This window comes from Heptranchias perlo, chromosome 4 (assembly GCF_035084215.1).
Source record: "Heptranchias perlo isolate sHepPer1 chromosome 4, sHepPer1.hap1, whole genome shotgun sequence".
Lineage (NCBI taxonomy): Eukaryota > Metazoa > Chordata > Chondrichthyes > Hexanchiformes > Hexanchidae > Heptranchias > Heptranchias perlo.
The window spans coordinates 58,285,644-58,407,539 of NC_090328.1; the positions used below are offsets into that span (position 1 = coordinate 58,285,644).

At 42.9% G+C, this 121,896-nt stretch overlaps 2 protein-coding genes across 5 annotated transcripts in view; one reads left to right on the forward strand and one right to left on the reverse strand.

The window, feature by feature from the left end:
- Positions 1 to 8,375, reverse strand: part of LOC137320954 (cysteine dioxygenase type 1-like) — a 21,943-nt gene extending 13,568 nt beyond the window's left edge. Inside the window, exons 1-2 of the mRNA XM_067982982.1 lie at positions 8,106 to 8,375; positions 1 to 15 (exon numbers count right to left, since the gene is read on the reverse strand). The exon at positions 1 to 15 is cut by the window's left edge and continues 63 nt beyond it. Of these exons, the coding sequence (XP_067839083.1) occupies positions 1 to 15; positions 8,106 to 8,275 (185 nt within the window). The 5' untranslated portion in view covers positions 8,276 to 8,375. The remainder of the gene's footprint in view (positions 16 to 8,105) is intronic.
- A 38,588-nt stretch (positions 8,376 to 46,963) lies between these two features.
- Positions 46,964 to 120,789, forward strand: LOC137320955 (AP-3 complex subunit sigma-1). 4 transcript variants are annotated; one of them, XR_010962682.1, is made up of 7 exons: positions 46,972 to 47,197; positions 57,293 to 57,384; positions 58,236 to 58,347; positions 84,591 to 84,662; positions 103,935 to 104,042; positions 114,316 to 114,544; positions 119,343 to 119,427. XR_010962682.1 is itself a non-coding variant. In XM_067982985.1 (7 exons), exons 1-6 carry the CDS (start codon positions 47,129 to 47,131, stop codon positions 115,745 to 115,747), a joined length of 489 nt encoding a protein of 162 aa, XP_067839086.1. In that variant the 5' UTR covers positions 46,972 to 47,128; the 3' UTR covers positions 115,748 to 115,770; positions 119,343 to 119,423. The 4 variants fall into 4 exon arrangements, 3 of the variants coding, with proteins under 3 accessions (XP_067839084.1, XP_067839086.1, XP_067839085.1); XM_067982985.1 differs by lacking the exon at positions 114,316 to 114,544 and adding an exon at positions 115,712 to 115,770 and having other exon boundaries at positions 119,343 to 119,423; XM_067982983.1 differs by lacking the exon at positions 114,316 to 114,544 and having other exon boundaries at positions 46,964 to 47,197; positions 119,343 to 120,789.
- Positions 120,790 to 121,896: the final 1,107 nt, after the last annotated feature.

A 121,896-nucleotide genomic window follows, 5' to 3' on the forward strand; every position in this document is an offset into this window, starting at 1 on the left:
AGATTCCTTGTGTACCTGTAAACAAAGGAGGAGCCATTTGTAGCTAAATTATAGTGCTAAAACCAAAAAGGTCCAAGTTAGAAAAACATATCAGTCTGTTTATAAGCCAAAGAGAACCACAAAAGGTAAATTCAAGAAAGACCGACTATCAGTCATTAAGCTCAACTCTACCAATTTTGGGTTGGATGTACAAGACTTAAAAGCCTAGATTTTCCAGGTTGGTATTAAAATATTAAAGTCAGAAAATCTCAAAGTTCAAACTTAAATAGATGTACAGAATTTGGGATTTAGTTGAAATGCAGGTCAAATGCACAAGTCAACATAACTTCCCATAAGGGCTTCAAGGATCTGTGTCAGATCAGATTCCACACTTAGCAAGTACCCAATCCTGCCCATGGAACCACAAAGATATCCATTAGAAATGAGATGTTCCCCACAAGTGGATGAAAAAAAGTAAAAGTATATGTACCTCCCCATTTTGTAATATTGTATTGACCTTAATAACATCCTTAATTGCAAAGATTAAAGATGAATCATCAAACATTAAAAATTACAAATATTCAATACAAATGAAGTTAGAAGCCAATAGTTATCTTAAGACCTGCTGTCAGAAACCCACAAGAAAACCCAGAGGCATGAGGAACATGTGTAATATGGTTGGGAACAAAAGTTTAATCTTAAAAAAAGTGGAGTTTTTAAATATATACTTTTGATCTTCAAAAATGCTACTGCAATAGAGTTCTAAGTTTAAAAAAATTGAAACCACAAGCATCTGCAGCAGAAAAGCATTTGCAGTAATTAGAAAGCTTTTTAGAAAAGGTTACTGGAGAAAGTTCTTTTGACAGCTGTACATCTATTACCTCTGTTATTGAAGTTATTTATATAACCTTAGACCATTTGGTCTTGATAGCAATTACAATGCAGGAACAAAATACGACAGTGTTTACAGAGTGACATACAAAGAGGTTTAGATAGCTGAGCAGGCAAATAGTACCTAAAAGTCTTTGGTCTATGGGACAGCTGCCTTTCAAAAGACTAAAGGGATTAAAGTACTATGCAAGTTAAACAAGGGCTGGGGAATGGGTTAGAGAAGTAGCTAACATTTATCTTCTAGATATTTCTTATACTTGTAAGGATTAACTTCATTGTAGTTATGATATCCCTCCCACCTCTTCACTCGAGATGTTTATTGGGAAGACCAGATGCATTCTGAAGCAACGCCATTCATTTTTTAATGGCACTGAATTAGTCAAGATATTTTTGAGCCAGAGTGGTGTCTGACACATAAATCCATCACCCTGTTTAACAATCTCCAATTCAACCCACATTTAGTTTGTTTGCATAGTATAAAGTTAACACTCTCCCTGTAAGGTCACATCCCACCTTCTCCAAGTCCAGGGTGCTTAGGCACAAATTGGCAGAGCCATAGTTTGGGGCACCACCCCAACACCAAGTGGGCACAAGGGTACTGCTGGATTTTAGCTAGTAGCTTACCACAACAGATAACTGGTAAGCCTTCCATTGCCTGTCCAGCTGGGATCACTACACATTAGGGCTTTGGCCTGTAGGGTTTCCTGGTGTGCCCCTATGGACAGGTTTACCACCACCCCCCCACCCCACCCAATTCAATTAGTGAACTGAGATGGCTGGTCAATCATCAGCACTGCCCTGTATAACTAACATCCCTGGCTCCAGTATCAGATTATCAAATCTGCCACATGGTTGACTTGGTCACTAGTTCATCATTAGAGAACTGACATGGGTAGGCAACTAGTATCAGGGGCTGCTCAGGAGATAGAAAAAATCCTGGGAACTATAGACAAGTTAGCTTAGGTAGGAAAGATATTGGAATGTTTTACTCAGATAATAGAAAAACATCTTGGGGGTGATTTTAAACCCAGGTTTAACAACAGCATATAAAAAAGGACAAGCTTCCCACTGGGAATGCAAAGTCTGAAAATTTTGCAGTTGTGACCCAAAAAAACTATTTTCAACTCACACCCACCCATTCTTGGGGTTTAAAATCACCCCCCCCCCAACAGTAACTGAAAATATAATGAATAGTCAGCATGGATTTCAAAAAGGGACACTCATGTTTGACCAACCTTATTGAATTATTTGAAGTAACAGAAAGGGGAGGCAAGGGTAATGCAGTAGATTAACATACATGGACTTTCAAAAGGCCTTCGATAAGGTGTTGCATAGTAGATTCATGACTAAAGTCAGTATGTGGAGTCGGGGGCAGTTAGCAGAATGGATAGCAAACTGGCTACAACAGAAAACAGAGCATTGGGGTTAAAGGTAGTTACTAATGCTGGCAGAAAATGGGAAGTTATAGTCCACAGAGATTGGCACTGGGAACACTTCACAATTTACATAAATGATTTGGACTTGAGAATCGGAAGTACAATATCAATCTTTGCAGATAACACCAAATTGGTGGTGGGGGGTATAGTTAATAAGGAGGAAGACTGACAAAAAAATACAAGACGACATAAACGGCAAATTAATTTCAATTTAGGTGTGAGGTGGTGCATTTTTGTAGGAGTAGTAAGGAGGCCACCTACTCCTTGGAAAATAAGAATCTAAACAGGGTACAGGCACAAAGGGATCTAGGAGTAGATTCACAAATCACTAAAAGCAGCAACACAGGTTAACAAAGCCATAACAAGTGCAAACAAAGCACTGGGGTTCATTTGAAGAGGAATAGAATTCAAAAACATTGAACTTATATAGAACCTTGGTTAGACCACACAAGAGTATTGTGCAGAGTTCTGGCCCCCCCCCCATCTCTGCAATTTTCTCACATCTACCTCAGATCTCATTTCTGTAGATATTTACACTAAACTTCTATTACTTGATTGAGATGATGTAACATTCTTCTGATGCTTCCTCATACACATCTCACTTTTTTTTTTATCACATTAATATGTCTGTCCATTTCATTTTTCAATTAAGGATATGCACCCAAATACAGATGCTGACTGACTGCATTGCCAGCCTTTTCTGTTCAATCTCCAGTATCTGCAGTATTTTGCTTGTATTTTAAACAATTTGTTGACAATGTAAATATAATTGATGAAGCCCAGGAGTGCCACAGTACTATGCAGCCATGCTCCATTTATCATTTCCATATTAGATGACTCGAATCTCCATGTTCCAATTAGTTGTGAAATTGAAATTCCTTTGCCCGAGCCACCGACCCCCGTCATGCCCTTCCGAGCCACCGGCCCCCATCATGCCCCCCTTCCCCCAACAGAGCACTTTCCTTCCCTCCTCTTATACCTGCCCTGGTATGTGCAGGAACTGACTCAGGAATCTCAAACATGCCTTTTGTTGAATTCTTCAGCCAGACTGCATTATAGCTAGATAAGAGAACATAATCTGTAAAAGAACAGGCCATTGGAGTTTAAAAAATAAACTAAAAGGCTTAGGGTGGTGGGGGCATAGTGTACCAATTTAAGCTGCTTTTATGATCTAATAAATTTAGCCACTTTAGGTTAACATGTTAACCTCAAGACTAACAGACAAGTTATAAGAGAAATCATTAAATTGTTTGGGATCATGAGCAGAAGGAAAATAGTGATGGAAAATATCAATTGCCCATTTTTAAGGGTGAACAAATGAAGGGCAGCATGAGAGTTGGGAGGCCCACAAGATGCAATCATTGACTGACTTAACTGTTGGGCCAGAAGAGATAGTAGCAGAGATATTCCTGTACATTACTCCTTTATGCTTGGAACTAAACATTCCCCAGGGGCAGAATTCCATGACAATGGGTCTCCATCCCTATTACACTACCTCCTCTCTCCTCCAACCCCAAGGAGGGAAAGTATTTACACCCACTGTAGTCACAAGCATGGTAATCAGGCAGAAAGAGCCAATCCTTGCCTTCTTTCCTTGAGGTTTGCTGGAAGGGTGCCCAGACACAAGGGTGAAAAAGAGTTGGCAGTAGGCCTTGCACAAGTCCTTCCTCAGATCAGAAGGTTAAGTTAAACAAGACAAAGGATGCCCAAAAATTAAGTGGAACTTTTTTTTCCAGCCTCCCCATAGATCTTCGTAAGGAGGTCTGCTGGCTGCTGTTTTTGGATGGCAGTCAGGAGATCCTAATGCCAGTGACTATGGCTCTATTTCTGGCTGCAAGCCACCCCATCAGGAGGCAGACTGACCTAAATCTGGAAATACAGGCAGGTTCAGGTCATTGCAGGCTGAGCACCTTTCAGTTCTACCTCATGCCCAGGCAGAGGAGGCCGGAAAATATACTGATTTAGTAATTAGCAATGAGCCACGCCTGATGAGTGTACAAGAGGTGGGGTGATTGGGGGAGAAAACAAATTACATTTTGTATAACTCGATTTGAACTGTCCCAACACACAGCCCTGGAGCACACCTCATTACCAGCCCCATGCCCACTGCTCTTTCCTCTCTTTCTCCTCCACACACCCACCCCCCAACCCCAAACACAGACCACAATTCCTCCAACATGTTTACTACCCTTTGGAAATATTTTTTTTAAAAAACCCATCCAAGATTTGCCTCTTAAAAACCCATTAAAATAAATATACAATGCTGCATATTTTGAATACCATAGCAGAGGTACTCAGGTTCTGACAAGGATGGAAGCAGCAAATTTATTCCACCAAAATATTTTGAGTGCCAGGAAAGCAAACTAAGTTTACATGGCATTCAGTCTGCAGACCAGCAGTTTTGTGAATCTCTATTGAACAGTCTCAAAAAGAGTTTTGTTTGCTGCTATTGAAATTAAGATCAAGGCCACATTTTAGAGTGCAACTATAGCATCAGTTTTGCTTTGCAATGTTGCCAGAAGTTGTAGTGTAAATATGAAATCATGGTCTGACCCAACTGCAAGCTTGCACAACAACATAAATGAACTTTTCTGCTCTAAGCTTCATTCTTCAAGTGCTTTGAACATGTGTCCAAACAAGACATTCCAAAATTTCATGTTAAAGTTTAATTGGGTGAGAACATACATTTTTTAAAAAACAATGACAAATAATACATGTACATGTTGAACAAAGCTAGGTCATTTAATAAAAGTTCAACATTTGACTTCTAGTAATTCATGAGCAGTAAACTTCATGCAACTTTATTTTGAGAATGTAATCTAAATTAAGTATAGGAAAACTGGATTAGAATAAAAAGATTACAACTGTAAATGCCAGAAGTCTGAAATAAAAAATACTGGAAATACACAGGTCAGTCAGTAACAATAAAGAAAAAAGAATAAGATTTAGAAGTAGATAGCACTGAAAGATACCATTCAACCTGCAATGCATTGGCTCTCAGTTAACAATTTCACACTATCCCTGCTCTTCCTCCATATTCTTTCAAATTATCTTTTATATTTATCCCTTTCAAAAACCACTATGGATTCTGCATCTACCACTGTTTTTTGTCAAGTATTCCATGACTTAAACCTAAAACAAAAAAAAAAATCAACTTCTCCTTTTGGTGATCTTAAGTGCAGTCTCTATCATCAATTCACCAATACATGGAGATAGTTTCTCCACCCCCCCCCCACCACCACCACCACCACCACTTTACTTGATGAAAGCTCCTCAATTTGATTATCAGGTCTCCTCAACTTCAATTCTTTTTAAAAATTCATTCATGGAATGTGGGAGTCACTGGCAAGGCCAGCATTTATTGCCCATCCCTAATTGCCCTTGAGAAGGTGGTGGTGAGCCACCTTCTTGAACTGCTGCAGTCTGTGGTGAAGGTTCTCCCACAGTGCTGTTAGGTAGGGAGTTCCAGGATTTTGATCCAGCGACGATATATTTCCAAGTCAGGATGGCGTGTAACTTGGAGGGGAACAGCAAGTGGTGGTGTTCCCATGTAGCTGCTGTCCTTGTAGGTGGTAGAGATAGTGGGTTTGGGAGGTGCTGTCGAAGAAGCCTTGGTGAGTTGCTGCAGTGCATCCTGTGGATGGTACACACTGCAGCCACTGTGTGCTGGTGATGGAGGGAGTGAATGTTTAGGGTGGTGGATGGGGTGCCAATCAAGCGGGCTGCTTTATCTTGGATGGTGTCGAGCTTCGAGTGTTGCTGGAGCTGCACTCATCCAGGCAAGTGGAGAGTATTCCATCACACTCCTGACTTGTGCCTTGTAGATGGTGGAAAGGCTTTGGAGAGTCAGGAGGTGAGTCACTCGCCACAGAATACCCAGCCTCTGACCTGCTCTTGTAGCCACAGTATTTATATGGCTGGTCCAGTTAAGTTTCTGGTCAATGGTGACCCCCAGGATGTTGATGGTGGGGAATTCAGAAATGGTAATGCCATGAATGTCAAGGGGAGGTGGTTAGACTCTCTTATTGGAGTTGGTTATTGCCTGGCATGAATGTTACTTGCCACTTATCAGCCCAAGCCTGGATGTTGTCCAGGTCTTGCTGCATGCAGGTACGGACTGCTTCATTATCAGAGGGGTTGCAAATGGAACTGAAAACTGTGCAATCAGCGAACATCCCCCTTTCTGACCTCATGATGGAGGGAAGGTCATTGATGAAGCAGCTGAAGATGGTTGGGCCTAGTACACTGCCCTGAGAAACTCCTGCAGCAATGTCCTGGGGCTGAGATGATTGGCCTCCAACAACCATTACCATCTTCCTTTGTGCTCAGTATGACTCCAGCCACTGGAGAGTTTCCCCCCTGATTCCCATTGACATCAATTTTACTAGGGGTCCTTGGTGCCACACTCAGTCAAATGCTGCCTTGATGTCAAGGGCAGTCACTCTCACCTCTGATAATATCTACACCATAACAGTAACTTAATTTTTCTCTTCACAGACAGACCTGCTATGTATTGCCAACACCTTTCAATTTTTAATTCAAATGCAGTCACTCAATACCAAAGAGAATCTTTAAAAGCCAAAGAAATGGAAAAAGAAAAAAGTTAGATAAAAGTTGCAATTAAAGTCAATTGTTTTATTAATTTTATTGAGATATAACTTTATCTTGCACTGAATTCAATGCAAGTTCCTCCTCTTCATTTCCTTCCCCCCCCCCCCCCCCCACAATCCAACTAGTTATCAATGGTGCAAATTTACCTGATCCTCACAACCTTTACCACAAAGTTAGCAGAATCATTGTTTTAAATCTTGCAGTATCACAATGCCCTCCCCACTGGAATTTTGTGGGTACTCAGTAAAATGAGTAAAGGCAAAAATTGAACAAGTTGCCTACTAAAGATTACAGAATGAGAGGGTGGGGGTCAGGAAGCGTCAAGATCCCTTCTTAAATGCCACTTCAATCACCATGTAACAATCTATTTTAAAAAGTTGGCCTAGTATTGTTGATCTGTGCCCAACATTTGCCAAGTGTCTTCATCTGTTCCCAGTAGGTATTGGCAGGCTGAAGGGAAAGTTGTACTATTTTGAAATTCTGTTTTGTACAACCTTCCACAATTCTAGTCCGAGCCACGAATTCCGATCAGTTACCATGAGCCAGATCGCAACGTGTTAGCAATTTAAGTTTAATACACGTTCCAGAAATACCATAGTACAAGACTTTATTTAAAGGCAACTCGAGTTTAGCAACTTTGCCTAGCGACTAGATTGGAGAATGAAAGGTCGTGTCCATGGACACTAAATCCTCGTTTCAAACTATTGTAACATCGCGTGGACAGAAAACTTAGTCTCTTTTCGAGAAATGCATTTAGCAACTGATCATGAAATACAAACAAAAATGAGGCGCCACCGATACAAATAGACCCCCGACCCTCAACAACCACCCCTCCTCCCCCCAAGCGTCGTATGCGTGTCGATTTTCTAAAGTTACTGAAGCTTAAAGCTGTAATATTCCTTCACCAATTTGGAGCAAATCAGCGCGGAATCCCTGCAGATTTGTACGGAAGGAAGCATCTTCCAAAGGGTCCCACAGCAGTCTGATCAACGCTTATTGATCAGTTGCAGGCCTTCCCAGGGATCAGTCTCTATTAGAGTGGTATAACGTGGGCTACATCTTCCCTCACTGTTCACCCGTTTAAGCCTCTGCTTGTATATAACACGGGCTATACTTCCCCCAACCCTAAGTTCAATCTTCTACCAATGATACAACGCCGTTCTCTCCTCCCGCTACCCAACCCCTCACCTGTACTGGTCAAACTTGGCGTATTTCAGCCATTCGCGAGGGTCGCTCTGGTAGGATTCCAGCAGACTCTGCACCTCGTCCACATCAATCTTGTCATTGGCGAAAATTTGGTGCAAAGCCTGAATTAAATCCGCCAGGTTCTGAGGTTTCTGCATTTCAGTCTGTTCCATGGCCAGAGGCGATTATTCAAACACAACTGTTCCCGTTTGCTGCTTAAAAAGCCAAACAACTGCTCCTCCCCAACCTCAGGCAAGCAGCTGACTGTTTGCTTCCTGCTATTTATACAATCAATCAAAGCGCTGGGAAAGGACCAACGGCGACTCAAGGGGGATTTTAATTACGTTCGTTGAATAATTTATTTTTTCCAACTTTTAAATACAACGCGTGGAAGTGATGTCAACTGATAAGGTAATATTATTGCACACTGTGATATATAATTAAACAGTTATCTCACTTGGCTAAGTGAATGAATAACCCGCACACAATTACCCCCTTTGGTTTATGAAGAGCGATTTCACCGTGAATACTGGCAATCGAGATGATTTAGATGTTTGTTACATGTCTCCAATGGTACTGGGAAGTCGTAGAGTATGTGACACACGATGCATAACTACAGCGTAATATTCTTATGCAACAAGATCCCGGGAAACGGTAAACACTGTTATGTAAGAAATGTTTTGTTGTTTTCTTCTGTGGCCTGCTTCCTGGCCTCTGCAGTGTTAGTCTTAATTCAGTGTTATAGAATGTACAGCATAGAAACAGGCCATTCGGCCCCACAGGTCCATGCCGGTGTTTAACCTCCACACCGGCCTCCTCCTTCCCTACTTCATCTAACCCTATCATCATATCCTTCTATTTCTTTCACCCTTACGTGGGATATAAGTGGGTTTGTTGCTCCTTCTTTACCTGTGAGAAAACACTTCACCTTGGAACAATCAGGTTAAAATTGGAAATAAAAACAGAAAATGTTGGAAACACACACAGCATCTGTGGAAAAGAGAATAAGGTCAGGTTGATGTTCAGGTCAATGACTCTGTGTCAGAACCTGCTGAGATTGGGAACTAACTGGGTGGGGAATCACAACCTTGAACCATTGTACCATTCCATGATACTGCAGTAACATTTCTGTAAAATGCTGAATTAAAAAGTGCAATATTTCTGTACAAATACCACACAACAATATAAGTTTTACAATAGCTTGATTACACTTGCAAACTCTGCTGCTATCTCTGGATGAAGATGGGGGTACTTTGACTGTTTATTATGCCGAGGAATAAAATTCAGATAATAAATACAATGATTATAACATTGTATTTTTGTGCAATTAAATCCCGATGAACAATGAACAGGTAAGAAATTAAATGGTGTATCAACATCTCTCCAACTCATTTTAAAAATATTTTTTCATTCATCTCCTCATTTTTAGTTATCTCACTCCCCTTAGGTTGACTTGTGTATTGGTCTAGAGTTTAATTTCACCAGCCTGATGTCAATACATGGGATTTCCTGCGAATTTACTCGTTGGCAGACCACATTGGGGTTTCCACATTGGAAAGTGAGGAGGGGGCAGGGTTCAAAACAGAATCAAAACATTAGGAGAGTTTTTAATGCTTTTCAGTAAATTGAGAAACTGCTTCCCTTCTATAACAATGCAGTACAGATTTGAAGTTGTGGCCTTTGAAGTTCCAGACACTTCAACATAACAGTTCCCCCGCATTACTGCAGTGGGAATCAAGGTGTGGGAAGGATTAAGTACCAAAGGGTATGCAAAATTTAAATTTTCACTCCATGGTTTCTCCTCTTTTCACTTAATTTTCTATAGCAGTTTTAAACATCACACTCAAAATGAAGGTTCAATAAAAATCAACATGGTTGCTTGGAGACAAGGGGCATGATTTTAACCCTGAAGAACGGATGGGTTGAGGGTGGGGAGGGGAGTAAAAATTTTAAAACTTTGGGGTAGGAACAAGTCCCGGCTCCAATGCGCCGAAAAATGAGTTCACCCAGACGCATCTGGGTATGTGCACACTTCGGAAACCCAGAAATCTCGCCAGCAATTAAAACCGGCTGAATGACATTTAAAGGGGCAATTAAGATAGAACTTAAATCAATTACATTTGTGGGGATTGAGCCAGACAAATGATTTTAACACTGCCTGAACGTGTTTCTCATGGCCTCTGAAATACGCCATGGAAATGGAACATAGGAACATAGGAACAGGAGTAGGCCATTCAGCCCCTCGTGCTTGCTCCGCCATTTGATAAGATCATGGCTGATCTGTGATCTAGCTCCATATACCTGCCTTTGGCCCATATCCCTTAATACCTTTGGTTGCCAAAAAGCTATCTATCTCAGATTTAAATTTAGCAATTGAGCTAGTATCAATTGCCGTTTGCGGAAGAGAGTTCCAAACTTCGACCACCCTTTGTGTGTAGAAATGTTTTCTAATCTCGCTCCTGAAAGGTCTGGCTCTAATTTTTAGACTGTGCCCCCTACTCCTAGAATCCCCAACCAGCGGAAATAGTTTCTCTCCGGAGACGAGTTGCAGCCGGCAGCCGATTGGACATTTAAACCAGTGATTGACAAATGGGGATAAAAGGTGACTTTTTGCAGCAGGGCAAGCAGTTCACACAGACAAACATTTGGCTGGGAGTTCTTAGTGTTTAGACTCAGATATCTTTGTTCACACTCTGAATTCTTCTGTTCAGACATATTTGCATACATTTTGGATCCCCTCAAACCAACACCATCAGGATGGGGGGCGCAATGGATGTATTCAGCACAACATCTAACGAGGAGGCACATCACCATCCGCGCCAGGCATGGCGTGTAGTTCTGGGAATTGCAGCTCCGCAAGGCAGAGGTGCACCATAGGGACCTGCAGAAGGACAGAGAGAGGAAAAACGGAGGGGCCGATGTTGCAGGAGGCACTACCATCGTGAAAGGGTCGACAGGCAGAGGCTGAGCTCCCTGGTCCTGTCGGAGGAGCAGTGCCTGCGTAGGCTAAGATTGAGTAGCCAGGTAGGTGGTCGCAGACATCTACAGGCTCCTTCATGCAGAGCTGCTCCCGACTGGGCCTGGTGGCCATGCATTGCCCGTTACAGTTAAAGTCACCACTGCCCCCAACTTCTTCATCTCTGGATCCTTCCAGGGCGCCACTGGTGACGTCATCAGGATCTCTCAGTCATCTGCCCATAAGTGTATACGACAGGTCACAGATGGTTTGTTTGCCAGGGCATCCCACTACGTCAATTTCCCCAGACGACATTAGCCAGACTGAGAGGGCAGTGGGTTTCCACTCTGGCTGGCTTCCCACGGATACAGGGCGCAATTGATTGCACATACGTAGTAATCTAAACACCTCCACATGAGGCAGGACTGCTCCTCAACAGAAAAGGATATCACTCCATCAATGCGCAGCTGGTTTGCAAACACTGGAAGAGATTTCTGCAGGTGTGTGCCAAATTCCCTGGCAGCTGCCATGATTCCTTCATTTTGCACGAATCCAACATCCCGAACCTCTTCCATGCACAAGACACACTTAAGGGATGGCTCCTTGGAAACAAGGGATATCCCCTCAGACATGGCTCATGACAGCTGTGAGGAACCAGCGACGCACATAAGCAGCACGACAGTCACAGGACCACCAGGTCTGTCATTGAGCAAGCCATAGGACTGCTGAAGATGCGCTTCCGGTGCATGGATCGATCTGGGGAAGCCCTTCAGTACTCACCGGCGAGGATGTGTAGAATAATAACCATGTAGAGTGTCCTGCACAACATCGCTCAACAGAGAGGGTTACTGGTGGATGAGGTCCCATACGATCCACAAGCAGCCGCACCTAACATTAACATTGAAAAAGACAAGGAGGATGACGATGGGCAAACCATCGGCAAAGCAATGTCTCACCTGGCTGCTCGTCGTGCCAGGGAGTCACTCATATTTGATAGATTCTCATAAAGAGATCTGCAAAGTGACTACAGCTAAGGACTCAGACCACCTGTAATGACAAACATAACCACAATCGCGCCCCCCACCCCCCCGAACAAAGGTCGCACAAAACAGTCAGTCAACGACACATACAGCCATTGCAAACGCACCCAATGGATGGCAACAAGTCTCGCCTTTCATGAGCAGCTGGATGTAAGGCACTTTCACAAAAGGGACTCAAAAATGGGCAAGACGTGCCAATGGTGGTGAGAATCATAACATTTAATTTGATTTTAACATAAACCAAATAGAAATGAAAAACATGACTGTCTGTCAGACTCCCTTGCGGGTCTGTGGATCCCAGGGCTGTGGATCCTGAGACATTGAATATATTCAAGGCTGAAATAGATAGATTTAGATTTTTGGACTCTAAGGGAATCAAGGGATACGGGGCGTGGGTGGTGCAAGGGGTTTTTACTGTTTCTCGGGCTTATTATAGGTTAGTCAGTTATGTTTTTCCTGAGCTGCCCTGCCCGCTGTGCGGTTGCAAATCGCTTTCCGCTTCCTGATTCTGAGCTGAGGACTTATCGGGTGGTAACAAGGACAGACGAACAGACCAGTGGATTGGTACAAGGAAAACCAATGTTTATTAATAAGAAAACTAAAACTACAAGGTAAACAGTATTATACAGAAGATAAAAGAAATCGCTATGGATGCAATACAGTCTTACACTTAAAGGGGTGGAAGAAACGGACACATCGAGGGAAAATTCTAAACGAGGGAAAATTCTACGGTAGCATAGTGGTTATGTTACTGGGCTAGTAATCCAGAGGCCTGAACTAAAACCCAGAGTCATGAGTTCAAATCCCGCCACGGCAGCTGGCGAATTTAAATTCAATTAATTAATTAAATTCAATTAAATAAAAATCTGGAATTAAAATACTAGTATCAGTAATGATGGCCATGAAACTACCGGATTGTCGTAAAAACCCATCTGGTTCACTAATGTCGTTTAGGGAAGGAAGCCTGCCGTCCTTACCCGGTCTGGCCTATATGTGACTCCAGACCCACAGCAATGTGGTTGATTCTTAATTGCCCTCTGAAATGGCCTAGCAAGCCACTCAGTTGTAAAATCTCGCTACGAAAAGTCATAATAAGAATAAAACCGGACGGACCACCCGGCATCGGACCACTAGGCACCGGACACGACAACGGCAAAACACCAAGCCCAGTCGACCCTGCAAGGTCCTCCTTACTAACATCTGGGGACTTCTGCCAAAATTGGGCGAGCTGTCCCACAGACTAGTCAAGTAACAGCCTGACATAGCCATACTCACAGAATCATATCTTTCAGCCAACGTCCCAGACTCTTCCATCACCATCCCTGGGTATGTCCTGTCCCACCGGCAGGACAGACCCACCAGAGGTGGCGGTACAGTGATATACAGTCAGGAGGGAGTGGCCCTGGGAGTCCTCAACATTGACTCTGGACCCCATGAAATCTCATGGCATCAGGTCAAACATGGGCAAGGAAACCTCCTGCTGATTACCACCTACCGTCCTCCCTCAGCTGATGAATCAGTCCTCCTCCATGTTGAGCACCACTTGGAGGAAGCACTGAGGGTAGCAAGGGCACAAAATGTACTCTGGGTGGGGGACTTCAATGTCCATCACCAAGAGTGGCTCGGTAGCACCACGACTGACCGTGTCCTGAAGGACATAGCTGCTAGACTGGGCCTGCGGCAGGTGGTGAGCGAACCAACATGAGGGAAAAACCTACTTGACCTCGTCCTCACCAATCTACCTGTCGCAAATGCATCTGTCCATGACAGTATTGGTAGGAGTGACCACCGCACCGTCCTCGTGGAGATGAAATCCCGTCTTCGCACTGAGGACACCATCCAACGTGTTGTGTGGCACTACCACCGTGCTAAATGGGATAGATTCAGAACAGATCGAGCAGCTCAAAACTGGGCATCCATGAGGCGCTGTGGGCCATCAGCAGCAGCAGAATTGTATTCCACCACAATCTGTAACCTCATGGCCCGGCATATTCCTCACTCTACCATTACCAACAAGCCAGGGGATCAACCCTGGTTCAATGAGGAGTGTAGAAGAGCATGCCAGGAGCAGCACCAGGCGTACCTAAAAATGAGGTGCCAACCTGGTGAAGCTACAACTCAGGACTACACGCATGCTAAACAGCGGAAGCAACATGCTATAGACAGAGCTAAGCGATTCCACAACCAACGGATCAGATCAAAGCTCTGCAGTCCTGCCACATCCAGTCGTGAATGGTGGTGGACAATTAAACAACTAACGGGAGGAGGAGGCTCTGCAAACATCCCCATTCTGAATGATGGCGGAGTCCAGCACGTGAGTGCAAAAGACAAGGCTGAAGCGTTTGCAACCATCTTCAGCCAGAAGTGCCGAGTGGATAATCCATCTCAGCCTCCTCCCGATATCCCCACCATCACGGAAGCCAGTCTTCGGCCAATTCGATTCACTCCGTGTGATATCAAGAAACGGCTGAGTGCACTGGATACAGCAAAGGCTATGGGCCCTGACAACATCCCAGCTGTAGTGCTGAAGACTTGTGCTCCAGAACTAGCTGCGCCTCTAGCCAAGCTGTTCCAGTACAGCTACAACACTGGCATCCACCCGACAATGTGGAAAATTGCCCAGGTATGTCCTGTCCACAAAAAGCAGGACAAATCCAATCCGGCCAATTACCGCCCCATCAGTCTACTCTCAATCATCAGCAAAGTGATGGAAGGTGTCGTCGACAGTGCTATCAAGCGGCACTTACTCACCAATAACCTGCTCACCGATGCTCAGTTTGGGTTCCGCCAGGACCACTCGGCTATATTCTCAAAGATGTCCCACCAGGGTGGGGTCGTAATACTCAGAATATCGGCCACTATCTGGACAGTCTTCTGTTCCAGCGTGTAAAAGTGTTTTTGGGACACCCCTACTGCTTTTAATAATTTAACGAGGTGTTCTGGGAGAGGGGGGATCTGGTAGCCGAAGTGGGCTACATACTTTTGGAGGTTGGTGAAATTCTCTTTCACAGTGAGGTGAACAGTGGATGGTTCAGGGATGGGGACAATTCGTATCTGTGTCACTTGAACTTCTGCCTCGGGTTTAAAGCAGAAACTGCTGTCACTCACCGCGCACCAGCTGTGCTGGCCATGCTGGTAGTGAGACGCTGCTGTGGTGACGCAATATGTCCCACCTCCTATATACGCCACCTGTGGGGGAACATGGCCTTGTGCCATGGCTTCCATGGTGCAGTTTATAGGCTTCGCGTCAGCAGCTCTGAACCCGCACTGCGGTTTGGAATAGGCGTTCAAGTGCTGGGGACACAGGATTATGTGTGATCCCCGGCTCGGGCACCCTGAGAGGTCAGTACCCGTCATAGCATACTCCCACTTTATGACGTAGGGCGGGACCGCTGTGAAACGAACGTGTGCACCCCCCTGAATGACACCAATGTTCTCCACCCTGTACACCGGCGCGGGTCGGGCCGTCCCGCCCATGACTGGCATCCTTACAACTATCCCTATGATGGTGTGGTTGGAACGTCCACAGTCCACTGGGACTGGGTAGGCCTCAGAAGCTAGGCGGAGCTGACACAGACTTAATGTATTCTCAAAAGGGTGGAGGGCTGCGAGGTGTTTGTTGCTGATCCAGGAGGGGACTAAACCTTGCTTTAAATCCTCCAGATTGCTGCGGGCCTGGCCCAGCAACCATGTCCCATACAGCACGCACACTTCATTCTGCGCCGCCTGGTCTGACACATTCCGACCCTCCCTAATGAGCGCATTCACCGTCTCTGCATGCTTTTCCAGCTCCGCTATGATCTCCTTTAAGTGGAGAGTCATGGCCTGATCTTCGTGCAGTTCCGAACCCACCACCTTATTCGCATCGATTAATATTTTCTTTAATTGCGTTTTTAAACTATTAATCTGGGTCTGCAGCTCGATGTCATCTAAGATGTTGATGACAGAAGACCCCATGTTAAAACCAGTTAAGACATCGTTAAAAACACCCCTTCTTTGTCTCCCAATCCCGTCCAAAAGCTCGTGGGTGTATAGTCTGGTTCTGTCAACGTCTGAAAAATCAAACTGATAAAATTTACGGAACATCTCTTTTAAGAGGGCTTGATACAACTGTGCGGTCTCTGTGGGGCACCACGCGGGTAGGTGTACCTCGGTGAGGTTTAAAATCACGGAGGCTACCGCGTAGTGCACCCCTTGATACAGCACCTGGTCTGTAGGTACTAGCACCAAGCCGTTCCCTGGTCCCTTGGTGGTGGCGGGGCATCCCTCTACTATCATCCGTGACGTCGCAGTCGTGGGCAGGGGCTGTCGGGGGCGGGTTACCAATTCAGTGGCATTAACCGAGATTGGGGAGTATGCGCGATTTCCAGTCCATCCTCCTCCCGTCATCTTGCCACTGGCTGTGGAAAATGATGGAAATGCCTGTGGGGCAGACTTTCTCTGAACCCCACATACAGACATAGATCCCCTGATCCGATTCCCACCATTTGTCCCAGCACACACTTAACCCTCCCTGGGTCCCTGTGATGTTCCTGTGGGTGTTATTCCCTAACCTCTCCCACTCTACCCTGGGGTTCCCCATATCCTTACTTAATTTCCTAAGCCACCACCACCTATCCAGGGGAACGTTGCCTTTACATGGCAAACATATTCCTTTTCCCACGGTGACGCTAATCCTTGGGGTGACAATTCGTATCCTCGGGCACTGGAGGGAGGTCTCCCTGTATGAAAAACCGGTCTGGCTCGAGTACTGGGTCGAATTTGACCCCAGCCATCCGGGCCAGCTCCCCTCGTGAGTGTACAAGGCGATTTCATCCGCCTCGCATAGGCCACTCCCATCGTGGGCTAGGGGCGCCGTTTTTCCGGAGCATCCGAAGATGTGGTGGTCCTTGGTGTCGCCCCTTCTCGCGAGGCTCAGCCCAGACAGGGCGAGCAGGATCACGCCTCCGAACATTCCCTGTAAAAGATAAATAACATCTAGCCGGGCTCCCTATAGGCGTCCTGGACTTGGGTGAAGTGTGAGCGGGTCCCTCGACCTCGGCTCACGTAGACAACACTGGAACGGTTCCATCTTAAAATTACATTACGGTTCCACACCTTATAATAAACCTATACATCTTAACTTAAAACTACAAACTTAACTGCTAAAGTTATATACATCTGCCACCCGTCTCCGAGCGGCCAGCTCAAATTCTGTCAGGACTGCTGCAGGCTGCTTCCTGCGGCGTGGCTGTACTGACCTTTACTTCCAGTCCCTCACAGCCCGCGACTGCTGGCTGAGGACCTTTGTCTTTCGACTTAACTTTAACGTGGGAGGTAGCCCTTTTAAACTGGGGAGTCGGCGACCATGTCTTCCTAAGCTGGGGTGTCCGAGGGGACCTCCTAGGAAGTGCTGTTGGTGGGGCTACCCTGGCGAGCGGACCCTTGCTGTGGGTCGCAGTCCTCGCTGGCTGGGGGCTTTTCCCCTGTGGCTCCTCCTTTCCCAAGTCTGAGCTGGAGACAGGCAACCCCTTGCTGTTTGCTGCCGGTGGCTGAGAGTCTTCCTCTCCAGGTTCAAAACCTGGGTCGGGGGCGGGGCTACCTGCCTCAGGCTCCTCCTCCTGCTCTTTTAGTTCTTGCGTGAGGCTGTGGATCTTATCCATTAACCTAACCTCACTGCCTCTCGCCTCTCTGACCTGGTATTCCAGGTGTTCCATTCTACCTCTAGCGCTACCTTTGAGCTCAGCGATCTGGTATTCCAGGCGCTCTACCTTTGCCTGGTGGTCCCTTGCCATCTGCGCCCTTTCTTGGCTTATTGCCTGGAGCGCCGCTACCCCTTTCGCTTCCGCTGCTGTCTTTTCCTGCAGCTCTCGGGTCAACTGCTTAATCTTGGCTGCTCACGCTGCTACAGCACGGTCTAGTACTAAGACCTGCTTTTTAAAACACAAGAGCCAGACCGCCTTCTCAATACCTTTCTTATACTGTTTATTTGCTGTCCACTGGATGGCTGCATCAATGGGACGCTCGGCCTTTAACATATCGCCCACCCATTTTTTCGCGATGTTTACCTTGCCGCACACATAGGCAGACAACCTTTCCTCCATTGCGGATTCCTCCTCCGCACCATTGTCTGCCTTGTTACACACTTTCGTCTCAGCTCCTACCTGGCTCGCCATTTCTGTAAGGGGTTTTTACTGTTTCTCGGGCTTATTATAGGTCAGCCAGTTATGTTTTTCCTGAGCTGCCCTGCCCGCTGTGCGGTTGCAAATCGCTTTCCCCTTCCTGATTCTGAGCTGAGGACTTATCGGGTGGTAACAAGGACAGACGAACAGACCAGTGGATTGGTACAAGGAAAACCAATGTTTATTAATAAGAAAACTAAAACTACAAGGTAAACAGTATTATACAGAAGATAAAAGAAATCGCTATGGATGCAATACAGTCTTACACTTAACGGGGTGGAAGAAACGGACACATCGAGGGAAAATTCTAAAATCACAATTTTAGCAATACCCCTTTAACTCCCACCCTTACACCTAGCTAGGTTGACTTGTGGCGGCCAGAAAATTAATGCTCACCGGTGAAACAGATGAAAAGGCCTGGCCCCTGTGCCCTGCTGCTGCCATCGACATGTGGTTGCGAGGTTTACTCGATGGCCTTCCTTCTTAGTTGCTAGCAGGCAGACAGGACACCGGGCCAAGAGAAGAGAGAGAGAGAGAGATTCTGGGAAGCCCCAGTTATATCCCCCCGGTATCAGGTTTTTTTCGTGCCTCATCAGCTTGCTCCATTGTTCAATTTGAGCACGAAAATGTAAGACAAAGGACCCCAATCTCTTGACCATTTACATAATGGCCGGTATCTGTACTGATGAGTTCCATAACTGCTTTCCATTGTTCCTGAATGTTCCTTGATGGGCTATCTTTTGTCCTGCGATTTCTCCTGCTCGAATTTTGATGTGTAGGCCGGCAATGTTGATGGCTTGCCTCAGGGCGTGAATGCAACTGCATTGTTCAAAGAAACCTGTCAGAAATACGAAGCCTGCCAAGCTGTTAGAAAATGCTGCAGGCCTTTGGTCATGTGTCTGACCGCAGCCATTTTGAAAGACCCTGGATTTTTTAAAACACAGTCACACCAGGGTTTCTTTAATAACTCCAATAAATCTTCGGGGGGGGGGGGAACATGTGAAATTTTGCAAATCCCTTCAGTGGGAAAGTGAAGTTGAGGTTGAAGATCAGCCATGATCTGATTGAATGGCAGAGCAGGCTCGAGGGGCTGTATGGCCTACTCCTGCTCCTATTTCTTATGTTCTTATGTTCCCTTGTGCATACCCTTGGTGATTACAAAACCTTCAATGTCCTCTTCCTACAGCTTCTACTTGTGCATCCCCTGTGGCTGCTTGAGAGGTAGTGACAGATTGCTCAGATTCATGCCCGGATTGCTTAGATGTTTTCGGCCAAGACCCTCTTGGTTTTGGAGCCCGTGATGGCCCCTCCAAAGACTGCTCCACCTACACCAGTGCAGGGTCAGACTCAGCCACCTAGAGTGGAGGCAGCATTGCGGGTACCGGTTTGGGGGGAGGGGCAACGGGTGAGACGTGGGAGTGCTTTGAGTGGCGTCCCCACTTCCAGGGGCCAGGGCCACATCACTCCTATCACTCTGCTGGACAACAGTTTGGAGGACGTGAGTGATGCCTTGTAAGGCCAGTGCTAATGTATTTGTCTGCCTGTCTAAGGCAGCAGAATGTAGTTCACCTGAGTCCGCATGGCCATTACCAGAGCCTGAATGGACTCATTTTGAGCCATGCTTGAAGCTCAATGGAGGCTGCCATTCTCTTCATTGCAGACCATCTGCAGGATGCACTGCAGCAACTCGTCAAGGCTTCTTCGACAGCACCTCCCAAACCCGCGACCTCTACCACCTAGAAGGACAAGGGCAGCAGGCACATGGGAAAAACACCACCTGCACGTTCCCATCCAAGTCACACACCATCCTGACTTTGAAATATATCGCCGTTCCTTCATCGTCGCTGGGTCAAAATCCTGGAACTCCCTACCTAACAGCACTGTGGGAGAACCTTCACCACCAGACTGCAGCAGTTCAAGATCTTCTCTAGGGCAATTAGGGATGAGCAATAAATGCTGGCCTTGCCAGCGACACCCACATCCCATGAATGAATAAAAAAATAACATTGTCGCACTTACTGTGCTGCCAATCCACTAGCGATGGAATTAGATTCCTTCATCCTCTCTGCTATTGAGGTGAGTGTGCATGGCACGTTTTCCACTCTCTCGCAAAGTTTCTCCTGTACCTCTATTATCCTCCTTCTCGAGGATGGCCCCCTGGGGTTCGGCATCTGTGCCAAGCTGAGCAGAGCTTGGAGAGGAATGCGCCCACCGACGCAGACTCTCCACGTTGTCCCTGCCACCAGTGTCTGCTCGTGCTCACTTGTGTGTGTTGATTCAGCAGGTGACAACCCAACTACCTGTCTAATAGGACCCTCCGAGGTGTGAGTATCTGCGCTGATGGATGGCTCGCTAAAATGTGATGGCGCGCCCTCAGAGACAAGGAGCTCCTTTGACGAATGGACCTCGACCACAACTTTTTTTTTCTTCGTTCATGGACATGGGCGTCGCTGGCAAAGCCAGCATTTCCATCCCTAATTGTTCTTGAGAGCCGCCTTCTTGAACCGCTGCTGTCCGTGTGGTGAAGGTTCTCCCACAGTGCTGTTAGGAAGGGAGTTCCAGGATTTTGACCCAGCGATGATGAAGGAAAGGCGATATATTTCCAAGTCGGGATGGTGTGTGACTTGGAGGGGAACGTGCAGGTGGTGTTGTTTCAATGTGCCTGCTGCCCTTGTCCTGCCAGGTGATAGGGGTCGTGGGTTTGGGAGGTGCTGTCGAAGAAGCCTTGGGGAGTTGCTGCAGTGCATCCTGTAGAGGCAAAGAGTACAAAAGCAAGGTAGTCATGATGAACCTTTATAACACACTGGTTCGGCCACAACTGGAGTATTGTGTCCAGTTTTGGGCACTGCACTTTAGGAAGGATGTGAAGGCCTTGGAGAGGGTGCAGATAAGATTTGGTTCCAGGGATGAGGGTCTTAAATTACTTGGATAGACCGGAGAGGCTGGGATTGTTCTCCCTGGAACAGAGAAGGTTGAGAGGAGATTTGTTAGAGGTTTTCAAAATCATGAAGTGTGTAGACAGAGTGGATAGAGAGGAACTGTTCCCATTGGCGGAAGTGTCAAGAACCAGAGGGCCTAGATTTAAGGTGATTGGCAAAAGAACCAAAGGTGATATGAGGAAAAACTTTTTTACACGGCGAGTGGTTAGGATCTGGAATGCACTGCCCGAGGGGGTGGAGGAGGCAGATGCAATCATGGCCTTCAAAAGGGAAATGGATAAGTACTTGAAACGAAAAAATTTGCAGGGCTACGTGGGACTAGCTGGATTGCTCATGCATAGAGCCGGTGCGGACTCGATGGGCCGAATGGCCTCCTTCGGTGCTGTAACCTTCTATGATTCTATACTGTGATGTTTGCGGAATTGTCTACCCTGTTTATAGATTGTGTATTGAAATTGAAAAAACTTGTTGAACAGTGGATGAGTTTTGCAAGCCATGTTCTCTCGTCACTGTTAAGCTTTGTTTTACATTAGCTGTCACAGATAAAAGTAGTCTTACAACGGGACAAAAAAGTTGCTGTTGAAGTACAATATCACCAACCAAGGACAGGCGACAGATCTGGATAGTTGTTCCATCATTTACACTGCAGCGATTAATGTGAGCTCCTTTTAAGTGCAGAAATGTTACTGGACTTGAAGCAACAGGTCTTAACGGTTTCAACAACGAGAGGACAGAGGAACAAGTGGGAGAAATCTATAACAATGCAATGGAAAGATGGCAATAGGAGAAAGTGAAGGAGAGGCCGATATTAAAAAAGAAAAGAGAGAAGGGAGAAACACTGGATCGGCCACAACTGGAGTATTGTGTCCAGTTCTGGGCACTGCACTTTAGGAAAGATGTGAAGGCCTTAGAGAACGTGCAAATGAGATTTACTAGAATGATTTCAGGGATGAGGAACTTTAGTTATGTGGATAGACTGGAGCAGCTGGGGTTGCTCTCCTTGGAACAGAGAAAGTTGAGAGGAAATTTTTTTTTGAGGTATTTAAATGTCATGAAGGGTCTAGACAGAGTAAATAGAGAGAAACTGTTCCCATTGGCTGAAGGGTCATGAACCAGAGGACATAGATTTAAGGTGATTGGCAAAAGAACCAAAGGTGACATGAGGAAAAACTTTTTTACACAGCGAGTGGTTAGGATCTGGAATGCACTGCCCGAGGGGGTGGTGGAGGCAGATTCAATCATGGCCTTCAAAAGGGAACCGGATAAGTACTTGAAAGGAAAAAATTTGCAGGGCTACGGGGATAGGGCGGGGGAGTGGGACTAAGCTGGATTGCTCTTGCATAGAATCGGCGTGGACTCGATGGGCAGAATGGCATCCTTTTGTGCTGTAACCTTTCGATGATTCTATCTTTAAGAAATCTTTGGTCACAACCCAGGCCCCGCTCCTGACATGAAGAGGCCTCTCAGCATGCCAACTCCCGACGATCTGCTGGATCTCTCCAGGGCAGAGGTTACAGTGACTCCCAATGGAGGGAGTCCCTGCCTTGGTCCTGCCTCTTCTGCATTACTGGCCTTAGAAGGGGCGGGAGGAGGCTCTCATTACCAGACCCTAAGGAAACTTCCAGCGAAGGCTCGTTTCCAGTGTATCTGAGACCCAGCTAATTGCTGTCCCTATCACTGCCCTCCTGCTGGATTTATGTTAGAACTATGCAGAAAGAGCCGAGGAATTTCAGCCCCATTAAGTGCAAACCGTATGACACCAAAGCGAGTCAGGTAAACTTTAATGTATGTGTTATTACTGCAGTGGAAATTACCTCTATACTGGCTAAGCAAAGGGCGAAAAATGTCATGCATGCATGAAACTAACCCATGTCTGTCAGTGCATCCAATGAAACATTGTGGCCCAGATACATATGCATAGAAATATAACCAGTCAAAACAGCTTGATGTGCAGCAAGTTACTAATACAGAACCTATTGCATGCAGATGAAGATGTCTGGAGATGATGATGCATATTTATTCACCATATATCAGGATAGCACATCATCAGTTCAATAATCAGCAATGAGTGATAACAATATATTTTCAAGAGATACCAATTCAAGTCATTGTTGAAATAAAATCAGAAAATGCGGGAGAAGCTCAGCAAGTGTGGCAGCATCTGTGGAGAAAGAAACAGAGTTAACGTTTCAGGTCAAAGACCTTTCATCAGAACTGGAAGATGTTAAAAGAGTGAACGTTTTTGAACAAGTACAGAGCCAAGGAAAGGGGGGGTAGGGAGGGGAGGCGAGGAAAGAACAAAAGGGAAGGTCTGTGATAGAGTAGAGGGATGATGGTGCAAGGCAAGGAAGGAGATATCGGAACAGGCTCAGAAACAAAAGATTGATCAGGAGTAGCTGTAAATGGCAACAGCAGAACCATTACCAGCATTAGCTGACCGAAAAAATGGGAGCAGTGGTTATGATCTGAAGTAACTGAAATCAATGTTGAGTTCGGAAGGTTGTTAAGTGCCTAAACGAAAGATGAGGTGCTGTTCCTCTAGGTTACGTTGAGCTTCATTGGAACAGTGTAAGAGGCCGAGGACAGAGAGATCAGAGTAAGAATGGGAAGGGGAATTAAAATGGCAAGCGACCAGCAGGTCAGGGTCACGCTTGCGGACAGAGCGGAGGTATTCAGCAAAGCAATCACCCAGTCTGCGTTCGGTCTCCTCAATGTAGAGGAGACCGCATTGTGTGCAGCGGATACAGTATACTAAATTGAAAGAAGTGCAAGTAAACCTCTGTTTCATCTGGAAGGAGTGTTTGGGGCCCTGGACGGTGGGAAGGGAGAAGGTGAAGGGGCAGGTGTTGCATCTCCTGCATTCACACAGGAAGGTGCCGTGGGGAGGAGAATGGGTGTTGGGGGTGATGGAAGAGTGCACTAGGGTGTTGTGGAGGGAGCGGTCTCTTCGGAATGCTGAAATGGGAAGGGAGGGAAGATGTGTTTGGTGGTGGGATTGCGCTGTAGGTGGTGGAAATGGCGGAGGATGATATGTTGAATGTGGAGGCTGGTGGGGTGGAAGGTGAGGACAATGGGGAGCCTATCATTGGTCTGGGAGGGAAGGGAAGGGGTGAGGGCAGAAGTCCGGAAAATAGGACGGACACGGTCGAGGGCCCTGTCAACTACAGTGGAGGGGAATCCTTGGTTGAGGAACCCCAAGTCATTGTTGATTTCAGTTCACAAAATATTAAACAATGAATCCAGTTATGAATCTATTGTTGCGGCTTCTGAATCTTGAGTGAAGCTTTATCACGTGCAGAATCAATTAATTCTGAAGGCATCTCTTTCAGTGCTTAGTAAATTTTTTGTTCACATTGAGCCTGGGAAGCAAGTAGTCTTAGCTGATGTCTTTGTCATGAAGGCAAAGCCTGGATGTTTATTTGACCTATGTAAAGATTAAGTTCTACAATTCATCAGTCCTTCAGCGGTATGAAGCATCAATGTATCAACATCAAAGGCAGCTTTGTGTAGAGAATTCGCTCATGTTTTCAACGGTACAAGCAAGCTGGAGGGCACGCAGGTCACACTACATATTGACAAATCTATTATTCCTGTTGCTCAGCATCATTGTAAGAAAACATCTCCTCTACAGAACAAAGTTGAGGCAAAGCTAAAAGAGTTGGAGAACACTGGTCTAATTGAAGATCCAGATACCTTGGGTTTCACCTCCAGTAATCATTCCCAAGCCCAAGAATCTTAACAACATATACCTTTGTGTTTATAATCGAGGAACAAACAAAGTCATTAAGCATGAAAAACATGAAACTCCAACCCTGGATGAAATGATTGCAGAGGCAAACAAACCATGTATTTTCTCAAAGCTAGACCTGAAATCACTGGCGCAATAAAGAGAGATGTTATATTACAACATTGCAACACACATCGGTCTGAAACAATACAAATGCTAATTTATAGTATATCTTCAGCAACAGAGATAATTTGTCGTGTGGTTCAATAAATTATTGAAGGAATTGCAGGTGTCTTGAATAGAAGTGATGATATTCTGAGACATGTTCTGGGCCACCGTCACAGCGTTCTTCACAGTTTACAAGAAAATGGCCTTCCACTCACATCCAAAAAGTGTGAATTGGCAAGGAACACCAAGGATATTTTAGCCTAGTTTTCATAAATCAGGGACTGTCATCAGACCCCAAGAATGTTAGATGCAATCAACAATACCACACTCCCAAATAACGGATCAGAAGTCTGTTGTCTTCTGACATTGTTACTTGCCGTTGCAGGGACGATGATGACAACAATCTTTCATTTATAAACCACCTTTAACTTAAAAAAGATCCCAAGGCACTTCACAGAGGCGTAATCAAAGAAATGGATGCTAAGCCAAAGAAGGAGGTATTAGGAGGACTGACCAAAAGCTTGGTCAATGGGGTAGGTTTTAAGGAGGGCTTTAAGGGAGGAGAGGGAAGTGAAGAGGCAGAGAGGTTTAGGAAGGGAATTTCAGTGTGTGGGGCCTAGCGACTGATGGCACTGCCACCAATGGTGGGATGAAGAGAAAGGAGAGGATGCAGAAAAAGTTAGTGAGTCAGAGGAACAGAGAGTTCGAGGGAGGGGTCTGTAGGGCTGGAGCAGGTTGCAGAGATATGGAGGGGTGAGACCATGAAGGGATTTAAACACGAGGATAAGATTTTTAAATTCGAGGCATTGGACCTGCAGCTAATACAGTTCAGCAAGGACAGGAGTGATGGGTGAGTGGGATTTGGTGCAGGATAGGATATGGGCAGCAGAGTTTTGAATGAGTTGAAGTTTATGGAGGGTGGAGGATGGGAGGCTGGTCAGGAAAGCATTTGAATAATTGAGTCTGGTGGTGACAAAAGCATATATGAGTTTCAGTAGCAGATGGGCTGAGGTGGGGTCGAAGTGGGCAGTGTTATGAAGGGGGAAGTAGGCAGCCATTGTGATGGAAAGGATATGGGGTCAGAAGCTCAGCCTGAAGTTGAATAGGATGCCAAGGTTGTGAACAGTCTGGTTCAGCCAGAGACAGTGGCCTTTGAGTGGACAGAATCAATGGTGAGGGTAAGGAGCTTGTGGTGGGTGCTGAAATTCGGTCTTCCCAACATTTAACTGAAGGAAATTACGGCTCATCCAGAACAAGCAGTCTGACAACACAGTGGCAATGGAAAGGTCAAGACAGGAGATGAAGAGTTAGAATTGGGTATTGTCAACATACATTTGGAAGCTGACCTCATGTCTTTGGATGATGCCAACAAGGGGCGGCATTTAAATGATTAAGAGGAGGATGGCAAGGATAGATCCTTGGGGGACTCCGGAAGTAATGGTGTGGGGGCAGGAACAGAAGTCATTGCCGAAGATGCCCTGGCTACGATTGGATAGTTAGGACTGGAACCAAGTGAAGGACAGACGTTGGAGGAGGATGATGTGGTCAGCTGTGTCAAAGGCTTCAGAAAAGTCAAGTAGGATGCATAGGGGATAATGCAATATGAACACAGTCACAAGGACTAACAACTAAAGGTAGCATCTTTGAATGGGAAGACAAACTTGATTAAGGGTACGGTAGCATAATGGTTATATTACTGGACTAGTAATCCACAGGCCTGGACTAATAATCTGGAGTCATAAGTTCAAATCCCCCCATGGTAGCTGGGGAATTTAAATTCAATTAATTAACTAAAAATCTGGGGGGGAGAAAAAACTACTATCAGTAATGGTAGCCATGAACCTATCGGATTGTTGTAAAAATCCATCTGGTTCACTAATGTCCTTTAGGGAAGGAAACCTGCTGTCCTTACCCGGTCTGGCCTATATGTGACTCCAGACCCACAGCAATGTGGTTGATTCTTAATGGCCCAGCAAGCCACTCAGTTGTACAATCTTGCTAAAAAAAGTCATAATAAGAATAAAACCGGAGGACCACTAGGCACCGGACACGACAAAGGCAAACCAAGCTCAGTCGACCCTGCAAAGTCCTCCCCACTAACATCTGGGGACTTGTGCCAAAATTGGGAGAGCTGTCCCACAGACTATTCAAGCAACAGCCTGATATAGCCATACTCACAGAATCATACCTTTCAGCCAATGTCCCAAACTCTTCCATCACCATCCCTGGATATGTCCTGTCCCACCGGCAGGACAGACCAACCAGAGGTGGTGGTACAGTGATATACAGTCAGGAGGGAGTGGCCCTGGGAGTCCTCAACATTGATTCTGGGCCCCATGAAATCTCATGGCATCAGGTCAAACATGGGCAAGGAAACCGACTGCCCTCCCTCAGCTGATGAATCAGTCCTCCTCCATGTTGAGCACCACTTGGAGGAAGCACTGAGGGTAGTAAGGGCACAGAATATACTCTGGGTGGGGGACATCAATGTCCATCACCAAAAGTGGCTCAGTAGCACCACTGCTGGCCGAGTTCTGAAGGACATAGTTGCCAGACTGGACCTGCGGCAGGTGGTGAGCGAACCAACACGAGGAGAAAAACCTACTTGACCTTATCCTCACCAATCTACCTGTCGCTAGATGCATCTGTCCAAGACAGTATTGGTATGAGTGACCACCGCACAGTCCTCGTGGAGACGAAGTCCCGTGCTTTCCACTGAGGACACCATCCAACGTGTTGAGTGGCACTCTCACAGTGCTAAATGGGATAGATTCAGAACAGTTCTAGCAGCTCAAAACTAGGCATCCATGAGGCGCTGTTGGCCATCAGCAGCAGCAGAATTGTATTCCAGCACAATCTGTAACCTCATGGCTTGGCATATTCCTCACTCTACCATTACCAACAAGCCAGGGGATCAACCCTGGTTCAATGAGGAGTGTAGAAGAGCATGCCAGGAGCAGCACCAGGCGTACCTGGTGCCAACCTGGTGAAACTACAACTCAGGGTTACATGCATGCTAGAGACAGAGCTAAGCGATTCCACAACCAACGGATCAGATTAAAGCTCTGCAGTCCTGCCACATCCAGTCGTGAATGGTGGTGGACAATTAAACAACTAACAGGAGGAGGAGGCTCTGTAAACATTCCCATCCTCAATGATGGCGGAGTCCAGCACGTGAGTGCAAAAGACAAGGCTGAAGCATTTGCAACCATCTTCAGCCAGAAGCGCCGAGTGGATGATCAACTCGGCCTCCTCCCAATATTCCCACCATCGCAGAAGCCAGTCTTCAGCCAATTCGATTCACTCCACGTGATGTCAAGAAACAGCTGGGTGCACTGGATACAGCAAAGGCTATGGACCCTGACAACATCCCAGCTGTAGTGCTGAAGACTTGTGCTCCAGAACTAGCCGCACCTCTAGCCAAACTATTCCAGTACAGCTACAACACTGGCATCTACCCGACAATGTGGAAAATTGCACAGGTTGGTCCTGTCTACAAAAAGCAGCACATATCCAATCCGGCCAATTACCGCCCCATCAGTCTACTCTCAATCATCAGCAAAGTGATGGAAGGTGTCGTCGACAGTGCTATCAAGCGGCACTTACTCACCAATAACCTGCTCACCGATGCTCAGTTTGGGTTCCGCCAGGACCACACGGCTCCAGACCTAATTACAGCCTTGGTCCAAACATGGACAAAAGAGCTGAATTCCAGAGGTGAGAGTGACTGCCCTTGACATCAAAGCAGCATTTGACCGAGTGTGGCACCAAGGGAGCCCTAGAAAAATTGAAGTGAATGGGAATCAGGGGGAAAACTCTCCAGAGGCTGGAGTCATACCTAGCACAAAAAAAGATGGTAGTGGTTATTGGAGGCCAATCATCTCAGCCCTAGGACATTGCTGCAGGAGTTCCTCAGGGCATTGTCCAAGGCCCAACCATCTTCAGCTGCTTCATCAATGACCTTCCCTCCATCACAAGGTCAGAAATGGGGATGTTCGCTGATAATTGCACAGTGTTCAGTTACATTCGCAATCCCTCAGATAATGAAGCAGTCCATGCCCGCATGCAGCAAGACCTGGACAACATCCAGGCTTGGGCTCATAAGTGGCAAGTAACATTCGCGCCAGACAACTGCCAGGCAATGACCATCTCCAACAAGGGAGAGTCTAACCACCTCTTCTTGACATTCAACGGCATTACCATCACCGAATCCCCCACCATCAACATCCTGGGGGTCACCATTGACCAGTAGCTTAACTGGAAAAGCCATATATATACCGTGGCTACAAGAGCAGGTCAGAGGCTGGCTCTTCTGAGGTGAGTGACTCACCTCCTGACTCCCCAAAGCCTTTCCACCATCTACAAGGCACAAGTCAGGAGTGTGATGGAATACTCTCCACTTGCCTGGATGAGTGCAGCTCCAACAACACTCAAGAAGCTCAACAACATCCAGGACAAAGCAGCCCGCTTGATTGGCACCCCGTCCACCACCCTAAACATTCACTCCCTTCACCACCGACGCAATGTGGCTGCTGTGTGTACCATCCACAGGATGCACTGCAGCAATTCGCCAAGGCTTCTTCGACAGCACCTCCCAAACCCGCGACCTCTACCACCTGGAAGGACAAGAGCAGCAGGTACATGGGAACAACACCACCTGCACGTTCCCCTCCAAGTCACACACCATCCCGACTTGGAAATATATCGCCATTCCTTCATCGTCGCTGGGTCAAAATCCTGGAACGCACTTCCTAACAGCACTGTGGGAGAATCTTCACCACACGGACTGCAGCGGTTCAAGAAGGCGGCTTACCACCACCTTCTCAAGGACAATTAGGGATGGGCAATAAAGGCTGGCCTCACCAGCAATGCCCACATCCCACAAACGAATAAAAAAAAATCCGATAAAAATTGACACTGAGTCAAAGGAGACTTGGTACAAGTGACCAAAAGCTTGGTCAAAGAGGTAGGTTTTAAGAGCGTCATAAAGGAGGAGCAGTGGAGAGGCTGAGAGGTTTAGCGAGGGAATTCCAGAGCTTAGGGCCTTGATAGCTGAAGGCATGACCGCCAATGGTGGGGCGAAGGAAGTGGGGGATGCACAAGAGGCTAGAGTTGGAGGAACGCAGAGTTCTTGGAGGGCTGTAGGGTTGGAGGAGCTTACAGAGATAGGGAGGGGCGAGTCCAATGGTGGGATTTTAACACGAGGATGAGAATTTTAAAATTGAGGCGCTATTGGACCTGGAGCCAATGTAGGTCAGTGAGCACAGGAGTGATGGGTGAACGGGACTCGGTGTGAGTTAGGATACGGGCAGCAGAATTTTGGATGAGCTCAAGATTATGGTGAGGTAAGATGGAAAGCCAACCAGGAGAGCATTGGAATGGTCGAGTCTGGAGCTAACAAAAGCATGGATGCAGGTTTCAGCAGCAGATGGGCTGAGACAGGGAACATAAGAACATAGGAATATACCTGCCTTTGGCCCATATCCCTTTATATCTTTGATTGCCAAAAAGCTATCTATCTCAGATTTAAATTTAGCAATTAAGCTAGCATCAATTGCCGTTTGCAGAAGAGAGTTCCAAACTTCTACCACCCTTTGTGTGTAGAAATGTTTTCTAATCCCATTCCTGAAAGGTCTGGCTCTAATTTTTAGACTGTGCCCCCTACTCCTAGAATCCCCAACCAGCGGAAATAGTTTCTCTCTATCCACCCTAACTGTTCCCCTTAATATCTTATAAACTTCGATCAGATCACCCCTTAACCTTCTAAACTCTAGAGAATACAACCCCAATTTGTGTAATCTCTCCTCGTAACTTAACCCTTGAAGTCCGGGTATCATTCTAGTAAACCTACGCTGCACTCTCTCCTAGGCCAATATGTCCTTCTGATGGTGCGGTGCCGAGAACTGCTCACAGTACTCCAGGTGCGGTCTAACCAGGGTTTTGTATAGCTGCAGCATAACTTCTGCCCCCTTGTAATCTAGTCCTCTGGATATAAAGGCCAGCATTCCATTAGCCTTATTGATTATTTTCTGCACCTGTTCAAGACACTCCAATGATCTATGTACCTGAACTCCAAAGTCCCTTTGGACATCCACTGTTTTTAACTTTTTACTGTTTAGAAAGTACCCTGTTCTATCTTTTTTTGATCCAAAGTGGATGACCTCACATTTGCCTACATTGAATTCCATTTGCCACAGTTTTGCCCATTCACCTAATCTATCAATATCCCTTTGTAATTTTATGGCCCCAAGACAGATCCCTGCGGGTCTCCACTAGTCACATCCTGCCAATGTGAGTACCTACCCATTATCCCTACTCTCTGTTGCCTTTTGCTTAGCCAACTTGCTAACCAAGTACGTACTTTTCCCTCGATTGTCGTGATGGAGAGGATATGGGGTCAGAAGCTCAGCTCAAGGTCAAATAGGACGGCGAGTCTGGTTCGGCCTGAGACAGTCACCGCGGAGGGAAACAGAATCTGTGGTTTCTAATGTACCACCTCGGAAATCTCCAATTGATCCATTTAATTATTAGCATAAATACCACCATAACATTAAAATTATTGACAACAATTTAAATTTTAAACACTCTCAATCTTTCACAAATTAAAGAGTACCTACAGTGAGAAGTACCAACTTTAATTATAAGGTCCAAATGTTTATTTAGTTGATTATATTGTTGCTTTCAAAATGAATCTCAGTTATACCAAGCCCTATAATATAAAACATTTAATTCTAGCTGGTTTGTTTCCTGATGTCTTCTAGGCCGTGTGTAAAGTGTGCAGAGAGATATTACCTATTCAACACTTTTCTCTGTCTTTTACAGTTAAGAGATATGTCCGTTTAGACAAATGATAGTATTGGTGGCAGTAAACAGCCATCAGTGAGGTATATATTTTGTGTTTTCTATCCACGGAACAGAGCCAGACAGGACCTAATCTTTGTTTTCAAAACTAACTTAAAACTGGCTGTTCGAGCAGAAATAATATTAAAAGATATATACTTAATGAGTTTGAAAAGCTTACAAACAAGCGGTCGCATGGTCTTGTATGTTAACAGACATTTACAGCATTTTCTTTTGGTTAGCTGGGTATCTGATGTGCCTGGAAACTCTTCACTAGGTTCAAGAGAATCCAAACGAAGCTAATGGAAAATCCAGATGCTGCTTGCCACACTCTCCCTTTTAATATATACTTACCTGAATGTGAGGTCAGGAGGAGCAGGAGTGCTGGCCACCACACTTTTTCCCCCACCCCCCCCCAACCGATCTTCACCACTAGCTCCCCCCTGACCCAATTGCCCCCCTTCCCAACCCAATTGCCCCTCTTCCTGATTGCTCCCTCTTCCAGGTTACCTTTAATCACTCACCTGAGGGCCGGTGCTGACGTTGCAGCAGCCCGATCTTCCATCTCGCTTCGCCAGCAAGCTGCCTGTTACTGTTCGCTCCTTGCTGGCTTGATGGAAATGAGGCCTGAGGTCCAAAATGGGGGGCGCCTTGGGCCTCACTGTTCAGGCACAGAGATTGTACCTTGCACATACCCCCTCCCCCGCCCCCTCGCACTCCGCGATATATGCGCGCCCGAATTTCTAGGCCAGCAGCTCCAACAATGCAACCCTTAGCACTGTACTGGAATGTCAGCCTAGATTATACTTGCAAGTCCTGATATATGGCTCAAACCTCATAATCTTCTGACACAGAAAAAAGAATGCTACTAATTGAGACAGACTAACCATGCAAATATAGCACATTTTTAACCCAAAATAAACCACTGGACTTTTGCAATGTAGTGGAAAATAGCATGCAAATCAAAGTATACTGAAAAAAAAGTTTATCAATTGATAGGAGATATTACAGTAAAGATCAAAAGAAACCAACAGCAAATGTTTCGAAAACTAAAATAACAACAGAAAAGCAGGAAATTCACAATAGGTCCATCAGCCTCTGAAAAGAGAAAAGACGTTAACGTTTCGGATTTCCACATGTTAGAGTCATTTTCTAAAGTTAAGAATACATCTGGGCTTCACGGTGCCTGGGCTGTACTGGTCCAAAATGTTTAAAAAAATGTTATTTATCACAACAGAGTCAGAAAACAAAGGTTGAAAAACCTGAATAAGGTGCAGCTCTCAAGATGGTCCAGAACAAAAATTATAAGAAAGACGAAAGATCCTAGTTGCAGCAGAAAATAAGGTTATTCTGATATTTGATATTCTGGGAGAGGAGGAAATCACATTGACAAATTTCCCATTCTCTGGTAAATGAATTCACCTCTTACAATGTCATTCACTATTAGAGATAATAGGGTGTTTGGGGTGAGCCCCAAAGGTCGCACCTCTGCATGGCAAACAACTGCACCCAGATGGAAGGTTTTACTAGCAGTTGGTCCTGATGATTCACACAGCTCTCACTAGTGGTTCCATGTGTCACACCCCAGGAACTTGCCTCGGTTGGCACCCTAAACCCAGTGAGAGTAACCAAGGAGTAATTGACGAATTCCAATCCTCTGAAACCGAATTTGGCCCTATCATCACTGCTGAGCTGAAGGATGGGAATTTAGTAGTAGTACTATTAGAGATAATGTGCATTTTGGCCTGTTCAGCATCATTGCACTCGTTGATGCTTGCTGCTTGTTCCACTTCCCTGAAGTGGACTGAGGGGTCCCCATTTGCCGCAAGTTTAGTTAAATGGCTTACCATGGCCCTAAGCTGTTGGGTGCCATGGGGAACTACGAACTGGTTCCCTGTGAAGTCGACCTGGGCTGCACTCGGGCTTATGAGGCACACCATGCCTTTTGCCGTCCTTACAGCAAGGTTCAGTCTCTCTATCTGCTTCTGGCAGGGGCTATGGTCTGCATCCTCAAACCTCTGTGTGCTCACTATCTTATAGGCTGCCTGTAAGCCTTTTACTTTCTCCTCCTGCTCTCTTACTTGACTTGCCAGGCGGGCATTCTTTTCCTGCAACCTCAGCTCGTTGTTCTTGGCCTCAGTGACCTGACACTGTAAATATTCCTGCTGGGTCTTATGCTCCCCCACTAACTGCACCCTTTCCTGGTTCAGAGCCTGCAATGCTAACAGTAACTTCTCCCCTGCTAGGGCCTTCGGTTGGACTTCAACGGCTGACTGCCTGATCTCAGCTGCCTGTGCTTCAACGAGCCTGTCCAAAAGCTGGATCTGTTTCTTGAAGCACATCAGCCAGACTGCCTTTTCTATGGATTTCTTATGATCCTTTCCTTCTGTCCATTTAGCTGCAGCATCTACCGGGCGCCCAGTCGTTAACAGATTAGTGACCCATTTTTTTTCCATATTCACCTTACTGAAGACATAATCTGAAATCCTCTCTTCCATTACAGTTCTCTCTTCCAAATCAGTGTCCACTGCGTTACAACCCTTTATTCCAATGTCCCATCTGGGTCGCCATTTTGTAGGGGGTGGTGGTGTGTGTCAGCTTCACCTCTGACTTCTGAGCGGTCCGAATCGCTCCCACTCCCTGGGTTCTAGACCTTGGACTTATTTGGGGGTTGTGACAAAGTGCAGCTGACAACTGCTTTTGGTGCAAGAAACTTTGACCTTTATTCAAGAGAGAAAATACAACAAGACAATCATAACACTCTAATAAAATGGGAAACACTTCAGTACACATGAGGGAAATTACAGTAGAAAGATACCTCACCCCTCCCAAATCCCACTGTACTAGCTAGGTTGGACTCTAAAGGACCAGGGATAATGCTCACCAAATGAATCTTTGACAGTAATTCACCCAGAGGTAAGTCAGAAATAGATTGTACAGTGGAAACTTTGCAGATCTTCGGTTTTCTCCCGAGTTGGTTTTCTTTGGTCACGGTGGCCCAATATTACCCGGTTGGTTGGTGGTAATATTCGGTTGGTTGTTTCGTAAGGCCCATGTTGCCGCGAGGTGTCTGACGGTCACTGGGACTGTTGCTCTGGTTTCTTCTTGTGTGTCGGCGTGCTTCTAGAGCTGCTGACCTTCCCTGTCGAACTGCTTTCCTTGTTGTCTGCTGGAAACTGCTCTTCTTTCCAGACACAGGCAGAACCAAGACAAGCAGCCCACCAGAGCCAGCAAGCCAGAGAGAGAGAGAGAGAAAGCTTTTGCCTTGTGGATGTCTCTCTTACAATGGTCTGTTAAAAACAATTGTAAACAATTTTACAACACCAAGTTATAGTCCAACAAATTTATTTTAAATTCCACAAGCTTTCGGAGGCTTCCTCCCTCGTCAGGTGAACGGTGTGGAAACAGTTCTTACAAAGTTCTTTGATGGCCTTTTGATGGTCCCAATCATATTGCAAATTGCTTCTCCCAATGTGTCATTGTTTTAATTCTGATTTAGAGCTTGTCACATAAGGCTTCCTTTTGTATCCAACGTCCTAGGTGTTGTTGGTTTTGCTTTAAAACAAAAGCATGGCCCCACCATGTCTGGAAAAGTTACCTCTTTCAATGGGAGTGATTGTCGACCCCCTGCTGTCCGTTTTGCATTAAAACAGAGACATGTCTGAAGCAGTAATTCTCCCACCTTCCACGTGTGGGTTGTGGATTCGTCTGGTGACCTCTCACCTGTCCTTCCATCTTAGGATTTTAGTCAGGGGCCAAAGTTTTTCCATACTCAGGGAAAAGGTGAATTTCTTTAGGGTTTTTCTCTGAGTTTTTGGGGGATCTGTGAATTTTGAGAATCTTACATATGCCTACAGCAATAGCGCCCACACATGACAACTGTAGAATGTATCACCTCCCTTTTCATAGTAGTATCATGGAAAATGAAGCAAAACAATTTGTAGACTAATCCAGTCGCTGTGACAGTCGAGTCCAGCATTGAGACAAGCATTCAGTGACTGGAACCAGAGCCAGAGAGCAGGGCACAGATGTCACTTTCCTTGACCCATCCTATCCAGTTTTGGATCTGCCAAAAGGTGACAACCCAGGGATGCCTACAGAATCCTATTAGTCAGGGTCAAAGAATCAGACTGATATCCCACAGTTTCTTGCTCAGTTGCTCAGATTAGAGAGAAATTTCAGAGTTTCCTTTTCTTGAAAGTGTTTCTTATGGTTATTCACCTCCCTCAAGAGATTAAGTAAATGGAGAGCATACATGACAAAACAAAATGAAGAGGATTGTTATATTCTTAGGAATTTGTTTGTAAGAAATAATTAAAAGAGGAATTGAGGATCACAAAATTGTCTGGTGTACTCAACGAAGAGAAATTTGGCTCGGAATTTCCTCAGAACTACTCCTATTGCACCGCCATAACTTCGCTGAAAGTGTGACGAAAACCCCGTTTACATGCTGCACTTCCGGCAAAATTACGGGAGCAGAGCAGAAGCAGCTCAAAGGAAACTCCGGGCCACTTAAAGTTTTCTTTCGCTGAAGCATGCATTACACTCCAGGATTAATTTGTTAATGCAGAAATATGAGTCTAGGTGTATCTCAGCTGATCACAGGATAGTTAGCATTACTATTGCAGTCGCAACTGGGGTAGGGGTCTAAGAGCAGTCTATTCATCAGGAAACATACCCACAGTGATAAATTTATTGGGTCGGACTTTGCTGTAAAAATAACGGTGAGGCTAACAGGGCTCACTGTTATTTATGTGCAAATCAAACAGTAACTTCCTGCAGCCGCACATGCGCAGTTAAATGCAGAAATCCGAAGTTGCTGTCTAGAGATGCAATGCTCCTCCAAAAGCTCCACGAAAACAGCATCTCGCCAGCTGGCTCCCTGTTCACATGAAGTTCCTGTGCTTACCTTATAGATACGGACTAAACTCGCCAAAAAAAGTTAGGACTTGTCCATTCTAGTGTAAGTGCCCTTTTAATGGTGTGGTAAGCCGTAATTACTGCCAAACAACCTCTCTGGCACTGAAAATTAACTTTTACAATTGTGGAGTCTCATTCCTTCAGCTTTTAATAACTGTTGGACATATAAAAAAAATGTAAATAAAAAATATTTTTCTCACTTTTTCTTTCTGTCCCTTTTATCTCTCTCTCTTAATCCAATCCTTCTTTCCTTCTCTTTATTTCACTTACTGTACCTGATTTGATATAGAATTCATTATTTCAACTTACACTTTCTGGTTCAGTCCTTGTGCTGCTCATTAACGATTCTTCAATCTGATTGGTTAAGGAGACACACAGGTGCTTGCCCTGTTCACACAAGTCTCACATGCCCTGTAAAGGGCACTGTGCTGAATGGATCTCTAACTTATAGCAACTTGCCGTGCAAAAGCTCATAGAAAGTCTATGGGTAAGTGCAAGTCTAACGAATGGCGGGTGCCATTCGTTCGCCGTTCACAGCAAAATCTGGCCCAATATGTGAAGTCATTGGAGGGGAATTTCCATAGGGGTTCTCCTGATCATCCACTGTAACTTCGGCAGAAGAGTCGCGGGCACTCCGGAAAAACTGAGTAAACGATGTTACAGCAGACGATCAGGAGAACCCTCCCCAATGAACTTAATCAAACAGATCATTACACAGCACCCAATCAAATGCCTTCTCAGCATCCTGCAAGATGGTTAGTATTATACTGCACATCACTGCAGAATCTATAAGGGGTTATCTGCAGAACACCAGCCCAAAAGATGTGCAATCTAAATAGCATGAAAATGGCAGAATTCCGTGGGTTGGCGGGGAGAAGGGCTCAGAAACATGGCAGGATCCTGATATGCCGTGGTCCCATCCCTTCTGCCATGCAAAGTAAATTTTGGCAGAAATTGAGGTAAGAAGCAATCAATGCAAAATGGCAATCCTATGTAAAAGACATGATAATGCCAGGGTGATGTCATCCATCAGAAATCTTGTCATCTCTGCCTGACGATTCACATCTGTATAACAAGATGTGAGTGCCAGTATCATTGGGTCAAGTAAGGGTTAAACATTTTTAATGCTCCTGGATGTCCCCACAATTTGGCAAATTTCTTTTGTTTTTCTGGAATGATTTTCTAATTTTTTTTGTTTTGCGGTACCTCTCCTATGCACTATCTGGCCTAAAATTAAAGATTTTGGGGGGTGAATTTGCATGAGGGTTCTCCTACTCCTCTGTCGTAACATCGGTGGAAGAACCATGGAAACCCTGAAAAATGACTTCAAAGGCTTAGACACCATTTTTCTACGGTTTCTGCAGCTCTTCCACCAAAGTTATGGCAGGAGAACCCTTGGGGAATTTGCCCTTATGACTTTTATTCACAGAACCTTAACCATGGGGTTCCAATATACTTTTAACTGATGGAGGCTGAAGAAGAGTAGGAGGAAGAGGATTAGAGGGAGGCACACCTCATCAGACTGCACAGGATAAGGATGAGACCTACTTGACATTATCCTGCAGTTAAAGTCCACAGATCCCACCAAGATGTCTATGAAGAAGTATGCTTAAGGAGACTATGCTTCACTAAAGAAGTTTTGGACGAACTTTGTGGTATGCTTCAGCTAGACCTCCAAACTACCTCCACCACTAGGACTACATTTCAGTCCCAGTGAAGATACCTGAATTTTCTTTGCTATTGGGTCATTTCTAGCAGCAACTGGTGACCCAATTTGCAGCCCATTGCTGCACACAGCAGATCACTGATGCCCTCTTTAACAAGGCAGCAAAGTTTTTATCTTTTAGTCTCACCATGAGACAAAAATGAGAGGACTTTTGCTTCTACAATGTTGCTTGCTTCCCCAGGGTTCAAGAGGCAATTCAAGTTGTTATAATTCCCACTTCTTCATCCCTGAACGTTCTAAATTAGAAGGGATTCCGCTCAATAAATATTCAGGTGGTTTGTGACCAGCAACATAAAATACTACATGCAAATGCTAAATTTGTAGGCAACTGCTTTTATTCTTAGAAACTCCCAACCCTCTTCCAAGTGGAAGGAGAAGGCTGGCTCCTGTGGGAGAAGGTCTATCCACTTCTCCTATGGCTAATGATACCTGTCTGCATGCCCTCCACAGTTGCAGAGGAGAGTTATAATGAACCCATTCCAGAGTGAACACACCTTTGGCATCTTAAATAGAAATTGCACTCTGGACAAGCATTGCAATTGAAACTTAAACTATGAACACCTATCTTTATCAGCACAGGACTTTTTTTATGACAAATGATTTTTAATGTGTAGAAATTAGTTTACAGAATGTATTTTTTCTGATCATCACACTTCCCTTTGGTGCCCCTGGGTGCTTCGTTAACACTATTCTTGTGCTCTGTTTATGTGCTGTAACCAGAGGGCCAGTGATGCCAGAGGCTGTACTCTGGGCACATGAGCCTCTTGTGACTGATGTGGTCCTGGTCTTGTGGGTGCTGAATCCTGGGAGGACACTGCTGCATGTTACTGCGATACTACAAGTGCCTAGTCTAGTCCTGTCTCCTTCCACCTATGTGAGCAGGCATCGGAGGACAATGATTACACAGCTCATGTTTTGCCATCAAGAGCGAGAGCAACATCACAAGGAGGGACTCCTGCATGCTATATGTGCTGGAGCCTGGATATGACTGTCCACTGATCAGCAGAAGGGCAAACTTAATGGTGAAGTTAGATCCTGGAAACTCTAAGAGGTGGCACCCTGGACATCCTGGATCCTGCAAGGAGTGTTTCCCCCTCCCCCCAAGGAACTTATAACCTATTTTCCTTTATTCTCTCCAAGTGATCCCCAAAAACCTGAATTTTCTGTGGCGATACTCAAAGTGGATTGGAGTATACACTGTTTTTATAATAACTGGGATTTTAGCCAGAGTAATACACAATATATTACTATCAGAACCATTGATTTATAGGTGACCATGTAAGTCAAATTGCACTTGCATTATGGGGCCTTTTGGGATTTTCAACCAGTATTTTGTTGATTAATTTCTTAAATTCTACCATTTTTCTGTGAAAGCAGAAAATTAGTGGCCCCGTTTATTATTGTATGCACTTTTGCCAACATACTCAATTTTGACCTTTAATATTTTTTAAAGGCCAGGATACAAAGCCAGATGTTATAGTTAGATGATGGTTAGAGAGAAGCATTTGTGTAAAACTAAGGTTTGGAGAAATGAAGAATATCATTATACACTCATGAAAACACAAACTGAACTCAGTTTAAAGGGGAAGGAAAGCCACTTATATTGTTTGTTGCAATAAATTGCTCCAGTGACTTGTTCCATAAGCCTACTAAGTTTTGTATGAAGCAGTTCTTCCAAATTTCCTTATTACTAATTATTTTATTTTTTTAATATGTCCCTTAGTTTTTGAATGCACCCAGTGTGTCTGATTTTGGGCTACTTATGATAACAAGTAATTATCCAAACTTGTTTTATGAATGTTATTATCTCAGTAGGTGACAAACTATCACTTAGTTTTCCATCTGCAGCCGATTAACATCACAGATTTATTTAGTGCCAGGAAAATCATGGCAATATTGTGCGCTTGATCACTTCTATAGATAATGTCTATAATCCTACATTCTGTTCATGATACAGGCTGTGTCTGAAAAAGAAAATTATAACATGTACATTGTTTCTGCAAAGGAATTAATGGAAGCATCCATTGAAATCTTTGTTGTGTTAATTGCTGGCATTTGGCAACATTTCGGTAATGAATCAATAGCAAGATCCTTGAAGAGGATTCTGTAACTAAATACAACTGTTATATCACTGCTGAATTATTCATTTACTTATTAGTTTCCTATTTTAAATTTTGCAAGAGGTCTCGTGATATTCTATCACTTTTGAAGACTAAAGTGAGATCTTATGGAGGTGCAAGATGATCCAGTATCTACAAGCAATTACCAAATCGGGTCTTCTGTTTGTTTATGCAGACACATCACCTAGACCTCAAGGCAGGGTGGACTCTTTTGAAGGTTTGGAGATTTGGGACACAAGAGCAAAAATAATCTAGAGTAACAACTGAGAAAAGATCCCAAAAAAAGTAACATGGATGTTCCCACTTATGCTCTTAAAACATTGATAATTAACCAGTCGAGAGCAGAGTTGTGCACATACGTGTTGTCGTTTGGGCACTGGTAGCACGATCTGGCTGTAGCTGGGATGTGGCAGAGCTAGTCCCTGACTCATTTCTTGCCCCACCTGAATTACTCTGAAAATCCAACAAAGGGGTTGTGGGACATCTTAGCCAACTGTTTTATGCAAGGAGTGGTGATTGTATGGAACGGATTGCCAAGGGAGGCTGATGGACCTGATTGTATCAGCAAATCCAGGACATAGTTGCATAAGTTCCTGGAGAAAAATTTGGTGGAGAGGTATGAGAAGTATTGTGGGATATGATATTTCCTAAATACTGGGACCATTTTCCTGAGCATCAGTTATGACTCCAGCTACTGGATGGTTTTCCCCTTGACATGCAGGAAAATGGTTGTGGTTGTCTGAGACCAATCATCACAGCCCCAGGACATTGCTGAAAGAGTTCCTCAAGGCGACGACCTTGGCCCAAACATCATTAGTTGCTTCATCAATGACCTTCCCTCAGTCATAAGGTCAGGAGTGGGGCTGCTTACGAACTATTCCATAATGTTCAGTTCCACTCATAACTGTTCTGATAATGAAACAAGAAAAACCCCATTCACCTCCCCTGACCTTCAACAATACCACTGTGGGCTGAGGTTCCTTGGTGCCATACTTATTTGAATACTGCCATGATGTTGAGGGCAGTTACCCTCACTTCTCTTCTTGCATTCAGCTCATGTCCATGTTTGGATCAAGGCTGTAATGAGGTCTGAAGCCAATTGATTCTGGCAGAGCCTGAGCTGACTGAGCAGGTTATAGATGAGTAGATGCTGCTAGATGGCATTGTTGATGACTCCTTCAATCACCTTTCTGATGATTGGGAGGAGGCTGATTGGGCTGGGAGAGATTTGTCCTACTTTTTGTGGATAGGAAATACCTGAACAGCTTGGCTAGATGGGCAACCAGTCCTGGTATGCAGGTCTTAAGCATTACAGCTGGATGTTGTCAGGCCATAGTTTTTGCTGTGTATAGTACACTCAGTGGCTTCTTAATGTCAGATGAAGTGAACCGAATTGGCTGGACACTGGCAACTAGAAGGCTGGGGACCTCGGAAGGAGGCCAAGTAGGATTATCCAATCGGCACTTTTAGCTGAAGACGCTTGAAAACTCTAGAGAATACAATCCCAATTTGTGTAATCTCTCCTCGTAACTTAACCCTTGAAGTCTGGGTATCATTCTAGTAAACCTATGCTGCACTCCCTCCAAGGCCAATATGTCCTTCCGAAGGTGCGGTGCCCAGAACTGCTCACAGTACTCCAGATGCGGTCTAACCAGGGTTTTGTATAGCTGCAGCATAACTTCTGCCCCCTTGTACTCTAGTCCTCTGGATATAAAGGCCACCATTCCATTAGCCTTATTGATTATTTTCTGCACCTGTTCATGACACTTCAATGATTTATGTACCTGTACCCTTAAGTCCCTTTGGACATCCACTGTTTTTAACTTTTTACCATTTAGAAAGTACCCTGTTCTATCCTTTTTTGATCCAAAATGGATGATCTCACATTTGTCTACATTGAATTCCATTTGCCACAGTTTTGCCCATTCACCTAATCTATCAATATCACTTTGTAATTTTATGTTTTCATCTACACAGCTTACAATGCCACCAATCTTTGTGTCATCGGCAAACTTAGATATGAGACTTTCTATGCCTTCATCTAAGTCGTTAATAAATATTGTGAATAATTGAGGCCCCAAGACAGATCCCTGCGGGACTCCACTAGTCACATCCTGCCAATGTGAGTACCTACCCATTATCCCTACTCTCTGTCGCCTTTCGTTCAGCCAACTTCCTAACCAAGTCCGTACTTTTCCCTCGATTCCATGGGCTTCTATCTTAGCTAACAGTTTCTTATGTGGGACCTTATCAAATGCCTCTGGAAGTCCATATAAATAACATCCATTGACAGTCCCCTGTCCACTACTTCAGTCACCTCTTCAAAAAATTCAATCAGGTTTGTCAGGCACAACCTACCTTTCACAAATCCATGCTGGCTCTCTCTGATTAACTGAAAATTTTTGAGGTGTTCAGTCACCCTATCCTTAATTATAGACTCCAGCATTTTCCCCACAACGTTTCTGTGAGGACCAGTATTTGTGGAGGCCCCCCTCCAGTCCTTGCCCTCTCGTGTGCATTTTGAGCTCTCTTCTCCTAGAAGGGGACAAAGAGCAGCCGTGTGAGTGAGTGATGTTGAAGTGGCCAATCAATGAATGCATTGCTTCTGGTGAGGCTGACCGTGAAATAGATGCATCAGAGGGTGAGTATGAAACAGAGCCATCACATTGGATGAGGATTGGGGTGAATGGTAGTGGTGGGGTGACTCGTGGGGAGGTGAGGAAATACTGAGGAAGTGCAGGTAAGTTGAGGATGAGCCTTAAGTGGGCGTGAGGAGTGATGTGATGGAGTAGTCTTGGCAGTGCAGAATGAGTTGGGGGGTGGGGGGTGATGTGCAGCACAGAATGTAGGAGAATCAGTAAGTGTACTTTGGCTGACCTAGTTAGGTCATTGAAGTCCTTCCTGCACTGGATTCAGGTATGGGCTGTGTTGCTGCTGCTGGTGACCTCCTCTGCCACCTCGAGCCTGGCCTTCTTGGTGGCAGAGGCAGGCCACTTCCTCCCATCTGCCAGGTAAAACCTCCTCACCCCATCAAGTAGCACCTGGAGTGAGGCATCGTTCAACCTCGGAGCAGCCTTGCCCCTGTGCTGCTCCATCGTGGTCTGCGGGTGTTTGTTGCAGTAAAAGCCTTTGGAGCAATGGCCCTTTAAATAGAGCTCCTCCAGCTGACAGCCTGTGATGTGGGTGCGCAGTGAGTCAGCTGCGCAGCTTTCCGACAGCAAACCTGGAAGCCACGTTAAGTGGCACCAATTGAATTGCGATCACGGAGGAAACTGACATTTTTTATTAGTCGGGTTACCCATGCGCCCAATCACCCCCCCCGCTGCCATCCCGCCTCCATTCTAATATTGGGGCTAGAGTGTGGGACTGGAGTCTCCTGTAGGCCAGAATAGATAGGTCCCCTTCCCTGAAGGACATTAGTAATCATTTGGGGTTCTCCTACTATTATTTATATAATGGTCATTTTGTTCTGTGGTGGCAGCCTACTGAATTCAATTGTTACAAATTTCTATGGTGGGATTTGAACTCTCAACCTCTGGGTTGCTGTTACCAGTACCATAACTACCACACTACTGTACCCTTCCATTAGGGCCATTTTTTGAGTCATTAGCTTTTTGGGAGTTGTGTCAGCTTTTTTGATGCAATTGGTCAACTTTTACTAGTTTTCTAAGTTGGCATATATTGTGCCACTACTGTGCAGCATCCATTTTTGGATTTGTGAAGTGCTTTGGGATATTACTACTTTAAAAGCCACTATATAATTAAGTTCATGTTATAAATATTAAATGTATGAAGTTGAAGCTACTCAATAGAGACAAGTGTGGCAAAACAAACATTGAAATTATGTGATTGTCTAGCATCCTTTATAAATGTGTAACAAATGGAATTATAAAACAGAAGCTCAGATATTATAGCTCTGTCAATATCATTGTTAAATTATGTGACACTAAAAATTACAATTAAAGGTAGGTTCCTTCCTCTACTACTAAAGTCTGACATACTATATTAGGTGTTTTATGGCACTTTATCATACTTGCATCTCCTACATAGAAATGAAACAGTAAGAAAGCCTTTTCCTATACCCATATTAATTGGGTTTGCAACCTATTTTCCAATGTAAAAATGTATAATATATGGAAAATTACAGTAGTTTGATGTAATGCACTGCGACTCATTTATTACCCTAGTTTTTTTTAAGCCTTGCTTATTTTTTTTTCAAAAAGTAGGTCTACTTTATTGCAATCTGCCAGTTTAGAAAAAAAAATTGTTGGTGAAATAAAATCTTTTTGAGTCTCCTTCAGAGAACTCAGAAAGAAAAGTACAAACCGCAATCAGATATAGCTACACACAGACTATTAATTTTACTGATGTCCTTTTCGTAAATATTACAAGAAGCAAAACTTACCAAACTGTATTCCAGACTTAATGTCAGCTTGAAAGTTTCTCTCTAAAAGGCTTGGATTTTTAATACCAATCTCATCAATTAACAAGCACATCCCCAAATTTAATCGCTCCACCATTGGCGGCTGTGCCTTCAGCTGCCTAGGCCCGAAGCCCTGGAATTCCCTCCCTAAACCTGTCCGCCTCTCTCCGCCTTAAAACCTACCTCTTTGACCAGGCTTTTGGTCACCTCTCCTAATACCTCCTTATGTGGCTCGGTGTCAAATTTTGTTTGATAACGCTCCTGTGAAGCGCCTTAGGACGTTTTACTACATTAAAGGGGCTATATAAATGCAAGTTGTTGTCATTACTTCGAAGGCATAGGAATGTGGAAGACAATACATTTTAAAAATCATTATTAGAACACTAAATGATCTTTAAATTGTCAGAGGTGCTATCTTTCAGATAAGGTATTAAACCAAACCGTGAATGGAAAAGATTGCATGGCTCTATTCAAAGGAGAGCAGGAGTTCCACAGGGCAGTGTCCTAGGCCCAACCATCTTCAGCTGCTTCATCAATGACCTTCCCTCCACCATAAGGTCAGAAATGGGGATGTTCGCTGATGATTGCACAGTGTTCAGTTCCATTCGCAACCCCTCAAATAATGAAGCAGTCCGTGCCCGCATGCAACAAGACCTGGACAACATCCAGGCTTGGGCTGATGCCAAGTAACATTCGCACCAGACAAGTGCCAGGCAATGACCATCTCCAACAACAGAGTTTAACCACCTCCCCTTGACATTCAACGCCATTATCATCACCGAATCCCCCACCATCAACATCCTGGGGGTCACCATTGACCAGAAACTTAACTGCACCAGCCATATAAATACTGTGGCTACAAGAGCAGGCTGGATATTCTGCAGCGAGTGACTCACCTCCTGACTCCCCAAAGCCTTTCCACCATCTACAAGGCACAAGTCAGGAGTGTGATGGAATACTCTCCACTTGCCTGGATGAGTGCAGCTCTAACAACACTCAAGAAACTCGACACCATCCAGGACAAAGCAGCCTGCTTGATTGGCACCCCATCCGCCACCCTAAACATTCACTCCCTTCACCACCGATGCACAGTGGCTGCAGTGTGTACCATCCACAGGATGCACTGCAGCAACTTGCCAAGGCTTCGTCGATAGCACCTCCCAAACCCGCGCTCTCTACCACTTAGAAGGACAAGAGCAGCAGGCACATGGGAATAACACCACCTGCACGTTCCCCTCCAAGTCACACACCATCTCGACTTGGAAATATATCGCTGTTCCTTCATCGTCGCTGGGTCAATAATCCTGGAACCCCCTTCCTAACAGCACTGTGGGAGAACCTTCACCACACGGACTGCTGCGGTTCAAGAAGGCGGCTCACCACCTTCTCAAGGGCAATTAGGGATGGGCAATAAATGCCGGCCTCACCAGCGACGCCACATCCCATGAACAAATGAAAAAAAAGGCCTTCTCCTGGTATCCAGGCCAACAATTATCCCTCAACCAACACCCAAAAAACAGACTGATTGGTCATTTATCTCATTGCTGTTTGTGGGACCTTACTTTGCTCAAATTGGTTGTCACCTTTGCAACATTGACTCTACTTAAAAAGTAGTTCATTGACTGTGAAACGATTTGGGACGTCCTGAATAAATAAATACAAGTTCTTTCTTAACCAAAGAAAGAATAAAATCTGCTGAATTTTGGGAAATATCTTTGAATATTTATTTTCTTTAACATTCTGAATTGGAAACTGAATCAGTTATTCCAAAATGAACATCCCGATTGGCATTTCGAAATAGCACGGTTACTTTCAGCTACCTCCTCTGAACTGTTGCGGCTGCCGTCACCATTGAAAGCCTTGCCGATGGGGGAGTTTCCGGTGCCTTGTGACGGACGGTTTGTTTAGGACTCAGTTCCGTGTTTTCCCCCCACATTCCCTCCCCTCATGTTTCGGAGAAATTCCGCTGCCAGTCGGTGTTTCGAAGGCAGAGCCGTTCAGTCATCATGATTAAAGCCATTCTGATCTTTAACAATCACGGCAAGCCGCGCCTCTCCAAGTTCTATGAACGCTATGTGAGTATGAGACGGTCCCAGGGCCGGCAGAGGTGGGGATGGCGAGTCTTTGAAGTGGCCGTTAGGTGTCAACTGCCTGGGCTCTCGCTCGCGATCAGAAGAGTGACCCGGAACACGCGCCCCGGGCCAGGTTCCAAGCAAGGACTCGCGCACTGTACCGGCTTGCCTTAAAGTAAGGGGTCAAGCGCGTGAAGGGTGAGGGTCAATATTGGGCAATCATAGAGCGCGAGCAGAGCCGCTCCACTTCACTTGAGGAACATTCTTATAAATTAAACTGGTGCTCATAGAGCTGGTTTTGAATTCTAGGATTGTTTGTGTGCGTGTGAAGTTATTGGATGCGTTGCTCTTTTTTTTTAGAAAGAGCATGCACCAGATCGCAATTTAATCCAAAGATTTTTCAATTATTGCTGAATTAATCATCTAGCTCTCGACGCAAAATTCCAAAGTAAAATTTCAGAATTATACAGACAACAAATCGGTATTCCTTATTTCGAAATGCTGCTCTCCAAAAGATCAGGTGCTAGCAATTCTCATGAGATAGCGGCTGAACGAATGGTGTGTACAGGTGCGTGAAATCAGACATCAGCTGTACGAAGAGCTGTTTGACAAACTCTTTTTAGAGAAAAAACATGTAGAGCGCAAACACACAAAATCACGTCAGCCTGTATTATTTATGCATCGGGTCATGGTAGGCGTTGAGGTTATCGAAGGCAAAAGTTTCCCAAATACCGTTTTTAGGAATGGTAGTGTCCGCTTAAAGACAACAGAGGCGACCCCATTAAAGTTCGTTTTTTTGTGGGGGGGAAGAGCGACTGAGGGGAAGGAAGGTGTGCAATTGATATATAAATGGTTAATATTGAATTGTGTTGATCAGTGAATTGGAAAGTGGCATTATATGCCCGGCTGTATTGTGTTCTATTATTCCTGTCAACATTTTAAAAAGTGTATGTGAGACCCTAATTATTATTGAGTGCAGATAGGGTGTTAATTAGTGGATGGTTGAGTGATTTTGTGCCTTCGCTGTTTTTGGAACTAATCAGCTGTTCCAACAGCGTCAATGTCATTTAGATACAAGACTAGCCATTGTAGACATTATGCTAAAATTCAGGCCTGATGGTACACCAGTGAAAACATCATCAGCTACTTTATTGACATGATTTTACTGTCCACTTTATAAATACTGTCATTGTATACTGGGGAAGTGAAAAAGAAAATGAGGGGTTAAGAGACAGTGTGAGAGTAGAGTAGTGGCCAACATAAAAGGGATTCCAAAAGTTTTCTACAGACATGTTAACAGTAAATGGGTAGAAAGAGGAAGGGTGGGGCCGATTAGGAACCATCGAGGAGATCTACTCGTGGAGGCAGTGGGCATAGCTGAGGTACGAAATGAGTACTTTGCATCGGTCTTTACCAAGGAAGAAGATGCTGCTAGAGTCTCTGTAAAGGAAGATATGGATAAGATACTGGATGGGCTAAAAATTGAGAAAGAAGAGGTACTAGAAAGGCTAGCTGTATTAAAATAGATGTCACCTATTCCGGATGGGATACACCCTAGGATGCTGGGGAAAATTGTGGAAGTACTGGCCATAATCTTCCTGACATCCTTAGATACGGGAGTGGTGCCAGAGGACTGGCGAATTGCAATTGTTACACCCTTGTTCAAAAAAGGGTGTAAAGATAAACCCAGCAACTACAGGCTAGTCAGTTTAACCTTGGTGGTGGGGAAACTTTTGGCAACGATAATCTGGGACAGAATTAAGTCACTTAGACGAGTGTGGATTGATTAGGGAAAGTCAGCATAGATTTATCAAATCGAGTTTAACCAACTTGATGGAGTTTTTTGATGTGGTAACAGAGGGTTGATGAGGGCAGTGCAGTTGATGTGTATGTGGATTTTTAAAAGTGTTTGATAAAGTGCCAAATTGTAGGCTTGCTATTAAGATGGTGACCCATGGAATAAAGGGGGCCATAGCAACATGGATACAGAATTGGCTAAATGACAGGAAACAGAGAGTAGTGGTGAGCGGTTGTTTTTTGGAGTGGAGGGAGGTGTGCAGTGGTGGTCCCCATGGTCGGTGCTGGGACCACTGCTACTTGATATATATGAATGATGTGAACTTGGGAGTACAAAGCACAATTTCCAAATTTGCAGATGAGACAAAACTTGGAAGGGTAGTGAACAGTGAGGAGGATAGCGAAAGACTTCGAGGATATATACGCTCTGGTGGCATAGGCGGACACGTGGCAGATGAAGTTTCTCTCAGAAAAATGCGAGGTGATGCATTTCGGTAGGAAAAATGAGGAGCGGCAATATAAACTAGAGGGCACAATTCTAAAAGGGGTAGAGGAACAGAGAGATCTGGGGGTGTATGTACATAAATTGTTTTAGGTGGCAGGGCAGGTTAAGAAAGCGGTTTAAAAAAGCATTCGGGGTCCTGGGCTTTATAAATAGAGGCATAGAGTACAAAAGCAAGGAAGTCATGATGAACCTTTACAAAACACTGGTTTGGCCACAACTGGAGTATTGTCCAGTTCTGGGCACTGCACTTTAGGAAGGATGTGAAGGCCATAGATAGGGTGCAGAGGAGATCTACTAGAATGATTCCAGGGATGAGAAACTTAAATTATGGGGATAGGCTGGAGAAGCTGGGATTGTTCTTCTGGGAACAGAGAAGGTTGAGAGGAGATTTGAGAGAGGAATTCAAAATCATGAAGGGTCTAGACAGAGTAGATAGAGAGAAACTGTTCCCATTGGCGGAGGGGTCAGAACCAGAGGGCATAGATTTAAGGTGATTGGCAAAAGAACCGAAGGTGACATGAGGAAAAACTTTTTTACACAGCGAGTGGTTAGGATCTGGAATGCACTGCCCGAGGAAGTGGTGGAGGCAGATGTAAACATGGCTTTCAAAAGGGAACTGGGTAAGTACTTGAAACAAAAAAAAATGTGCAGGGCTACGGGGATAGGGCGGGGCAGTGGGACTAGCTGGATTGCTTATGCATAGAGCCAGCGTGGACTTGATGGGCCGAATGGCCTCCTTCGCTGCTGTAAACTTCTATGATTCTTACCTTGTCTTAACCTTATTTATTCTTGTTAATCTTTGTTTCAGTAATCTAATAATTAAGTAATTTATGTAACTATCTGCTCAAAATTGCCGTTTGAGTTACCTCTATCAGCTGTTCAAATCAAATGTATTTGGATGTTTTCAATTAAGCAAATAGTTTTCAATGCTGGGTGCAAATAATTGTGCAGACACTCATGATGCTGCTTCTAGCCAGGCCTGTTCTTTGAATAACTTTTTAACTGATCTTTCCTCATTAAAGTTTTGGAGCACACTCTCTCCCCTTTTTCTCTTAAGCTAAAACATTTCAGGATGCAAAGACTTAATTGTTTGAGAATAGTTGTATGGTTTGATTTAGAATTTTGGCCCATATTTTCCTGTCAAAATAACGGTGAGGCTAATGGTGCTCGTCATTATTTATGTGCAAATGGTATAGCAACTTCAGGCGAGGGACAGTTGCGTGGTTAAACTCAAATATCCAAAAGTTGTTGTCTGAGTTGCACTGCTTTGTGAAAGTGGCATCTTCCTGTCTGGCTCACCATTGAAATACATGGAATGGTGTGAAGCAACTGTATTTGCGCAGTAGATATAAACTAAACTCATCACAGAAAGTTAAGTCTTGTCTATTCCAGTCTAAGTACTCTTTTAATGATGTGATAAGTGTTGATTACTGCCAAACAACCTCTGTGGCACTGAAAATTAACTATTACAAGTGTGGAGTCTCATTCCTTCAGGTTTTAATTGTTGGAGATTTTAAAAATGTGAAGTTTTAAATTTTAACTTTTCTCTTTTGTGTCTCTTTCTCTTTCTCTCTCAATCCAATCTTTTTTTCCCTCTCTGTTTCTCCTTCTGTACCTGATTTGACATTGAATTCACCCACTGTAATTTATACTTCCTTCTCAGTCCTTGCGCTGTTAATTTCACAATCCTTCAATCTGATTGGTTAAGGAGATACTCAGGTCCCAGATGCCCTGTTTCTCTCGCTGTGACGTCATCAGCTCGCACTTTCAGCAACTTGTCACACAACAAATTTAAAAACCTAAACGTGCAAGGGCAAGTCTAACTGACGGCAGATGCCGTTAAAGGACCTGCCACAGCAAATTATTGCTGGCACAGTATTGCTGTCTGGCATATGTATCTGCACACGTGCAAATCTTAGTTCCTTGGCATTGAATGCTGGTTAATTTTAATGTTAGCAGAGAGTTGGCCATGCCATTTTCTATTGGCCAATACTAAGAATATTTGCAGTTTCAAAAGCTTCCAGGTGATCCTTTATGCTGCTTGTGAATTTTTAAACTTTTTATTTCTCACTGGTTGCAGTTCTGAAGCCAATGTAGAATGAGGCAACCTCCTGGAGGTAATCTAGGATCTCTTGCCTAAGTTCAGTTTAGGTGACTTTTGCTAGGCTTTCCTGCTCTAGTGCCATGATTTTCCACCCATTTGCTTTTTTAATAGGCGTAAAATTGTGGGCTGACATTTGCAGAAGCAGGAAACCATGGCTGTTATCTCCATATTACACTGCACAGCTTACATTGCTTTGAAGGGGAAGTTGCTTTGCATTGATGCAATCTATGTAGTTTAACTGGCTTATGTGATTTATACTCCAGTCCAGATGAAAAACTTTGCAGCTTTAAAGAATAACTGAGTTTTAGCCTAACCAGGAATGACTTTTGATAGGCTATTCTGACTATAGTTGTCCATCATAAAAGTACGTGTCTGTGGTTTACAGGAACCGTGATGTGTGTTTTCCAAATGAGCAATTTTGGAGTTTGTAGCTTGTGATAAGTTGCTGTCACAAAAGAAATTTGCTCTTACAAGGTATTACAGTTGAAGTGAATAAATAAGTTGATTTTTTTTTGATTAGTTTTGGATCTCTTCAATTCGGTTGCGGTTATATCTCTCAGTTGAGAAAACCAGTTAATTATATCTGTGCCTGAAGCAGACATTAATTATTTAACAGTTACTTCACAAGGTAATAACTAGTTGTCGTCTCAGTTACAACATCTGCACTCTTTCACAACATCAGTTACACAAATTTCAAAATATTACTTTGTGCTTTTTTCAAAAATTCAATGTAATGATTTGTTTAGAAGTATGTGCAGAAACTGCTTTGTAAGGTCAGATTTCAAAACTACCAGGATCTCTTGGATTACATTGCTTGTATGTAATGTGAATTATAGGAGGAACAGTATAAAAAGTAATCAATTCAAAGGTTAGCATTGCACAAAATGCAGATGTCCATTATTAAATTGAGTTCCACACCAAGTAGACTGATGCTTTAGTGCATTTCTGAAGAAATGCAGCATTGTCTGAAGTGCCTTCCAATGGATGGGATCTTAGTTATAAAGTCACATTTTAAAGTACTGTACGAGTGTAAGTATATTAATACAATGTGCATTTGGTTAAGGAATCGAAGAAAAAGTAATGAGCTTTCCAAGCAACATTTCAGCACAAAGCTCTAACTCCGAGTAATTCAGCCTGAGCTCTGTAATGGAGAAGGGATCTGACGTTCACTCCACTTGGTTACAGATTGTATCACTGGTAATGATAGTGGACGGAGGAATGTGTAATGATTAATTAAAGGCATCATGCAAGAAGCATAATGCACAACACATAAGCATATCAGCTTGTGTCTCTTTGGTATATTAGTATGCATCTACTAAACGAGCCTAGTGACAGCATTTGTACAACAGAAAAATAATCCAGTCCTTCTCCCTTATAGTTTTGATTTTATAATCCTTTCAGTAAACATTTGTAGCTGTTAGTGAGTATAATGGGGAAGAACATTTTAGTATCGAAATCAAATGTGGATTACCAGGTCATACCGTGCTCTTGTGTGGATTATACAGCATATCTTGCACAAAGTGACCTTGCCTTGATTCCGTTATTATACAAGTACTTTCAAGCCATGTTTATGCTCCATGCGGTAAATGCTGTGCAAATTTCTGTGTATGGAGACATCAAATCTCTAGCAGCTCAGGATGCATCACCTCCACTGAAATCAACTTGAGGTGTTGGTCTTGTAGTACAATAGAACCATAGAAGTTTACAGCAAAGGAGGCCATTTAGCCTGCTCTATTTGTACTGGTTTTTAGCTAGAGCAATTTAACACTAATCCCAGTGTTATACCCACTCCCCGTCTGACTCCTCAGGTGGACGTAAAAGATCCCACAGCACTGGGATGCTCTAAGGTCGTGAAAAGCACTATATAAATGCAAGTCTATATTTTTCCTTCCCTTCCCCCCCCCCCCTTTTTCCTTTCCTTTCCTTCCCTCCCCCCTCTCCTCGCCCCCCCCCCCCCATTTACTATATCAAAACCCCATATAGTTTTGTACACCTCTATTAAATCTTCTCTTAACATTGCTCTGCTCTAAGGCGAACAATCCTGGCTTCTCAAGTCTTTCCACATAACTGAAGTCCCTTATCCCTGGTACCATTCTAGTGAATCTCCTCACAAAGATCAGAAGAGGAGTGAGAGGCAAGAATGTGTTTTTGTCGCCCAGTTTTCAACATCTATGCTGTAAATTCATTGAGGCCTTTTGGGCGACAGAAGTTGGGTTGAAGGATCAATGGAAAATTGAGCTATTCAGATACAGTATTGATTTGCAGATGTGAGATTACAAGAGATACTTGAGAGGGTAATTGTCAAGTTTGGAATGTGGATTAAAAATAAATTCTGAGATGAAGTCAATTTGACCTTTTTTGAGTGAACAAAATGGAAGAAAAAAAAGCAAGTAAATAAAAGTTTTTAAAGAAAAAGAGGTGGCTGCAGAGATAGTGGATGCATTGGTTATGATGTTCCAAAATTCCCGAGATTCTAGAACAGTCCCAGTGGATTGGAAGGTATCAAATGTTAAACCTCGCTATTCAAGAAAGGAGGGAGAGAGAAAACACGGAACTACAGGCCAGTTAGCCTGACATCAGTAGTAGGGAAAATGCTGGAATCTATTAAGGAAGTGGTAATAGGGCATTTAGAAAATCATAATTTGATTAGGCAGAGTCAACATGGTTTTAAGAAAGGGAAATTGTGCTTGACAAATTTTTTAGTTGTTTGAGGATGTAACTAGCAGGGTAGATAAAGGAGAGCCAGTGGATGTCGTATATTTGCATTTTCAAAAGGCATTCAATAAGGTGCCACATAAAAGGTTGTTACGCAAGATAAGGGCTCATGGAGTTGGGGGTAACATTAGCATGGATAGAGGATTGGTTAGCGGACAGAAAACAGTAGAGATAAATGGATCATTTTCAGGTTGGCAGGCTGTAACTAGTGGGATGCCGCAAGGATCGGTACTTGCGTCTCAGCTATTTACAATCTATATCAGTGACTTGGATGAAGGGACTGAGTGTAATGTATCTAAGTTTGCTGAAGATACAAAGCTAGTTGGGAAAGTAAGCAGTGAGAAGGGCACAGAGTCTGCAAAGGGACATACAGGTGAAGTGAGTGGGCAAGAAGGTAGCAGATGGAGTATAATGTGGGGAAATGTGAGGTTATTCAGTTTGGTAGGAAGAATAGAAAAACAATTTTTTAAATGGTGAGAAACTATTAAATGTTGGTGTCCAGAGAGACTTGGGTGTCCTGGTACAAGAAACACAAAAAGTTAGCATGTAGGTATAGCAGGCAGCTAGGAAAGCAAATGGCATGTTGGCCTTTATTGCAAGGGGGTTGGAGTACAAGAGTAAGGAAGTCTTACTACAATTGTACATGGCTTTGGTGCGACCTCACCTGGAGTACTGTGTACAGTTTCGTTCTCCTTATCTAAGGAAGGATATACTCACCTCAGAGGCGGTGCAATGGAGGTTCACTAGATTAATTCCAGGGATGAGAGGGTTGTCCAATGAAGAGAGGTTGAGTAGAATGGGCCTATACTCTCGAGTTTAGATGAATGAGAGGTGATCTCATTGAAACATAAGATTCTGAGGAGGCTTGACAGGGTAGATGCTGAGAGGTTGTTTCCCATGGCTGGAGAGGCCAAAATCTGGGGGCGTAGCCTCAGGATAAGGGGTCGGCCATTTAAGACTGAGATGAGGAGGAATTTCTTTACTGAGGGTTGTGAATGTTTAGAATTCTCTACCACAGAGGGCTGTGAACTCTTAGTCATTGAGTATATTCAAGGCTGAGATGGATAGATTTTTGGACTCTAGGGGAATCAAGGGATATGGGGATTAGGCAGGAAAGTGGAGTTGAGGCCGCAGATCAGCCATGATCTGATTGATTGGCAGAGCAGGCTTGAGGGGTCATATGGCCTACTCATGGTCCTATTTCTTACGTTCTTATAAGCAAAAAAGGACTACAGATACTCAATCTGAAATGGAAACACAAAATGCTGGAAACACAGCAGGCCAGTCAGCATTTCCTGGAGAGAACTGAGGAGTTGACCTTTCAGGTATGGACCCCATATGAACATACGGGTAGGAGAAGACCAAATGGTCCATCAAGCCTGCTCCACAATTATGATGCATGCAGCATCATGACTAGACACTTCTCCCCCCGCCCCCCCCCCTGCCTTGCAGCTATGTAATCTCCTGGGATAGGCAAAAAACCCAGAGCCAATAAGGGAAAAAAGATGTGGAAAATTTCTTTTTCAAAACTGGCCAATGACAGTGAGTTGGGGGTTGCACTTGTGTCAAAATTGAAGCGTTCAATAAAGCAGTCCCCAATGTAGAGGAGACCACCCCAAACAAATAAAGTTGTTTACTTGGGCAGTCTAATAAATGTTACTTTGGCTACCTACAATTACAAAAAAAGGAGTTTTTATGTGGCTGAAATTAAGCTCGTGATAAGTAGTGCGCTTATGTGATTAGCAGCATTTACGAATGTGAAAACTGGACTTTCAAAGCTGCAGTAAGAAGAACGCTGAAGGCATTTGAATTGTGGAGTGACAAACATTTGCTGAAAATTAGTTGGACAAGGAAATGGCTAATGAGAGGGTCCTTAACTAGCACAAGAAAAGAGAAATCATGAGATGATCATGAGAAAAATTAGATACTGTGACCATATTATTTGAGGGTCACAGAACATTGTTAGCTTTCTTACAACACCAGGTTATAGTCCAACAGCTTTATTTGAAATCACAAGCTTTCGGAGCTTTCCTCCTTCGTCAGGTGAGGAAGGAGGAAAGCTCCGAAAGCTTGTGATTTCAAATAAAGCTGTTGGACTATAACCTGGTGTTGTAAGACTCCTTACATTTGTCCACCCCAGTCCATCACCGGCACCTCCACATCATTGTTATCTTTGTTACTGTCTAAAAGAAACAGTAATTGATCACAAGGCAGGAAAAGAAAAAATGACCAGATGATATGACTGAACAGGCAGGTGTAACATCAGGAACAGGTACAATTTATCTTCATAGTCAGAAAAATATGAAGTACATTGGTCACCAGTCTCGAGAGCAGATATAGAACACATCAAGGAATTTCTTTCGCCTCTCTCTCTCTTCCACCTCACAGCACATCTTCACTGTTAATAGCTGGTGCATGGGTCCACACAGGAATCATGTAATTGGGACTATTTTGAACATGCACTGTTCCCAGGAAGCTGTCTAAGGCAAATCTAAGGATAAGTGCTTTGAGCTTTTGGAACCTACTCCCAGTGCTGTCTTTTAGTGCATGGACATTTGTCTTTAATTCATTAAAAGGCATTTTCTCTTCAATTTTCACAGGCTTTGGGACTTCAATATGCCACAAAGCATAGCTGACTCCATGGGCTGAATGTCTGACTCCTGCTTTAGAGTTTTACATCATTTTGTTGTGGGTTTCAATATCCTTCCCCCCTCCCCACTCTTTGTCCACATCTGCAATGGATATCCAACTGAAGCTGCATAGGCATTGGTGCAGTGTGAAGGAGATGGAGGAATAAGGCCACTTTTTTGTGTTTGGTGTATTCTACTATTTCATGCCTTTGCTGCTATTCAGTACTATCTACATTGAGTATTGTAGCTACAAGTGTCTGCTTAAGACTTTGTTTTAAAAGATGTATTAGCTTTTTATGTGATGACAGCTGCTTTTAAATTATAAATTAGCTTGTATTAATTTACAGAGTGAAGACACACAACAGCAAATTATAAGGGAGACATTCCATTTGGTGTCAAAAAGAGATGAAAATGTCTGTAATTTCTTGGAAGGTGGCATGTAAGTAATGTGATTTTTAAAAACAAAGTCCTAGCAAAAGTATGGTTTCAGAGATGAGCACTTCACTTGAACCAAAAACTATTTCTGTGGTAAATGATGACATCTGTGTGTAGAATATCAGTGAAAATGGATGCAGTGTAATTGCTGGAAGAAATTAGGAACCAGACTGCCTGCATATTGTGTTGCATAGTGTTAAGCTAACTTAAGCTCTGTATAATGGTGTAAGGTAACCTGATGCTACTTTTTTGTTGATGCATCAGAGTTCAGGAGTAACATGGACTTTTTCCAGTCACAATTTTTGACTCTGTTCTGTGCTTTACATTTATATTTTCATATGTAAGCTTGGGTGTTCAAGTTTTGCTTGGTTATTGTGCTCAACTGAGCAGCTTATCAAAGCAAGGTTGATGTTCAGATCTACCTACCTCAAATGGGTTGTGTTTTAACAACAAATCATGTCTTTTGTGGCCACAGTGCAGAGGTATCCAAAGTACTTGGTGCTATGCATTTTCTGTTTGGAAAAATAGTGTCTGCAATAAGATACGGTGTGTATGTACCAGAATACACAGTAATGAATTGGAGGTCAGAAGATTGCCTTTCACATCTTGTAAAAAAGTGTACACACTTAACATTTATGCCACTTTCTGGGAATGGGGGCATTGCAACCAAAATGCCAGTCTTTGCTCATAATAAATGTGAGTAACATATTGTTCCAATTGACATTTACTGAAGCAGGCGTTTGAAGAATAATAAGGGGATGTGTGTAACTTATAAAATAAAACTGTTTTGCTGCTTTGATAAAAGTTGTGCCTTGATGTAAGTTGTAACTTTTTTTCTGTAATTTCTTATTTCAGGTTAATTGGGGGTGCAGATAATAAACTTATTTACAGACATTATGCAACTTTGTATTTTGTCTTCTGTGTGGATTCTTCAGAAAGTGAACTGGGCATCCTGGACCTAATTCAGGTATGTGTGCATACACGATCTCTCAGCTTGGATGAGGTATCTAGTAAAGACATTGGAGTTGGTCACTAACCACTTAAGTTCTAGATGAGAGTCCCCTGTTCAGGTACAAGTGAATTGAATCTGCAGCAGTTGCCTGCTGCACAGAATTATACAAGTTTCTGATCTTTGTTCTATAACTTCAGTTATGAGGGACCTAGGTCTAAAATTGTGGAGTGTCGATTTGCTCGTAATTCGACTTAGAGGATTGAGGAAGTTTGTGTCTGGGTATTGGGGCACAGTGTCCGACTCTACTGTTAACTTGTACCATGTATAACGACATCAGAAGCTAAATACAGATAAGGGAGGCGATTACTTATCTAGAGAGGAAACGTTTGAAATAAAGTATATTTTAAATTTTTTTTATTGAACTGTGTATCTTCAAATTCTATGTAAATATCTCAATTTCAAACCAATACATTACAGATCACACAGAATGCGATCTCAATATTACAATTCAAACACAGTATATTCCTTATGATTCATGGTGTACAATACAAGGTGGGGTGGCCTTTCCCCATAGGGTCTTTGCGTAGGTTGCACCTTCAGTATGTCCCGCAGCACGTACTCCTTGGCCTTCGAATGTGCCAGTCGGCGACTCTTGGTCGTGGACAGCTCCTTCAGCTGGAAGACCAGCAGGTGGACCAAAAGGATTCCTTCACAGAGTTGATGGTCTTCCAGCCGCAGGTGATGTCTGTCTCGGTGTGCGTCTCTGGGAACAGCTGGTAGAGCACAGTGTCCTGTGTTACCGAACTGTTGGGGATGAACCGGGACAGATACCAATGCATCTCTCTCCATACCTTCTGTGCGAAGGGGCAGCCCATCAGGATGTGGGCGACAGTTTCCTCCCTGCCGCAGCCTCGAGGGCAGCGTGCGGTGACGTTGAGATTCCATGCGTGTTGGAAGGACTGCACTGAGATGGCCTTTCTCACCACCATTCAGGCTACATCGTGGTGCCTGTTTGTCAGTTCTGGGGATGAGACATTCTGACAAATGGCATCGACCGTCTGGTCGGCGAAGAACCCAATTAAGTTTGCCTTCTCCTTTCCTTGCAGGACTGTCAGGGCGTTTTGTGTCGACCACTGTCTGATGGCCATGTGGTTGAAGGGGTTCCCCCTCAGGAACTTCTCCACCTGGGACAGGTGTGGAGGGGGGAGACGGTCCAGCTGGACGGGACGTCCCATGCCGGCTTGATCAGCTTGGCCAGAGCCAGTCTTCTGTGTTGGCCAGGTAGAAACTCAGCATGTAGTGACAGCTGGTGTTAACGTATTGGGGCTCTACACACATCCTGAAGCAGCCACACACAAAAGTGGCCATCAGGGTCAGACTGGCATTCGGGATGCTCTTTTCCACCTACCCCCCCCCCCCCCCCCCCCCTCCCCAACCTTTGTCTGGGGGCTTGTACATAGTGACCCTGCGGATGTGTTCTACCTTGGACCTCCAGACAAGGTGGAAGGTAGCTCGGGTGACTGACGGCGGAGTTGTAGGAAATGGGCCAGACCTGGGCCACATAGAGCAACACTGAGTACCTCACAACTTATCACCAGGTTCCTGCCGGTTATGGAGAAACATCGCCCCACCCACATACCAAGCTTCTGTTTGGCCTTGACTATTAGCTCCTCCCACTTCTTTGAGCAGGTCACGGCCCCCCCCCCCACCCCAAAAACCTGTTCTCCAGCACCTTCAGGCAGTTGGACCTGACAGTGAAGGGGACAAAGGGTCTGGCCTCCCACCTGCCAAAAACATGGCCTCGCTTTTACTTCGGTTCACTCTGGCCCCTGAAGTCAGCTCAAAACGATCACAGATGCCCATCAATGTGTGGACCAACTGCTTGTTGGAGCAGAAGATGGTGACGTCGTCCATGTACAGGGAGGCCTTAACCCGAGAGCTTCTGCTGCTTGGAATCGTCGCCTTAACCCGAGAGCTTCTGCTGCCTGGGATCGTCGCGTTCCCCCCCCCCACCCCATTACCTGTATCCTTCCTGACGGACGTGGCAAACACATACAACATACGAACAAGACCACGGAGAGCCGATTCAAGATCTGATTGGAAAGCTGTCTGACTCCCAACCGTTAATTAGGACTGTGCAACGGATGTCTGCATAGAGCAGCCGGACCCAATCGCAGATTCCCTCCCCAAAACCCATCTTGGAAAGCACGTCCATCATGTACGTGTGGGATATTCTGTCGAAGGCCTTCTCCTGGTCCAGGTTGATGAGGCAGGTGTTGGCGTGCCCCCCCCCCCCCCCCCCCGCCCTGCCCTGCAAGTAGGCAATCATATCCCTGAGCAGTGCAAGGCTATCGGAGATCTTCCTGCCGGGTACAGTACAGGTCTGGTTCGGGTGGATCACCTCCTCCCAGAGCAGACTTGAGCCTGTTGGCGATGGCCTTGGACAGAATCTTGTAGTCGACATTTAGCAAGGAAATGGGTTGCCAATTTCTGATTTCTTCCCCCTCCCCCTTCTGCTTGCAGATGAGGGTGATGATGCCTTTCCTCATGGACTTTGACATACTGCCTGCCAGAAGCATACCCCCATACACTTCCAGGCGATCTGGGACTATCCAGTCCCACAGAGCCAAGTACAACTTGACCGGTAAGCTGTTGCTTCCAGGAGTTCTACTTTTCTCGAAGGACCAGGCAGCCTTTGTCAGCTTGTCCAAGGACAGTTGCCGATCCACGCTCTCCCACTCGCTGTCCTCTAAGACTGCTGTGATAGAGGACAGGAAGGACTGGGAGGCCATGCTGTGTGTGGGTTTCGCATCATACAGCCCGGCATAAAAGGATTTGCTGATCCTCAGTATGTCGGCCTGCGAGGATGTCACCGAGCCGTTTTCCTCCTTCAGGCTGCTGATTAGAGGTCTCTGCGCAGCTTCTGGAAGAAGAAGCATGATCACTTCTCGCCCTGCTCCACTGAGTGGACTTTGGACCAGAAGATGATCTTTGAGGCCTCAGAGGCGCAACTGGCCCTTCACCTCTGAGTTCCTCCCCGACATCAATCCCCCTCGACTGCAGCTGGAGTTGATCCTGCATGCTTTTCTGGAGCTGTGACACTTCCCTCTGTCTCTCTTTTTCTCGCCTTCTGAACACCTTTTGAGAACCTCTTGATGTTAGCCTTGATCGCTTCCCACCAGTGCATCAAGGAGTGGAAGAGGGGTTTCACATCCTCCAACCTGTATAATCCCTCTTTAGTTCCTTGATGATATCTGGGGTCAATGGTCTCACGTTCAGCTTTCACATCCCCCTGCCGCCTTCTGGTCCTCCAGCGGTTGGCATTTAACCAGTAGGAAGAACACCGGCTGGACATCGGAGGATCTGACATTGAGTGTTGGGGACACAAAAAGGAAGTCTATCTTGGAACAGATGGAACCGTCTGGCTTGGACCAGGTCTATATCTGCGGCGCTCCGTCTGCAGGGTTGCTGAAGACATTGTGAAGCTTTGCATCTTTCACCTCCTCCTTGAGTTTGGATGTGGTATCCAGTATTCCGCCACCCTGCTGGATCGTCCAGCCGCATCAATGATGCAGTTGAAGTCTCTGGCGAGAAAGATTGGCCTGGAGGTCACCAGCAGCATTGGGCGATGCTGGAAGACCTCCATCCGCTCGCTCCTGAGGGTCAGGGCAAACGCATTGTTCAGTCAGAGCGGGGCGTTCTTGTACAGAACATCTGCTACGAGCAGGCAGCCTCCCACCACCTCCTTAATCTCTAATGGTGAATTGGCCTCCTTGCAGCGGAATCCCCAGGCTCAAGGAACGACTGTCGTTGCCTCCCGACCAGATCGTTTGCCGCTGGGTAGTTGCTGAGGTGCAGGATCCCACCCTCCTGCAAGAACAGCAGTTCCCTCTTGACCCTGGACAGGTAGTTCAGGGTCGCGGCACATCGCGGAGTCGATTTGATGCTACGCGCATTTGTGGATGCAATTTCTAAATCCATTTTAAAATACAAAGGCACAAAAACATACAGGTCTTACTATTGCATTAGTCCGGGTTCTACGTTGCCATCCATTTGGGATCCTCGGTCCAGGTTCTGCATTTGTGTGGTGTGCAGGAACTTCTGGACGGTCCTTGGGCTGAGGAAGGAGGCCCATCCTCCTTTGGGGGAGGGTTCGCACTCTGGTCGATGGTGGGATGGTGTGTCCATGAGATCCTCGGCCAGGTCTGGCTCCTTGGCTGTCGCTGGTGCTTTGCTCTCCGCGACTTTCGTGCTGCTCCCGGTTGCCCGGAGTTGTGGGACCTTGCTCTCCACTTTGCTGCTCAACTTAACGTCTCTTATGCCCCACTCAGCAACTACTTTGTAAATTAAAGGAAGCAGTACATTGAGAATAACCCATACTGAACACTAGCTTATTTGTTCTGGCTTTAGTTATAGCATGAAATCGTATTTATTATCCTAATTTGATACTAATTACAAATACAGGCAAGTAGATGCAGTCAGTTCAATGTTTTGTTTGCTGTTTGCATTGAAGCATTGCATGGCCTATGAACACATTACATTTTGGCAGTAATCAACCAATTCTGTATGGCCAATAAAGTCACAGTGGATTTTTGAATAAAATGATTCCCAGTGCTTCTGTTCTATTTAATAATGATTAGGTGACTCAAAGAATAAGTCTCGTTGCAGCATTTGATGATCTTGAGTTGCTGGTCAGCTCAGCAAGCGCGTTGTCATCCTTGTGGACTCTTTTTCATTCAGGTGATCTTTGTTGGCAAAGATTGTTTATTTAACCAACGCCTCTTGGGGTTATTGAGCAGTATGCATAATGATTGGTTGGCTGGTGTTGTAGTTAGTGGATCAGTGTTAGTCTGTTGACGGTTGGTGATGTTTGTGATGTTGCCAGTTGATGCAGAGACGGTTACTTGATGTTCATGGGAAAGGCTGATAAATTACTGCAATAAAAAGATTTTCAGATTTCCAGCATCCGCAATATTTTGCTTTGGCTAAGTTACTGCAGTTGGGTTCTAACTAGAGTTCTAATTTTATCTCTATATAGGAGTGCAGCACAGAAGATCAAAAGCTTTCTCCGCAGGTTAACCATTCTACACACTCACAGGTGCTGTTGAAGGATAAACATAAATGTGGAACCAATGCATTTACAGTCATGTCATTGCATAATGGACACTGTTACCAAGTCGACGAGCTGTTTGATGTAGTTGATGGTGTTCTGTCCAACTTGTCGATAAGCAGCTGATAGAGGTTGTTAATAGAAACTTTTGATTTCAGCTGAGGCCAGTTGTTAATCCAAGCTTGGCAACTTGTCCTGATAAATGGCTGAGGGTCTCATTTTCAGCAAAAATGTTAATTCTATCAGCATAATCTAAATCTGTGAATTCCAGCCAGTGATCCAGTAATCGTGGCTTTTTGCCTAATGAACCTCCTTGACTTTTTTGAGGAAGTGACAACTGGAGTGGGTTATGGAAAACCCTACAATGTGGTGTATCTATATTTCCAAAAGGCAATGGACAAAGTTCCACACAAAAGGCTAGGGTGAATTTCCACACTACAGCATATTTCTGGTGTATAATTGGGATACTAACCAGCTCCCATATAGTGACCCCACAGCAGCAGATGAGTGCTCAGCCAAGGTATGAGCGTCTACAAGATTAGTCAACAAGAGGACCATCAGGGTCTTAAAGGCATCTTTTTGCTGCCTGACAGGTTGGGAGGAGCTCCGCAGTATGCTTCAGATTGTATGTCACGTGTAGTTATAACCTGCTGTGCCCTTCACAACTTCACCAGTTTTAAAAAAAAATAGCTGGACTTTGACATTGTAGGCAAGGAGGCCCCAGCTGTGTTGGTGCCAGAATTACATGGAGGAGAGCGTCATGAAGACCTACACTCTGAGGACTCCTCAGTGACTGCTGCAAGGGTCTGAAGTTTGCAGAGCATAGTGGATGGGAGGCTAGCCAGGGGAGCATTAGAATGGTCAAGTCTGGAAGTGGAAAAGGCATGGATGAGAGTTTCAGCAGCTGAATGGGCTGGAGCAGAAGCAGGCAGTGTTATGGAGGTGGAAGTAAGTGGTCTTTGTGATTAAGAGGATATAGAATCGGAAACTAGCTTCACACCAATTTACGTGAATGTAATTCCACACCCATGCAGATTTATTCTTAGGATGATATTTCACTGTTTTATTAACAATTGGTTTGAAAAATGTACCTCTGTACAGTCATCTGAATCCCCAGTGTACAAGTGCAGAGCAGTCTGTTAAATGTGCGATCATCTATTGTGCTCTAGATCTGTAGGACAAAAACACTTCAGGATATTGTCAGATCTGTGTGTTTGGGGAAAGTATAACCTACTTTGAGATTCTCTTATGAAGCATGAGATGATTTTAAAATTCATAGTGTGGATTGGTTCATATCTCTTAACAATTCAAAATCATAACTTTTTCTAATTCAAATCACTGGGATTGTAGTGGCTTTATTTATTACAACTATCTGGTTCTGACCTGTCAGCTGTTTGTTTTAGTATAACTAATGGATCTTCTGTACTCATACTCATGGGTAGCCATGGGTCTGGAGCATGGTTGTAGTGTTTAGTTGCTGATCTCTGCTTTAAGACCATTGCTCTAAATAGCTAATTCCAAGTTATTGTACCTACTTTTACTAGTTGAGGTCACCCAGAGGGCAGTTGTAACTGCTTGTAAATTTCAGGCTCCATGTCAACTACCTGCTTTCTTTCTCTTTCTTGATGTTTTGAACCTTTAACCAAGTGTGATATGTTATGTAATGGACATGCAATTTTAATTTATGCACCATTGGACGACCTCATGATGCCTCCAAGGAGAATATACTTGTGGCACCTAGTGTAAAGCATTAGATCCCTACTGTTTCTTGCATTAGCATTGGGTTTCCAAAGAATAATGCAGTATGTACAACATTTGGTCATTCCTTACACAGGAAGTTCCAGTTTGTGCTGTCAGTCAAAGGTACAGGGAGAATATTGATCAAAGACTGCTTTGCACCTGTAGAAGTTTTTTTCACAAGAAGCTTTGGCAAAGTTCCAGGTACATTGAGTCCGCACTCTTGGTTGGAGAATAGTGCATGACACAAGGATATGCAAGTGGGAGAAATCTGATCCAAGTTTGTAAGATATTAAGGGGAACAGATAGGGTGGGTAGAGAGAAATTATTTCCGCCGGTTGGGGATTCTAGGACTAGGGGGCACAATCTAAAAATTAGAGCCAGACCTTTCAGGAGTGAGATTAGAAAACACTTCAACACACAAGGTGGTAGAAGTTTGGAACACTCTTCTGCAAACGTCAATTTATACTAGCTCAATTGCTAAATTTAAATCTGAGAGAGATAGCTTTTTGGCAACCAAAGGTATTACGGGATATGGGCCAAAGGCAGGTATATGGAGCTAGATCACAGATCAGCCATGATCTTATCAAATGGCAGAGCATGCTTGAGGGGCTGAATGGCCCACTGCTGTTCCTGTGTTCCCATCTGAAGTACCTTTTACGAAAAACACTTGGGCTTTCTGTTTGTGAGCAGTAAATATGATGTAAAATTCCTTTTTTAGCAGGATTTTTTGCAGGACATGATTCAAATCTTACTGTGACAACTTGTGAAATTGAATTCAGTAAATCTCGTAAATAGGTACAGCACAAGAGGAGGCCAGTGGGCCCATCATGCCTGTGCCGGCTCTTTTGAAAGAGCTATCCAATAGTCCCATAACCCTGTAAGTTTTTTTTTTCTTCCCTTCAAGTATTTATCTAATTCCCTATTGAATCTGCTTCCACCACCCTTTCTGGCAGTGCATTCCAGATCATTACAACTCGATGCGTTAAAAAAAAATGTTTCCTTACGTCGCCTCTGGCTCTTTTACTGATCACTTTAAATCTGTGTCCTCCGATTATCGACCCTTTTGCCACTGGAAACAGTTTCTCCTTATTTACTCTGTCAAAACCGTTCATGATTTTGAACACCCCTATCAAATCTCCTCCTAACCTTCTCTGTTCTAAGGAGAACAACCCCAACTTCTTCAGCCTCTCCACATAACTGGAGTCCCTTATCCCTGGCATCATTCCAGTAAATCTCTTCTGCATCCTCTCTAAAGCCTTGACATCCTTCCTAATGTGTGATGCCCAGAATTGAACACAATACTCCAGCTGAGGCCTAATCAGTGTTTTATAAAGGTTTAGCATAACTTCCTTGCTTTTGTACTCTATGCTTCTATTAATAAAGCCCATATGCTTTTTTAACAGCCTTCTCAACTTGTCCTGCCACCTTCAAAGATTTGTGTCTCTCTGTTCCTGCACCCCCTTCAAAATTGTACCATTCAGTTTATATTTCCTCTCCTCATTCTTCCTACCAAAATGTATCACTTCACACTTCTGTGCTAAATTTCACCAGTCTGTCTATATCCTCCTGAAGTCTGTTACTATAGAATCATAGAAGTTTACAACATGGAAACAGGCCCTTCGGCCCAACATGTCCATGTCGCCCAGTTTATACCACTAAGCTAGTCCCAATTGCCTGCACTTGGCCCATATCCCTCTATACCCATCTTACCCATGTAACCGTCCAAATGCTTTTTAAAAGACAAAATTGTACCCGCCTCTACTACTGCCTCTGGCAGCTCGTTCCAGACACTCACCACCCTTTGAGTGAAAAAATTGCCCCTCTGGACCCTTTTGTATCTCTCCCCTCTCACCTTAAATCTATGCCCCCTCGTTATAGACTCCCCTACCTTTGGGAAAAGATTTTGACTATCTACCTTATCTATGCCCCTCGTTATTTTATAGACTTCTATAAGATCACCCCTAAACCTCCTACTCTCCAGGGAAAAAAGTCTCAGTCTATCCAACCTCTCCCTATAAGTCAAACCATCAAGTCCCGGTAGCATCCTAGTAAATCTTTTCTGCACTCTTTCTAGTTTAATAATATCCTTTCTATAATAGGGTGACCAGAACGGTACACAGTATTCCAAGTGTGGCCTTACTAATGTATTGTACAACTTCAATAAGACATCCCAACTCCTGTATTCAATGTTCTGACCAATGAAACCAAGCATGCCGAATGCCTTCTTCACCACCCTATCCACCTGTGACTCCACTTTCAAGGAGCTATGAACCTGTACTCCTAGATCTCTTTGTTCTATAACTCTTCCCCAACGCCCTACCATTAATGGAGTAGGTCCTGGCCCGATTCGATCTACCAAAATGCATCACCTCACATTTATCTAAATTAAACTCCATCTGCCATTCATCGGTCCACTGGCCCAATTTATCAAGATCCCGTTGCAATCCTAGATAACCTTCTTCACTGTCCACAATGCCACCAATCTTGGTGTCATCTGCAAACTTACTAACCATGCCTCCTAAATTCTCATCCAAATCATTAATATAAATAACAAATAACAGCGGACCCAGCACCGATCCCTGAGGCACACCGCTGGACACAGGCCTCCAGTTTGAAACACAACCCTCTACAACCACCCTCTGTCTTCTGTCGTCAAGCCAATTTTGTATCCAATTGGCTACCTCACCTTGGATCCCATGAGATTTAACCTTATGTAACAACCTACCATGCGGTACCTTGTCAAAGGCTTTGCTGAAGTCCATGTAGACCACGTCTACTGCACAGCCCTCATCTATCTTCTTGTTTACCCCTTCAAAAAACTCAATCAAATTCGTGAGACATGATTTTCCTCTCACAAAACCATGCTGACTGTTCCTAATCAGTCCCTGCCTCTCCAAATGCCTGTAGATCCTGTCTCTCAGAATACCCTCTAACAACTTACCCACTACAGATGTCAGTCTGTAGTTCCCAGGCTTTTCCCTGCCGCCCTTCTTAAACAAAGGCACAACATTTGCTACCCTCCAATCTTCAGGCACCTCACCTGTAGCGGTGGATGATTCAAATATCTCTGCTAGGGGACCCGCAATTTCCTCCCTAACCTCCCATAACGTCCTGGGATACATTTCATCAGGTCCCGGAGATTTATCTACCTTGATGCGCGTTAAGACTTCCAGCACCTCCCTCTCTGTAATATGTACACTCCTCAAGACATCACTATTTATTTCCCCAAGTTCCCTAACATCCATGCCTTTCTCAACCGTAAATACCGATGTGAAATATTCATTTAGGATCTCACCCATCTCTTGTGGTTCCGCACATAGATGACCTTGTTGATCCTTAAGAGGCCCTACTCTCTCCCTAGTTACCCTTTTGCCCTTTATGTATTTGTAGAAGCTCTTTGGATTCACCTTTGCCTGATCTGCCAAAGCAGTCTCATATCCCCTTTTTGCCCTCCTGATTTCTCTCTTAACTCTACTCCGGCAATCTCTATACTCTTCAAGGGATCCACTTGATCCCAGCTGCCTATGCATGTCATATGCCTCCTTCTTATTTTTGACTAGTGCCTCAATCTCCCGAGTCATCCAAGGTTCCCTACTTCTACCAGCCTTGCCCTTCACTTTATAAGGAATGTGCTTACCCTGAACCCTGGTTAACACACTTTTGAAAGCCTCCCACTTACCAGACGTCCCTTTGCCTGCCAACAGACTCTCCCAATCAACTTCTGAAAGTTCCTGTCTAATACCATCAAAATTGGCCTTTCCCCAATTTAGAATTTTAACTTTTGGGCCAGACCTATCCTTCTCCATAGCTATCTTAAAACTAATGGAATTATGATCACTGGTCCCAAAGTGATCCCTCACTAACACTTCTGTCACCTGCCCTTCCTTATTTCCCAAGAGGAGGTCAAGTTTTGCCCCCTCTCTAGTCGGGCCATCCACATACTGAATGAGAAATTCCTCCTGAATACACTCAACAAATTTCTCTCCATCCAAGCCCCTAATGCTATGGCTGTCCCAGTCAATGTTGGGAAAGTTAAAGTCCCCTACTATTACCACCCTATTTTTCTTGCAGCTGTCTGTAATCTCCTTACATATTTGCTCCTCAATTTCCCGTTGACTATTTGGGGGTCTGCAGTACAATCCTATCAAAGTGATCTCTCCCTTCTTATTTTTCAGTTCTACCCATATAGACTCAGTGGGCGAACCCTCGGATATATCCCCTCTCACTACTGCCGTGATGTTCTCCCTAATCAAGAACGCAACTCCCCCTCCTCTCTTACCTCCTGCTCTATCTTTCCTATAGCATCTGTACCCTGGAACATTGAGCTGCACATTGTTTGCTACATTTGAGTTTTGTCATCTGCAAACTTTGAAATTATACCCAAGTCCAGGTTTGGACTATAAGTGGGCTAGTACCAGAAAAATTAACCATGAAAGCTGCTGGATTATCAGGGAAACTGCTACTCCTACATGTTCTGGCTACCCGTGACTCCAGTCCCACACTGACTAATCGGTTGCAAAACAATTATTACAAAGTTCAAAAATAAGGAAAATATTGGATGGTTTTATCAGCAGTACCCAAGCAGAATATCAAGGCAAGACATCGGCAGACTCAGTCAAGTCTACCATATAGATCCTCCTTGCTAACACTTGGTAACTGGTGTCCAAGTTGGGAAAGCTGTTCCACAGAATAGTCAAGCAACAATCTGTAAACAATTTTACAACACCAAGTTATAGTCCAGCAATTCTATTTTAAATTCACAAGCTTTCGGAGGCTTCCTCCTTCGTCAGGTGAACGATGTGAAAATGTAGCAAACAATGTGCAGCTCAATGTTCCAGGGTACAGATGCTTTCGGAAAGATAGAGCAGGAGGTAAGAGAGCAGTCCATCACCGGCATCTCCACATCAAGCAACAATCTGACATAGTTGTACTTACAGAAGCGTATCCATCAGCCAGCATCCCACACTCTTCCATCACCATCCCTGGGTATGTCCTATCTCACCAGCAGGGTAAACCCACCAGAGGTGGAAGTAGCCTTGGGAGTATTCAAGATGGACCCATGAGGGCTTCAGGCCTCAATCAAACAAGGCCAAGGAAAACCTCCTGCTGGCTACCTAATGCCCCCTCAACTGATGAATCGGTACACCTCCGTGTTAGACATCATTTTGAGGAAGCTCTGAGGGAAGTGAAGGGCACAGAATGTATTCTGGATGGGGATTTCAATGTCCACCACCAAGAGTGGCTGGGTAGTACTACCATTAACTGAGCTGATCGAGTGCTGAAGGGCACAGCTGCCAGACTGGGTCTGCTTAAGTTGGCGAGTGAACCAGCACAAGGAGTTAACCTACCTGACCTTGTCCTCACCCATGTACTTGTCAGACATTTCTGTACATAATAGCACTGGTAGTAGTGACCATCACGCTGTCCTTGTGAAGACTAAGTCTCAACTTCACAGCGAGGGCACCCTTCATCGTGTAGTGTGGCACTACTGCGGTGCTAAGTGGGACAGACTAAGCACTGATCTAATAGCCCAAAATTGGGGGGTGGTAGGAGTTGCTGTTGGCCATCAGCAGTAACTGAATTGTATATCGTCACAACGGGGTCCAATTTCCTGGCCAGTATCTCCACTATGTACAAGGCTCAAGTCAGAAGTGTGATGGAACACTCACCACTTGCCTGGATGGGTGCAATTGCAACAACGCTCTGAGCTCGGCACTATCCAAGACACAGCACTTTGTTTGGTTCTCCCCCGTGTTTCTGAACTCGATGTCTACCCTCTATTACTGGCGTACTGTGGCTGCAGTATCTACAATCCACAACATGCAATGCATCCACTCACCCAAGGTTGTTTTGACTGCACCACCCTCCCCTGTGACCTCTACCACTAAGAGAGACAATAGCAGCAATGTCAAGGGAACGCCATCACCTCCAAGTTCCCCTTCAACTCTCATATCACACTGACTTGGACAAGTATTGCTGTTTCTTCATCACTGGGTTAATATCCTGGAATTCCCTCCCTAATATCACGGGAGCAGTGTCGCAACAAGGACTACAGCATTTAAGAAGGCCCACCAAAACTTTCTCTGGGCAACCAGAGATGGGCAATAATAGTGGCCTTGCCTGTGTTGCCCACTTCAGAGAGCAAATTTAAAAACAAAATTAGTAGAGGTCATACTGAAATTTGGTCAAATGTTATCTTTTTAAAAAAAACCTACCCTGAACTCTCGAACTCCTGAACTTGGAGAAACCCCTGAATTAGAAGCAGGGGGGAGCCAACTTTGTAAAATTGATATAAAAGAGAATTTCTCACTGGCTTTTGAAAAAAGTCAATTCAGGTTCAAGATCCTGAAGGATGAAAGTAAGTTGTTGGTTTCTCTCCTTTTTAGTGACTTTAAACCTTTGATAAAAATTCTCTAAGGTATTAAAATCTCATACTGCCTTTGAAATTGTCTAAAATCTTGAGCATCTTAATATCAAGTGGCTGTGTATCACGTGGTACTGTCATTGTAAGGTGCAGCTGATTAACTGGATTTTAATTTTGTTCTCCTAATGTGAATTAATGCTTCTGGGTTTTTAAAAAAAATAATCTCACACATTGGCACAAATTCATGTGGTTATAATAAATCTCTTTTCTCCCTTTCTCTTTTCCCTCGCCCGTCTCGCCCTGTTACAATGAAGGAGTGGCAGTCTGCATTGGAAGCGAGCGGTGGGACATAGGCCTGCTGTTTTCCCGCAGTGCTGAATTCCAAATCTTAGCCAGTTGCCCGTGGGGAAGAGTGCAGAGTGGGGGTCATCTTCCCCCCCCCCGGAAAGAAAATAAAATGGACATAGCATTCTAGGGTATTCTTGCACCCTTCTCACCAGCCTCATTTACATTTGTATGGGTGGAAGTTCTCTTTGCTATGGAGGAACACAACTGGAAAGGTGAGGAAATGATTTCAAAAAAAGACATCCCCAAAAAAAAAGAGGCTGACAGTTTGAGGAGTTGTGCCTTTATTAATTATGTAGTATGGTGGGATGTCAAGTACTCAAATAGCATCAGTTTGCACTTCAATTACGTGCAGGATCAGCCAGTATAAAGCTCTAGAAGTGCAGTAAATGATTGTTAGCAGCTATATTCCTTTCTGAAGTTGAGATACCAAGACAGTTTATTTTATGTTACATCAACAAATTGAAATATGAGTAGACTAATCCATTATTGTCAGAAAATCAAAGACAATAATAATTCATCAGCAAATATTGGTTTCTATCATTCATTCTCAGTCAAACCCTGGGCTGATTGTAGGTAAATCCATTCTGATCTGTTGCAGATTTGCTGTAGTTCAAGATGAAAAAGACCAAAATGATTATGAAGTGCTGGAAATCTAGGGCATGATTTTTACTTGAACCTGGGAAGTGTGTGGGTGGGTAGATTTTTCATGTGGGAAATCCAGAGGTGAAGTGAGTGTGTTGCAACTTGATTGAAGGCAATAATTTTTGCTTCTGGGTTTCGCGTCTCCGAGCTATTCAGTGGGCGGACTGCGCACCCGCATGACACGATCTGAAGTCCACTGTTTAAAGGGCCAATGCAAAAAATGGATTTTGGAGAAAAGAGGAAGTGAAACCATGGATTCCAAGAGGGCAAAGGCAGCACCCAGGTTCGCGGATATTTCACTTGAAGTACTGTTGAGTGCATTGAGAACCAGGAGGGAGATAATTTACCCAAATGATGGGAGGAAGAAACCTGGTTCTGCCACCAAGAAGGCATAGCTGGAGGTGGCAGAATCATAGTGTCCAGGTGTTGGCTGCAGTGCAGGAAGTGGTTTAATGACCTAACCAGGTCAGGAAAAGTGAGCACAGTTGCTGATTCACCCACATCCTGTGGTGTACAACACCTGCACCCCTACCCCCTTATTCACTTTGACTTGGTAAGCCTACTCCATCACATCACTCCCTCACACCCACAAGTTTCAGCAGCAGCCCTCCTTCATTTTCTATGCACCTCTGCATCTCCCCATTTATCCACCCACCACTGCCACTCACCCCAATCCTTATGTAATGTGATGCATCTGTCTAATTGTGACCCTCACCCAATGCACTGCATCCATCAGGTGAATAAATTATCTTCAGGCACTGAGGTCTGTTCTGTCACCCCTTGTAGAAGATGAGAGTGCAAAATGCGAAGGAGAGAGCGAGGACTGGAGGTGGACTTCCACAAATAGTCCAGCTGACACATGCAGAGGAGGAGGCTATGGAGATAAGTGGGACATCTGCATTCCTATCCATCAGAGATTGGGAGACTCTGAACCCGCATATGCCTGGTGACAGGACTTAAACATATTTCTCACACATGATTACTTTATTTAATCAATGACTGAACTATCAGAAACTGGAGTGTGGTGATTGGCAAGATTGTTACTTTGCCATAACTAATTCATATCACCGTGTTGTCTTCCGGGGCCCTCGCGCGTAGAAGAATAATGTGCAGAGATGGATGATATTGATTCCTCGGAGGACCTCATTCCTTCTGAGGGTGCACCGTTACAGGACATACAGCCGTGCATCAGTGCAGATACTCTCTTCAGTTGGTCTTGTTAACCAGTTAGTTGGGTTGTCACCTGGTGATTCACAACTCACAAGTGAGCACGAGCGGACACTGGTGGCAGGGGCAACTGTGGAGAGTCCCCGTTGAAGGACACACTCCTCTCCAAGCTCTGCTCAGCTGGACACAGGTGCTGAACCCTGGGGGCTGTCGTTGAGAATGAACAATTCTGCGCTTTTACGAGGTACTGGAAAATGTGCCACGTACACTCTCCACAGTAGCAGAAAGGATGCAGGAGTCCACCTCCAGCATTAGTGGATTGATATCGCAGTTAATTGCGAGAATGTCTGCCATGGAGCTTCAAGCACAGCTCTCAAATGAGTCTATGCAGGTCATGACCACGGCCATGCAGGAGATGTCTGCAGCCTTCAACGGGATGTCAGAGCCCTTATTCATGGCCTTAAAACGCGGCACATATGTTTACCAAGCTGCTGTCCAGCAGAGTGGTGGGAGTGTTGCGGCGCTGGCCTGGGAGAAGGATGATGGCAAATGGGAATATGGAAGTGGGAACTTCCCACGTCTCACCTGTCAACCCCTCAACCAGTATCCAAAATGCTGCCTCATTTCCTGATGGCTGACTCTGTCCCTACGCAGGTGCAGGTGAAGCAATCTTTGGCAGGGCCCTCATGGGCTCCAAAACGTAGCGGTCATAGGCCTAAAGGATGTCAATTGTAAGGGCAGGACCTGAGCAGCCTGCCACTACCCTCTGCTGAAGCCACAGGGGATGCACCACATAGAAGCGGTAGGAAGCATAGGTTCAAGCAATTGTAGTCCACCAAGGGTATGTGCAAGGATATTTGAAGAAATGTTATGTTGTGAAGTTTCCTCTTGGATTGGTACATTAAATGTATTGATTAGTACCACTTCCACGTCTTGGCCATTATTGCGTCATGAGTCATAAGTCGCCCTTTCATTTGCTTCATGATGAATGTTAATACATGGTACCCATTGGGTGAATGTGCAGTGCATGTATGTGGTTGAAGGATTGTTTTGTGCAAAGGAGTACGGGGTGGGGCGTTGGTAGTGGTTGTGCCAGCTGGCCTGAGTATCTCAATGTGTATCTTTTGCCACTGTTATGAGAACCTGTGAGAGATGAGGGCATCGCGGGCAGCAATGTGCGCTGATGGTCTTCCGATGGGTGCCCCATCTTCATGGTTCTCGTCCTCTTCAATGTTGCCAACAGAGGATGATTGACGAGCGCCTTCCTCCTCCTCCACCTCTGAGCCTTTCTGCTGCGCTGTGTTGAACAGGACGCAGCACATCACTATTATTCTGGAGACCCTCATTGGGGAATACAGAAGGGTGCCTCCAGACCCATCCAGGCACCTGAAGCGCCTATTCAACGTGCTTATGGCTTGCTCAGTGACACCCTGGTGGTCATGTGGCTTTGGTTGATTCGCTGTTGTGCCTCGTTGATGGGGTTCCTCAAGTGTCATGAGCCATGTTTGCAGAGGGTATCGCTTGTCTCCAACAAGTCAGCCCTTAAGTCTGACTCCTGTTTAGAAGAAGTTTGGAATGTTGGACTGGTGCAGAATGAACCCATCATGACAGCTGCCAGGGAATCGCATCTTTCTATGGTGGTGAAGAAGGCATTCGGCATGCTTGGTTTCATTGGTCAGAACATTGAATACAGGAGTTGGGATGTCTTGTTGAAGTTGTACAAGACATTAGTAAGGCCACACTTGGAATACTGTGTACCGTTCTGGTCACCCTATTATAGAAAGGATATTATTAAACTAGAAAGAGTGCAGAAAAGATTTACTAGGATGCTACCGGGACTTGATGGTTTGACTTATAGGGAGAGGTTGGATAGACTGAGACTTTTTTCCCTGGAGAGTAGGAGGTTTAGGGGTGATCTTATAGAAGTCTATAAAATAATGAGGGGCATAGATAAGGTAGATAGTCAAAATCTTTTCCCAAAGGTAGGGGAGTCTATAACGAGGGGACATAGATTTAAGGTGAGAGGGGAGAGATACAAAAGGGTCCAGAGGGGCAATTTTTTCACTCAAAGGGTGGTGAGTGTCTGGAACGAGCTGCCAGAGGCAGTAGTAGAGGCGGGTACAATTTTGTCTTTTAAAAAGCATTTGGACAGTTACATGGGTAAGATGGGTATAGAGGGATATGGGCCAAGTGCAGGCAATTGGGACTAGCTTAGTGGTATAAACTGGGCGACATGGACATGTTGGGCCGAAGGGCCTGTTTCCATGTTGTAAACTTCTATGATTCTATGATTCTATCTTGTGGTCGCACACCAGCTGTGCATTGATGGAGGGATAGCCCTTTTGGTTTATGAAGATTCCTGGCTCATGTGGTGGTCCTCAGATTGCCATGTGTGTGCAATTGATTGCACCCTGCACCTGTGGGCAGCCAGACCAAGGCGAAACCCACAACCACTCATTCTGGCTATTGTCGTAGCGGGGGCATTTCACGTAATCTGATGCTCTGCTAAATAACCCATCCGTTACCTGCCTTTTACACTTGTGTGCAGAAGACTGATACACCCTGGAGATGTCACTGGTGGCACCCTGGAAGGATCCTGAGGCAAAGAAATGGAGGGCATTGGTTACTTTTACTGAGATGGGCAATGTGTGGCCACCAGGTCCAGCTGGGAGCAGCTCTTCAAGGATTCTGCAGATGTCTGCGGCCACCAGTCGACTTAATCTGAGCCTGCGTAGACACTGCTCAGAGAGGTCCAGGAAGATCAGCCTCTGCCTGTACATCCTTTCACGTGGATAGTGCCTCCTGCGACCTCAGCCCCTCTGTTGTTCCCATCTGTTCTCCAGACCCTTGTTGCGCACCTCTCTCTCGCTCTCGTGCACCTGCAGATCCCAACACAGCACAACGACGCTGGCATGGATGGTCATTTTCCTCTTCAGATGTTCTCTCGAATACATCCATTGCGCCCCAATCCTGGTTTTGTCAGTTTGAGGCTCCAAAGTTTTGGTAAAGGTATCTCCCCGTGGGAAAGCTCTGTCTCCCGTTTGTCCGATAGAACTGAATGACCAGCTGCAATACCTGAGCCTTTATTGAGATGGATCAGTCACCAATTTAAAAGCTCAAATTAACTTTGGCTGAATCTTGTGTCCATTTCACTGATGAGATTCACGAGGCCTGGGAAACTTGTGCTGGAGGCGTTAAATTTGGCTGTGCCAGAATCAGTTTTTTTAAAAAAAAGCAAAGTCAACTATCTCAAGTTGATAAATTGCCCTGCTAACTATCCGCTCACCATCAGTAATTGGAGACGTGACTTCCACGATTCGGCTGCATGTGCGCATCCAAACTACTCCGTTAAACTCGGAAATGGCCTCGTTGGAGCCGGCTTGTGGTCACTATTTTAAAAACCTACAATTTTGACCTCCCACCTGTTCTTGGGGGTTAAATTCTCAACCCTAGTGTTTTTTAAAATGTATTTGTTCATGGGATGTGGGCATCGCTGGCAAGGCCAGCATTTATTGCTCATCTCTAATTGCCCTCGAGAAGGTTGTGGTGAAGGTTCTCCCACAGTGCTGTTAGGTAGGGAGTTCCAGGATTTTGACCCAGCGACGATGAAGGAACGGCGATATATTTCCAAGTTGGGATGGTGAGAGACTTGGAGGGGAACGTGCAGGTGGTGTTGTTCCCATGTACCTGCTGCCCTTGTCCTTCTAGATGGTAGAGGTCACGGGTTTGTGAGGTGCTGTCGAAGAAACCTTGGCAAGTTGCTGCAGTGCATCCTGTAGATGGTCAGCATTGAACACTCCAACATAAGTATAGGACAGCCAGTGAGACTAAAACTTTGCCTCAACAATATGCCTTTACTCCAACTTCACAAGAGCACTGGCTACTGCATCACTTGAGAATTTTTCTTTTTCTCACATCAACCATCCCTAAGGTCTCTGTGTGCCAGTTGTAGGCAGCTTGTTTTTTTATTGTACTGTGGACCCCGCTGGTATCTGGGTCAAGACTATCCAAACCATTTCATGTTGGACACTTGCCGGCATCAGAAGATTTTTGTCCCCTCACTGTTGGACTAAATATGCCATAAATGATCACAACAGTCATAGAATGCTACAGCATAGAAACAGGCAATTTGGCTCCAAACCTGCACTGATAATTTTCTCCAAATGAGCCACATGATCCAATTCCACTCCCCTAGTTACTCCCAAGCCCATATTCCTCTTTTTCAAGCCACTATCTAATTCCATTATTAAAAGTACTTAGACTGTGCTTCAACAGCAGTTTGTGGAGGACCACTCCACATTCTCACCACACTGCAAAGATTTTTTTTTCTAACTTGCCTGTTAATTCTTTTGGTAACTACCATCTTTTGAGATAGGGTTCCTGTTTTGTGGGCACTCAGCCCTGGGTTACCCTCTAGACCCATCTTTTTGTCCCATTACCACCCTCCTTGCCTTGCATCATCCCTTTGGTCATTTATTCAATCCTGCCCTCCACCCTATCATAGAACCTTGCCTTTTGTTCTCCTCCCTTCCTTTTTGCCTGGCTTTGCTCTTGCTTTAAAAACTTTAACTTCTTTAACTTCTTCCAGTTCTAGAACTAGGGGTCATAGTCTTGGGATAAGGGGTCGGTCATTTAAGACTGAGACAAGGGGGAATTTCTTCACTCAGAGGGTTGTGAATATTTGGAATTCTCTACCCCAGAGGGCTGTGGATGCTGAGTCCTTGAGTATATTGAATGGCGGAGCAGGCTCAAGGGACTGTATGGCCTACTCCTGCTCCTATTGCTTCCGTTCTTATTCTGACGACCGGTCATCAAAACGTTAACTCCGTTTCTTTTTCCACAGATGCTGCCTGATTTTAAGTATTTCCAGCATTTTCTGTTTTTATTTGATTTCCAGCATTCATAATAGTGATAGCATAGGAGGAGGCCATTCCTGAAGTCTGTTTCTATCCTCCACATTGTTTACTACATTTGAGTTTTGTGTCATCTGCAAACTTTGAAATTATGCCCTCTATACCCAACTCCAGGTCATTAATATGTATATAAAAAAGAGCAGTGATCCTAATACTGACCCCAGGTCAATATTTTGCTTTTGTTCCAATAGTGTAGGTCTGATTTCCATTCGACAGTATTGAATGGTTCCTTGCAACGCCATCCCACTTAAGATCTGCAAAATGAAATCTATTCAACGTAAATGTATGTACAGTTTTCAATTCTAAGTTGTAGGCACAAAAGAACAGGTTTTCTTCTCACTTCCCTCCCCGCCCCCCCACAGCCAATCTGATGACTTCACAAGGAATGAAGTGCTAATGTACTAATCTGGAATTTTTAGTAATCAACAGCAAATTATTTCTTGATAAACTTGTAGCAGTGAAATTGTGCTGGTTAATTTTGTAGTGTAAATGTCACCATTGCATGGAACTCACTAACAGCTCTTTGGTGTAAAAACTGATCCAAATTAATTAAAAATACTCCATAAAATTAAAACAGATACCATAAGAGTGCGTTTAAGAAAATATGATGTTGCTGTTCAGACGATAACAGTACTGAGTTTGTTAGTCAGTGGTTTTCAAACTTTTCTGTGTGGGAAAACGTCCTAGAAATATTACGTTTCCATGGTACCCCATGTCCTAACTTCAGAATGACATTGTCAGATACCTGAAGGAAACCCAGTGCTATAATTACATAAAACAGTACACGCAACAGAAATAATGGGCCAGTAAGTTAGCAAGTATCGCAAAATCCAGAAATATGGCGACATATGGTTATAAATTTTATGACCTTGCCAACCCTTTGGGATTGCCTCAGACGTCATTAGGGTTTGTGACTTTAGTTTGAATATTGATGGTCGAAATCCTTAAAATGATCAGTATCTTTAAATCACATCCAAGTATTTATTATTCCTCAATTTAAGCTAAACTTTGATAGATATTTTAGTGTTTTATGGATACCTGATTGATTTAAAAGTATTGCAGTAAATGCAATTGAAGTACAAATCAAAATCTCACTTGCTAATTTTTTTTTATTTCATGTGAAACAAAACTTTGATTTTACTTTTGCAGTTCTGGTTTGCTCTGGTAATATTTCCTAGTAAGTAGCTGGAATGCTGCTATCAATGTTAGATTTCACTGCTGTTGCTGTCCATACATAATATAGTATAAACATTGGAATTTCTACAGATTGACCAGATTTATACTCTCTGTTCCAGTTGGATTTGCTTTATGATTGACCTTATCCATTGTAGTTCCACGGTAAGACCTATAAGGGGAGCTATAAGCTAGAAATTGCTGCAGCATACATTCTCAATAACTGTTTCACCGTCAATAAGCACTTTTTAAAAAAAAAGTATATTCCTAATGTTTTTTCAAGATGAGATTGTTTTTAAAAAATAAAATGTCATTGTGCCAGGAGCAGCAGGACATGAATTAACACTTATCACAATGCGCTTTGTGAAACTTTGGTTAAACTTTTGGAGTGACTGAATGGAAGCCAGGCGCCTTTTCATTCAAAAGAGGGGCAAAATCCATGAACTCCCTGGTGGCTGGTTATAGAATGTCATTGTCAGAGCAAGCCCTCAGAGGAATTTACCAGATAAGTTCCTGGGTCATTGGGAAGGTCCAACCTAAAAGGAAGGAGAGAGAGGCTTTTGTTTTTTCCCCCATTTATGTTTTTTGATGAATTTTCACTGAACACTTTTCCCACAGCATCCATCACTCTTACAGTTTATACTTTTCTAAATAAATCACTTTTAAAAGATTTTTTTCATTTAATGATCTTGGAATAATTGACACAAAAGAATGTGTGATGTATTTAATTGTTTGTAACTTTTTCTTCTTCCCTTCCCAGTGGCCCAGCACCTTATCTGGTGAGTTCCTCTGATGGTGTGGTTGGGATTGACAACTTGTTTGGGGGAATGTATTCTGTTTCATGTCACAGCCTGTCACCTGCCAAATATAACCTTATTAATACTGTGGATCCTGTCACTCGATCCCATGCTTGTTCAGCTCCCATGCAGTTGATGCATCTTGTGACCTTGGTCTCTCCAGATCACTTTGAAAATAACTCCCATCAAAAACAGACCACAACAATTTGAAACAAAAATGTACAATATCGTATATATGCTAAATCATGCTTGGTGAATTACAAGGGGATAGTCCAATCTCAAATCTGAGTTCAAATGGTCGTAAACTGCATGAGTTTCCAGCACTTGATGTACTGCCATATAATTCACTTACAAGTATCCATTTGCCTCTGTGAAATAGCGCTTGCAAACCTTGCTTGTACAATTATGTATTAAGTTATTTCCAATTAATGTGCAATGCAGTGTTGATTAGTTTGTACAATAGTAGTTTGAATTGTACAATCACAGGAGCTTGCTGTTCACTTTAAACAGGCTTTTGTTCACTTAAGTGGTCAATGGTTTAATAACACACACATTATGTAGAGTGATGGTAGTAGGGCAGTGTTTCAAAATTCAACACATGTTGGATGACCTTAGTAAATCACACTTAGCTCTTTTAGTTTATTATATCATCTCAACCCTGCTGTGCTCATGTATTATAACAAACTGAAACATGTGCTATTCTTCAGACAAGGAAAAAGACATCCCATGAAAAATGAGGTTTCCTTTCAAAATTTGGGAAAATCCCCCAGTGTATTTCGGAGCCAAGTTAGCTCAATTGGCAGCACGCTCTCCTTTTTGGAAGGTTGTGTGTTCAAGCTCTACTTCAGGACTTGAGCACATAACCTACTGACATTTAATATTGAGGGAAGTGCTGTCTTTCAGATTAGACATCAAACCATGGCCCTGTGTGTGCTATTCAAAGAAGAGCAGGGAACTCTCCTGGTGTCCTGGCCAACATTCTTCCCTCAATTTTTAAAAAAAACATCACCAAAAAAACAGAATCATTGTTTGTGGAACCTTGTTTGTCTACATAACAACAGTGGCTGATTGGGAAGTCCTGAGGATGTGATGAGGTGCTATATACATTTTCTTTTTCTCGCGCGCTTTCTTTTTGTTTGCGTTCGTTCTCATTCTCTCTGTTTATCTCTAAGGACCATTCCTCTTTTTTTTGTGTGGAAAATTGTAGTTGTGTTTTATACTTGTCAAATTTATGACTTCGTTACATTGTGAAAGACTGACATCAGTTTAGATGACTGTTTTCAACTATCTAAACTGAGCTGTATGGATTGTGATTATACAGATTCCTCATTTAAACCATACTCCCAATTGATTTTCCATTTATGTTCTCAACAACACAATCAGGGTTGTGTGCAGTAGTGATTAATATAAAGTGTTCACATTTTTTCCCGAGCTCACAACATTGACCGTTTTGTCAGACAAATATTGATAATTTTCCTGAAAATCATCAATGTCTAAGCATTGCTTTGATATTTGGATTGAGTCCTGGGTTTTATGGTTATTTCTGGTAGTGAAGCCAATAACTGGGTTCCTTTTAAAACAAAAGTTTTTCATGGAGTATTCAGAAACCGCCTTTCCACTCGGTTTATCTGTTTTTGATGTAGATTCATAATGGATGTTGAGCATGAGTGGTCGCTATTGCCATGCCCGTTTTAATTTTACTATATTTTGTTTTTACTAATTTTAAGATTATTGTACATCAGAAAAAATGAACTTACAACAATGAATTCAAAAAGGTGACAACTCAGTAGACAGTGCATTTTGTATTCTTGTGATTATACCGCTTTGGGACATGTGTACAGTAATTGAAATGTCAAGGTCAAGCTAACTTTAAGGGTAGTCTACACAAGGCCACTTGAGTTGGAGTGAAGAAAACAGTTTGGAAAGCTTGCATATGTTGATTGGTAGCCTTCCAAATGTGTTTTTAATAATTTGATAAAAACAAAACTTGGGATATGAGAGTGTTCTGTAGAAGCAAATTGCTGCTCCCAAGTCTCATTCCTGAGCTGGTTTATTGTGGTATGGTGCCATGCTGCCACTTCATCTCCCTTGATAGCACAGCTGAGATCAACAGCCCGTAGAATTGTGGTTGTACAAAGCCTTGTTGTTTTGTGACTTTAGTCCCTGTTTCAGTTTTTTTTCTCCCCCATCTTTTTTGTTTTGAGCCAAAGCTGGATTTAATTTTTACAGGTTACTGAAAATAAAATTGTCTTTTTCTATGAAATTCTCTAATTTTGCTTTGCACATTCAACATTGAACAAAATGATTGTTCAGGATGTTCTGGGTTGTGAAAAGATGACTCAGTATTTTGATACTTGAATATGTCCTGATGGGCACCCAACCCAGTTTAGCATAGAGGTATAGTGTGCAAACAGGAACATGAAGTGCAGTTGATATCTGCGAATATGAATCCTATGGCTGGGGGAGGGGGGGGGGAAGTGTGTATCCACTCCAAGGAATAACCCAAAACAGTTTTTTTTATGCATGAGCCCATGTTTTATATCTGCTCTACTGTACTTTGTTTTTCTCTACTGAAGACTAATTTTTTACATTTGACACATCGATTTCTGATGGATGCTATTATCCACCTAGTAAAGAGCACCAAAAACATATTCCCTCCCATAAAATCATGTGGAATAGCAGGTATGAATGGACCCACAAGATGTGAACCATTCCATTTGTGTGTTGACAAATATTGTCATACTGTTTTCACACACCTTAATCTGTTGGTCAGAAATGATTTATGAAAGTAGACAGCTACTGTAAATGGCACTGAAAGTGGCAACCAGATGGAACTGATGGGACCACCACCTGTTGAACTTTTTAGTTTCCCCAAAAAAATCATAAGAACATAAGAAATAGGAGCAGGTGTAGGCCATAGGGCCCCTCGAGTCTCCTCCGCCTTTCAATCAGATCATGGCTGATCTTCGACCTCAACTCCACTTTCCTGCCCAATCCCCTATCCCTTGATTCCCCTCGAGTCCAAAAATCTATCCATCTCAGCCTTGAATATATTCAATGACTCAGCACCCACAGCCCTCTAGGGTAGTGAATTCCAAAGATTCATAACCCTCTGCGTGAAGAAATTCCTCCTCATCTCAGTCTTGAATGGCCAATCCCTTATCCTGCGACTATGCCCACTAGTTCTAGACTCTCTAGCTAGGGGAAACAATCTCTCAGCATCTACCCTGTCAAGACCACTCATAATCTTATATGTTTCAATGAGATCCCTTCTCATTCATCTAAACTCCAGAGAGTATAGGCCCATTCTACTCAACCTCTCTTCATAGGACAACCCTCATCCCAGGAATTAATATGCTAGCTTTTCTTTGAAGGAATTCACCCCTCCAACCCACATCTGCCTTATTCAGTTTGATGATCGCACCTTAACTCCTACAGACCACTTCTCCATAACCACTATCAAATGCTGCTTCATGATCAGAGAGAACTTGTGATTCAAACGTGGCACCCTTGTCTATCCCAGTTGTTTTTCTTTGTTATCGAACCTCCAGGATGGAACATTACACCAAATCTCCATGTGGTAGTGATACTCCAACACTGACAGCTGAGAACTGTCAGAACACACTGATCCAAGGTTGTTTGTGTAACATAACCCTTCCCTCAGTACTTGAACTATCTTTAATGATTTGGTAAGGAATTTTTGAAACTACTTTTAAGTTATTTAGGAGTCTCGTTAAAAATTTGTTTTTTTAAAATCTCACTTACATATTCACACCTGTGAAATTGGTCTTCACTGAGTCACTTTGACGAAGCCTCATGGATAATTTCTAAAGTTCTATCTTTTCCCATGACTGCTGTTCACAAATAACTCACTTTGCAAATAATCCAGAAGTTTTTTTATAATAATTGAAATTCAGTTTTGTATTTTGTCTTACAAATAAAGTAAAATTACTTTAAAACCAACTTTTAACCTTTTAAAAAAAAATTCTTATTTCTTTTGACAGGTATTTGTGGAAACATTAGACAAATGTTTTGAGAACGTCTGTGAGCTGGATTTAATTTTCCACGTAGACAAGGTAGTATTTATTGACAATTGGTATTGATTAACAATAGCAAGGATAATAATCAATGGAAGGTTGGTCACTGCAGTTAAACACTGCTAGTCCACTTATAGCTTTAGGTTTTTTTTTAAATTTGCAACTGACCATCAAGTGCGCACCTTCTTCAAATGGACAAAGAATTTGGATTGGGAAAAATCTTCTTTGTAAAAATGAATTGAACAAACACAAAGAAATGTTTACTTGCAGTGGTCACCAGCATGTTTACAAGTGTGTTGATCTGTGAGATATCTTTTTGCATGTCTGTGTCTCTGACGCTAGTGACTTTTCTACCCTCTCCCTTTAATTGAATAAACTTCCTGAAGTTTATAGAACACATAACATAAACTACAACAGGTATATAATCAGAACAGTAACTTTTTCCTGTCTCAGCGCATGCATGCGCGTGTGCCCTCATGCACAAACACCCACCCGCTCTCTGCGTTAGAAAAAACACAAGTAAATTTTACATGAATTAAGTTTTTTTGAAATTTGTCCTTTGGCTTTTCTTCAAAATTCTGAAAGACCTGAATAGAAACTACCCCATCAATACAGTTGATTGGTACTAATGCATCCTGGGATATTAGGTGTGCTCCACATGCTCGGACTACACAATCCAAAATCAACTCAGAGTCACAAGTCTTGGGGGAAATGACAAATCCAAGCCCGGGGTTTTGGATGAGGCTGAAGCCTGCATGTAAAAAAAAAACTTCATTGAAGGTAACAACAAAAAATTGAATTGATAAACTCAATCATGTTGTTATGAAATGTGTTTTTAATTTTTTTGTATAAACCCTTTGTTTGGACATATAAAATTTAAGTTATTGAGGGGAAAAATGGCAGATGAGAATTTTCAAAGTATTTTGAGTGGTTTTGTGGGAACCAGTGGCCCTATTGTACAATCACAGGGTGCTTTATTCTATCAAATAGTTGTGAGAATGTGACAGGGAAGCATAATACTTTTAACATTGAAAATACCCATCATAGCAACACCTACAGGAGTAACTGGTGCTTCAGGTATTTATGATCTATAGATGCAATATATGCCCCATGTACTGAATTTACAATGTAATAGATAATGGGAGTTGATTGCAAAGTGGTTCAGTTGACCTGAGAACAAAGCTAAAGTTGTTCATAAATATGTGAATCTCCAAATTAAATTAGTCATGGCAATTTGTCCCTTTCATTATTTATTGTATGTGTGTATAGTATATATTAATTAAAAGTTGAGATTCCAATTTATTTTTGTTAGCTTTTGTAACTTATGATACTATCTGGACAAACACTCAATAGTACTTGTGTAATAGGATTTATAATTGTAATATTGTTACTGCAGCTTTGAGAATATTTTAAGATTATTGGAAAATTCTATAAGTCTGATTTCTGCAGAGGCTCAAGGTAATCTGATTTGCGGGATCAAGATGATATAACCAAAAGAATGAACCTTGAACAGTTCACTGTCTCAATCGAGACAATGAAGTTATTTTAAAAATGTATTTTCTCCCCTTGCCATTTATGAAGTTTTCTGATTGACTGGTTTCCTGACACTACCTTCCAATTGAAAGGACCTCGAAGAAAAGATGTATATGTCGGAATGATTAAACTGTTGCACATCTTAGTGCGCTCTTAATGGCACCTCTTGGTCCTTTTTTATTCTGTATTAGATTTTGAAACTGATGTTTGGAGGCAGAATGGAAACATGCATTTTACATAAGCACTGGAAGCATGTATTTTTCAGTGACATTGGGAATGGTGATAGATAGCTATGGGCAGTATTCCCAATTCATGGTGTTCGTTCATAAGGACTTCCGTGCAAATGTTCCAAGTTACCTCTGAACAGTTCTTGTATTTCGTGCTTTAAAGTGACTAGTGACTTGCAGACTTTGACCAGTAAATAAATAATTTCTTAGTGTAATATTCATGATTGTATAGTAGTTCAAATGAATGCAGTTCCCCTTTACAATGTATGAAGCTGTACCAGTTCTCATAGTACTTACAGTATTGCCAGTTTTGTTTTCTGCTATTGGTTGCAGGAAAGTCACAATCTGATGTTTGTTATGCAGGCACATATAGCAATATTTGCTCTGTCTGCACTGTTAAAAGTTTTGTGTCTGATTATAGAGAACAAATGTGCAGGATGGTAGAGTGCCTCCAGCATTGCTGATTTGGTCCATGATGATTGTGATGTACTTAGCCTGCATCAGTTAGATCCCAAAGTTATTTCACAAGAATACATATGCTGCCTTTTTTATTTTTGCTCTACCCATTTTTCCATAAGACCATGAGCGGAGAGGAGCCATTTAATGAGATCATGGCTGATTTGATTTTTACCTCAACTCCAACTCTACTTTCCTGCCTTTTCCCCATATCCTTTGACTCCCTCGCTGATCAAAAATTTGTCTAACTCAGCCTTGAATGTATTCAATGACTCAGCCTCCACCACTTTTTGTGGTTAAAAATTCCAAAGATTCATGCCCCTCTGGGAGAAGAAATTCCTCCTCATTTCCGTTTTAAATGGGTGATCCCTTATTCTGAGACTATGCCCCCTAGTTTTAGATTCCCCCATGAAGGGGTAACATCCTCTCAGCATCTACCCTAATGAGTCGCCTCAGAATCTTGTATGTTTCAATAAGATCTCCTCTCATTCTTCTAAACTCCAATGAGTATAGACCCAACCTGTTCAATCTTTCCTCATAAGACAACCCATCCATACCTGGAATCACCCTAGTGAACCTTCTCTGAACTGCCTCCAATGCAAGTATATAGGAAACATAAGAACGTAGGAACAGGAGTAGGCCATTCAGCCCCTCGTGCCTGCTCCACCATTCGATAAGATCATGGCTGATCTGTGATCTAACTCCATATACCTGCCTTTGACCCATATCCCTTAATACCCTTGGTTGCCAAAAAGCTATCTATCTCCGATTTAAATTTAGCAATTGAGCTAGTATCAATTGCCGTTTGCGGAAGAGAGTTCCAAACTTCTGCAACCCTTTCTTAAATAAGGGTACCAGAACTGTACACAGTACTCCATGTGTGGTCTCACCAGCACCCTGTACAGTTGTAGCATGACTTCCCTGCTTTTATACTTCATCCCCCTGGAAATAAAGGCCAATATTCAATTTGCCTTCTGGATTACCTGCTGCACCTGTGTTTCATGTACAAGGACACCCAGATCCATCTGTACTGCAGCATTTTGTAGTATTTTTCCATTCAAATAATATTTTGCTTTTTTATTTTTCCTCCAAAAGTGGATGACTTCACATTTTCCCACATTATATTCCATCTGCCAAATTTTTGCCCATTCACTTAACCTGTCAATATCCCTTTGTAGATACTTTGTGTCCTCATCACAACTTGCTTTTCCACCTATCCTTGTATCATCAGCAAATTTGGCCACAATACACTCTGTTCCTTCATCCAAGTCATTGATATATATTGTAAATAGTTGAGGCCCCGGCACTGATCCCTGCGGCACCCCACTAGTTACAGACTGCCATTTTGAAAATGACCCTTTTATCCCGACTTTGTTTTCTGTTAGTTAGCCAATCCTCTATCCATGCCAGTATATTACCCCCAAAACCATGAGGTCTTATCTTGTGCTGTAACCTTTTATGTGGTACCTTATCAAATGCCTTTTGGTAATCCAAATATACTGCATCCACTTGTTCACCTTTATCCACCCTGCCCATTACTTCCTCAAAGAACTCCAATAAATTTGTCAGACATGATTTCCCCTTCATAAAACCATGTTGACTCTCCTTGATTGTATTATGAGTCTCCAAATGTCCTGCTACTACTTCCTTAATAATGGATTCTAGCATTTTCCCAATGACAGATGTTAAGCTAACTGGTCTATAAGTTACCTGCCTTCTGTCTCACTCCCTTCTTGAATAGGGGTGTTACGTTTGCGCTTTTCCAATCTGCTGGGACCGTTCCAGAATCAAGTGAATTCTGGAAGATTAGAACCAATGCATCCACTATCTCTGTAGCCACTTCCTTCAAGATCCTTGGTTGCAAGCCATCAGATCCAGGGGACTTGTCAGCCTTTAGACCCATTAGTTTGCTTAGTACCTTTTCTCTAGTGATTTGTTTTTAGTTCCTCCTTCCCCTTTGCCCCTTGATTTTCTACTATTATTGGTATATTATTAGTGTCTTCTGCTGTGAAGACAGATATAAAATACCTGTTCAATTCCTCTTCCATTTCCTTGTTTTCCATTATTATTTCCCCAGTCTCATCCTCTAAGGGACCAATGTTTACTTTAGCTACCCTCTTCCTTTTTATATACTCGTAGAAGCTTTTACTGTCAGTTTTATATTTCTTGCTAGTTTACTCATAATGTATTTTCTCCCTTTTTATTATTCTTTGCCATCCTTTTGGTTTTTAAAGTTTTCCCAATCTTCGGGCTTACCAGTAATCTTTGCCGTTTTGTATGCTTTTTCTTTTAACCTGATATCATCCTTTACTTTCTTAGTTAGCCATGGTTGATTCACCCTTTTTGTGGAGTCGTTCCTCCTCACGGATATATTTTTGTTGCGAGTCATAAAATATCTTTTTAAATGTTTCCCACTGCTTATCCACCATCATACCATCTAATCTGTTTACACAGTCCACTTTAGCCAATTCCGCCATCATTCCTTTGTAATTGCCCTTATTTAAGTTTAATACAGTAGTTTCAGATCTAAGATCCTCTCTCAAACTGCATATTATGATCACTGCTTCCCAAGGGATCCTTTATTTTGAGATCATTCATTAATCCTGTTTTGTTACCCATTATCAGATACAAAATGGCCTGTTCCCTGGTTGGTTCCATGATGCATTGGTCTAAGAAACAGTCCCGAATACACTATGAACTCCTCCTCAGGGCTACTTTTGCCAATTTGATTTGTCCAATCTATGAAAGTTAAAATCGTCCATGATTATTGCATTACCTTTTTTACAAGCCCCCTTTATTTCCTGATTAATATTTTGCCCGACAGCGTAGCTACTGTTAGGGAACCTATATACTACTCCCACCAGTGATTTCTTACCTCCACCCAAATTGATTCGACATCTTGATCTTCTGAACCAAGATCATTCCTCACTATTACACCAATTTCAATCTTTATTAACAGAGCTACTCCACCACCTTTACCTTTTTTCCTATCCTTCCGAAATGTTAAATAACCCTGAATATTTAGCTCCCAACCTTGGTCACCTTGCAACCACGTCTCTGTAATGGCCACAAGACCATACCCATTTGTTTCTATTAGTGCCGTCAGTTCATCTATCTTACGAATGCTGCGCGCATTCAGATAAAGTACCTTTAATTTTGTCTCTTTACCATTCTTGCCTACCCATTTTTGTTTATATTTTAGCTTTCTATTTTAAAATTATTTTAGAATTTATTGATACTTTAAAAAAAAATCTTTTGCATGGTTGTTTAGCCTTTTTTTGACCTAAATGGTACCAGGGATGAGATACTTCAGTGATGTATTGGGATTGTTCTCTTTAGAGCAAATAAGATTACGGGGTGATTTAATAGAAGTGTTCAAAATTATGAAAGGTTTTGATAGAGTAGATAGGGAGAAACTGTTTCCACTGGCAGAAGGGTCAATGAGCAGAGAACACGGATTAAGATAATTGATGAAAGATCCAAAGGGGAGATGAGGAGAAATCTTTTTACGCAGTGAGTTGTTACGATCTAGAATGCACTATCTGAAAGGGTAGTGGAAGCAGATTCAATAGTCACTTTCAATGGCTGCCTTCTGTGCTGTAACATTCTATAAATCTCTCCACCTCTCCAAACAGATCCTGGCCCAGCCTGCTTCACTGCTCTATCAGACTTGACATGGCCCATATCTCCCCTAATCTCAGCCAGACCTCAAAAATTACTAAAACAACTTTCAATATTTTAAGGTACCAAAAACATCCGAAGGAACTTGAGGCTTGAGGAAAATCAGATACCAATTTGGGTGGGGAAGCCAGGAGAGCATTGGAACAGTCAAGTACAAAACTGCATTGATTATACCCACCTCACCTTTCATGCACTATTCTATATTGACCTCCCTTTTAACATAAGGGTTTCTGTTTACCTGACATATATATAATAAACAACCACAGCAGAATATTATATAAGTAACTGTTTGTTTTCTAGGGAATATTCACAGTGCATGCAACTTGATGGAATCGAGAGTTCCACAACTATTTGAAAGGGAAAACAGATTGAATGAATGTTAGGCTCATAGAAGTCATCAGATCAACTGACCTTTGGAGAACCCCTCTTGTTCGCAAGAGAATTGACATTCTGGGGGGAAATGTGGAGAGGGACAGTGTTTGATCCCCTGCTAGCGTCCAGGTGGTGGGTGGTGTGAGTGGGATAGGAAGGAGGTTGGCAAGGTTAGCCCCCAATGGGTGCTCTGGACAGGAAGGTTGGCAAGAGAGGAGGATGGGGCAGTTGGGGTTGCTCATAAGGAGGCAGCGATGGGTACCAGAGAATAGCAAGAGAGGCATAGAGGGCAGCTGTGGGCTTTTCTAAAGGGCATTCAAGACTGGAACAGCGGCAGGAGAATAGGAAGGCGGAGGAATAGTGATTTGGTTGGGGTCAGAATTGGGTGGGTTGGGGGTGGGGTGGAGAGCAATACCCATGAATGGTTGCGTGACTGGGCAACAGGAAGGGGAGGTGAGAAGGGCCAAGAGGAAAAAAAATTAGGGGCGATAGAAGTAATGGGCTCAGGTCCAGAGTGCCAGCCAAATTGTGCACGTGAATGGACATTGAGTTTATGCTTCCATTGCTTGACTTTTGCAACAATGGTACATTACCTGACACTTCTCTGCATGAAATTGTATCTGCTACCTACCTGTTATTCTGCTATGACCTCGTGAAGTTTTTTTACAGTCCTTCCTGTTTGGCAAATCACCTACTTTTCCATCATTAGCCAATTTTGATATTGTGCTGTCTGTGCCAGAATCCAAATCTATATCTATCGAGAACAAAAATGGACTCAGCGTCGACGTTAAACTGTCTCCAATCCAATCAAATCTCACTAATCTTTTCTTTCCTGTCAGTCAACTAACTTTCTATCCTTGCTGCTCCATTTCCTCTTGTACCCTACCCTGAATTTTGGCACTAACCACCAGAAGGACATCATTTGCATTGACTAGTGGTCCAGTAACATAGATGGAGACCCCTTGCAGCTCAGCGATCTAGGCAGCACCTGGGGAAATATTGCTGAAATAATCCTGTTAGTTGGCCATTGATGCCCTCAGGGATAGTCAAACAAAAGTGTGAAAATCCTTCTGAGGGACATTGAGAGACTTCCCATACCGTAACACAGACAAAAGTATCTCTAAACGAAGCCCACTTTATACTCCCAGCCTTTACTATGGGAGATAGGTGATCCACCTCTACCTGCACAGGTGTGGTCTCTGCAGAATTTCCATCACTCTCCCCTCCCCTTACATTTTATCATATGTCGATGTCCCCTTGTTCCAGACTTCTCAACCACCAGAAACAGCCTGTTTTTACCTACCCTGTCCCATCCCTTCATACTTTGAAACTTGTCTATCAAATCACCCCATAATCACTTCTGTTCTAATGAAAACATCCCTAATTTTCAAGTATTTCTTCATAATAGTATTTCTTCAAACCAGGCAGCAACGTAGTGAATCTGCACTGTACCCTCTCTATTACCTCAACATCCTTCCTATAGTGTGGAGCACAAAACTGTACTCTACCCACTATCCACTCTCTGAATTTGTATTTAACTCCTCTTTGCTTCCTCCCTTCTAACCAGTTTTTAATCCAATTTGTTACCCATCACCCAATTGCATATCCTTTAAACTTCTCCACTAGTCTCTTTTGTGGCACTTTATCAAAGACGGGAAGCTGGTAAGGTGTACACTGCCCCAACTTTACAGCCCCATGTGCCCTCATTGGTTGCAGATGGTTAAAATCGGGGCTTTTAAGTGTAATTTTCGGCAATGAACATTTTAGAATTTCACAATTTTTAACCTCTGAAGCTGGTTTAATAGTCACACTGAAGAGATATGTTCAAATCGTGCCTGTAATGTCAGGACGCACTAAGGAGCCTCAGCGATGACCAATTATTTTATACTTTTCATAGCACTTACTGCAAAATTAAATTTTAACATCAACTATTTCAGATTTGTCAGACTTTAAAGGTATTCGTTCTTCATGATACTATGGTGGTGATGTGCTACCTAAAACAGACACTTTAGCAGTCATAGGAACAGGAGTAGGCCATTCAGTCCCTTGAGCCTGTTCTGCCATTCAGTTAGATCATGGCTGATCTGTATATTAACTCCATCTACCTGCCTTGGTTCCGTAACCCTTACATTTTTGTTAGGCAAGGATATTATCCATCTCAGTTTTGAAATTTTCAATTGACCTAGTCTCAACAGCTTTTTGGGGAACAGAGTTCCAGATTTCCATTAGCTTGTGTAAAGAAGTGCTTCCTGACATCACCCCTGAACGGCCTAGTTCTAATTTTACAGTTATGCCCCCTTGTTCTGGACTCCCTCACCAGAGGAAGTAGTTTCTCTCTATCTACCTTATGAAGTCCTTTAATCATCATAAACACCTCAATTAGATCAGTCCTTAATCTTCTATACTGCAGGGAATGCAAGCCTAGTCTATACAACCTGTCCTCATAATTTAACCTTTTTGGCCAGTATCATTCTGGTGAATCTGCGCTGTACCCTCTCCAAAACCAATATATCCTTCCTGAGATGTGGTGTCCAGAACTGAATGCAATACTCTAAATGGGTTCTAACCAGAGCTTGATATAACTGTAACATAACTTCCACCCCTTTTGTATTGCAACTCCCTTGAGATTAAGGCCAACATGCATTCCATTAGTCTTTTAATTTTTTGCTTGTAGGTGCCCACTGGCTTTTAATGATTTCTGTACTTGGACCCCTAAATCTCTCTGCTCCCCCACAGTTCCTAGCTTCTCACCATTTGGAAAATGATCTTTCTTGGGTCCAAAGTGGATGACCTCACATTCCCCCACATTGAACTCCATCTGCCACAGTTTTGCCCACTCACTTAGTCTATCAATGTCCCTTTGCAACTTTCTGCTCTATCTACACTATTTACTGTGCCACCTAACTTGGTGTCGTCAGCAAACCTGGATATATGGCTCTCTATTCCTTCATCCAAGTCATTTATAAATATGGTGAAAAGCTGAGGCCCAGTATAGCTCCCTGGGGGACACCACAAGTCACATCCTGCCAATTGGAGTACATATCATTATCTCTACTCTGTGTCTCCTATCTCCTAACTAATTCCCTACCCATGTCAATAGGTTGCCTACAATTCCATATGTGCTCATTTTTGTTAAGAGTCTCTTATGTGGAACCTTATCAAATGCCTTCTGGAAGTCCACAAAAATAACAGCCACAGACACTCCCTTATTTACCACCTCAAAAAATTCAACTAGGTCAACATTTTGTAGCGCACAGTCCATTCACAAATACTAGAGTCCATAGGTTACTGCATGGAAGGAGGCCATTCAGCCCATCCAGTCCATGCTGGCTCTATGCGAGAGCAATCCAGCTAGTCCCACTGTCCTGCCCTAACCCTGTAGACCTGCAAATTTTTTCCTTTCAAGGACTTATCCAGTTCCCTTTTTGAAGGCCATGATTGAATCTGCCTCCACCACCCCATCTGGCAGTGCATTCCAGATCCTAACTACTCGCTGACTTTTTTAAAAAAACGTTTTCCTCATGTCACCTTTGGTTCTTTTGCCAATCACGTTAAATCTATGTCCTCTAGTTCTTGACCCTTCTGCCAATGGGAACAATTTCTCCCTATCTACTCTGTCTAGACCCTACATGATTTTAAATGCCTCTATCAAACCTGCTGTCAACCTTCTCTGTTCCAAGGAGAACAACCCCAGCTTCTCTAGTCTATCCACGTAACTGAAGTCCCTCATCCCTGGAACTATTCTAGTAAATCTCTTCTGCACCCTCTGTAAGGCCTTCACATCTTTTCTAAAGTGCAGTGCCCAGAATTTGTGAAAGGTAGGTTGTGCCTGACAAACCTGATTGAATTTTTTGAAGAGGTGACGAAAGTAGCGGACAGGGGAATGTCAATGGATGTTATTTGTATGGACTTGCAGAAGACATTTGATAAGGTCCCACATAAGAGACTGTTAGCTAAGATAGAAGCCCATGGAATCGAAGGAAAAGTACGGACTTGGTTAGGAAGTTGGCTGAGCGAAAGGCGACAGAGAGTAGGGATAATGGGTAGGTACTCACATTGGCAGGATGTGACTAGTGGAGTCCCGCAGGGATCTGTCTTGGGGCCTCAATTATTCACAATATTTATTAACGACTTAGATGAAGGCATAGAAAGTCTCATATCTAAGTTTGCCGATGACACAAAGATTGGTAAATGTATGGAATCTTACAACACCAGGTTATAGTCCAACTGTTCTATTTGAAAATCACAAGCTTTCGGAGGCTTTCGGTGTTGTAAGATTCCTTACATTTGTCAACCGCAGTCCATCACCAGCATCTCCACAACAAAGATTGGTGGCATTGTAAGCCGTGTAGATGAAAACATAAAATTACAAAGTGATATTGATAGATTAGGTGAATGAGCAAAACAGTGGCAAATGAAATTCAATGTAGACAAATTAAAAAAAAATTTTTTTTATTCGTTCACGGGATGTGTGTGTCGCTGGCGAGGCCAGCATTTATTGCCCATCCCTAATTGCCCTCGAGAAGGTGGTGGTGAGCCGCCTTCTTGAACCGCTGCAGTCCGTGTGCTGACGGTTCTCCCACAGTGCTGTTAGGAAGGGAGTTCCAGGATTTTGACCCAGCGACAATGAAGGAACGGCGATATATTTCCAAGTTGGGATGGTGTGTGACTTGGAGGGGAACGTGCAGGTGGTGTTGTTCTCATGTGCCTGCTGCTCTTGTCCTTCTAGGTGGTAGAGGTCGCGGGTTTGGGAGGTGCTGTCGAAGAAGCCTTGGCGAGTTGCTGCAGTGCATCCTGTGGATGGTGCACACTGCAGCCACAGTGCGCCGATGGTGAAGGGAGTGAATGTTTAGGGTGGTGGATGGGGTGCCAATCAAGCAGGCTGCTTTATCTTGGATGGTGTTGAGCTTCTTGAGTGTTGCTGGAGCTGCACTCATCCAGGCAAGTGGAGAGTATTCCATCACACTCCTGACTTGTGCCTTGTAGATGGTGGAAAGGCTTTGGGGAGTCAGGAGGTGAGTCACTCGCCGCAGAATACCCAGCCTCTGACCTGCTCTCGTAGGCACAGTATTTATATGGCTGGTCCAGTTAAGTTTCTGGTCAATGGTGACCCCCAGGATGTTGATGGTGGGGGATTCGGCGATGGTAATGCCGTTGAATGTCAAGGGGAGGTGGTTAGACTCTCTTGTTGGAGATGGTCATTGCCTGGCACTTATCTGGCATGAATGTTACATGCCACTTATGAGCCCAAGCCTGGATGTTGTCCTGGTCTTGCTGCATGTGGGCTCGGACTGCTTCATTATCTGAGAAGTTGTGAATGAAACTGAACACTCTGCAATCATCAGCGAACATCCCGATTTCTGACCTTATGATGGAGGGAAGGTCATTAACGAAGCAGCTGAAGGTGGTTGGGCCTGGGACACTGCCCTGAGGAACTCCTGCAGCAATGTCCTGGGACTGAGATGATTGCCTCCTCCAACCACTACCATCTTCCTTTTGTGCTAGGTATGAATCTAGCCACTCCAGCCAATGATTCCCATTGACTTTGCATCATGAGAATGTGACTTCAGTGTATGTTACCCAGGCTTCCAAAGGGTTAAATATATTTTTTTGCTGTGGGAGATGCAGTTTTTATTTCTTCTAACTTGTCATGCTTATAAGCATTTATTTGTTCTAATGCCTCAAAATCTGTGTGATTTACTTGGGAATGTTTTCATTTTTATTTCATCTCTGACAATGTGTTGAATATGGACTGAGTGGCACCTGGACTTGTACCCACGGTGCTTAGTTGATCTCAGCTACACAGTTGAGATTGATGGTGGATGTCGGTCACATCCTTCCTGTTGAGGAAGGTGAGAGGGAAAGTTATGATTGGATCGCAGTTGCACATCTGCTAGTGACTGGCTCAAGAACTGATCGCCTTTCCTTTTGGCAGTAGCTTGGTGCACAGTCCAGGAGGAGATGCAAAGGAGAGCGAGGAAGTGACCTGAAAAAAGGCACATGTTCCTCCCTTTAAGAAAAGAAAGATTGTAATCTAGCTCTTGGGTTTTTAATTTTCCAGTTAGCTGGGAGGCCTGCTTCCACTTATGCCTTATGCAGTCTGTTACTTTTAGTGCCTTTTCTCCTGTCACCTCACCATCAGCTACATTTATCTTTCTTCCGCAAGTGAGAGAAACATTCTGTCTTAAGCAGCACCACATCTATTGTCAGCGCATTAGCCTGTGAACTTTATTCTGTGAGGTTTAATTCTTGGTCCTCAATGTATGGACCACTTTAGTTACTATCCATTTCTTGTGTTTAAAAAAGAATGAAATTAATACTTTGTTTTTCTTATTAACTGTAGCTCACACCTGATGTCTTATTATATCACAGTTGCTGAACATTTGTCATAGTCATTAAAACCGCACCCCAGTATTTGGCCTCTGCTGTCCTAATCCTCATTCTCATCGCCCCATCTGCATTGTCCTCATTTTTGTTGTCCTCATTCTACTGTCATTCTCGTCCTTTTCCTCATCGTCTCAGGCCATGCGTAGCTGCTTTTGGATCGTCCATTTTATGCTGGGTCAGGATATACTTGGTCTCAGTTTTTTGCCACAATCTGTGCCTGCACTATGAAAACTTCTAAATTATTGTCATGTACTCGTGAGCTGGAGTTGCCTTACTGTCTGTGTATAGGCCTTGCAGAGCAAGTCCACCCTCCCATGTCTCGCTGCTTCTATTACTACAAAGTATCCTGGGTTTTTTCTCATCTGATATAAAATTCCTAATAATTTGTTGAATGTTTTTCTACAAGCCCCCTAGTGGTATACTGTTCAGGTAATTTTAGTTTTTGGTCTACCTGTTCTCTCAAAGACAGACACAACATTGCTTCATTGAACAATAATGAAGAAAATAATGGCACTCTTTAGTGCCATTTAGTTTCCATTCCAGAGTTTTAAATTTTAAGTGAGGTGAGAACATTGCAGATGCCCGAACTATAATCTTCCAAAGTTCTCTCGATTCAGGAACCGTTCCTTTAGATTGGAAAATTGCTCGAAACACTCCACTATTTAAGAAAGGTGAGAGGGGAAAACCAGAGAATTATAGACTATTTAGCCTCACTTCTGTTGGGAAATTACTAGAGTCTATAAGGATAGCGTGACTGAACACCTTGAAAATGTTCTGCTGATCAGAGAGTGCCAGCATGGATTTGTAAAAGGTGATTCAAGCCTGACGATTGAATTTTTTGAAGAGGTGACTAAAGTAGTGGACAGGGGACTCTCTATGAAGTTGTTTATGTGGACTTCCAGAAGGCATTCGGTAAAGTCCCTCATAACAGACAGTTAGCTAAAGTCGAAGCTCGTGGAATTGAGGGCAAATTATTGACCTGATTAGGAAATTGGCTGAGTAGTAAGAGACTGAGGGTAGGGGTAATGGGCAGGTACTCAAATTGTCAGGACGTGACTAGTGGTGTTCCACAGGGTTGGGGCCTCAACTATTCACTGTATTTATTAACGACTTAGATGACAGGATAGAGAGCCACATATCCAAGTTTGCTTATGACACAACGATAGGCAGCATTGTAAGCAGTGTAGACAAAGCCCTGGTTAGACCACACCTGGAGTATGTGTTCAGTTCTGGGTAGGATATATTGGCCTTAGAGGGAGTGCAGTGTAGATTTATCAGAATGATACCTGGGCTCCCAGGGTTAAATTACGAGGAGAGATTACACAAACTAGGGTTGTATTCCCTGGAATTTAGAAGATAAAGGAATGATTTGATCAACGTTTTCAAGATATTAAGGGGAACTGATAGGGTAGTTGGAGAGAAACTATTTCCGCTGGTTGAGGAGTCTAGGACTAGGGGACGTAGCCTAAAAATTAGAGCCAGGACTTTCAGGAGTGAAGTTCGGAAACATTTCTACACTCAAAGGGTGGTAGAAGTTTGGAACTCTCTTCTGCAAACGACAGTTGATGCTAGCTCAATTGTTAACTTTAAATCTGAGATTGATAGATTTTTGTTTGACCTATATCCCTTAATACCTTTGGTTAAAGTGGGTATATGGAGTTAGGTCACAGATCAGCCATGATCTCATTGAATGGCGGAACAGGCTTGAGGGGCTAAATGGCCTACTCCTGTTCTATTCTTTAGTTTTGCTTTTTGTAGTGCTAATGGAAGGCTGTTATATCCCTCCAACATTTAATAAAATCCTGAAGTAATTCAACTAGTTCTTATGCAAATTAAGAGGCAACACATAAGCAGGATCTTGGGAAATGGGCATTTGTTGGGAGAATGTACTTACTCCAGTTGATCCTATATCCAGAGATCAGAACAAAATTTCTTGAGTCTGAATTTTAAGTGCATTTCTCATTTAAGATCAATTAAGGATAGTGGGACCAACGGAGTAGTGGACAGAACGTTCAACATCGGGGGTGGGGGAATGAAACAGGGCAGTAGTGGATTGGCTGCCTGTTACACTTGTCGCCTGATCTTTTTTCCCATTGACTTCAGTGGATGGGAAAATCAGGAGTGTGTATAACGGTCAGCTGATCTGTTATCGCCTGTTTTACACCCCCGTTGAAGTTGAAAGTTTCTGAGGAAGGTGAATGTAGCAGATAGTGAGATGACTGGAGAAAAAGGACTAAAATTGAGCAACTGACCATACAAGGCATGAAAAGTTATTGGGCTCAATTTTGAAATGGTGGCAGGTTGGCAGCGGGTGGGGGTGGGGGGGGGTGGGTGGGTGGCGAGCGGTGTGAAGGTACATGTGGCAAACCCGAATTTAAAAAAAACTTACAGTTTCCGACGCAATCGCAATGTAATTGGTGATTAAAGTTCTTTCTGGGTTTCGCGCCCAGCAGTCAGCCTGATTGACAGGAGCTGCAATGCGAGGGGGGAGGGGAGGGGGAAAGGGGAAAGGGAGGGAGGGAGGTAGGTCATCCGCGCTGGAATGGAAGATCGGCGGGGGGGTGGTGGGTAGAGGGGAAGATCGGGGTGGGGCGGGGGGGAAGAGAGGGACATCGGAGAGGCAAACATCGGGGGCTGAGGGGGACATCGGACATCTGAGCAGGGTGGTAAGGTAGATTTATTTTGTGATTTAACTTTGTGCAATGGTTTGTTGTTTAATTTATTTCGTTTCTTTTTGCCTGATCTGGCCCTTCATGCCTAGTTTCACCAGGCATGAATCAGAAGCCATGGGAAAGCCGCCCAGGTAAGTTTAAAAATCGTTCTAACTACCTAATATGTCACAAGTAAAGTGCCTTAAGTACCTCAATGAAGTACATTTGGTTCTTTAACGATCATCCCGTGGCTTTAATTGCCGGTGGGACTTCCGGATTGAGGGCACCCACACGAATACAGGTGCGTCTGTGGGAAACTCGGAAGTTGGCGGGTTGGAGCCGGCTTCCGAACCCGCACTGCAATTTTCACAGCCCCCCCCCCCAACGCACCTGCAATTTACGTTTAAAATCGAGATCATTGTGTGGTGAGACACAAAAATCTTTTCCCCTGTATACAATGGGCAATTTGAGCAGTTTACAAGCTGAATTGATTAGCCACTCCACTGATCTACTTGGATATATAATTTTTGGAGATTAAATATTCTCACCCAGGCTCCCTGATGACACAGTTGATAAAAGCAACATATAACATACAGACCAGAAAGTCCTGAGTTTGATTACTGATCAGTGGTGACTTAGCTGATCTTAATTGGCCTAAACACCCCTGGATTGGAAAGGAGCAAAATTGGCCTGTGTTTTTACGTCTGGCTCAGTTGGTATTTGTCTAGCCTGAGCCAGAGGGTTGTGGGCTCAAGTCCTACTCCAAGACTTCAGCACATAATCTGAGGGATTGCTGCATTGTCAGAGGTACCATCCTTTTGATGAGATGTTAAACTGGTGGTACAAGTGGTTGTTAAAGATCCCATAATATTATTCAAACAGCAGGCGGTCTTCCAGTGTCCTGACCAACTCCATCCAAAAACACAGATTAGTTGCTCATTGAATTCATTGCTGCTGAGGGAGTTTACAGCGTGCTAAGTGGCTGCTGCATTTGTCTACAGAACAGTTATTGTCCTTTTAAGTAATTCATTGTATGTGAAGCATTTTGAGACGTTTGAGAGGCACTACAGGAGATTGTCTCCTTTTTTCCCCTTGATTGCTATCCAGTGATTCCCACTGGAAACCTGTGTGGACTTGTGATGTCCCCACCTGCCCAGATGATCAAATACCCCAACGTTCTTTGTTTAAATTCAAGTGAAGCTTAAGTACTTGGGTGAGTTACTGGAGAGTGTCCATTGCCTGTGAAATTGTACCACAGCAGAGGAAGTGAGAAAATTGGCCAAAATTCTCATCTAATCTGCAATGCAAGGTGTTCTGGCTTGGAGCTGTGCATTTAAAATTTCTTTCCTGTTAGTAAATTTAATTTAAGATAAGATTTGTTACCTCGTGATAGCAACAATCATTCCCAAGTCAGTTGTAGTACAGGTTAGATATGGATTAAAATCCCTTTTTATTTGGTTATCTGTTGCCAGAGATCAGTATGTGCTTGTATTATATCAGCTCTGTTGCCAGAGATCACTGTGTTTGTGTTATATTCTATCAACAGCCAAGAACCAGCCCCTGCTTAAATAAAATGGCACTCTGTAAGATTATTTTCTTGTTGAAGCATGTTGCTTAAGAGGGCTCTTGCAAGTCAGTCATGCAAATAGATTATTGTTTTGAACTTGACTGTAAACAGAGAGACATTAATTTATAGGTTAGAGTTAACTTCTGCATTAGCAGTTTGAGTGGTCTTCCCTTTTGAAAGATATTATGAGCAAATTGTCCATGGAAAATGAACAAGGAAGAAAGATGTGGAGATTATTTGCTACATACAGCAAATATGCTGCAATAGGTTGAGTTAGCTATCAGGTAATTATTAATAATTTGGAGGATCCACTAGTAAAATTACCTGCTGAGTTATTCTGTGCCCCTAAAGATTTTTTTAAATCTAGAGAAAACCATCGTTTTAAGAATGAAATAAAACACGGAATGAGGGAAGGTCATTCAGCCATCGAAGTGATTTCTTCCACAGACTGTGTAGAATTTGAGGAAGAGTTCTCCAAAGTTTCTCCCTGCCTTCCCCAAAGGATAAATTGAGCAAAACTCCAAAATGTGTATCTTGCATTCATTTTTGCCCAGTTGCCCTCCTTAGCATGATATTTCCGTATTTACGCATCTGACAGTCATGTTCCGTCCATCATTTGATTATATATCTTTGTTCTTGTAAACCCTCAATTCTGTTTCTAACCAGATATTCCTTCAGTTTATTTTTTGAATTGTATTAACCGGCAACTTCAAGTACAAGCTGTTGGTTCTGGAATCATCCTTGTTGTTTTTCTTTTGAATTAGCTCATTTTATGAATGCCGTTTGAAAATAGAGTGCGCAAAACTGATGACAATATTCCGTATATGACCTCACATTTATTTGGGCTTGCGGTTAAATGCCCTTGAGTTGTATCCGCACTTATGACTAACCTTGGGATAACTGTTTCACCACAACTCAGAACTTTCAGTGAATGGTTAATAAGCATGCCTGAATCCTTTTACTTTTAAAAAAATCTTTGCTAACGAGTACCAACTTGTGTCTATCGGCTCACTGGATGCCTTTGGTGACTGGCGAACACTGGAGGAATTTTTGTTTTGATTATGCCCGATTTTACTGTTTTGGTTTGGGTTTTTTTTCGTTGCTTAGTATTTGGAATTTTTGTAGTATTATGCTTTTCCCACTTGATGTATCTCAACGGGCTTTGCCTGATCCCATAGTCACACCAGCCTATTTAAGATAGGATCCCATCATCACATACACATATTTCATATTTCCTCTTCCAACATGCATTACCGTGCACCTGTATTAAAATCCATCTGCCACTCTAACGCATCCACTTAATTAAAGGTGGTCCAGATCCAGATTCTCCTTGCCAAATGTTGCTGAATGATATTTGTGCTTTGCCACTTTTAAATACAGGTCTTTAATTCCGATTGTAGTCTCATAATTTGCTGCTGCATTACAGGACAAAGTTATAGAATGTGTTTCCATAACTGAGGTAGTATTTGTAAAGCATTAAAAGCTCACTTTTAAAAACAATCTAATGTTGAAATTTGCTTAGAAGGTAGGTTTTTTTTTAGCTAAATCAACATATTGCTAATATTTTTCAGCATTTTAATGTATTTTGATACACATCAAAAGAAAGTATCTACAATACTGATTTTGTATAATACAGAATCAGCTATCTGGTTTGTGTCAAATATCCAGAGCCAAGTTCCTGGACAAAATAGCATCTTCCCCATTTTACTCACTCATCTGTATGGGTACTTGATTGGAGGAACCATTCTCCCTTTTGCTTAGTAAAAAGAGAAAATGCTGGAAGCACTCAGCAGGCCAGGCAGCATCTGTGATGAAAGATGGGGTTAATGTTTCAGGTCGATGACCTTTCATCAGGACTGACGCTAAATGACTCCTGCGTTTTTTTTCTCCTGGTGGTATCGTGTAATGATCTTGGCCCTCTTCCTTTTATGTAGGAAGTGTGACCAGTCAATTTTCTTGCCATATTTGGTGCTTTTATTTTCTCTCCTGTACCCAACCCCTTCTGTTATTCCCCCAAGCATATCCTAGTTTGTTGGGAAGGTAGGGTCGTCCAGGCAGAAGTCCATAGGAGTTGTACAGGAAGCAATGTCAAAGGATATTTTTTCTAAACTGAACCATCTCTCTCACCCACATCTGTGTTCGGAAAGGGAAATTGCCCTTCCCTAGTTCGGACTCCACACCTCTCGGTCAAACACAATAGGTCTTTTTAAAAAATGTACTTTTACAAAAGTCTTCAAAATGTATCTTATACTCTTGCAGAAAGCTTATGCAGTGTGCATGCCATTATTTTGTTTAGCTATACATAAATTAAACCAGAGGTATTATAATGCAGATTTACTTCCCAGTCCTTATGTAATATGTAATTTTGACACTTGCCAATGATATCTTACGTCTTTGTGTAGTCCTGTACTTAATATGACTTTAATTTTTTTTTAAGGTTCACAATATTTTGGCAGAAATGGTGATGGGAGGAATGGTTTTAGAAACCAATATGAATGAAATAGTTACTCAGATTGATGCTCAGAACAAAATGGAAAAATCTGAGGTAAGACTCTTACACCTTGGTAGGAAATACCTTTTAACTTGCATGGTTGTGGACCCTGCATGTTGTTGTGCCTTCTGTCATAGCTTATCCTTTAGTGCCAACAGCCAGCTTGCTTGGTGTGCTAAGTAAAGCTATTGATTGACAATTTGGGTATTTTTACTGTGTGACAAACCAACAATAGTGATAAGTAGGCATTTTACAATGCATCATCAGTTTGAACATTACTGCGCAATGTGCACAAATAGTGGTGATAGAACTTTAGGGGCGTGAGGTTTGGCAATATCGAAGTCAAAGATTGCATGAGTAAATTTGCCTGTACACCTGAAAGATTTAGGCTTCTACAAATTAATCTTATAAATCCATAAGTTTAAGGGGCTGGCTCCTACAAACTAAAAGTGTATTGAGCATAAATGATTGTTAAAAGAGAAACGCCATGATAGCTTCAGGTTATCGGCTTTTCTAGGTGGCTGCCTCTTTTTAAAATAGTTTTCCATTTGATACACAGTCTGTGCTGAGTTAGCTGATCTCAACCAGGTCAACAGTTGTAATTGGCCTCAGTTCTTCTGGGTTAGGGAGGGGAAAATTGGCAAAGACCTCCACTACTGAGCATTATTCAGTGACCCATGCTGGAGGTGAGAGTGTGTGAACAGGATTGGGCTAAACTATGGTGCTCACTATAAGCAAATAACCTATTGACATTCACTGTCCAGCTCGTGCATGAATAGTGGCCACTTGGGCAAGATGCTGTAGGGCGTCCGCTGATCGTGGAACAGTACCTCTTCAAGAAGTTTACTACTTCGGGATGGAGGAGAAAATTAATAGTTTTTCCATTTTTAAAAAGTGAAGTTTTATTCATCAAAATAGTTTCTGTCTACATAATTTTTGATTAGTGATTAGTACTACTTCTAGCTGCCAATTCCAGCAATTGTAATTATTTGAAGCAGATAGCTGAAAAGTGTGGTTTACACTTTCAAAACAAAGACATAGATATTTACAGCACAGAAGGAGGCCATTCAGCTCATTGTGTTTATGTTGGCACTTTGCTAGAGCAGTCCAACAGTAATCCCACTGCGCACTCTTCTCCCCATAGCCCTGTCTTCCTCTACATGTGACCTGACCTCTTAAATTGCAAACAGGTTGCTCAGCATCTGAAGGAGAAAGATGGATTGATGTTGATGTGTGTCTCATATACTGATTGATCTGTATGTCACCAGCATCTTCAGTCTTTATTTCGCATTTCCAGCATTTGCAATTTTCCTATTTGTCTCCTAAATGGGGAAAAAACAATTGGGAAACTACTTTGAGTGAAAACAAAGTAGCACCAGTATCTTAGTTTTTAAATGTGATCCCTTCATTAATGCACACTTTTTTATTTAAATATGTGGCTAATACCCAACAATGAAGTTTTATAAAATTTGGTGTAAGATATAGAAATAGGGTTTCAGTAGAGCAGATTAAAGTAAAAAGACTTGCAGTGGAAACTGGGATTTGGTGAGAGACAAATAATAAATAAATGTTGTCCTTTTTTATTGTGTTGGTCAATGGATTGACCCAGTAATCCAACTAATTACATTAAAGTAACGTAGCCCCTCAAAACACTTCAAACACATTTAGCAGCTTGGTGGCAGAGCATGTTGGAATACCATTACAGAGCATGGTTGTGGGAGCACAGGCTTGATTTCTTCCTTTCACCCAGCTAAATCCATGATTTCATGAATATCGCTGTGGATCAGTGCTGAGCAGAGCACGGGTGTTTCCCCACTGGGAGGTGGAAACATTTTAATGAGAAGTTTTCCTTGAACTGCTCTTGCGTGCTTCTGGTAATCATTTCAGAATGGCATTGGCAAAGCTGAAAGGCAAGACAATCAACTTTTTATCCTTGTGGCCTTAGGAGTTGTGTGGTCCATGGGAAAAATTAGAAGATAAATATCCTCTTCAAAAAAAGGAAAATAACCATTCCAAGCTGTTTACTTAATGTGTGCTTTGAGGTTCTACTACTGTTCCTGAGTCATATAAATATTGTTGTTTCCCTCTGGTCTTTGGGCACTGAATCTCTTGCATACTGATTAAGATATTTGAAGCATTCTCAGTCCAATTTTAACATTTTAATGTTAACTTAAAATAAATAGGTTAATCCTTAAACTAGCTCACAGAAAAATTTGATGTGAATGCATTAACCGGTGTGCTTAAAAATAAGGAATTCTTGTCCCTAGCTTGCTTCTAAAGGGGTTTGGAGCTTTTTTTTGTGTTCTTACATTTCATATGTGGCTTTCTTTAACTTTTCTTACTTGGACTGCTTCATTTACAATTCCCCTCAATGCCACAGATTGCACCTTGTTACTGCATAGAAAGGCTGGGACTCCTCCATCTGGAGAAATGCTAGTTAGAATAATGCAGGATGTGTCCTCATAGATCAGTTGAGGACTCTTCAGTAGGATGCAGAATTTCAACAGAAGACTAGCTGCAGAGTCCTGGAATTGATGGCAGCAGGAATAATTATTGCAACTTCAGACTCTCCAAGAACCTGTTAGAGTTGATCCAATGGTCTCTCAAACTCTCTCCACTTTTGCAGACAATTTGTACTAATCAAACATTCCGTTTCCTTAACCTGGTGGTTTAAGAGACCTGCTTGTATTTGGATTCAATTACAGACACTGCTACCTCCTACCTCCCAAGTGACTGCTATAACAGTTCGTGTGGTAACTGGTTATGTTCTTGCTTATACTGAGGGTCTAGGTTATACCCTAACCCTAACCCCAACTCTTTATAGAACCCGCCTGATCTTCATTCCATTGAAAATCAGGTGGGTTCTGTGAAGAGGGGGAAATCCACCCCACCAGATTACAACCCAAGTGGTGAAGACAAAAATCTGCCCCTACATCTCCATTGTTAGCTTGACAGCTAGTTTTGACTCCCAGCACATTGGTGAACATCTTCCTGACTTGCACTAAAATTAGAACTTGGAAAAGGTTTGGTATCAGTGTGACTTGATAAGTTGTGATATTTCTGCTACCTACCAATGTCTTAATTGTTTGCTGAATCAGAGCTTCAATAGCAGCTCTGTTAGACTACGTATGGTATCCATTTTAGTCAGTTAACTGGCCAGTGACGATACCATGGTGTGGGAGAATATTGCATCGTCATAGCTAAGCAGTTACTTGTTTCTTGTAGTAGGTAAATCTATAACTGCACAACATCTTGTTAAGCTGGTCACAGATTGTATTTGCTTCAACTGATGGCAAGGAATTTTCTACTACAATTAAGGCCCCATTCTACTATAGTATGACTGTTGGCCAATGTTTAAGTTTGTAACTATTTGGATAGACTGAACAAGCTGGGGCTCTTTTCTCTAGATAAAAGAAGGCTGAGGGGTGACCTAATAATAGAGGTCTATAAAATTATGATGGGGTTTGATAGGGTAGAGGTAGAGAAGATGTTTCCACTTGTGGAGAGTCCAAAATTAGGGACCATAAATATAAGATAGTCACTAACAATTCCAATAGGGAATTCAGGAGAAACTTTTTTACCCAGAGAGTGGTTAGAATGTGGAACTCGCTTCCAGAAGGAGCAATTGAAGCGACTAGCATAGATGCATTTAAGGGGATGCTAGATAAACACATGAGGGAGAAAGGAATAGAAGGATATGCGGATAAGATTAAATGAAGTAGGGTGGGAGGAGGCTCGTGTGGAGCATAAACATCGGCATAGATCAGTTGGGCCGAATGGCCTGTTTCTGTGCTGTAAATTCTGTTATTATAGATTCTATTTGTAAGTTGCCATGTGTGGCTGTTCTCACTTCTTTATTTAACATTATTTTATATATTTTTACAAAAGAACGCATTTGTTCAGTGCTTCAAATCCTGAAATATAATTTCAAAGTCCATTGCTGCTTTGGTAGCAAAGAGCTGTGAAGTGCCCTAAAGGCACAATGCTTACAGCATGGAAATACATGCCACATGATGTGGATCAGGTTACCATGTTCAAAATCTTAAAAGCATGGTCTTCATTGTGGTGGGGGAAGTGATTTCAGGTCCTGTAGTGAGGTAGAACACTGCTTTTTGCAACTGGCTCAGATCAATAAGATGAAAATCTCTGACTGTCATAGGACCATAGAGGTTTATAGCACTGAAGGAGGCCATTTGGCCCACCATGTCTGTGCTGGCTCTTTGCTAGAGCAATCCAAAACTAATTCCATTGCCCTGCTTTTTTCCTCCAATTAAATATTGGGAAGACTGAAGCCATTGTCTTCGGTCCCTGCCACCAACTCCACCCCTCTCCCTGGCCACTGTCTGAGGCTGAACCAGACTATTCGCAACCTTGGTATACTATTTGACCCTGAGATGAGCTTCCAACCCCATATCGTTCCATCGCCAAGACCGCCTACTTCCACCTCCATAACATCACCCGTCTCCGCCCCGCCTCAACACATCTGCTGAAATCCTCATCCTTGCCTTTGTTACCTCTAGACATGACTATTCCAATGTTCTCCCGGCTGGCCTCTCACCTTGCACCCTCTGTGAACTGGAGCTCAGTCAAAACTCTGCTGCCTGTATTCTAACTCGCAGCAAGTCCTGTTCACCCAACATCCCTGTGCTCGCTGGCTGAGCTACATTGGCTCCTGGTCAAGCAACACCTCGATTTTAAAATTCTCCTAGTTTTCAAAGCTCCAGAGGAAATGGTTTAATTTTTTCACCCTTAAAACCTTTCATAATTTTACAAACCTCTGCAAAATCTGTTTATTTCCATTAGAGCTGAGAAAGTTGTCATAGTGTCTCCTTCAAACTATAGTTTCCCATTCCTGATATCATCCTGGTGAATAAACGCTGTAAGCTCTGTATGGCTTTAATGTCTTTCTATAATGGGGCACTCAACTCTGCACATATTCCTGTAACTGTGGTCTATCCATTGCCTTGTATAAATTTAGTGTTACCTCTTTGGTCTTATATTCTATAAAACCCAATTATGTAAGAGACCTATGTGATCTGTGTTTGAGCAGTGCCAAACCAGTTTCTGGCAGATGTTAGTTCACGGCACTTAACTATTTGTAATTAAAGATAATGTAACACAAAAGTTACAAGCTCACTCAGGCCACAAGAATGGTGCAAAAACTGGAAAAATTGACACAAGTCAAAAGTGTTTTTTTGAGGTTGGAATTGATGCATGGCATTGGGGTAGAGTACAAGGAGTGCTTCTCCATATGTAACCCATGCTATACTGAGCCTGGAGCTCTTGATCCTGACACTGGATGTCAAAAGTGGAAAAGCATTCCATTCTCCAGCATTGACATTATTCATCTTGATAAGCACCAAAGTGATTTTTCAAAAAAAACGATGTTTGCCTGTTGGGTAACTGAATATCAATCCATTGGCATATGGAGAATAAAGTACAGTCAAAAGAATGAGGAATGTTACACCAAATGTTGGTAAACTGCTGACTGCACATATGGTAAAACGGGTAATTATATGGATTAAAAGCTCTTTTAAAAGCTTTACATTTTAACTGAGGCTTGATGAACTGCTTAAATGTCTCGCTGTCTGCATTTGGCGTAGATCTACAGTAACCATTGTTTCCTCTCCACATCTAAAATAATTTTTGTCAGCCTACCAAGATTGTACTAAACATCCCATGCAAACCTTTAACTTTAAAAAAAAAATTAACATTCCTATCTAATTCTTGCTGTCCTTTTTAAATACAATGTAATGATTTTCTAATGGTGTGTTTTCTTTATTTCTTGAACAACTAATCTAACTTTCTTTTTCTCTGGAGATTCAGGAAAATGGGATGAGTACTGGTTTAATATTTAGGTTCTAACTCCTGATATTGTTTAGAGTCAGCTGGTGCTGAGCATTAAAGGTACAAAGCTGAGGAGCGACTGAAACCTTTGAGCACTGCTAAATATTCCTGTATATTTATCTCATCAATCTCACATTGATAACAAACAAGGGCTCCAAGGGAAGTTGGAAATCAGATGACCAGTCTGTAAGTTCAGAAAAACCTTTCAGTTTATTTAAAAAAAGACAAAATTGGGGAGCTGAAAGCGATTAATGTGTCAGGATTTTTTTTTGTTTTTAGAATGTTAAGCAGTAACAGATTTTAAACCATAATGTAGCTGATAAGGATTTTAAATAAACAAAAAACAAACAAAAAAACTGCAGATGCTGGAAATCTGAAACACAAACACTGAGCAGGTCAGGCAGCATCTGTGGAGAGAACAGGAGTTAACATTTCAGGTAATTTTGTCTTGGTCAAAAGTACTACACAAAATCCTATACGAGGAGGTTCCTACAAAGAACGGACATGTACAAACTGAATGATACATAAATATATTGATCAGCATTCTTTCATATCCTGAACATTTTCAACCCCAAGTTGTGTTTGCCGTAGAATCCCTGCTGAAATGTGAATCATATACAGCAGTTTATAGCAGGTCAAATGCCCCACCTTTGCCCCGTACTGCTCAGAAACACATGGACTATTGTAATGGTAAACACCATCTGTTTATTGATGTTGCTCACATGAAATCGAGCGGATGTCTTGGGACATGGGGAATTCATTGAATTATTCAATCTGGTTCTGCATCCTTTAAAATTGAGACCTAGAATGTGTCTGTTTTTAAAAGCAGTTTTCCCATGACCATGCAGGAAGTTTTTTTTAATATAGTGGTAGAGAAAGACAAATTACACATAGTATAATAATACATTAGTGTGTAATTACCACCTCCCAGTTAGCTCAAATCACCACACAGCTGAAATTCTTGGCCTCGGAAAAAGGCTTTACAGAATGGTCTCTATTTCTGTTTTGAAATACGGATACAAAATAAAGTCGAAATGGAAAGGATAGTAGGTTAGTCGTTCTGTTACTTATGTGACCTTTGGGATTCTGCATCTTCTCTCTACACCAGAGCTCTCAAAATAGATCTTTACAGATGCTTTAAAAACAATTTGGGGGAAAAATCGGATAAGGATCCGTTCTGGGCGACGGTAGCGCGATGCGCTAACACCCCGCGCCCGACGAACCCTGGGCAGGCAAGACGCAAGTTTGGACCCAAGGGAGCACTTATCTGCAATCAACGTTCCTTTCCAGGCCTTGCACGTGGAATCAATGCAATTCACACTTTCCACCACCAGAAGGAGTTCATCGCTTAAAGGGAGGATGTTTCTTAAAAATCTCTTAAAGGTAGCTTGTACCTGTTATTTGCTGAAAATAACAGTCTACTGTCTGCATGGAGTCTGGACAGAGATCAGACATCGCACATGCAAAACACAGATGCAGATCCCATCCCTATGTTCACACACTGAGTTATGTTAAAACATTGAATAAAGGTTGCGCACTACTAAATCCCACATCCTCCAATCTGCCGATCTGAGTTGGTACCAGGCCTGCAAGAGTGCATGCGCCAAGGTTCTCTGCTGATGCACTGGAGACTTTGGGTGCAAGAGGTGGACAGAAGGAGGGATATCCTATATCTGCAGGGGTGGGGTGGGGGGAGGAAAGAGGCTCTCCAGACATATACTCAAAAGGCAGTGGGAGGCAACGGAGGATGAAGTCAATGCCAGGCGCACAGCATCAAGAACATGGATGCAGTGCAGGAAAAAGTTCAATGCTTTGACATGAGTGGCAAGGTGAATGAGGTCAACTGTCAAGTGGCATCTCCAACAACTGCACCATGCACTACACCCCCCCCATCCCCCACATACCAATAAACTCTTTCCATCAGTCCTGAACTCCTCCAAACAGATGCTTCCTCTCGCCCTTACACATTATCACTGTTTAAAGCCACCCAACCACAACTCTCAGGCCACACACACTGGCAGCTATTCAACCATGGCAGGCACATCACCCAGCCACACATCCCGCTTTCTTGCAGGAGAAGGTGGCGCATATCAAGAGGCAGCAAATGGCTGTGGCATTTAGCTCCTCGAGCCTGTTCCACCATTCAGTGAGATCATGGTGGACCTGTGACCTAACTCTCTCTATACCTGTCTTAGCCCCATATCCCTTAATACCCTTGGTTCACAGAAATCTATCAATCTCCGATTTAGCATTCACAATTGAGCTAGCATCAACTGCCGTCTGCAGAAGAGCGTTCCAAACATCTCCCACCCTTTGTGTGTAGAAGCATTTCCTAACTTCACTCCTGCCCGTTCTGGCTCTAAATGTTAGTCTATGTCCCCACGTCCTAGTATTGAAGTCTAGGAGACCTCCAAAAACAGTTACAAACAAATGTCTCGGCAGCCAGAGGCAATAATCAATAATCCAGCCACTAACCTGTAAATCCTGCATGGTCCCTTTAAATGGTGCTGGTTCGGGGGGGGGGGGTCTTCCAGGCACTCTGAGACATGTTCAGATGGTTAGGGTTAAGATTGTGCATTGACTTGAGCGTTAAGTCCCAAAATGCTGTGTATCACTTTAAATCAGTGTTGCACACTGAAGCCATTTTCTTCCTACTTTACATGATTCCAGCGTTCCTTATCTGTGCTTGCGCAAACTCCTGTACCAAGATGGCGTCTGGCGCATGTCATACAGGAAACGTGCGTGCGCAGCTAAGACGCCATCTTGGATGTTAGAGAGGCTGTGTGGTGCCGAAATAACGTCTGTAACTTAAATCATTTTTAAAAAACTTAGCTTGACAGGAAGCTGGATTAGTGCTCTGCAGTGCTTTTAAAGTTTTTTTTCTGTTATATTTGCATTCCAGCTCACATAAGAACTAGGAGCATGAGTAGGCCATACGTCCCCTCAATCCTGCTCTGCTGTTCAATGCCTGATCTTCTACCTCAACTCCACTTTCCTGCCCAATCCCCATAAGAGGGAAGCTCCTATCTTGATGTCATGCTTTTACTGGTCATTGAATTTCTGATTTTCTTGTCATGCTGTCAGATATTTACAGTGGTTAAGAGCTCCCGACATCCACGTGCATGGCACTTTTTACTGATGAATTGTGAATTACAATGAGTTGCATGTTTGTAATGACTCATTCACACAGCAAATTTACCATCAGTGCAAAGCCAAAACCACTTAGCACCGACGCTAAACTTGTAGTGTAAATCAGGTACTAGGCCCAGACTGACTCTAAAGTGAAGCAGAATGAGACTACCTCCTCCAGGTCAGGGCTTGATGCCAGATTCAGGGTGCCTTTACACGTAACTGCAATGTCAGTGCAAAACCAAATGCTTCACAACTGACTCTACAACTGGAGTGTGAATGCACCCTAAAACTTTGGTAAAAAGTGAGAAAGAAACTTGTATCACACCTTTCGCATTCTCAGGACATCCCAAACAATTCCTGAAGTGCTGTCATTATTGTTATTTAGGCATCATGACTGCCAATTTGTACACAACCAAGTTCAACAAACAGCAATGAGATGAATGAACACTTTGATCTGTCTTTAGTGGTGTTGGTTGAGGGATGAATGTTGGCCAGACATCAAGAAAATATTCTTGTACTTTTTTGAAGAACAGCATTGACTCTTTGACATCCATCTGAACATAGAATTACATAGAAATTACAACACGAAAACAGACTGTAATGGTGTTTATCCTCCACACGAGGAGTAGTCCTAATTCCCTGTGTCTGCTCTGTTCCCATATACTTATTCTTAAGTGTTGAAATAGTCTCTGCTTCAATCACAAAGCTCTTCAGAGGAAACAAGCTGCCTTTGCCTCCACTGTGAAGGTCAATTTGTGGTCACATGGTGGATTGTTAAGTAACTCCTGAAAACTGCTCTCTCCTTCAGGAGTCACTTAATGTCATTATTGTGTAGAAAATGACAATGCTTGAATGGTCCATTTCCACATTGTAACTTCTATGTATAAATCTCTAAGAATTATTTAGTCTCTGGGAGTGAGAACTAATCCTGTTGGGCGTCTCCATTGATGGGAGGAGTGGGAGCTGAGGGGTGCTCGCAGATTCCTTTCTTGTTCAATTCATTCCCAAAATGACCTGATAATTCTCACAGGTAGGCTACAGACTTAGAAAAAGATGCAGTGAAAGTGGGGGGGGGGAGGAAAATGGTAAAAGGAACTAATTGGAATAGAAAAATCACCATAAGTACTTGCCTAAAATGGCTACTCTTGTAGCCAAAACACAAACAGCAATTATTTGGGAACTTCATTGCCTAGAGTACTCACACAGGCTCCAACACAACCTAAGCTGCTAGCGGAAACCCACCCACTCCCTGTGTCTATAGGCGGGCATGGAGGCTGGTCAAAGTCCTGTCTCCTTTTATTGGTGCGCTGGTGCTGCCTATGAATCCCATTTCTCTATTTTCTCCCAGGTTGCTCAAAGCAGTGTCCCGGACAATCCGGGAGAGTTGGTAACCCTAAACAGTGAATCTTAGTTGTGGTGCCATAATGTCACTTTCCACTGACATCATGACTTCAGTACGTCACAGATGCACACTGGCCAAGTTGCCATAGTCAGTTATAAGAACTGTGAAACATCAGGATCCACAAGTGCAGCCAGTTTACAAGATGATCAACTGTCTTGTCAACAAATAAACGCAGGTGAGTGCTATATTTATAGGCTGCTTTCCTAAGGTTGGCGCTGTAATGTAAAAGCAGCTTGAGAGAGTGATGCAAGAGTTCTTTAGAATACCGTAAGATTATTGACGCAAGTAATTTTGGGTGATTGCAATTTACATTTAAAACATCTTAGTAATATTTTTATAATATATACTTCCTGTTTTTGGAGAGTAGTAGAGCAGGGACAGAAATTCTTCCATTTGGTGATTAGGTCGTGGAGGTGGCTTTTGTTGATATCTCCTTCTGATTCAAATCAACAGAATACTCCGATGAAATTTGTCCTGGCAGGGTTGAGATCCATTATTACTGTTGCTATACTCCCATTGTAAATAGATTGAAGTGCTTGCTGGCACAAGCTAAAGGAACAAAAACAAATGGTGCAGCTAATGAAGTGATCGGCTTCTAGGTGGCCAAATAAATATTGCTAATAAATGTAATTGATTTATGGTAGAAAATAGACCGCTTTAAGTTCTCTTGAGGTTTAGCCGTTAGAGGAGCAGGTGTATGAAATGATGATTTGAACTCTTCCTTGTTGGTATCTTAACTCTTAGATGTACTTATCTCCCCTCTCCCACCACTCATCCTGCATTCTACAAACATGCCTGTATGTTCCCCAGTGACTTGTTTTACTACAGTATACTGTAACTGGTGGGTATTCAAAAGGTAAATTATTTTACCATATACAGATGTCCCTGGTCTATGCTGTTACTTTGACCGCTATAGGGCCCTACAATTGGCTTCGGCATTTCTGGGCTGGGTGGGGAGAAAGAACACCAACTTTCCCACTCCCCGATTACTATCTAGTGACCTCGGTTGGAAAATGTTCATGTACACATCAGGGAAGACAAAGTTAAACTTTGCTCCATGGATTTGGATGAAGTCAACTTACTGTTTCACATAAAAAATGGTTTCTTGGTTGTGATACTGGGGGCAGCTGGCACCATAGAACTGTAGCCCAGCATGGGTCAATGCCTTCAGGAGTGAAATGGGAAGAAAAGATCTGTTTGTGGTAGAACAGTTCATTCTCCACTACTTGTGTATAACAATAAAAAGTACATTTTTTTCCCCCCTCAAAAGTGGTCTTGAAATCATTCTTCACTTCCCAAAACTTGTGACCTTTTTAGCTCTTTCCATTCTTCTCTCTTACAGACCTTTATCTTTCAGTCTCCCAGACAGGACAGATAGATACTGTTACTGTAATCTCTCAGGTACTGCTGCCTTTAAATGGCCCACCATAATTCCTTTTCTTGTTGTTCACAACTGGAAAGCAAAATGATGTCATCAGAGTAATGGGTGACTTGTGGGGGAACCATGGGAAGACATCTCATTATCATACGCCTCCTGGTAGGGACGCTATGAGGTTTAGATACTAAATTCTTAAGATGATCTTAGTTCTTCCTATAGGTTTCTCCTCATTTTGTTCTCCTACTTGCAGACTTCATTTTGTTTTCTCTTTCTATTAATTGCATGCATGCAGTATAACCTGTAGAGTGTGTCATCAGACTAGCAACATGAATCTTTCTCAGACCTCGTGAGTTTCATCCATTCATTACCTAATAGTTCTCCTTTCTGAGAAAATTAAAAGGGGTTGGTTTAACTTGCAGTAGTCATTAACAATGCTTTCTCACCCATCCATAATTTTGACTCAAAGCAATAGAAGTGGCAAAATACTGCATCATAAATTCTGATACAAGGCTGTCTAAAATCTGCTCTAGTCATCTTGCCTGAACAATGAGGATTTCTCCCTCTTAATTTTTGTTTTCAAGCTGTGAAACTCCCTTAGAATCCATTTGATTTTTTTACACTTTATTTATATTTTTCCTTCAGACAAATGTCATCTGAATTTTCACTGTAAAGAGATAATTTTATTCCATTTACCTAATTCTGTTTTTTGTTTAATTTCCCTCACACATTTGATTGTCATCCTTTTGTATGTGCTCTTTGTGCAATCAGTTTAATGCAATAAACTAATTTTCATTTGTGACATGCCGTTTAATTTGCGTAAAGACCATTTGATTATCATAGAAAAGTAATTCCATTCACGTACTGCTCACACATATGGTGTGTTCTCTAATTTTAAGCCTGACATTTTTCTAAATGATTTTTCAATATTTTTTCATTTGCTGTGAGCAAAGCATTAGTTCTGTGCATCACTTGTTACAGATGAATTTCCAGAATGTGTTAAAGCTGTTGGTGACTTCCTTGCTTGAACACTGCATGAGCTTGCCCAGTAATAATTCTTTGTCTTTTTAACTTTCAGTGCATGACTTTAAAAATATTGTTAGTGAATGTAGATACATGAAGCAGGGTATTTTATGCAAAACCTTTATGCTTCTCATGCATTCTGGGAAGTTGCTTCAATGTGTCTTGTAAAAATTGCCTTCAACTTGGGACGTCCACATTAATTTGTTTTGCTTCCTTCGATTCTTGTCGCGCGCGCGGACTTCTTTCAAGTTGGACTTGAATATTTTAACCTAGAAGGAAATATACAAAGATCCATCAGCATCTGAAAAGGGAAAAGATGGTTAATGTACTAGGTAGTGTCCTCTGTCAGATGAGTTAATACTTTCCTAAAGATGCTATCTGTGCCTGCTTAACCATATTTTTCTAAGCGATTTCAGACAGATATTGATTGAGCCTAAGTATTTTATTACATCTCAAAGAACAGACTGGCTTAAAGTCATTATTTGTCCTTCATTTTCATCACAATACCTATGTCCACTGATGGAATCAACTTAATGTTGCGATTCAAAACAGTGTTCAGAGGATGGTTAGTGTCCTCTTCTCGAGTATAACGGTAGGAGTGAAGTTGAAGCTTCACTTGAAGTTGTGATAAATCGAAGAAAGCACAACAAAAATGGTCTTCACGGGGTTGTGGTTGAAGACAGTATTGTGAAATCCTGCCTCCGCTTATGCAAAACCATTAGCAGCCCAGGAATATTTCCTTTTATTGTATGATAGCGATACCTGTGGGTATTTACAAGCTAAGTGAGTTCTTACCATCTCTAATTGATGTCCCTTAGACTTAAACTGGTGCTTTGGACTTGTATTAAGTTCAGTCTTCTCTCTGACAATCCTGTTGTAGGGCTGATTGTATGAAAGATAACAGTCACTCTGCAGAGTTGGTTATTGTTGGAGCAGTACAGAGGAGTAGAATTTCCACGGGCTTTCCCCGATATCCCGCTGGAAGACCGAAACAACGAAGCGATCCATTTACGCCATTTCTCTGGGGTTGCCACTAATCTTGGGTCAAAGTTACAGTGAGATATTGGGAGACTCTGTGGAAATTACTGGTGAGGGTGTCTGACACAGGCACTTTCCTTTCTCAAAAGGCCCCAGAAACTTTTAATACTAGTAGCATTTTCCTAGTGGAGAAGAGGGATCAAGTAGAATCCAGAAGCACTATTTACAATTTTTTGTAAAGGTGCCAACCATGGCTCAGAGGTAGCATTCTCGCCTCCTGAGTCAGGTGATCATAAATTCAAGCCCCACTCCAGGACTTGAGCACATAATCTAGGCTGACATTTCAGTGCAATGCTGAGGGAGTGTTGCACTGTCAGAGGTGTGCCGTCTTTCGGATGAGACGTTAAACCAAGGCCCCCCACTTGCTGTCCAGGGTGCACGTAGAAGATCTCATGGCACTATTTCGAAGAGGAGTAGGGGGAGTTCTTCTCGCTGTCCTGGCCAATATTTATCCCTCAACCAATATCACTAAAGCAGATTATATTGTAACTTATCTCATTAATGCTTGTGGGACCTTGCTGTGTGAAAATTGGCTGCCATGTTTCCCTATATTACACCAGTAACTACAGTTTTAAAACAGAATTGGCTGTAAAGTGCTTTGGGATGTCCTGAGGTAGTGAAGGGTGCTATAGAAATGCAGGTTTGTTCTTTTTTAATGTACCATGATTAAAATACGGATTGTATTTTCCATTCCCAGAATATGATGGATTAACTATCAAAACATAAAATCATACAGCACCGAAGGGGGTTATTGTGCCGGCTCTCTGAAAGTGCTACCAATTGGTCTCATAGCCCTGCTTTTTCTCCGTAGCCCTGCAAATTTTTCCTTTTCAAAAGAGAATTGGATCTCTCCTTAAAAGTTACGATTGAATCTGCTTCCACCACCCCCTCAGGTAATGCATTCCAGATCATTGCATAAATATGAAGGAATATCCCAGTTTTTGCAGATGGACATGATCATCCTTATTTCATTACACAGATCGCAGAAGGTTACTTAAGACAACAATTTACATCTCTGTAAATATTGAAACTACTACAAAATAAAGTGCCAGTTACAGTTTTGTAGAAATGGCCAAAAATATTGAGAAAATATCCTATGGTTCCACTTAAAATAATGCAAAATCCAAACCTTTTCTGTTCCTTGTCATAAAAATATTCTTGGGCTGTTCAGAGAATTACCTGTTCAAACCTTGTGTTCATTGCAGTAACTAAATTGGCTTATTTATTACACTTTGGATATTTCAGGTACCTGAGGCATGATTTCCAGTCTGTCTAAAGAGAAATGATGAATTTAATGCGCTAAAAATGTTCTATATCACTTCAGAAACTGGGAAGGAAGCATTTCCCCTGTTTGCTATTGACAGCAAAAATCATGAAAGTGTGTATAAAGAAAACATTTACAATTTTGTTGCAAATCGTGAACAATGAAAACAGTCTCAAGTGTTTCCCCCCAAAGATCCAATATCTGAATTCTAATTTTGTGTTCTTGAGTACTATTCTACTAACGATTACTTTTTTGAATTTACACCTTGTATAGGCTGGTCTGGCAGGAGCTCCAGCCAGGGCTGTATCAGCGGTAAAGAATATGAACCTGCCTGAAATTCCTCGAAATATTAACATCGGAGATATCAGCATAAAAGTGCCAAACCTGCCCACATTTAAATAAAAAAAAACATGCTCAGCTTCCAGTTTGGAATAGTTTCAAAAAAGGTTTACCATGCAATTGTCTACCAAATAAAAATATCTAATTAGTATTGAAAGATATGTTGGGAAATTTTATTCTAATATGCACCAGTAAAACAAAAAAATCTATTTGTTGTGATTAATTTATTTTTAATCTGATCCATTTCCTGTGAAATGTCACATTTACATCTACATTCCGGTGCTCTATGAAGTGACTTTTATTGTGTGCTGGCTGCTATTTAAGAGAATTATTTAAGATGATATGGTAACTTTGTACAATCTATGCTGTTAAACTATTCTTTGTATATCTGATGGATTCCTTATAAATAGTAAAGCAAACACTCTGCCTATTTTTGAGATATTTGTATTTATTTAGAAGTCTGTTGAATTGAAGCTTGTATGATGTTGAGTTTTCCAGTTACAGTATTATGACAGCTAAAAAAAAAATGAACTAAGTTTTAACTGAACTTCAAATGTGGAGGTTATGTCATCCTTTCCAGTCCAGGACTTGCTGCAGAATCCAGCTTCAGCAGAACAGTCATTTGCAATATTTTGTTGTCTGTATATTTCTAATAACATTGACGTATATTTACAGTTAATGTAAACAACTTTGAACAGGTCAAGGGCAGAAATCATTGTGGAGTTTGGCATTAGATTTTAAAACACAAGTAAAACAAAATGTGTGATTTTTCTTTTTTAAAAACTAATATTTTGGCTTGCCTAGGATGTAAAGGATAAATACAATCTTAGTACTAATAAATACTGGTTTAGGACCAACACATGCATGTTTAATATTGTAGGTTTGACCTGTAGTTTCAGAGTTGTTTAATTTTTATAATGAAAATGCTAGTCCATTAAGCACAATGTTTAACCCTATGCATTACTTGTACCAACACCTACAGAACAATTGTGAAAAATGCATTGTTCAGAAGCATAACATGTATTTATGACTGGAAGATTACTTGAAGTTAATGGCAAAACATTCACAAATGATTTGAAATGGGGTGGGAAAGAAACAAACAATGCTTACTGAGCTGAGATGGAATGATTTGAGGGACATTTGCATTGGTGGAATTTGCAGATTGTGGCTGTGATGGCTAATTACCACAGCTTGAAATGATTTGCAAATCAGCATATTTTCAATTCCCAGAAAGAACTTTTCATTTAGTTTTAAATTTCATTACTGTAGAATAAGTACAAAGTAGTGAATACATTGTTTTGCTGCACAATACCAAACAGCTTGTACCTGTATCACCCTTTGTCTTACATGATTAATAAAGTTGTAGTTACTTTTGCTGTGATGGCTTGCAGTCTGAAGTCACTGGCATCCATCTTTGCACAACATCTGGGGGATTTCCATATTAGTAAAATGCCTGTAATTTACAAGCCATATATAAGCACAGCTATGAACTTGCAACACATAGGTTATGGATCAGAAATGAGCAACTCGTTACATAATGCAAAGTAGGAGAGACTTGATTTTTTGCCTCAATCCATCTATTTGAAATGCATCAGAAAGCTGAAGACAGTGAGTTAACATCCTGAAAGTTTTTCTAAGATGGATGAATAAAGGCAAAAAATTCATCCAAGGTGTAAGTTCTGATTTATGTGTGTACATCTTGTGAAATTAACTCTTGATGACTAAGTTTAATTGTGTTTGTCATGTCCATCATTAGAACCCAGTTTGCATATTAAAAGGGGCCTACTGCCTGAAAGAAGCTTCAGCCGCCCGGCACTAGGGGGTGCCTATGAAATGGCAGAGGGCTGATTGGCCCCGTTACTACCAATTTCAGCAAGTTAAAATCGGCCTCACTATAACTGGAACTAATACTGTAACAAGAGGATAGGAAAGGTTTAATTAATACCTGTTTACGGTTAATCTCTCCCCACCAGTGCAGTGCAGATAAACAACTACAAAGTTTTTCTTTAAATCACTGGTGACAATTTTGTGATAACCTTTTTTGATCAATTAATCTTATGAAAGGTTATAATAACCATATTTTAGATATGTTTGTAGTTGATGTGTATAAATTATAGTACAAGAGGCTACAGAAGTAGGCATACGTGGAGACAGTAGAGACCTGAGTTACAGGTACTTTTAACTTGGTGCATTCTAGGAAGGTATTGCAATTCTTTGAGAACATATTCCAAAAAGAATTTGCGCCACTTGTCCAGGACATTCATCCAGTGTTTGCACATTTCCAGTTTTATTTCTGTGCAACATTCTTTCACCTAAAATGGTCAAAGCAACCATACATGCCCGAAGCAATAATACAACTGGAAACTGATCATGATAAGATCCATTCTGTATCACATGTGGATACTGATAACCTCTTAATGCACTGCAATACTTTTATAAAGGCCAGTGACTGGATCTCTCAATCATTCATGCACACAGCCCTTGCTGC

Bases quoted from the DNA above. Each gene is read 5' to 3' on its own strand.
- LOC137320955 (XM_067982983.1), top strand. From the start codon at position 47,129: ATGATTAAAGCCATTCTGATCTTTAACAATCACGGCAAGCCGCGCCTC. The intron at 57,385-58,235 runs GTAAGTAATGTG...TTCTTATTTCAG, and splicing joins AATTTCTTGGAAGGTGGCAT to GTTAATTGGGGGTGCAGATA. The intron at 104,043-119,342 runs GTAAGACTCTTA...CACCTTGTATAG, and splicing joins ACAAAATGGAAAAATCTGAG to GCTGGTCTGGCAGGAGCTCC.